At 46.8% G+C, this 144179-nt stretch overlaps 1 protein-coding gene across 1 annotated transcript; it reads right to left on the bottom strand.

Moving 5' to 3' along the window:
- Nucleotides 1-67164: 67164 nt before the first annotated feature.
- FGFR3 (fibroblast growth factor receptor 3) lies at nt 67165-122726 on the bottom strand. Its single transcript, XM_075148547.1, has 18 exons — nt 122428-122726; nt 100309-100572; nt 95852-95905; nt 89657-89826; nt 84804-84927; nt 84187-84377; nt 79118-79262; nt 76230-76417; nt 75169-75317; nt 74956-75077; nt 73766-73876; nt 73395-73585; nt 71876-71998; nt 70193-70263; nt 68625-68762; nt 68165-68270; nt 67883-68078; nt 67165-67300 (listed from the first exon to the last, which is right to left on the bottom strand). Exons 1-17 carry the CDS (start codon nt 122600-122602, stop codon nt 67914-67916), a joined length of 2487 nt encoding a protein of 828 aa, XP_075004648.1. The 5' UTR covers nt 122603-122726; the 3' UTR covers nt 67165-67300; nt 67883-67913.
- Nucleotides 122727-144179: the final 21453 nt, after the last annotated feature.

Genomic DNA, 144179 nt, shown 5'->3' with positions numbered 1-144179 from the left:
TAATCAAATCCTCTCCCATCAAAGCAGCAAAATTCCCCTAGATTTCAGGAGCGGTGGGACAGGCACTCAGCAGATTTTGACGCCGACAAGGGCAGCAGAATCCTGATTGCATCAGCTACAAAACTCCTTTCCCTGGTTGCCGCATGGATTTTCTGCCTATGGATCAAGGGTATTTGGATTTTGGGGCTTGTCTACCAGGCAAAATCATCCAGAATAATCTATTTTGCAAGAGGTGCTCTGGAGCTGCTGCTCATCTGAACCCTATTGAGGGACTGCATTCCAGAGCAATTATTTTGCTCTGGAAGAGAGCATTAATTATTCTACCGTAAAATTACTCTTATTGTGGAAGACAGTGGTCTGAGCAGGGAGCTGCTCCAGAATGATGATTGTGGAATAGCTTATTCTGCAATAGTTATTCTGGTCATGTTCCCTGTGTCGGCAAGCCGTGAATCCCCGCTGCAGCACGGGTGGGAACGCACCCAGCACACGCAGCCTCTGGCTTTGCGGACGGCTGTGTGGCTGCGAACTGACGAATCCAATAACGTTATTATCGTGCTTGCCTCTGAGCAAGAAAGAAAGATCTCTGTTAACACCACCGTGTCCTGGATTTTTCTCCTCTGTTAAACTTTATGCACTCATCTATCCCCACACAGGTAGGCGGGGTTGCTCGCCCCTTCTCCCCCTCCCTTCCCACTGAAAAGCTGACTTGTTCTATCAACGTTTCTTAACCCTCTCAACCTTGTGGGTTTTATCCCTCTGCCCAAATGGATGCAACCCCCTTTTATTTTAACTGCATCTCTGACTTTTTGTCAGTGTTCCTTGGATTCCTTTTTTTTCCCCGGATGGCCGATGAGGTTAAACCGCAGCAGGCAGCTCTCCGGCCCCGCGGTGCCCGCAGCGAGAGCATCGCCGCGTGTCATTACCCCGTGTTTACAGTCTTCTCAGGCAGCTTTCAATCGGCATGACAGTGTTTTCCTGCCCGAGCCAACTTGAATTAATTCGGAGCATAAGATTTCAGGAGACAGTATCAAGTCCTTCAGTGAAATCCAAATAGATTGCAGCTGCTCTGCACTCTATTAACCCCATCATTTTGTAATTCTGTCCAAAAAAACTGGGGGGAAGGGCAAAGAAAGCTGGAGTCTGGCAGGATTTTGATTCCACAAAATCAAATGTGAGTTGGAGGGAGTGTAAGAAATGTTTTCCTGGAGCAGGGTAGCAGGTCGGTGTGGCGGATTTCCTTGTCTATAACATGGAGTTCTTTCTTTACCCCTGCTCCTTTTATCCATTAATGATTGGTGTATTTCCCAAAGGGCAAGTATTTGTGTCCCTCATGGCTAGTATAAAATTTTCTGAAGCACCTCATGATTTTGGCTCTTATGTTCTTAGCTGCTATCAGCTTTCAGGGGAACTTCTGGTCCTCAGGGATGGGTTCTTCAAAGTAGTTAAATGTAAAAACTAATAATAATTAAAAAATCCACACCAGCCCCAAAACAAAAGAGAAATAACAAAACCTAAACCTTTGAGGATCTCAGATGAAGCAATTTGAAGGGGGAAGGGATAAAACCAGGCTTGCTAGAGATAAGCCTGGGGGCAGCACGCCAATGTTTGAGGGACGGTGCACTAGCGAGGTCCTTCGGTCTGCCGTCCCAGTGGAGGTAGGGGGTGGAGATCCATACGGCAGCAAAGACGCAAGGGTTATTGATGTGTTAGAAACCACAGAAGAGCCTGAGAATGGTCATGTAGGAAATTAGGGCTTCTGCCCCCAAAAAGGTGATGGGATCAATAGCCCAACTGAAGTGCATCTACACCAACGCATGCAGATGGGCAACAACAGCAGGAGTTGGAAGCTGTTGTGCAGCTGGAAAACTATGATATAGTTGCAATCACGGAAACATGGTGGGATGACTTACACAATTGGAGTACTGCAGTGGATGGCTATAAACTGTTCAGAAGGGACAGGCAAGGAAGGAGAGGCGGTGGGGTAACCCCGTATGTCAGGTGATGGTGAAAATAGGGTTGAGTGTTTATGGGTAAGGATCAGGGGGAAGGTCAACAAGGCGGATATCATGGTGGGAGGCTGTTACAGACCACCCAACCAGGATGAAGAGGCAGACAAAATATTCTATAAGGAGCTGGGAGAAGCCTCACAATCGCTAGCCCTTGTTCTCGTGGGGGACTTCAACTTACCAAATGTCTGCTGGAAATACAATAGAGCAGAGAGGAAACAGTCTAAGAGGTTCCTGGAGTGTGTGGAAGGTAACTTCCTGACACAGCTGGTGAGGGAGCCGATGAGGGAAGACACCCAGCTGGACCTGTTGTTTGTGAGCTGAGAAGGACTGGTGGGTGATGTGATGGTTGTGGGCCATCTTGGGCACAGCGATCACGAAATGATAGTTTTTGATTCTTGGAGAAGTAAGGAGGAGGGTCAGCAGAACTGCTCCCTTGGACTTCCGGAGGGCAGACTTTGACCTATTTAGGAGCCTGCTTGACAGAGTCCCTGGGGAGGCAGTCCTGAAGGGCAGAGGAGTCCAGGAAGGCTGGACATTCTTCAGGAAGGAAATGTTAATGGCGCAGGAGCAGGCCGTCCCCGTGTGCCAAAAGATGAGCCGGCGGGGAAGAAGACCATCTTGGCTGAACAGAGAGCTTTGGCTGGAACTCAGGGGAAAAAAGAGAGTTTATGACCTTTGGAAGAAGGGGCAGGCAACTGAGGAGGACTACAAGGATGTCGTGAGGTTATGCAGGGAGAAAATTAGAAGGGCCAAAGCCCAACTAGAACTTAATCTGGCTGCTGCCGTAAAAGACAATAAAAATGTTTCTATAAATATGTTAGCAACCAAAGGAGGGCTAAGGAGAATCTCCATCCTTTATTGGATGCGGGGGACAACATAGTGGCAAAGGATGAGGAAAAGGCTGAGGTCCTTAATGCCGTCTTTGCCTCAGTCTTTAAGAGTAAGACCGGTTGTTCTCCGGGTACCCAGCCCCCTGAGCTGGAAGACAGGGATGGGGAGCAGAATGAAGCCCCCAGAATCCAAGGGGAAATGATTAGCGACTTGCTACACACTTAGACACACACAAGTCTATGGGGCCAGATGGGATCCACCCAAGGGTACTGAGGGAGCTGGCAGAAGTGCTCACCAAGCCACTTTCAATGATTTATCAGCAGTCCTGGCTAACCGGGGAGGTCCCGGTTGACTGGAGGTTGGCAAACGTGACGCCCATCTACAAGAAGGGCCGGAAGGAGGATCTGGGGAACTACAGGCCTGTCAGTCTGGCCTTGGTGCTGGGGAATGTTATGGAACAGATCATCTTGAGTGCCATCACGTGGCATGTACAGGCCAAGCAGGTGATCAGGCCCAGTCAGCATGGGTTTACGAAAGGCAGGTCCTGCTTGACTAACGTGATCTCCTTCTGTGACAAGGTGACCTTCTCAGTGGATGAGGGAAAGGCTGTGGATGTTGTCTACCTAGACTTTAGTAAAGTCTTTGACACCATTTCCCACAGCACTCTCCTGGAGAAACTGGCTGCTCATGGCTTGGACGGGTGTACGCTTTGCTGGGTAAAAAACTGGCTGGATGGCTGGGCCCAAGGAGTTGTGGTGAATGGAGTTAAATCCAGTTGATGGCCGGTCACGAGCGGTGTTCCCCAGGGCTCAGTACTGGGGCCGGTCCTGTTCAATATCTTTATCAACGATCTGGACGAGGGGATCGAGTGCTCCCTCAGTAAGTTTGCAGACGACACCAAGTTGGGCGGGAGTGTTGATCTGCTCGAGGGTAGGAAGGCTCTGCAGAGGGACCTGGACAGGCTGGATCGATGGGCCGAGGCCAATTGTATGAGGTTCAACAAGGCCAACTGTATGAGGTTCAACAAGGCCGGCTCCTGCACTTGGGCCACAACAACCCCAGGCAACGCTACAGGCTGGAAAGCTGCCCAGAGGAAAAGGGCCTGGGGGTGTTTGTGGATAGCCAGCTGAACATGAGCCAGCAGTGTGCCCAGGTGGCCAAGAAGGCCAACAGCATCTTGGCCTGTATTAGAAACAGTGTGGCCAGCAGGACTAGAAGTGATTGTCCTCCTGTACTCAGCACTAGTGAGGCCACACCTCGAATCCTGTGTTCAGTTTTGGGCCCCTCACTACAAGAAAGACATTGAGGTGCTGGAGTGCATCCAAAAAGAAGCGATGAAGTTGGTGAAGGGTCTAGAGCACAATCCTTATGAGGAGCGGCTGAGGGAACTGGGATTGTTTAGGCTGGAGAAAAGGAGGCTGAGGGGAGACCTCATCGCTCTCTACAACTACCTGAAAGGAGGTTGTAGCGAGGTGGGGGTTGGTCTCTTCTGCCAAGTAACAAGCAATAGGACAAGGGAAAATGGCCTCAAGTTGCACCAGGGCAGGTTTAGATTGGATATGAGGAAACATTTCTTCACCGAAAGGGTTGTCAAGCATTGGAAGAGGCTGCCCAGGGAAGTGGTTGAGTCACCATCCCTGGAGGTATTTAAAGGACGTGTAGATGTGGCACTTAGGGACATGGTTTAGTGGTGGACTTGGAAGTGTTAGGTTAACGGTTGGACTTGATGATCTTAAAGGTCTTTTCCAACATAAATGATTCTATGATTCTGTGATTCTATGATTCTAATGTGGTTTCACAGATCAAAAGGTGGCTTTAGAGATACACCAACCCTACGCCTTTCAGCACAATCTGACTTTTACTGGTGATCTACCGTCCCTCCAGTGTAGAGGGCAGTCAACTCATTTCTGGTGTTGAGGAATCCCGGAGAAATGCCTGTAGGGGTTGGCTATGGGTGGTGTTGGGGTTCATCAATTTCAGATCAGCTGGAAGTGTTTCCTTACAAACATGTGAGAGAATTTCTCCCCTTCTCTCTCCTCCCATTCCTTGTTAACAAAAACTTCCAGAGACCTAATACTGACAAAAACACTGAGTGCTCTTTAGGACTTTACAAGCCGTTGACCTCAATAGTGCTGTGGGACACAAACCAAAGTGAGAATCTTGCACAAAAAGCTGTATGTTGTTTTTTTTTTTCAGTTTAAATGATTTTGGCTGCCTGTTGGCCTCCTAATGGGTCCTGGTTCTGTTGTCCTCCAGGTGTTTAATGGTCTCTCTTCACTCAGTGGTTGCTGTGTTTCTTCTTTCCCCCCGATTATGTGGCTTCTGTCCTTGTAATGATCTTCAGCGTTTGCTGCTCACCACATGTAAGTGTGTCCTGGTCTCCAAATTCATGATGAGAAACCAAACCAGAAACAAACATCTTGATGCTATAAAGGCTAGCCAGTTAATTCCCTCATTGGGATAAGAGAAGAATTGCTGAGCAAGCTTATTTGTGTATGTTCCCTTTTTCCAGCAAAGAAGAGATTTCCCTTCCCTAACTATGAAGCTGGCTGGCAGTTGCCGTTTCATGCTGAAATATCCCAGTTTTGCACTTGCAGCCTCCCCGCTGGAGGAACCCGCAGCCCAAAGCAGGTATTTCCATGCACAGTGCCTGTGGCTCGGCAGCAGTGAAGACGTAACTAAAGCCAGGAGCCTGCTCAAGCTCCTGTAGGAAATGAGACGTTTGCTATCGCTTCTGCCGAGCGGGGCCAGGCTGTGGTTGCACGCTTCGGCATCAACGCAGGCTGCTTTGCTGATCTCAGCGTTGCCTCAATATAGTCCATGTCCGAGGAAGGAGGGAAAGAGATTAAAGATAAAACCTTGGGGATGATTTCTGGGAAGCTGCTGCATTCGTTTCACTTTCCTCCCAACCACAACATCTCACCAAAATGTCACACAGGAGCATTGAGGCATCTTTGCCACCTCCTGTCATGAGATACCCTCAACAGCCAAATCCCTCTCTGCTGCTCATTCTCTTTTCTTCTAAAAAAAAAAAAAAAAAACCCACCAAAAGAAGCAGATTTTCCCTTCATTTTCCCAGCTCCAATGTACAGTTTTAAGAGGAAAGGCTCCTTATGTCTATTACTTTCCAAGAAAGTAGTTTCTGTTAGGACATTTCTTTATTAATACTGTAATGATTCTTAACACAGGTTTCTTTTTCAAAAAGAAATTGTTCCTGTAGAAGTACTTCTGATACATTTGAATAGAATCATAGAATCATAGAATCATTAAGGTTGGAAAAAACCTCTAAGATTATCGAGTCCAACCATCAACCCAACACACCATGCCCACTACACCATGTCCCTAAGCGCCTCATCTACACGTCTTTTAAATACTTCCAGGGATGGTGACTCAACCACTTCCCTGGGCAGCCTGTTCCAAGGCCTGACCACTCTTTCAGTGAAGAAATTTCTCCTAATGTCCAATCTAAACCTCCCTTGGGGCAACTTGAGGCCATTTCCTCTCGTCCTATCGCTTGTTACTTGGCAGAAGAGACCAACCCCCACCTCGCTACAACCTCCTTTCAGGTAGTTGTAGAGCGCGATGAGGTCTCCCCTCAGCCTCCTCTTCTCCAGACTAAATAACCCCAGTTCCCTCAGCCGCTCCTCATAAGACTTGTGCTCCAGGCCCTTCACCAGCTTCGTTGCCCTTCTCTGGACACGCTCCAGCACCTCCATGTCCTTCTTGTAGTGAGGGGCCCAAAACTGTACTAAACTTAGTAAAGGATGAAATAAATACCCTATGCCAAAGTCAGAAGAGGAGGATCTGGGATGCCTTTATGCTGTCTCTAACTCTGGTACTAACTCTCCATGGGAACCTTGCTTAATGGGACCCTGTAGCAGGAGAGGGTGCCTCGCTCTCCTGAAGCTCTTGGAAAACTCAAGCTTAACGTCTCTGTGTCTCATTTTTCCTGTCTCCAAAGCATAGATCGTACCACAAACCCAGCTCAGCTCCAGATGTTCAACTGATGCCAATCAAAACAGCACCAGCACGGCTGGTGTTGGCCATCTACTCATCTGCTTGCATTGCTTATAACTCTTATCCTTCCCGTCTTCTTTCCCCAATGATTTATTTGTCCCTGCGTGCTGTCACGTCTTGATTTATGCCATTGCTGCTGATGGCAGGGCCTTGCCTGGATGCTCTGCGCCTGGCGCGCTGCGTGCTGCGGCAAAGGTAATTGCCAGTAGCAGAGAGCAAGAGGTTAATTCCAGGCTCCTTTCCTCTGCCTGGACCAAGCATAAATTCTCACTAGAAACAACTGAGCGAGCAGCTGCCACTCAGTACAGAAATTAATAATTCCAGTTTTAAGAAAGCAAAATTTTTGTGCACTGCATAACTGGAGAGGTAGTATTTAAGGCTTTTTTGGTGGTTTTGGAACTAAACCTTCTATGTAGACGTTAAAGTACTGATTATCTCAGTTCATTTTCATTCAAAACCCAGCATGCATGGTCTGAAGGGAGCAAATATTTCTAAAAGGATCTAGAACAATAAGTCTGATTTTCAGACTGATGGAGAAATGTTAAATATGGGTTTTCCTCTTTCCTTACCCTTGCTTTAATTAGAATTATGCTTCTAGTAAGGGGAGTGAATAATATTTCCCTGTTTGGCACTCTATTTCATTAAGCAAACTGCTTGCTGTTAAATCAAACTTAGCTGGCTCCTTCTGTGATTTAAAGATTTTAGCTGTAGCCCATGAAACAGGCTGATGACTGGTACCATCAGAAGGGGGCAAAATTTGTATGATGAAGTGAGGTTTTTCCTTATACCTGCGATAGTTTCAGTCCATCAGCAGGGTGCTGCGCACACAGGCTCAGGTTAGTTTGTACATGGGTATGTGTGGCATAGAGAATCTTGCACAGGGTGTGAGAGCTGCGTTTCTGTCCCACTGGCTCAAAGCCCAGAAGTCAAAAAAGACAGGGGCTAGCACAGACCCTGCAAGGGGAAGATGCAGTACATTCCCAGTATTTTTAGAAGATCTCACTAATGCTGTAGGATCACTGTTTATGGTGCAGCTGAGGTGTCTTTTATTCAGTTACCTCTTGCAATAGCTCATCAATTAGTGAGAATTTTGCATAATTTAGTGCAGCTGGTTATATTTTAGACATCATGAAGGGAAGGAGGACATCGGCTGCATAGTCCATGGCTTACACCTGATGGTCCAAAGCCAAGGTTAGGGTACAAGTGCAACCCCGATGATCTGATTCCTGCTGTGGAGATGGAGGAAAGCCCGGAGCAATAGCCACAGGTCTCAGGCAGTGTTCAACAGGCCTACAGCTCTCAGCAGCAGAGGGGCTGGGGGACTACCCAGCTGAAATGTCTTATTCATCCAGTAATTGCAACTGGGCTCACCTGGAGAAAGCTCTGCTCCAAACCCCAGAGCCCTGAGGGGTGTAGTCAGGACAGTTTGCTTCTGCGGTGCAGCCCTTAATTGGAAAGGCTCTAAAGCAGCTGAAAATGTGGATCAAAAGCATGTGGGAGATTGCACCAGCATCAGGCAGCTGGCCAGACAGCGCGTGGGTTGGCACTACCAGATTCTTGTAAGTACAGGAGTTGTGACACTGATGTGGGAAATTTAAGATGTGAAAGATGGATTTGGGGGCAGACCTGGGGAGCGGATCAGAAGCAGCTGCTGGGGATGCAGCAGCAGCAGGCGATAAGGGAAAGTGTCTGACTGAAGAGGTTTTGCAAAAGGAGCTGCTCAAGGAACGCATCTTTTATAAATTTTTTCCTTAATGACCTTGGCATGAAAAGCTGCAGTTTGCTGGTGGGAATTCCTCCCATGCATTTCCCACTGCTGTGCCTGCTTGTTGCTCGGTCTGTGACTGGCAGTTATTAGTGGGCAGCCTCAGGTGGGGGTTTCATCTGAGCTACAGAGGGAACAGGACATGGCTGAACAAAGCATGGGAGATGTATGCTCTCAGTAGAGGACAAGAAGCTGTTTCTTGAGCCGCAGGAACCACTGTACCAGGCAGGTCATCTTGGAGATAACACGAATATCTCCTCTTCCCAATTTCTGGGTTAATGGGAGGGGGCTCAGGTGAACAAGCATATCATAAACATGAAGTTAATGTTTTGTTAATGCTTATTTGTCCTTTGGCCTGCAAGGAAAAAGCAGTCAGGTGTGTAAGTAAAAATTTTGGCATCTTTGGCTGAAACTTCAGGTTTGGGGCTACTGCAGAGGTGGCAGGAAGGGCTCGGGTCAGGAGGAGCAACAGCGCAGAGTCTGGTAGAGGAAAGTCACTTCTTCAGAAAGGATTCAGGGGTTGAGGAGGGACTAAGTAAAGAATCAACAGGAGGATCCCTAAAAAGTGGTTTTTCTAATCAGCTTTATCCTGTGCATGTCTGCCCAGGCAGCTCACATTGATTTGATGCTGAACAATTTTTCTGATTTTTTTAAAAACTGCAACAAATTGCAAGCAATTGCACATGTGCTTACCTTTAAACACTCATGTAGCTGCATGTCTAATTATAATTATACTCCTGTGAAATTTTTTGGTGGACCCAAGGACTTAATCCCACAAACCTCCCTGATCACATCACTGTATGTGTGAATTTATGCTTGCAGGATTAAACCCTGCCTTCAGCTATGAAGCAATTAATTGTTATAAGCAGAAAATATTCAGGGGTGGGGGAAGAAGGGCCAGGTTAAAACACACTGTAAGTGAAAGAAGATCTTTCTCTACTGGTAGGTATGTATTTCTGTCGCTGAGGCTTATGCTGGGGAAGCCGCTGTCCCAGGCTTCTTGCTTACTAGGCAAATGATGATTTACTCCATTTGACACAGAGAGGGAAATGAAACCTGATTTTAATTCCAGCTGCGTAAGCCTGCATGTGCCAGAAGCGCTTTCCCCAGAGAGTCCCTACAGTTCATCGCTCTGGTTTGCAAATTCCCTGATAGCCACGGAGCAAACTGCTGCCGCAGCCGGGAGGTGACAACCCACCTGAGATTGCCATGGACCAAACCAGCTGGGAACGGGATGTGAACGTGTGAGGAGAAAGCATGGGAAGGGAGGTTTGACTCTGAGTCAAGGACTGAGCAAAAAAAAGGATGGGTTGGCTCAAAGACCCAGCTCTGAGTACTGGAAGAGCGTGGTGGTGTGTGAGTACTTAGGAAAGGGGTTGCACAGCGAAAAAGAAGTTGCCCAGTTACTTCTAATGACCTTCACCAGCTCAGCTGCAGACTTTAACATGTTTCCCACTTGTTTGGGGCTGAGCTCAAAGCCCTGCTCCTGTGGAAAGGATTTTTCTTCATCTAGAAAGGATCTTTGCTCAGTTGTTCTGAAAACCTTTCAGGATGCTTCACCCAATCCCCCAGCACACACAACCATGTAAAGGTGAGGTTTTGCAGAGGAGCATACCTTGTCCTGTTACTCTGGTGTAAAAGTGAGGTTCATAAGTAAAACACACTGAAGTTGCCTGGTTATTGAGGAGAGCTCATCCACACCTTGATGGTTTTCCTGCTGATGGTGAATCTCATCCCTCTCTGGTGTAAATCAGGAAAAACGCTGGTTCACCTGTTGGTGGCATTATCCCCTCTTGTAAATTATCACTATCCTATTGCAATCAACTGAAGATCTAGATTGAACTGTTTATCCCTTTCCCCTTCCTTCCTCAACGATGAGGGGATAAACTGGGATTTCCAAGGGGCAAAAGAAGCGGTTTGGAGCTGGCCCACAGCCCTCTCTGAGCAGAAGGTGATCCTTTTGCCTTCAATACGTTTGGTAGTGAATAGTGAAAGAATAGTGAAGAGGTTTGGTATTGGCATCGCAAATGCTTGGAGCAGCACTAAGCTGCTGCAGCTGTGATGGTCTAAGGGTACATGTAAAGCAAAGCTGGATTTTTCCTCATTCATTACATCTCAACATTTGGGGGTAGGAGGAAACAAGAAACTCTTGGACACCTGGGCTTTTCTTCCCATCTGTATCTGCCTATGTCTTCAGAAATGGTCTGTGAGCCCTTCTAGAGATGGAGGGATGGAGCTGGAGCAACCACAATTCCTGGGACATGAGGATGGGCATCTCTGATAGCTTTTTCAGAGCTAATTGCTACTGAATTTATCTTATCTGTTTTCAGTTTCTCTGCCATTGCTGTCTTAGAGCTGAAGTGGGCAAGCTAACCTGTAAGGGCAGCAGAAGGCAGCTGCTGTCCCGTGGTCTTGTGTGACCGCTGACCTGCATGGGGTGTCTCCGCTAAGAGGTTTGACGCCCGTATTTGAACAAGTAGATCGCAGACGTTCAGGATGTTCTGCCAGAAGCCCCAATGGTTTGGCAGATTTCCTGAAGCTCATGCCCCTTCTTGCTTTCATTGATGTCCGTCTTAATTATTTTATATATACCGTTCCTTGCTGCATGAAAGAGTGTTTCCACAGTTCTGAATGTGTGAGACGGAGGCTTTGTTGTCTGTTATTACTCATGTAATTAGGCAGTACTGGTAACTTTATGTAAAGGAATATGAAAATAATTAGATTGCTTTTGGCCAAGCTCATTGCAAACATCAGAAGCCCCAGAATTCAGATTAATTTCATGTTTTTCTAGGGTTGCTGTAGTCTTTAGATGAGTTTAGCTAGCTAGGTTGATGGCACAGCCAGTCTCTTTAGGGCTTTCTGTCCCTTTGTTGTTATATATCAACCTCTTAAATCATGAACTAAGCCACTACCATTAATAATGGCTGGGAAACATTCTCGGAGTTAAAACTAAGCTAGCCCACATGCTTTAACAATCTGCAGTGAAAATGCTTGTCACCAGCTCTGCTAACAGTGGAGCATGTAAGTCTTAAACAGAAAAGGCTCTATAGGACTAAAGAAACAAATGGAAAGCTTGCTGTTTTATTAGCTCAACAAACTACATTTCACTCCTGTCTCTATTTCCCTTTCTGCCTAGCAATATATGCCCCATTTCCAAAATGCTCATGTAAACAATGGGGAGGAAAGCCTTTTGTGTGGCTTTTGCTAAGATTGCAAGTTGTGTGGGCAACACAACTCAACAAAATTTCAATGAGATTTGCAAGCCTCATTGCAAGCCAGGGAAATATTTCATAATTCATATTCTCTCTTAATTGACTTATTTTTTTGCACACAGTAATTTATATGAAGGCAAAAAGGGAAAGTGCTTTGACAAAACAGTCAAGAATCTCTTTGAAGAACCCAAGGAAATTTTGTCTGGGTAGATTTATTCATTCTGTAATTAAAACACTTTGATGCAAATGCGGCATACTCCAGAATTTGTAAACCGCTGCTCTGCTTAGTGCTCCAAAGGGCTCTTCTCTTTCCATTAGTCAATGTTCTGCTCTGAATTGTACATTGTGTCTTGTTTTGGGGACCAATTTTTTTTTTTTAATTTTGATGTTAAATCTTCACCATTTGCCTCCAGATGTTACTGAAGAAGTTCAAGTTCCTGTTGTCTGTGCTGTATCCTCATTCATTCTTGATGTCTTTACAGCCATCGCTTTATTATGACAGTGAAGGGGGACTTATCAATTTGGACACTGCAAGCAATAGCTGTGCATAATGAGCAATTCAAACCGTTACCTACTTTACATTATGCAAAGAACACACTAGACAAAATGTGTGTATGAAACGCTCTGACAGCTCTGGACAGTAAAGTCTGAACTTAAGCAAAGTAGTGCGGCTACACTAAGTTTATGCTGGGTGCTCCAGCAGACTGTGAATGTGGCTTTCCCCCTCCCTGTTTGCAGACAGCTCTTTGCAGGGCTGAGCACTTGCACATTTTTGTTTTAGTTTTGTTTTTCCCCATCCTCCCCACAAGTGCAGTGTCTGTCTCTTATGAAAAATGCAGATCCTACCGTGGTTGATAAAATCTCACATTGCATAGATGGCAAGGCAAAAAAACCCCAAAACTCACAAAAAAAAAAACCCCAAATAAAATAACTTTGGCCATCTCCTATGAGATGTGACCTTTATGCTTCTATATTGAGAAGTTTCAACACCATATGAGATTGGGATGGAGGCTGGGTAAAATCTGTCCCTCCCAACTTCTTGCATGTCTGGAGTTTTGAAGGAGTCAGTGGACTCCTTCTGTAAGAAAGAGGTAAGGCTGTTGTCTTGCCTCCTCTCTATCTTTACCTACAGAGGCAATGACGTGAAGCTACAGTCTTCATCTTGACTACAAGACCGTGGGAGCAAGGTGTACGGTAGAAGGCAGAGGCCAAGCAGTACTGTGTGGGTCAAAGCTGACACATGAGGGTCAGATAGGCAGACTTGGGAAATGGGAAGTAAAACCATCTCAGCCACAACCTATTGGTAAGGCAAAAGTAAGAGGTGCACGGACCATCTGAAAAAGAAGCTAAGTTGCGTGGATGTGGTTAATGGACTGCTCAAGGGCTAACCGAGGCAGGGTGCCTGCTGCCTGACTTCTTGTAGCGTGGAAGAAGCCTTGTGTAGCAATGATGTGCAGGCCGGGAAACATCCAGATTTGGTATGTGAAGGTCTGTCTTGCACACAAATTTGGATGCGTTCTGTTAAATTTTGGAGCTTTACACTGTTTTAACATGTGGATGCATGGTCTCAGGTTCCTACTGGTAGTAAGTAAAGACCCCATTGAAGTATATAGGATGGAAGAAAGTTAACAGAAGAATGTGGAACAGGTTGTAATACAAACAATCAAACATCTACCAAGGGTAACCACATTCTTTCTGGACTGGCTAGATCCTACTGTGTTGCATTTGCTTATGCATATCAGTTTTGTGCTGCTATGCAATTGTAGCAGCAGAACCTGGCCAGAGAAACATCTCTGGAGGACCCATGTGGTTAGGTGAGACAAACCTGGTCCTTGGGAGTGGTGGATTTACATTTGTTGGAGTAGGTAGTTATGGCAGAGTAAGCAGGTGTATCTCAGAGGGCGGAGAGGGGACTGAGGTCCCCTGAACGGTGATGGTGACTTGTGGAAAATGCAGACCCTTGGGAAGGGCAACCAGACTGTTGCCAGTGAAATGGCTATCCTGGATCTTGAGGGGCTTTGTTCTAACTGCAACTACATCTACTTACCGGAGGTGCTGACGGTGGAGGGGTGGTTTCATGGGACCTGTTCTGGGAGTGAGGGCCGTGTTTATCCTTTGGCATCCCTTTGAAATAGGCAATGAACACCACTAACATTTCTAGTTCACCAGTGAAGAACAGGGCCACAGAGCTTGGATGTGGGACCTTTGGGGAGCTCCTACAGGGGAACCCAGACACCAAGCCTGGTGTGGGGAACTCGCTTTTCTTGGGAAGATACTTAGGAGCCATGGGAAAGGTGGGCCCTGAGGATTTGGACATTGAGATTGCTCTCTTTTCCCTGCCCTGTTGCAGAACAGCTCAAGGTGCTTCATCCTCTCTCTGAAATCTCATGTATGACCTTTCTCAAAGCCCATTAGCCAAAATTTTTGTGGCATGAAGTGTGGAAACCCCCTGCTTTCGTACACAAAAGGAGGACTTGGAGAAGCCCCAGTGGGCAGAAAGGTGACTGCCCCAGGAAACCTCGCCAGCGGTAACGGAGACACCTCTGGTGCTGTTGGCATCAGCAGGGCCTTTTGTTTTGCTCTTGGCAAACGCCAGTGGTGCCGGTCTCCTGGGTGAGAGGGTGCGAAGGGGAGCTGTGCAAAGTGGGATGTGGGGCTGGGGTCTCCACGAGCCCAGAGCGATTCCCACCAGGGAAAGCCTCTGTTCTGAGCCTTGTTCCCATTCTCACTACTGCAGTCGCTGCTCTGGAGCATCAGGCGAAAATACCGCTTTCAATCTTGTAATGTGCTGCCCAAGCAAATGTAAAATATTTAATCTGGCATTGCCAAAGGGGTGCTTTATGACTTATGCCAAATTACATTATATAAACATAATTAAAGAGTTAGCTTTGTTTGAATCTGTCATTTTAAGCAATAAAGATGTCAGATAATTTAGTGTTACATTTTGATACTCACCCTATTAAGCTAATAATTGTTTTTGTGTGTGCATGTATGTATATGCGAGCAGTGTTCATGGAATTAGTTTTTTGTAAAAGTGACCGAGTCTGAAGATGTTGCTGATGCAGTCCAGGAACATTGTCTGCTACAAAACTGGCTTCCAGTGTTTGCTTTTGAGCCTGGATGCCTGTGGTTCCCAAAACTGCCTGGGGAGGCTGAGAGGGGCAGGAAGGGTCTGGGGAGGGGAGCAGGGAGGTGCTGGCACTGCTGCTGGGGCAGAGCTGGGCTTGTGCTGGGAGGAGCTGCATGCATTAAAGGTGGGACATGACTCCTGCAGACCAAAAATTGTCAAGCTGTGATGGGCAAGGATTTAACAACATGAAACATTAAAAATGCTTCTCATGAAAAAAAGGATTTTTAATGAGTCATCTCTTCTGTCCTGTAGACCCTTCATGCCTGATACGTTTCGTTTTGCCTAGTAGCAGATAGCATCCACTTATCCAGTGTGCTTCACCAAAGGTCCACCACTTTAGCGAAGTCTTGCCCTTGTTTTCGAGGCGGGGGAACAGGGGTCTGGTTAACTGGCTAACTGAAGATGGGGGAGGATTTGGCCGGGTACCTGCTGGTGCTGTGGGTACCAGCCCTGAGCAGCCCCGGCACAGTGTGGGATGGAGCAGAGCAGTCACCAGGGCATGTCCGTCCTCAGCTGGCGGGGAGCTGGGGTGGTTTCGGCTGATGATAGGTGCTTCATGCACAGGGGCTGGTGCAGGCTGACATGCCGGGTATACGCTCAGCTTCTGGAGAAAAAAAACACCCTCCCTCCCCCGGGTACTCTATTTCGAGACTGTGTTACAACCACTAAATCAATGGAAAAACAAACCCAAATCCTGTCAAGTACTAGGACAAATATTTTCAAGGTTATTTTAAGGTTTATAAAAAATATTAAACTAGAGAGTAAAATACACTTTACATGATTAAACTGTCTTAATTTTACAGTCACGCACATGGACTCTCTACTGGGATACAGAAAGTAAAGATACCTCTGAGTCCAAAACTTGCATTATCAGTGTCTGAGAGTATTTATGAATTAGTAGGTGCAATTATCCTCTTGAAATCTGTTGTCAAGATAGGCTTTGTTTAAAGTTGGCTTTCCTTTTGGCTGCTGTTGAGTAAATGCACCGAGCTATAACATGCTGTTTGTTCACCTCTCCAGAACAGCGGGCGCACACAGACCTGAGTTTGTCATTCGTTCACCATTCATATAGCATAAAGCCCCCTATTTAATATTGAGAAGTTGCTGTTGGATGCCTGAACAGCCCAGGCATACTAGAAGATTAAAAAAAATATAGTTCAATTAAAGACCAGGGCAAAAATAGATTCATGGGTCTTCTGTTTCAAATTAAACTCTTAAAAGCCTCTTTCCCAAATTTCTTCCATTCGAGCTTTGGATCCAGTCCTAAATGCTGGGTCTGAAACCCCAAATTATACTGCAGTTTGTGCCCACATCAGTGACAGGCTGGATCCAAACAGCAGATATAACCACACCGAAATCCGGGGAAGCTTTGGGTCTCCTGCCCAGGTTCAGCAGAACCCCTGTGCCTTGTGGATCCTCTCTGCCGTGCTGGACCCCCATCTGTCCCCCCCGCCAGCCTGTCCACCCGCCGTCTAACCCACCCAGGGCCAGTCTGGGTAAATATAATCTATTATATAAATATAATAGGATCTGTGTTAGCTGTGAGGACCGGTAGGGGTTAAGTCGTTTATAAGTTCAATTAATAAATTAAACTTGGTGGGAGACCTGCAACGTTTCCCAGTTGTTCTCCAAGTATCACAACAAACCTCCTCGTTTTGGGAATGGTATCTAGGGGGGGTATCTGGCTTTCTAATCTGGGGTTTGGTTTGGGCTCATCTTTACCCAAAATATTATTTTAACCACTCTTTGTATTTCATTTCCATACTTTCCCTTCAGTATGCTTTGAGAAAAGGTTCTGCCAAAGACAGAAATGCTTTGAGCCCTTGAAAGCGTTTTTTGCCATGTATGTGGAAGGCGGTGTTTTGCTTGGCTTAGCTTGTGAAATACATGGCACAACCTGCATGAAATATTTGAGGCTGTGAGGAGACATGAGCAATTCTTGAAGGAAAAAAAAAGAAAGAAAGAAGTTAATTTTCATTCAATGGTCTCATTTGCTTATAGCCACACCCAGACAGGAGGTGCGGGGCAGAGCAAGGAAGAAGAGTTGATTTATGAACTTGTAAAATTGAAGTTGTTATAAAGTTAAAAAGAAACAAAACAACCCCCCCAAAAAGCTCAGACTCATGGCAAGGTTTCTACATATATGAGCAGGAATTAAACCATTAGTGTTTGACAAAAATTCATGAGGTTTTCGAAGCACCAGGGGTTGAGATGAAAGCTCTGCCTCCTGTGCCCAGGTTGTGGGGAAAAGGGCTGCCAAGTGCCCCTGTCCTCACCTGGGTGGGCTTTTCCTGCGGAGGGTCTCAGTATGGGGTGGAAGGGTAACAGGGAGTTAATAGGGTCGTAGGATAATTTAGGCTGGCAGGGACCTCCAGAGGTTTCCAGCCTGACCTCCAGCTCAAAGCAGGGTGAGCAGCAAGTTACTGCCTCCACGGGCTCCTCTTCTGCCCTTGGAGTGGCCAAGTGGCTCCCAATAAAGGTGTGGAGAAGATATGGCAGAAGCAACTGAATCTAGCTCAACCTGCTCTTTAGCACTGAGCCCAAACTAGAGCAGCCCCTGGGTTGCCCCGTTTCAGGCTGGTGCTCCTTGGAGGTCCCAGCATGATGGGAAGCTTGGGGGTAAAGCAGAGTTGTGGCCACTCAGCCTGCAGCCCATGCCCGTTCCTCCACGGCGTGGTGCAAAAGGGCTGTTTGACCTTGCGTCTGAAATGCGCGGCTTCGATCTCCATCCACCGCTTCTGCCTGTGCCGAGATTTCGGCTACAAGAAGAGGCTGTAATAGCGAGCACTATTATCACAGGTGGTGTCACGCTGCCCACCAGCCACATGTTGGGCCAAGGCAAGGGGAATTGGCCATCGTTTTTACCCTAATACTCCCAGGGCCCTGTGATACCACACCAGAGCAAACCAAGATGATAATCCTACTTCTCAGATTTCCAAATCCAAGCCACAGCTCCGTGGAGGGGTAAGATGTGGGCAGAGGAAGGCAGAGCACCGGCGGAGGAAGAGTTGGGATTGCTGCAAGACGCAGCAGCCGTGGGACATTAGCTCGCTCTTCAGCACAGCTCCTGCCTGCAGCTGGTGGGCACTTTGGGCTCTAGCTTGCTTGTAGTTCGTTGCTTAACACCTTGCCTGGCAGTTTTCCTGACATGCCTCCACCTGCAAGCGAACGTCTTCTCCTGCAGCCCCTGGCAGGGCAGACCGTGCCCCAGTCGGGAAAGTTTCTCGGTGAGATGCTGGAGGGCCTGGGAAGGAGAACCAGGGCTTGAAGGGGCCAGCTGGTCCCTGGACCACCCCCCTCGCTCCATCCAGGCACCTTTCCACTTGTCAGGGGAGCTTTTATTTCTCCAGAGCAGATAAAATTTTTAGGATGGCAATAAAATAGTAAGGCTGAGGCTCTGTGGGCACCTCATAGGGTACTGTTTGTTTGCTTCTGAAAAGCACTGATTTTTTTTTTCTTAAATTGCAAAGTGTCTTTTGGAGGCGTCCCGGAGTGCTGCCAAGGGCAGTTTCTTCAGCTCAGGGGAAAGTGTGTGGATCTGGTAGCTGAGGGACAGATGGGATCAGCAGGTTGGGAAGTAGCTGGTTTTGGGAGGTTTGGACAGCCAGTGGTGGCGTGTGCCACCTGTCTCTGGTGGCCTCCATGTCTGCAGCGCAGAGTGGGCTCCACATCAGCAGCTTAGTCATGTCCCATGTCTCTTCAATGCTTCTTCATTTTGCTGGTTGCTTGCAGGGGCCTGGTAGGCAACACTGGTGTTTTGGAAGGGGAAGAGGAGATTTATAGACTTTTGAATGAAAAAAAAAAAAAGTGTTGCAATGAGTCTGACACTGGCCAAAATGCCTTGATGCTACCATTCCTGCCAGTAGCCCATGCTGTGGCTGGAGCTACAGCTTGTCCTTCACAGCATGCTGGTGTGTGGTACTTAGCATGTCCATGTGTTATTTCTGGAGGCTTCCAAGACTTCATTTTCCTCTGCAGGCCTCCACAATGACAGTACAAATCTAGTCAATAAACCAAAAAAGGCTAGAAACTGCACTTCTAGCAGATAGTGTTGGAGACCAGATGATGCCCACAGTTGTTCCTATGGCTTCTCTCCTCAAACCCATCTTTTCCTCCAGCTGGAGAAAATCTTGTCAGAGACACAGATGTTGCAGTGGGAGGAATGAGAGCAAAGCCAGCAAGAAGCCCCCAGAGGACAGCTGGTTCCTGATACAGTCTGTGCTGGATCCTTCCAGGTTCCTTTCAGCAGAGGCAGCTCCTCTAATCTGACTATCAACCCTTGAACCATCCAGCCCAATCTCTGTAGTTCATCTCCAGCTTGAGCTTTTATCATAATTGATGGGGAAAAAAAATTGCCTTTTGAGTGGAAGAGAGGTTCTCTCCGTTAGGCTCCGGAAGCAGAGCACGTGCATGGGGCCCTGGCATTTTTGCTGCAGGAGTCATTAAATCTGTTTAATTTGGCCGTATCGGTGTGCCTGGTGCCTGCTGCATGGCAGGTGAGCAAGCACCAACGCACCTACACTTCTGCACCCCCCTGCAGAAAGACCTGGGCTGCAGGTGGGGGAAGAAGGGAAATGGGAAACAGGAAAACCGCTCTCATGGAGTGATGGTTTGCCATCGCTTGATTAGGATGATTTAAATAACCCATTAGGGAACAGGCAGGAGGAAGAAGCTCTGCCAGTGAGAGCGATTTGTTGCTATTACCTAGCAAGCAGCCACTTTTTTTGGAGCCTTGCACAGAAGCTGCGGGACCCACAGGAGGATGGGCTCGGGGGATCGAAAAGGATGTTTTTGTTTAGGAGAGGGGGAAGCATTGAGCAGCTGAGGCAAGTGCAGCTGATCTCAATCAGCTGAGCCGTGAGGCAAGGGCGAGAAAGCCGACCTGCTCCCCAGGTCGGGGGAAGAAGAACCTTTGAGGAGGCAATAAAACTCTTTGAGACTGGGGAATGGTTGTACAGCGCAACACAGAAACGCTGTGTGTGATGCTCAGCTACCCCCAGGCTTCGGGTGGGATTCGGGAGGAGCCGGGCTGGAAATGGAGCGTCTGGGGATGAGCGATGGAGCTGCGGGGGGCACGTCCTGAAACGCCGACCGCTCAGTCAGAGGGTTGTTTCCATCTTCCTTGTCTTCATTGTGGTGCAACGACCTTGTGATTTCTCTTGGTTTAGTGCATGGCTTAGATGTAATTTGGAAGAATTAAAAATTGGGCAAAAAACCCCATCCAGGCTCTTCAGCGTAGTGAGCATGAGTCCCCAGTGGGAGCTCTTTTTAGCCAGACAGGTTCTGCCATCCACGCTCGGTTTGATCTTCCAAAATAACAGGGTGTGAACTTTGATATTTCCACGTTGTATGGCAAGAAATAACGTGTCTGTAACAGTTTTAATCCTGGGTATTACCTCTTCTCCAAACTTCAGAGATATACTGATATACACACCCTGCCTTCCCGCATGCGGGTGGATAATTAGGAAGGAAAAATCCTGTTGTCTGTGTGTTGGTACATGTCCTTCTAAGCAATTCCATTTTCCATAGGGATCATGTGCAGCTGAAGCGCAGTCGTTATTGGGTATCCTGCATGCTTTGCAGTGCATTGTGCTCATAAACAGAAAGTGAGACAAATTTCAGTACCTGATCATTTTACAGGAGAGAACTAAACGAGAGCTTCAGAGCCCTGTGCCAATACAGGAATGAATAACGTGTCTGACTTTTCTTAGAGGAAATTTCAGGACGATATAAATTGAATACATTGGATTGAATAATCATGTGGATTGTTACCTTTGATTTTTTTTTTTTTTTTTTTTAATATCTCTTCACGATAAAGGTAAAACCAACAAATTAAATCCTCTAGTTTAAATCCTCTTGGCTGGGGATATAAATAGTATGTAAATGTTTCCATTTGCTAGCTACACTTCCAAAATGGGGATACAGAAATGCATAGCCTACACTTCCAAAAGGCAATATTTCTTCCACTATCCTGACATCAGCCTGGTCCAGTTGTCTCCATCTCCCCACATCACGCTGCCATGAGTCATGAAAAAAACCCCTTAAATCTAAGGCAGTTATAGAGAATCTTGTTTCTTGTTCTTTTTTTTTTTTTAAATGAATTCATAAATGCTTCTTTAAAAAAAAAAAAAAAAAAAAAAAAAAAAAAACAAAAACCAAAGAAAAGCCTTGCACCTTCGTCCAGGTGAATACCAACTATTTAATGAGACAAGACAGTGGCAATGTCTCTGTTTCTGCTTTAAATTCTAATATAACTGAGTGTTTCTGACATTAATTGAGTTATTAAGGGTGCTGGACACAGGCTGAAATCTGAGTGCATAACAGGAATCCTTACAGTGGTTAAAGAGATCGGGGGAAAATTATACTTGGAGTTGAAATAATTCCAAAGTATCTTCACTGAAATAAATGGGTTTATTTTGGATTCATTCTCTTATAAGTAGGAGGTTGGCAGCAGCAGGAATAAGAAAGTGGCTTTCTCTGAAATAGGAGAGAGAAGAGAAAGAATACAAGCTAGGAAATGATGCAGAATTGGTTTCTTAAGAAAAATCCTCTCTTTCTATAACTTTTTTGCCTTATGGGACATTCTTGGGGAAAAAACTATTGTAAAAATTAAGTGGAGTGGTAGAGAGGTGTGTACAATGGAGACGGGACTGGGTTGGTTTAAAATTTCGGGTTATTCACAGGATCTTCTCTGATAGCAACAAATAAAAAAAAAAAAGGCAAAAAAAAAAAAAAAGAGGGAGAGGACACCAGCCCTGTCTCCGGCAGTCCTCAGCAAGGCGAGTCTTTCTCAGGGGGTCAGGCAGCCCCTCGGATCCGCTCCTCTTCCCTGCACCACGCGGCGGTGGGTCGTGTACAAATTAGAGACTAACAAGCAGTGCCGTTCCCAGGTGGGGCTCGGGGTCCCTCTTTCGTTAAGAAGTTCAAACCCTGGTGTGCAGCAAATCTTCTGCCGTTATGGGGAATCACTGCAAGTGCAGCCCAATCACTCATGTGAATAAATCGTGACAAATTCCCAGGATCACAGTGATTACGTGTTTTTTCTCCTGTTACACCCTGGCCGCAGGACAGGATGGTCCCCGTGCCCCGCTACACATGGAGCTGTGCCCTGCTGAAGCCCCAAAGGGCTGAGGTTCCCAGGGACCACGATGTCTTCAGGGTGAAGCACCGCTTTTTGTGCCCCTTGACACCAGGAGACATTGGATTAAATGCGGACCACCGTGGCTGGAGATGCCAGCTGCAGGGCTGGGTTTGACCTCTGCTGGGCTCGCAGCTTCCACGGTTCCTATAAAACGCTGTTTGCCAGTCCACAAATACAGCATACAGCCCAATTTAACAGCTCTGGGGATACTGCTCTTCATGTCACTGGTGAAGTATTTGTTGACCCAGCCATTCCTGTAACCAATTTGCAATTTCCACCCATTTCCACCATTGCACAGGAGATTTACAGAAACAACTGAGTCATCGGGTCAATTGAATTATCTCATCGCTGTTTTGAATAACCCCCAGGCAGGCTGGGGTGCCTTATGAGACCATCTGCAACCTGTCCTCTATCTTCAGAGGTTTAAATATAGAAATCCAGTCCTGCAAAGAGACCTCTGTGGGCACAGCACATGCTCCATTATAATGGGAATTGTAATGTTCTCGGGTATGGCTGTGAAGTATTTGCAAGATGATGATATAGTAGATAGCATAGTGCTATAATTTTCGTTCAAGTGCATCCAAATGGCTTTAAAGGAAGAAAACAGCCCCAACAGATATCAGCCCTGAATTGGTCAGGCAGTGGGACTAGATGATTGTTGTAGGTCCCTTCCAACTGAAATAGTCTCTATTCAAAATATCTAGGATTTGATAATTTGTCATTCAATCCCAGCCACACGCAGATATGTTTGTGCTTTTCACACACAGGAGCAGTGTGAAAAAATTTAGGTCCATTTTAAGTCTTCATTCCTTGCTTTCAGGTGTGTACAGTCCCAAACGCTGCCGTTATTGTGGCATTATCACAGGTGACAGTGTCATTTGGTGGTCCTGGGTAGGTCATTGAAATGAGGGTAAATAGAACAACCCAACCCTTCCCCTGGCATCAGACACTGAATACCGAGCGGAGAAAACTTCATTTAAAGGTCTTTGACAGGTATCTGTGTACTCAGGGGGTTTAATTAGGGGGACTGGTGTGCATGAGCAATAGCTGGATGCCATTTTGGCAGCAGGATTATTCAGGGGCAACCGCTAGCAAGAGTAATCAGATGGATGATGAGCCAGTTTGCACCTAGAGCTCACGTGAAGGGAGTAAAAAAGGTTATGCTTCAGCTTAAGGGAGGAGAGGAGCTGCTGGAAGAAATATTCAGCATACAGAGTGCAAGAGGTGTTGACTGGAGCGATGCTGAGTGCATGTGGGCTGGATTTTGTGCAGGTGGGTTTGCAAGCAGATGGGGTCAGGTAACTCACCAGCTGAGCAGCTGTGCATAGGGAATAACTCTCTTGTGTTCAACAGGCAGGAAAAAAAGGGTGGAAAACAAGTTAAATTGCTCACAAAGAATCAACCTGGCAATTATGTAATGGCAAATGGTTATTTTAAAGGCCAGCGAGGGGTGTCCTTAGAGCAGGGAGTGGATTATGAGATAGAGTTAAATCTTGATATGTATGAAGTCCTGGAAAGGAAAGGATAAGCTTTCAAAGCGAGCGTGTACAGCTGCTCGCACTTGTTCACTAACCCTTCCAAAACGTGTCCCGTGGGCATTCCCACACAGCATCAAGCGAATCGCTGATTCAGGAGGAAGCCACGTTGCTGAATGGCAGATGTTCAAGTTACCACTCGCCCTCTGCCCCCTCGGATGGCGAGGCTGCCGGGGCCTTGCTCCAAATCTGCCCTTCCCTCCCTCTCTTCCAGTCCCCTCACCCACCCCGTGCTTAATACAGACACTTTGATTCATTTTCCACAAATACAACCACATATACATTAATGTGCATGGTGAGAAAAGACGGAGCTTAGAAATACCTGGTGGATGCTGCTGGGGTAGAAACACCTTCAAGAAGGTGAACCTGGAGCATTTTTGCCCCCACCGTATACCAGGTGGTGGGCACAGGGCTGAGAGTGGTGCTGGGGGCTGTGCTTCACCGTTACACCCCCCATCTGGAGCAAATTACCTTCAACTTAGAGGCGTAAAGTGCTCCTGCTAGTGCCAGTGAAGGGAGGAACAGAGGGTGGGACAGGAGCCCTCTGGGCACCTGGGAGGCTGGCAAGGGAAGAGGAGCCCGGCAGATGTGCGTAGGAAAAGTCCCTCAGGGAAGGGCAGCATGGATAAGCCTTTGGGATGGCACCAGTAGGGTTGTGATGAACCAGGGTTTGCTTTTCTCCACGAATGTGGCACCTTGGGTGGATTCAACCCGCTCCCTTTCCCCCTTTGCAATTTTTGTCATGAGATTCAGCCATCAAAAGGTTAATACAAAACATATAGTTAGTCTGTAGCGTGCTGTATGCTTCTGACCTGTACAATTCTTCCCCTCTGCGCGCAGACCCCCATACCATGCCCCAGTGTGCCTGCGCATTTATTCAAGGCTCATGAATTCAGGGAAAGACAACTTTTGTGTAACATCAGTCTGATGGCTCTTGCTCTTCTAAAACATGGTACAGAAAGAGGAGTTGAAGACACGGGGTTACAAATTTGAACCAAAATTCACAGTATCTCTTCTGCATAATATTTTAATATAAGAGACCACATGAACCTCTTGTCCTAGGGAAAGATTGATAAGAGACTAGAGTTTGGCATTATACTAGGCCTAAGGGAATAGTAGCTGTAAATTAGCATAACAAAGATAAAGTTGCATAATGGTTTCCATTCTAATTCTTTTTCAGTTAGCAATTTGTTACAATTTTCAGCTTTTGGGCTGAAATTTTCTGGGCTTGTTTTCCACCTGGAAAAAAGCATACATATGTGTATATACTTATTTAAGCCAAATATTACTAAGTCATCTCTGCATCTAGGGAGAGATAGGAAACTTTTCTCCCATTATTATTTCTTATAATTTCTTCAATGAATGCTGATAGAGCAGATGCAGCTGGTTTTACACATTGAAATGTGGTCTGGGAACGGTCCTTGCAAAGCAGTGTCTTTGTTTGTTAGAAGAGTGCCATAAATCTGTTATAACATTGTAAGTTTGCGGCGCAGTAAAGTTACTGTCAGGGAGCTGAGATGCAAATGGCTTCTGGAGCACAGCTCTTTACTTAAAGGTGTCTGCAAAAAGCTCCTGTACAGGGCAAAAGTAATAAATAACTTGGTTGTGTTGAGCCTGTGAAGGCTTCAGCTAAGGAATGCTTGGTATTGATGCCTAACGAAAAGCATAATAATAAATGTCGCTGCTATATATCGCTTAGAGACACCTGAGGTGGAGGGAAGAGGTTCCTGCAAGGAGCTGAAAAGCTGAGCCCTCATCCCTGAGACTTTATATAGGGTAGCTCGGGGCTGTGACAATATCCTTGTGTGAGCCTTTGCATCGGGCACCTTCCACCGTCTGCAAGATAAAGAGGAGCATTACCTCATCTCCCAAAACTGTTCTCGTGGGGGTCATTCTCTGCTGCATGAGGTCACCTGCGTGCGGGGCGGATGTTGCAATAGGGTGGCCAAGCACGTCCTGCGCACGGGGCCTGATTTCATATGAGGTATTGATGTTCTTTTCAGTTTCAGGATTTTTTGAAGGTTTTCTTTTATTATTTTTTTTTCAGATCTGCAAAGCTAGCAAGTTCAATCAGCCAAAAGCCTGGTTTCATAGTTGCATCAATTGCTCAGGAATTTTTTTTTTATTATTATTTGTATTAGAAAGAGTAACCCCAGGAAATTCTGCCCCAAACCCCCTGGGCCTCTGCTCCTTCTCCTTTGGCTGCATCGCAGGCAGGAGCTGGTCTGTGGTGCCCCGGAGAGGGCAGTCAGCTTTGGTCTGGCAGCCCTATGGCACTGGGCTGGTGATGCTCATTTCTCTCGGTGCAACCCAAAATTTTGCTTTATAACTACCAGCAGCATGTCAGCAAGGATGAAGAGACCTAGAACTGAACTTGATCACTGGGGTTGGTGAATTCTAATCACATAGTGCAAGAAGCCATATAATAGACATTTGAACCCCAAAACGTGTCTCTCCAGGTCACAGATCCACTGGCGCACCTCAGGAGAGCTGACTGGAGAGGTGCAGGCTAGGAACATTGACAAAGCCTCCAATTCTCATGTAGTAATTAAAAACCCTTTTGCTGGTAAATTGTTCACCAAAAGCCTTGTACAGTACGTATACAGGCCATGCGCAGAGCATGTCTGATTTGGGAGGTTTTCCTCCAAAGTCTGGAGCTTTCTCGGTGTGCACAGCACAGAACATGTTTCTGTCCAGAAAATGTCAGAAAAAATAAGTTATCCTGGAAGCCGGAGAGGTCATCAGGCAGCCGCTGAATTTTCTTCGGCTGCCTTGCGGTGCTTGCGCAGAGCCGCAGCCTGCATGGAGACACACCGCTGGTGTCTGCTCATGCAAAGAAACATAAAACTGATTTGAATAGCTGCAAACTTCGGTGAGATTTTCAAAGTGGAAGGACACAAGGTGTTGATAACCCTGGGAGGCTTTTGCAGGGATGCTCCTGCTGGCTGGAGCATCCCCTCGGCTGGGCTCTACAGCAGCCCATCGCACACCAGCTCTGCACGATGGAAACCCCCGTGCTGCACCCACAGCCAAGGCTTGCTAATAATGACCTGCTCATTTTGCGTTTTATTTTAAGCACAGAATTTTTATAAAAAGCACTTGTGTGAGTTAATCTCCCATCTGACTATTTGGGGGCTCGGCTCCCCATCCCAACCGAGCAGTTAGACTGCATCTCTGCTTGCCTGTGTCCCTGGCATTAACCGTGACCTCCTGCACTGAGGCTCAGCCAGGCACTGAGGGGGTGTGTGGTGCATTAATATAAAGTTAATGTCATTATGCTGCTATAATAAAACAGATTTATGTCTGCACCACGTGTATTTTCTGGTATATCAAAGCCAGTTAGAATTAATTTCATGGGTTTACTCTACTCTTAGTGCCATAGTTTTAAACCCAAATGAGATGTTCAAATGGCGATGGTAAAAACAGTGAAAGCAGGTTTGAAAATCAGCCCCTTTTTGCTTAAATTGCATTTAAATGCAGATCTTGACATTTGAGCTGGTGGAATTTTCCAGTGATACGTAAAATTAGATCTTTGTATTTGTTTTTATTTGCTATCTGCCATTCATTTTGTTTGCCTTGGTTAAGTTTCCAAATTTCCTTTTATATAATCTCTGCATACTGTTTAAACATACTTGGTGGGAACATTCTTGCTCGGTGCCTGGTTTGTAGGAAGATCCTTTGCTAAACTGAACCTGCACAGATCCCAGGCAAAGAGACTGTAAATAGAGACTTCATTGGAAACTCAGGATATTTTTTCTCCTCTTGAAATCAGGTCCACTAGCAAATATCACAGCCCAACTACCACAGCATGTAGAGCCAGTGTAATATCCCGAGTGCTTTATTTAATAGCTAAAGTAGAAAACGTGGAGCTGGAAACTGTATTCTTGCCTCTGCCAGTGACGATTTGAGGAGTTTCATCACATCACAGATCTCTTCTGCGCCCATTTAGACTAACGGTGATTTGCCTCTGCACGCTGTCACGTACCTCATTTAGCTCAGTCTTGCAAAATTTAAAATTCTCAGACAACTCAAAAAGCTGCTTCAGCACTGATCATGCTCCTAAACTACCGTTTTCATCTTCAGCGCTTTTTTTGCTATTGCTGAAGGTACTTTTTTTCATAAGCAGAAACTTTTTATCAGCTGAAAATTTCTGCTGTTTGCTTGAGAAATGGATTCTTAACCCCCACCGTAATGCATTAGTGAAGCCACTGACACTGCAGCTGCAACCCCGCTCCTGCGCTTAGAAGCTCTGCTGGCAGAAGAAAATGAGCTTTGAGGAATCAAATGTTTGCTTCAGTTGCAATTATCTCGTGTTCAAAGCCCAGAACTATTGCAGGAGTTTGTTTGATTGCTCTTTATAGATCAGATGAAGTTGATCTTGGTTCCAATTCATATCTGTCTACACTGTGGTGACTGGATGTGAGGGCATAGCTTGAATATCAAGGATATCCCCAAGTGCTTGTACGTTCTAGAGACTTTCCATTTAATTTGAGAGTGCTTTTCTGGCTTTTGCTTGCTCAGAAACTTGTCCCCTTCCCACTCTGAAACTTAATATTCATGCAGTTTAAGATTTTATACAGGTTGTGCCATCATTCCTAAAAATAACACGTAAATGTGTTTAATAGAAAGCTAATACATCATTCTGGGATGTTACAACTATCCTAATACTTTAGAGGACGTGAACTATTTTCATGAACAGTTAAAAGCAAACAAGCATTTTCCCCATTAAGGCAGGCAACCCTCTGCTCAAGGCAAACCTGTTTCATGGGGGAAAGAAATTTGTTCCTGAAAACCAATCCTGAATACATCACAGTGAGCTACTATTTCATTCTTAGAGGAGGTCAAATGACCGAGTAAGCCACTTGCCTGCTTTAGCAAGTGTCCAGCGTTAGGGGAACTGGGCTGTAGTGGGCAGCAGGGCAGGAGGGCACTTGCCTGGGTTGGATGTAGCGCCTGCTCCCAGCTGGGAGACCAATGCTTTCCATAGAGCACAGGTTTTAATTAATAAATTGACAGGCTTTGGGCAGGGAGCACGCACCGTCTGCGGAACCTAAAGAGCTCCCAGCTCCCACTGAGCGGAGGCAGCGCTAACACCCCGCACCCAGCACGCAGTGTACAACAGGAGCTTTGCTTTCACAGCTGGCTCGCCTTTCCCCTGCCAGCCATGGAAGTTATTTGGGGTGAATAAATAGCTAGAAGCAAGAATGGAGGGAGGGGATGAGGTCAACTGATGGAGAGGTGCAAGTTTTCATGGTAAAAGACATCAGAAGTAACTTCCTTGCAGGCAGCAGTGCTGAGAAGTGCCTGGCACGAGTATTCCCAAGGGATTTGTGGTTGAGAGTCCCGGTTTCCCAGCCCTGCTTCAACCAGTCACCCCAGCTGGCACCTTGTGACTGCAACCCACTCCACAGCGTGGAGACACGGCAACAAAGCCTAGAATGGGAGCACAAAGCAGATGCTTTTCTACTTTCTTTCTTGCAGTTGTTTGCAGAAGGATGGTGTTATTTACAGGTGTAGTCATCGTTGTGCTAAGGAGGTCATGTCACCATGATGACCAAGGGAGTGACTGTCACATCCATGTGGTAGGACTCTATTCTTGTCTAGAATAAAGCAGATTTTAGTATTTGGTTGATGTTAGGGTATTGCCCTTATAAACCTTAAACGTATCCTGAACTTGCTAAAGGAATGGGGGAGTGATGTTTATATGGTTTCAATCTTTAGAGGCTTTGAATCATGCATTTAGTAGGAGGTGTCCATACAATATAATGAATCTGGGGTCATGAGATTTGTCCAGCACAGGACATTATGTCTGTGGAAGGGAGATACACCTGGGACATCTCTCCACTTGGTGGCCTTTCAGGTCACTGGAATAAAATGCATTGTCCAAAACGCTCCTGGGCAGCTGGAAGTTCCCAGGGGAGCTGAGAGTGAGATGTCAACAGCAGTGAGGCCATGTGGGTCCTTGGCCGTGCCACCCCAGAGGAGCGAAGTGTAGCCCAGGCAGCACTGCAGTGTAAAAAGCCCGTGAGGACGGTTAGGGAACGAATGAACCAGCCAGCCATGTCTCCGTATGTGCAAAGTGGTGAAAATTGAAAAATTGAAAAAGTGACTAAAGCCACAGGAATGAACATGCTCAATATGAAGATATGAGAAGGTCTGGTTAGTACAGGTCGTGAAAAGTGTTTTCAATGAACTGCTTTAACCAGGAAACGGTTGTAGGCGAGGAAAAGCTTTGCTCTGTGCGTTTCATCAGTTGAGAAAACAAATAGAGGTGAGGGAAAGGAATGAGGTGGAGACTAAACAGGGAGAATATTGTATTGCCTGCTACGATGAGTGGCATGGCCTCATATAGCACACAGCCCGAGGTGCTGGCCACCACGCCTGGGAAGGGGGCTGAGATGAGTTACCCCGGTAAGAAGATGAAGGAAAGGGAGCATCACGGTCAAGAGACAGCTTTTGGTTTTCCTTTCAGTGCGGGCAAAGAGAAGTAAGGAAAGACTCAGTAAACTGAAATAGTGAGGAATTCAAAACCAATAGGAAGGTGGATGCTTTCATGCAGCACAAGCCTGGTGGGTCGCAAATACATACCCCTGCCCCTCAGCCTGGCCCAGCGAGCTGGGATAAAGCGAAACAGGAGCTGGACTGAGCGCACTTTGTTTGCTCATATGTTGTATTCATTAATTCACTCATTCATTCATGAGCTGCCTTAAGGTGTTGCTAGAGTTAAATCCTGAAAGGGGTACACAAACAAACCCAGCATGCAAAGCACTTCCTCGAAGGGCTGTGCAGCAAGCAAGCCCCCAGGGAATGCCGAGAGGAATGCAGCAATCAGGGCATAACTCACTCTGTTAGTAACTTTTTTGCCTCTATCTCGTGGAGAGTTTATTTTGGCAACTGTGGAGCGTGAAGAAAAAAATGAATGTTCCAATTGTAAGTATTGCATATCTTTCCTGATCTGGAGAGAGCTGCCTGGATGGGATAGGACAGGGTTGTTTGCTGAGAGCAATGGATGGAGTCCATAGACGGAAGGACAGGACTTTCCTGCTAAAACCAAAGAAAAACTTTCTTGGATGCCCAGTTTAGCTTAACAGCAGACAGAAAATTGCAGACCAGTATTTGTAAGTGGAATTAATCCCAGTGGAAGATTTGGGTAGAGCTTGACAGTGAATGTGGAGCTATATTGAGTTCCAGAAAGGAGGGAGTTGTTTCTACAGTGTAATAACTTACACATGTCAGAAATATCATTGTAAGATCCTTTGGGAGCCAAGGCACAGATGTGGTTTTTTGTGAGGCAGCAAGGTAAGGCAATTGTGGGTTGGGTGATGGTTGACAACAACTATCTACTCACCTACCTGTCAGGTGGGAAAACCTGCAGAACCTGGTACAGTTCCCACCATCCTTAGGTACTCAAAGGGGACAAACATCAAGCTCAAAGAGAAATGGAACATCAAAATAATCCTCCTCTTGCCACTCTCTATTGATGTGCAAAGAAGGACCATCTTATAAAAGCCTTTTGAAGAACTAATTGAAACTAATAGTTACTTACAGCATTTTGTTGCAAAAACTTGTGGGAGCTCTGTATAAGCAGCATTATCTGTTCTTCTGTTTTCGTCTCCCCTTATGTGGCAAAGGAGTTGAGAGGGTGAGTCTGCTTGTATCCCTTGCTTGCGCTACAGTGGCAAAGATGATGTAGCAGGAAGCATCTGACAGCCCTGTAGACATCCTCAGTGCGTTTGTGGCCCTTGAGCAGGCAGGAGAGGCCATAGCATCCTTTGGGGCAGGGACCGAATTATGAGCAAACCCTGGATTGTTTCTTCACCTCCATATGGCAACTACAGGACCTGCATGTCTGCAAATGTGTGTGCTCCTGCTTTACAACAGCAGATTAACTTATATTTTCTAGTCATCTGAGTGGCAGGTACTACTGAGGTCCTTGAGACCAATTAACCTCAACAGAGGAGTAAAAGGTGGTAGATAGTACAGCACACTGTGGCCAGTCTGGCCATGCTGTAAGTGGTTGCATGCTGCAACCTTTGCTCTCCAAAGCTTGCCTTGAACCTGAACGTGAGCTGGAGTCTGTGCGATGAAGACAACTAGTGAGCTTGGGCTTGTGTGGGCTTCAGCCTGTGCTTGATACCCAGCTGAAACATAGAAGTAGGACCTGACTGAAGGTACAGTGAAGCTAATGAAAATATAGACACCACTGATACTAGTGTCCCCAGAAAAGACCCATGGGGTAGGCCCTCAAAGGAGAAGTTGGTTTAAGCAACTGTCTTTTCATTCATCTTGCATCAAACTCCACCATTCTGGGCTTAAGGTCAGAAGTTGAAATTCGTCAAACCTAATAGATATCCCATGGCAGTTAGAGGCATTACTTACCTTAAGCTTTGGTCGGTGTGGAGAGCAGTTCCCATGGTCATCTTGTCAGTTTAACTCTCTCAAGCCCTCTTGCTCACATTGCCCCACAGCCCTTCCAACCCCCAGTCTTGTAAGGCACATCATCTATAAACAAGGAATCAATAATCTCTGCAGGCCAAACCCTTTCAGCCAAACCTGAATAACTGTTTAGTTACAGCCCTCTACTTAACCGGGGTATTTTCTTCTACACATGATCGGAAAATTTGTCCCCTTAGAGGAGATTCTGGCTGAGCTCATGAGTAATTTTAATTCTTATGACTGTAGAATAATCTTTTGTTTTGGCAACTGCAGTGTCCAGCCTTGTTAATTTATTTCTTTGTGAGCTCTGAAGAGCTTGGATTAAGCTCCAAGAAGTGGTGACCATAGCAAATGGTCTTGCTTTTCTCTTCCTCATCTCTCCGAGGCTGGGTGCTGCATCAGGGTTTGATGTTGCAGAAACACCTCCTGCCCCCACACAGTTGCTCAAGCAATAAACCTTTCCTATCTCTCGTCCATGCAGCATCTGAGGATGGATGGAGATCTCCCATAGGATCAAACTTACCTGCATTTTAGTTGTGCAAGCTTCTTGCTGATTTTGGAAGGTCATGGTAGGATGAATAGAACAGGCACACCGCAGAAGAATAGGGTACAAGAGGAATATAAAACACAAGAGTTTTGGTGGGTTTGTTCTGTTTATCTTTCTATGAAACATCTGTTTCTTCTCAACAGTAGTAACAGGTTAGATGTTGCCTTGATCCGTTATTGCAATTCCTATTTGTATTATTATAAGAGCTAACTGTTAGTATCGTCTCTCCTGATCACTGTACAAATTGTTGCTCTCTGGCGCTGACACAAGCAGCAAAACTGTCTTGTTTGACTGGCAGATCTACCCGATCTCCACAGGTCACAAAGCGGCTCTGAATGCTGCTGTCCCCTGGGAATGCCCATGTGCTTGAATTTCTGAGGCTGCCTTGAGTAAAGGCCTAACAACTCTACTGTTGAGAAGAGAGTCTTAGTGCTACTACGTGTGTTTTGTGGTCCTGGGCTTTTTTTTTTAACAGGACAAATTCTGCAAGCCTCTCCATATAGTTTGTTTCCCCAGTGACTATGTTATTTTGGTAGGGACTTTTGTTTTTCCTTTTCTTGGCAACATTATCACGATATCAATGTCATAAGCAAAGACTTTGGTTGAGAGTCATGAGGAGCACTGACATTATTCCAGCATTGGACAGTGAATGGTTAAATATACTTAATTGGCTTGTATGTTTTATATCTGAATAACAGATTAACTGCCAAATAACTAATACTCCATGGACTACTACAATTGCACACAAAAGCTATAAGAATGCCTCTGATAAGCTTTATCTTGGTCAATGTTTATGCAAAGAAAGCCACTTCAAATGAATTATTGCAAGTTTCCTCCTTCCCTGGGTAAATTACTACATTCATTGTAAATTACGTCCCGGTAAATTCTGAATTATTTGTGTTCCTGTGAAAAGGTTTTTCCTCTGTACGCTCTGTGCACTTCCTATTATTCCATATTCAGAGAATTTCTTTCCAGTGACTGGGCTCAGTCCAAACGTATCTGTGGCCTGTGCCGAAAACTAATCATAGTAAATACTCGGATTGTTTCAGCTGTGTCTCTGTGTGTATTTATCCTGAGCTTGGCTGAACAGCAATACAGATGAAATAGGGATGGTTTGTTTTCCCGTGACTGCATCCGTTCCATGGATACTTCCATGTCTCGTAGATTTTACTCCAGTTGAGTATTTTATTGAAGTAAGGACTGATGGATGTGCTTTTTTTTAAAAGAATCTGCCAAAATAATAGATCATTGCACACACCCACATATGAAATAAAATCTGTGTTGTAAATAGCACCTGTGATTGTCAGAAACAAAAACATTTTACAAATGTAATTAATTTGTTGCTATTTAATGTGTCATAATCCTGTATGTTTCTATTCCTGATTTTTTCTGATTATTGTGAACACCACAATATTTTGGCTTTGTACAGTACAACGAAATAGTAAAACAGAAAACTGTACAGTTTCTAAAAGCTGTCATGAAAATACTTCCATTAGTGGGTGGCCAAATAAAAAGATATTTAGTAAACATGAAAAGAGGCATATAAGGGCATGCCTGCATGGATGGATGCAAACAGATGTGAGCTCCTCTCTTGCTCTCCAAGCCAACTGGGCACAAGCCAGCTTCAGAAGCCATGAAGCCATGTTCATGAAGCCAAGTGCTGGGTTTGAATATTATACCCTGTCTGTTAGGAGCGTGTTTTAGTTCCCCTCAAGTAGCCAGGTAGCTCATGTGAGCATGGTGCGATGCTGAAGCCAGCTCGAATCAAGCTGGCTTTGAAGGCAGACAGAAGAGCCCATGTGTGTCTGCGCCCATCTGTGTAGACATGCCCTAAGCCAGGCTGGGTGAAACGTGGAACCTCAATTAAAAACTATGTTAATTAATTCAATAGGCCAAAATTTTGCCTGCTGTTGGCATGAATCTATATTGGACAAGAAGAATGTTTTTCCACTTCCTCAGCAGACAAAATAATAGAGCTTGCATCTTTGAAGTTGGAGATGACAAAATTGACTTAGATTACTTCTGTTTGAAAACACCTTTCTTTGTGTTTTCATCTCAGGCTGGGTGCTCGTCTGGTTCCCATCCCCACAGCGCCTGGACACTCTGTGGTCTTTGATGTACAGCTCTAACAACACCCCTGAGAGAAGGGAACGCTGCTGATTTTCCCATTGGGTAGATGGGGAACAGAGGCCCAGAGACGAAAGGGAGCTTTCCCAAGGCTACGTGCTTCCTCATGCAGTGGCATCCTGAACCAGCTCCTCCAAGGAGTCATTAAGTGTCTCAAGCCTCTTTCAGAATTTCCCTTTGGGTCTTTTTCATACAGAAAATTCGGTGCCTTTGCTTTTCTAAACTCCGTCTGTAACAAGTCATGCACTGAGCTGGCAGCATGAGGTCAGCATGGGCAGGTCCTTCTGCTCCATGGTCACTACTAGACATGCATGGCTGACACGTGGTCTTGTGCCCTGGCCTGTGACCATCCACACAGTTTCAGCGTTAGCAAATGCCTTGTCACAGATTTGGCTTGTGTTAACTCACAGTCTCCAAGCTGGTGTCCTGGCACCATCTGAGGGACCATGTGAGCATGAGGCTGTTCCCAAAACTCATCCTCTTGGGATGGGGAGAACACGCACTCGGCCAGCCTTTCCTGTGTGCCCAGGGCTGGGGAATGGCCCCTTGCCCTGTTTTATTTGGCCTTTTAGGCATCGTATCACTTCATTTGCAAAATGCCCCTGTGAACTTCCCGGGGAAACGGGGATGTTGCTTGGCCTCGCGCTCGGGTGGGACGGGATGGGGGAGTAACCCCGCACTGTGGGAAAACATCTGAATTACGAACCCCTTTGGAGGTGGGTGATTTCATGCTGATGACCTGCAAGCAGCACAGCAGGCTGAATTAGTGCAATGAAGTATTAATTAAGAAGGAGATTGCCATAATTTTACAAAAATATTTCTGTGCTGTTTTTCCACCCTTGCTGTCAGGGAAGCTGAACTATCAAGCCATGCATCCTAGACGGGATTATGCCTTTACTCATTTGATTATGGGTGTTTGACTTGCTAAAGCCTCTGGTCTGGCACAGGTTTTGTAGCAGTACGCAGTGGGAAGAGCTGGGATGTGCTGTGAAATAGCAGGGACTCAGACACTTGAGGACCATGCAGTTGGTAAGTAGGGCACGGGCGTTCATCTCGTCTCAGGCAGCGCGAACGGGTCGCCAGCGCTTTGCAGGTGCAGAGGGGAGGTGTGTTTTTAGGGCGCTTCTTGATTCCCAAAGCAGGCAGATGTGCTTTGAAGCAGCTGAGGTTTCTGAGCTGTTCTCATGGCTCCTCCACTTGCCTAAGGACAGGGAACGGGGCCGGGCTTCAAACGATGAGTTGAATCCTGCCCTCTTTGAAGTCATTGGCAGAAATTCCTGGTACCAGCTAAAAGGTCTGTGTGTCTCAAGGAGCTACAGCAGAGCGAAGCATCTTTTCTTCGGCTGGCCAGTTTAGCTGGAGAGCCTGGGACCACTTGGTCTGGGGGGCTCCTGCAGGGTGCACAAGCTACATTGGTCAGGCTGAGGTGCAGAGGGCTTCACGGACGTGTGTCCAGAGGTCTCATTAAAGCACCCTGTTAGTATTTATTACAACCCATCCCTATTTCCTCCCTCCTTTGAGACCCCATGCTTAACTCAGAGCCCTGAGTCCCGGGGTGTACGGACACAGTTTAATGGGCTCCAGGCAGGGTTTGCAGTGTTGAAAATGAGAAAAATAAAATATTTCATAGAAACAGAGCCAATTGGATTTGGAAGCCGTGGAAGAGAGAAAACATTATCAGCCTCTTGGTATGGAGATGTTTGTGTGTGTGTTTGCTTGGCTGTGCTTCTGATAGATGCCTCAAACTTCTACACACGGTACCTGGCACAGCCGGAGTGGTGAGATGCAACAGTCAGAGGAGCTCATGTGACTGATGGTGGTTGGCCTTGACTTATCATACAGATAACGTGGCCCTGAGTTCTCCACCCACTCCTTTAGGCTTGTCCTGTGCTCCAGTTTGCATGACCTGGCACAAAGCTATAGGTGTTAATACACACTTGGCAGTGGGCTGCAGCCATGCAAGAGACCGGACTGTGGAGCATCACAGCTCTGGATATATTGCACTGGCCCAAACGTATGAAAACAATTGTAAAAATTCACTTTACTGTGTAGGCACTGATGATACCGAGCAAGCACCCCAGATATTGAGCTTGTCCTCTGCTCTCCCGATGCGCTCTAATGTCAACAGCACCAACTGGGTCCAGAAAACCAGAACTGGATGCTGCCCAAGTTTGCCTTCATTTCTCATGGCTGCAGTGGCACAAGCTGCCTTGGGTCACTGCTGCCCAGCATCTGCTCCAACAGCAGCTGTGTGCAGTGCTGCTCCCAAGGAGTGTCTCTGCTTCATCAGCCGGACGGATGGTCCCAGCTGGGTTGAAAGGCAACACCATGGCTCCAGGATGTGTCCACTTTTTTTTAATTTGTTTCCCATTATGCAAAATATCAGGCATGTCTGATGCCATCTTACATTTAGACCAATACAGTAGATGTTTGCAGGACTGCAAAATCTCTGAGGCTGAGCAGCCAGTAACTTATTTGACTGCGTATTTGACTGCTGTTGCTCTCTGTAGTCTATTCCTCCCCCCACCAAGACAGATTTGCTGCTATCAAAGTCCTGATTTCTAATCATCCCTTCATTGCAGTCTATCTTCTGTAAACAATTAGTGAACCCTCTTTGGGATTTGGAGTTATTGTGCTAACTTCCTAATTACTTAGCTTTTTTTGGCTCTTTTATTGCTTGGCAAGGAAGATTTAGTGGCCAGAAGACATTAATATGCTTTCTCTCCAAGTTCCTGGGCTTTGGTTAATCTCTCCAGCTGAAACCTGTTGATATTGGATGATTTCTGGAACTTTATTGTGTGAGTCTTTATAGTACATTTAACAAAGGAGCAATAAATGAGCTAGGTGGCAGGAATATTTCTGTGATGGAAATTGCTTTCCCCTTTGGGACGGGATTCAAAGACCACTGAATTGAGTGAGATTCTTTCCACCAACTCAGTGGGTGTTTGCTCTGGTCGCTGATGGAGGGTATCAAGAGGACTGTCACCCAGTCACTTATGGTTGGGACTCCTTTGCTCTCTTTGCACCCTGAGCTACCCGTGGTTGCATGATGGTCCTGGGCAAGAGTTGTTGGTGAAAAGCCTGAGTTACTGAGCCTAGATCTCCTCTTGGGGGTTTAGAGGTACCTAATCAATGCTGTGCTCAGTAATTTTGCTTAAGAAAGCCTTTTCCCTGAGGAACCTCAGTATTTATGTTATTGTTCTAGACTAACCTGTACAAATCAAAATTATTTTTAATTTATTTTTCCTCCCGATGCAATGGTGATTATGAATTACAACTTACACAAAACCAGAGCACAGCCATTAGCTAGGTTTGCTGCATAAGATTACTCCAGGAATCTCAAAATCATCTTTGGTTGAGCTCGGATACATCCACCATAACAAACTGACTCAGACGAGCCTGTTTTGACTGTGAACGTTCACCCTCTCCTTTTATCTCCTCAGGTTGTGCCATCATTATATCTACATGCTGAATGCTTTCTTTGTTAAACTGGTGAAAACTAGTTACTCATCAGACTTGGAAGGGGTCTGCTGTCCTGTGCTGGCAGGCTGCTGCTCCCAGCTAGTCCAGGGCACCACGTTCTTCTGAACTCTAAGGAAAAGGGATTCCTCCCACCATTTTTCAGGCATTTCAATGTCAGCATTACATAATTCATGTACTGTTCAAGCCACGTTAGCATTGCTCTTTTTCTTGATTACTCCATATTATAGTGCTATGTCAGCATATTAGTTTGTTTTCTTTCCCATTAGCTTCCAAGAGCTTGGCTCAATCCTTTACATATGTTAGTGCTCTCATCTGGCCAAAGTTATGGGTCACTGTGTGAATAATCTTTATGCAAGGGAACTGAGCATCCACGCAGTGCACTGGGCACTGTACAGGATGAGATTAATGAATTTCAGGAGGGGAAGGGCTGAGGAAATACTGAGGTTTGGTGCCCAGATTGCCCACAGCAGCGGGGTTGGAGTTAGATAGTCTTTAAGGTCCCTTCCAACCCAAACCATTCTATGATTCATCCCACCTTGTTTCAGCACCAGAGAAGGCTCCTTGCCTTAGGACTCTGGTGGCCAGAGATCCCTCTTTGTTCATTGGGAAGAGACAGACCTCTCTAGAGGGAAATTTACATCTTCAGTGGTTGTGTTTGCCTTCTGGAGAAGCCCATCTCTGGCCACTGACTACAGGGGAAGCTTAATGGGACCTTTATCACCCTCACCACCTCAGAGAAGTGTCTACCGTTGCCTTTGGATGTTACTTCTGCATGGACTAGAGGTACCTATTATGACTAGAGGCCCAAAGCTTGGACTTGGTCTGGTGCCCAAGAAGGGTTAATCACTTCTGTCAGTTGAAGAACTGGAGAAAGCAGTAGTGCTGTGCTTTCCCCCCCTCCTCCCCATGCCCAGGCCAATAATTAAAGTATTTCTCTGGGATATGGGAGACTCCCATGAGTGATTTTCCTCTGCTTGATGGGACTTGAACTTGCTTTCCCCAAAGAAATGTCCAAACGCAGCTGTCAAAGCCTCTCCCAGGCTCTAAAACTTTTAAAGATGTTCCCATTTGTATAAAATAATTAAATTGCCACTGGAATAGTCCAGGTCTCTCCCCTTCCCAACTGAAAGCCCTAATAACAGGCTGTAATGATTCAGGAAACCCGCCCACACAATTCGTGGCTTCTGTTTGAAGGTCTGAGATTTCAAATCCTACCTCCATCAAGAAACCCTCTCTGGCTGGGTTACCAACACCCACCAGGGTCTTTCCATCAAACAACAGGATGTGTAAAGTGGAGATGGTCCTCTCTTCAAATGCAAGCATCATGGACAGTACATTAGGTCCTACGGAGAAGTACTTTATTCAGGGAAGTCACCTTGCCTGTGGGGACACCAGGCAGCTCTCCACAGTGGATGGCATCCGATTGAGGGGAAAGCTTGAAAAAAAGGGCTGGTGTAGAGGGCAGGCTTTTCCCCAGCTCAGGCTCAGAGAAAACTGCCTGGCTCAGGAGTCTCACGAAGGCAAAAGGACCCCACCAGGAGGGTGAACTTTATGTGCTCCAGTTCAGTTTTGATTTTCAAGCTTGCATTCAGCGAGGCCACAAGTTTTCCAGACCCTCTGTACTATGGGTTTGCTGCTGAGGACAGCTTGGTGGGCCATGAAGACTTAGGCCCCTTCTGTAGCAAGTATAATATTTCACTCCGAATAAGATTTTCCTATTAGCAGCGATATAAATAAACAGTAAAATTTTTTCGTGCAGCCAGTAAGAAGCACTGTATTTCATCGGCATTTGAACAGGGTTTCATTAATGTTCTAGTTTTATTTTAACACGTTTTTCTAAGCATTAAAAAAATCCATTCACTTTGCAGTAAAATATTTTATTTTCTGGTTGGGGGGTTCTATTTTAAACACACACATTGTGTGCGAGTTTATATATTTTTATATACATATGTATATGTATATACATAAAATACGTGTAAGTGTGTGTGTGTATTTTATATAATATAGGCCTGTGTGTGTCTATATTATATTTGGCCTGTATCCACTCTGGCCTGACTGCCCTGAGCTTAGAAACTAAACAGTTGCAGGCTTGGCTGGTGCTGGGACGGGGGACCACCTGGGAACCTGGGTGCTGCGGGGACCGGCCAAGGAGTCGTGGTTAAACACGTGGTGAATTTTAGACCGCAAAAATTGCATGAGTGGAAAGACTTCATTTGGCACCATTGTTGCTGTTGAGCTGATGGATGGGAGTTTTTAAAAAAAAAAAAAAAAAAAAAAAAGTAAGAAAACCATCCCTCCTCCTCACGGCTGGGTGTGGTGCCTTAGATGTCTGAACAGCAGAGCCTCCCTACCCTCCGGAGCTTACACTCCGAGGCCTTGAACCTGAAAAAAACAAAAACAAATATGCTTAATATTATGCATGTGAGAACTTGCGGAACTGTTTGCAGGTCTGGAGCCCGGGGGGGAGCTCTGAGTAGGGAGCCGGAGCAAAGCTCACGCTGGGCATCGGGAGAGGCTTCAGTACGGAGCGGTGTCACCGTGGGCTGTCCCCCCCGCGCTTTGCCTTTCTGGCTCAAGCGTGGTGAGGATGCCACCGGTGCTGGCAGTGGGGAGGAAAGATGTGGCCTTGGAGCTCCTCTTCTTTTAAGGACTGAAGCTGGTTTTACTTTTTTATATTTATGCGCATATAGATGTGTCTAAAGAGCAGCGTGCCCGTTTACTGCCATCCCGTCCCCTCGCAGGCACCAGGAGAAGAGCACGCAGAGAGCATCATCCCAGGAGGTTTGGCAGAGGTTTGAGGGGAGGATTTTACTTTGGTTTACATCACTCCTGGAACCCCTTTTTCTTTGGCCTTCCCTGTGGATAGGAGTGTGTGTGCACTTAAAGAAGCCCGGGGGACCACAGTACATGGCTGTGGGACAGCCTGTGAAGATGCTTGTCCTGACCGGGCTTTGGGATGCTGCTCATCATCCCGTCACCTCTGCGGTCAGTGGGGTGTGTTCTTGGGGATGTTTTGCGGAGCTGGGATGCATCTGCTGTATCTTTGTGAAACCTTTTTCACAACCTGCTGCCAATACTCTGACAAGGATGATTTCATACTATATAACTCACAACTAGTTATTTATAGCTATTTATATAGCAGGGGCTGGCCCTGGTGCTGTGTCTGGCGGGTTTCACCCCCGGTGCATTGCCTACAAAGGCCCCCGGACAAAAGCAGAGATATGAATAAGGGCCAAGGATCATTACCTTGGGCAACAAAAGCCGTCCCGGAGAACAAAAATAGCACAGAAAGAGCCCACAAAAGGCAGAAAATCCTTCCTTCCTGCCAGCTCCTCTCCAGGCCTTGCCTCCGGCGCAGGGGAGTGCAAGGGCAGGCGATACCCTCGGTGAAGGAGCTGCAACAAAGAGCGCATCAGCACGTCCCCGGCCCTGGGCTACCTTTGCAGCCCCGCCGTGCCCTTCCCTGAATGCCGCCCCATTGTGCGGGGACACAATGGCGGAGAACCCCACGGTGACACTGAATGAGTTACAATGCCAACATCTGTGTGACAGTTTCTTTGCCGGGTGATGGAGAAGAGGCAATAAATTCCTGATAGGCTGACTTGGGAGAGCAGTCACCCATGGCAGGGCCGGGGCACGCAGGGATGGAGTCACCTATTTAACGCTGCCGCATGTGTCCCCAACTCCCTGCCCGCGCCTGGAAACGGGGGGTCAAATGCTGCAGCCCCCCTCTGACGAGGCGCTGGCGAAAGTCAACAGAGAATTAGGGACAGGCAGCGGCCACCGAGCCATTTAGCTCATCTTCTTGTTGCCGTCTGCTCTTTGTTCAGCTTAATGTGAACTGACCCGGCGATTGTTGGACTGTCTAATTCTTCAAGCCAGAGCCTAGATGCCTGCTTTTTGGGTTTTTTGTAGTTTTTTTGTGTTTTTATTTTAATGAAATGACTTTTTCCAGCTGCCTCGTCTCCTCTAAAGGGGTGAAGCAGCCTGCAGGGGCGATAGGAAGTAACGACAGTTCGAAGTTTGGGGAATGTGGGTTGAAATAAAATTGAATACAACTTACGTCTGGCCAGTGCAGATATTTGAGCTCCCCTCTGCTTGCTCACTTGGATGTGGAGCAAGAGGGAATGGATATTTTCTGTTTAAAAACCAGCTACTCGTGGCCTTAAAACTGACTGTTTCTCCTCTTAATACAGCTTTGCTCTTTATCTAATGCAGGCTGTGTGGTACCACCGGTGACTCCTGCAGCAGGGCCATCCCACCTGGCTGAGATACAGCAGCTGTTTAATGAGCATGTAAAATGAGAATGTAAAATGTATTTTCTTTTCCTGCCAAGTGTCCATCTATTCATTATCAAAGACGAGTTGCCTACTAAAAATAAGCCCTGGCATTTCCATGTACCAGTTTCCTGAGGATCTCTTAAGAACATAGGAGTGCTGATTAACGATCCTGTCGCTGATTGATTATCAGAGTTTTAAGAGGCCATGTCTATCTGCACGGCAGCATGATTCCATGTATGTTTAAACATTCTTTCGGCTGCGTTATACATCATCCTCTTGGGACTACTCCCCATCTGACTTGGGAAGCGTTACAACTTTCAGCTCTTGTTTTTTGTAAAGACCAACCTCCCTTTTAATGGTTGAACCTGTATAAACTTGCGGGTGAGCTAAAGCAAGTTTCCCTTCCAAATTCAAACCCCAGTATTTAGTGATGTGCAAAATTGTTTTTGGCAAAGTTCCTCTCCAGTCAACATGCTATCTCAAGTTAATTATTATAATTTGATCTAAAACTGTTACATGTTCTGGAAACTCTCTGAGATTGAAGGGAAATCCTTTGAATTCTTAATCCCTTAGTGTGCCATCTAAAACCAACTAAAAGCTGATGCATTGATCTGTCTTTTGATCTTTTCTCTCTGAGACTATAATAAAACTGCTGATCCATGATACCCTCAATTTGTCAGCAAAAACACTGCATATTTATTTATTTGTTGTTATATGGATCTTTAATTCAACTTGCTCTCCCTAAACCTCTTATCTCCTAGTAAAGATGCAAAAAGAATTGCATAGGATCCAAAAATAAAAATCACTTCTAAAAAGTCATTCATTGATGGCATACAGCCAGTAGGACCAGAAGGGCCCATTAGATCATCTAGTCTCATCCCCTATAAAATACAGAGGTCACAGAACGTTACCCATTTACCTTTGTATTAAGCTCAATACTTTGTGTTTCTCTGAATTGTATCTTTCAGAGAAGTATGCAGTCTTGATGTTAACATGTTAAGAGAGAGATAATCCCCCTGGGTAAAAGGCGGAGCATGCACAGAAACTAGACATGAAAAAAAAATAACCCCTCCACTCCCTCCTATTAAGGTAGGATTGTATCTAAAATATATTTTGTCTTCTTTCATCCAGTGTCCATAAAAAATTCTGAAATGTGACTTCTGTAATTTCCTTTGACAAATTACTCCATTATTAAAGGAACTCCAGAAACAGCAGCTGATACTCAACCTAAATGTACTATATTTCATTCAGTTTCCTTAAAACGACCATACCTGTTGTTATTAATCTCATTTTATTCCACAAGTGCTTATGTTTGCCAGTCAGGAATTGTGGTCCTCTATACTGTGCAATGCAAAGGAAAAAGATGATCCTTGCTTTAAACAACTCGTGCTCTATTGTTTTTCTCTTTTAACCCCCCTAAGTTTCCTTTGCCTCGTTGGTGACTAGATCCTCAATATACCTGTTTTGGCTCCATCACATAGAGACTGAAGAGCACCAAACCACACACAGCCCACAGTGTCTGAAGAGCTTTTTCAGTTATACCCTAGGAGGTATAACTTGTTCCGCTATGCCCTACCAGGCTCATCCTGCACCTAGGATAGCTGGGTGTAACAGCAGGGTTTGGCCCTTCCCATGTCCCAGAGTGGTGGAGAAGCTGCTTTGCCTTGACACATAGCCACAGAGATGATACATCGACTTTGTCTTGCCTCCTCCACCTATCTAAATCGGTCCCTAGATGGCTCAGAAGAACTGTTTGCCTCAGGGACGGCCTTTTATCTGCTTCAGTTATTGGACTTCTGGAGGACCAATGTCTGAGCTTGCGTTGCCATGTTATTTCACCTGGGCTCAGGTTGATGGCGTGCTTAGACCCTGCACTATTTCTCCAAAACTGCTGAGAACTTTTCCTATGTGGAGAGAAAGCAAATTTGGTCCAGGGGTAACCATAGGCTTTTTTTCTTCTGCCTCACAGTGTTGGTAATGGCCTGCCCAGAGCTCTCAGGGGATCCCATTGCCAGCCGTGGGTCGTGGGCAGCGAAAAACCAGCGTGCCCAGCCTGCCCTGCTCTGCCAGTCCCCATGGCCAACCTGCCCTGCCTGGGCATCAACATCGCTGGCACCGTGCGGCTGTCGGTCTGAGCCCCGCAGGGCGCCAGGAAGAAGGATTTTCTTTGGAAGTGTTTTCATTTGGCTCTAAAACCTGCTTTTTGCTCCTGAAAGAAGTGGAAATTAGAACTGCTGGAAAGGGTTAAACCCCCAGTACAACCACTGCCTCTTAGAAAACTGCTTCTCCACCCGTCACCTTTACAAAGTATTTCAGGGGATTTTGGTGTCTGAGGCACTTGAAGAGTCTGAGTCATTCCATTAAAATCAATGGAGGTAAAGAATAGAGGCTGCCTTGTATTTCCCAAAGGGCTGATTTTTAAATTATTTTGATCTCCCCTTTCTGGGGAGAGGGCTGAGCGCTGCAGCCAGGAGGCTAAAGGCAGCTCTTCCTTTTCTGCTCTCATTTTTGACTTAGTCACTTAGTGCTTCTTGGCTGCAGAGAGGTCCGACTCCCGTGCTGAAGGTTTCTCTCTTAGGCTTTTCCTCAGGATGGTGGTCAAGGCAGGCTCATGGGAGCAATGTCTTTGAGTCCCCTCACCCTGAGGAAGGAGCTGAATCCAAGTTTGCTGTTTTTTGGCGCCGTGCCGTGGCTGCCATGGTGCTGAGAGCTTCCACCTCCCCCTTGGGATGTGTTTTCGGTAAAGGTGCCAGTGGCTGCTGTGCATCATGCTGGCACACCATGTTCAATTGGCCCTGACATTAATGATGGTGGAAGTCCCTCTTCTGGGGGCTTGTGTATCCGAAGTGGATTTGGGCAGGAAATTTTTTTTTCTTGTTTTACCCAAGGAGGAGGTAGCTCTGGTCATGGACAGTAACAGAACTTTGATCACCCACTTAAATATGATAAAAATGTAGTTGATTTCAGCAACTATTTTTTCATCAAATAGGAAATTAAAAACGTGATGTACCTTCAGAGTCGCCGTGTTGTTAATCCAATGTTGTGGCAACACAACTACAGCTGCCCCAGCACGGGGTCGGCACAGCAGGATCCAGATACCCGTGGCACAGAGCGTGGAGAGGAGGGTTAGGAGACCTGGCAGGGCTGTGCAGCAGGGCAGGGAATGCTGCAACGCTTTCATTTGGGAAACTGTGAGCTAACGTACAGACCTGGAGGAGCAGGCTGGAGTGAAAGCTGCAGTGACGGTAACTAGTACTGATGTTAATAGTCAGAGGACCATCAGGATTAATATTCTCACAGTTCTGTTCGCCCTGTACATGGGTTAAGTATTTCTTCCTGCAAGCTGTGGATTGGAATGTAGCTCTAGAAATCTGTCCTGGATACTGAGGCATTGGCACTGGCCATTTATTACTTATAACTCCGTTCAGACATCATGAATAATAATCCTTTAGACCCATTCAAGAGGATACTCCACTTGATGTGTTGCACTGGATTTGTTGGGATGGGAGGGGAACCACGGTGTGCCTGGGAAAGAGGATAGAAATCCGAGCATCCCAATTCACATTGTCTTTGCTGCTGTTAGAGGTCTCCGTGGCTTGGGTTTATACCCATTTGTTTGTGCCAAAGAGAGATATGGCTCAAAATACAAAATCTGGTTGCAAGCAGTAGGTTGGGAGCTGGATTGAAAATTGGTCATTTGGGCATGTTTGGACAGAGGGAGTGAGGATCCAAGGGATGAGAGCTGTTCTTGTCTTGGAATAGAGCCCTCACAACACTGTCATGAAAATAAATATCTTTGTATTCCTTGGGGATCAGATTAACTGCTCCCTCGTTCCACATTAAATTGAATTTGTACATTCCCCCAGCCTTTTTATTGTGTCTCTTCGGGACTGTATCAACAGCTGCTTGGGTAAATGCCAAGTGAACGGGACTGTGCAGCTACTTTGCATGGAGAAAAACAAGCCAAGTGAAACCTGCGCTTGAAGATCTGCTATGGCTATTGATGGAGGGACATGAAGATGCCTATGCTGGGTTTTACTCTGAGCACGCAGGATCCAAAATGCCAGCTTGGATGCCAAAACAGCTATAGCAGTAGGGGCTAGCACAAGAAGAGCTTGAGCTCTTGGGTGGTGACCCCTTTCCTCTCTGGCTCTATCCACTTGGGTCTGGCTCCTGTAGTGGTCCCACTGCTGCTGAACCCAGTTTAGCTCCCACAATAGCATCAGCCTCGGGAATCCTAGTGCAGAAAAGACTCCATGTGGCCAGAGCTGCCTCAGACATGGTCTTCAGACTTTGCTTGGAGCAGGTGTAAAACGCTGGCAGCTGCAAACTCCTTTCCTAAACCCCTTGGCTTTAAAATGTTCCCATCAGAAGATAGTTGCTTTCTCTCCCCTACCCAAAGTGCTGCAGCACTGGGCTGCCCCCAGCGTGAGTTCCAACTCCCTCTCGTCACTAGTTCAGCCGTTCTTCTCCTCCAAAGCTTGTTCAGACTTGGCCAAAGGTGCTAACACACTTGTACTGACACATTTTCAAATGAAAGATGACATATTTTCAACTGAGCGCTTTATCTTTTCCTGCTAACACCTGCTAAAAAGCAGCTCCTTCTGTCCACACTGGGATTTGAAAACTGGCTTATTCAAATATTTTAGCTGTCATATTTCAGAAATGCTCTTTTCGCCACCGTCAGGATAGGCAGGATGTAGGACACTGTGTTCCCTCCCCACCTGTGAACTTGGGGCTAATGACAAAGCCTGGCCGATCTGAATGGTGCAGGATCAGGTTCAAAATGAGTGAAAAGCCCCGTTTGATTTCATTCAGCATCTGGGTTGGGCTGGGAGAGGAAAGCTTCATGGGCCAGGCTGTTAGCTGCAAACACCGACCTCCTGCAATTTAACACCTTTTTTCAGCTAAGCTTCCAAATGAGAACAATTTGTCCCCACACCTACCGTTCCTCTTCCACTCCTTTCTGATGGTGTCTTCAGCTTTGACTTGTTTCTCCTTGCCCATCTAAGAGTATCTAAACTTAATCAGAAAGATGATTAATTCTTTATTTTCAAAGGAACTGGCATCAGGTACCTTTGGCAAGATGAACCGCCTCCCAAGCCAGTTGGATTGAGCTCCTTCCTCCCCCTTCGTGAGTCAGGTCAGGTCAGGATTACCTGAGGTCTCATCCCGAAAATCCTCCAACCTCATCCACACGTGGAACTGCTTGTGTAAGTCAAGGAAAAGCTGTGGGAGTGATGATTGCAGGGCTGGGCTCACGGGTTTCAGGCCTTTTGGGGAAGAAATCATCATTCACTGTTTTCTTCACTAGTTACGCAGGAGTGAACCAGCAGAAGGGCTCTGCTAAAGAAAGGGGCACGTTAAGGCTCAATAATGATGTCCTATCTGGGCCAAATCCTGCCTGCAGTGAGCTCACTTGCAGCACCTCGATCCTCAGGTGCTCATGTTGAATGTAAGCAGGTCCCCTCTTGGGAATAAGGAACTAACCCCATGTGAAGGAGATTGGCAAAGTCCTGCCATTAGTTAGTGAATGAATAACGAGATACTCCCCGCTCCGCCCGATGCATAAGGAGTGTAAGATATAAAGCTGGGCCCTGGGTCCGAAAATTTAGGCAGGACTACAGCAAGATTTACTTCAGGGCAAAATCTGGTAGAACCTAGTTGAACCACCCTTCGTGTGACAGCGCCTCCTGAGCCTTGTGTAATCTTCCAGATTGAGCAACGCCGCCTCTTGCCTCCTCCCCTCTCACGCCGTGCCCCAACCCATGTCTGCCCAGGTCTTGCTTTGCCAACCTGGAGCTGCGTAGCACCTCGCTTTGGCGGGAGCTCTGCTGAAGATGGTGATCTGTGCTGGGAGGGGATCCTGGCCAACGGGAAATCCATGGGGGTTTTCACAGGTCTCAGGGATGGAAAGATGGTGCGGCCAGGTGGGGTTAGCTGGCATGTTCCTTGTCATTGCAAAAAGACAAGAAACCTGGTGAACATACCTTCCTTAAGGCCACCCCTAGGCTCTTATATTGATGTGTTCAGTCGTGGTAAAAAACCTTCACCGTATATAATTACAAAGAGGACTTTGCTTCCCGGTACATTTCCCTGAAGTTACTAGTGTTCAATAATATTAAAAGGGAAGGGAATGAGGGAAAAACTCTATTTACAACTGCAGTGAGAGCTAACTTGCATTAGCTGGGTTTGTTGGTCTAGGATGGATTTTCTAAGGCCAAACATTGTCCCCTACAGCTACTGATGTAAGCAGATAATTCTGTTTATGACAGCTTTCATAGCTTCAGAACTAGTTTTCATTTTTCATAGAAACAAGACAGATTTTTTTAGAATGGTTTCCTAAAATGGAATTTCTTAACATTACTGATTTTCGGTCAAAAAGCTCATTTAAAAAAAATCCACACCATACCATGCTGCCTCTCTCGGCTAGGGATTCCTCAAGCTTCCAGAAAATCTCCCCCAAATACATTGTCAAACCCAAATGTCTTTGCAGGATGGCTGTGCTTTGACGTGGCGAGACATTTTGACAATATGGAGATTTTCAGGGTGTTTCCCTTGCTACCTTGAAGTCCCTCTGTACACAACATTCGAAATCTCACTTCACAAACCTCTGTTTCTAACAAACTTATCCATAGCTCAGCGCTCCCAGTAAAGACCCTTGGGTACATCTGCTCACTGGTTTCACTAATTTCCTCACTGAGAAACTAAACCTCTTCTCTTAAACATATCTGTAAGGCTGTAAATCCAGTTCAGTCATTAAAAGTGGATTTAGTCGCAGAATATATGCATTTTCCAAGCAGATAAATCTTCGGGGGCTGATTGTGCTCTAGTCAATGGAGCTAAGCCAGTTTGCCCCAGTTGGCCCCTTTTTTTTAATGAAGTGATGAAAATGGGTCACACAAATGGTAATTGCCTGATGATTTTCATTGCCCTGAGCTCAGTGGTTGTTCAGCGTGTTTTATGATCAAAGTGTGGTGTGGATGGGAATGGTCGGCTGTTTCTCAGGTACATTCCTCTTCCAGTTCTTGCATTTGGCTGGTTTGTTACAGACGCATCTTTGACTATTCACATCTCATTTCAGATGCGGACGTAACTAGCAGTTTTTATTCGATGTGAAAAAGAGAAGTAATCACGGCGCTTGGAAGCAAAAGGCACTGTTTGTTTTCCGATGCACACAGGGATTCCTGTTCTGCAGCTATGATGTGCATATTTCATAGTGCTGTAGACAGCTTCTGTCAATTAACATGAATTATGGCTCCAGAAGCATTCGTTTACCATAAACCTGCAGTACATTAACTCCTGAGTTTCAACCCCTGCCAGTGGCAAATTCATTGCAATGCAAATAGAAATCATTTTGAAACTTGTGACTGGAAAGACATTTCTCTTGCGGGACGGCTGTTTCTGATGCTGTGGGGGAGCTGTCTCGGTATAGCTCACGACTCTGTTGGGGACACTTTGCATATCAGATTCAGGCTGCTCCTCCTGGAGCGTGGGGCTTCTTGCCTCCCGTTCTGTCCCCAGCTGCAGAGGGAAAACCCTTGCCCCTGGCATGGGGATAGAGGCACGGGATGGTAAACCTGGCCTGTCCATTTGTATGGAGAACAGCTGAAGGACGAGGAGAGCCCCTCCTAGCACAAACCAGGAGCCACTCCTAGCACAAACCAGGATTTCCCTCCTAGGAGAACCCAAGAGCCCCTCCAAGGACAACCCAAGACCTAGCCTAGGACAACCCCCTCTCCTCTCCTCCCACCTCTGCCCCAGGCTATGTGGTCTCATGGCCCCTCCTGAGCTCTGGGTTTTGCTAGCCCCCTGAGTTGTTCAATCCTAGCCCAGCAGTGAGCTACCCCTTTCTTTAAGAGGTAGATTAGTCTTCTGCTGGTCAAGTGTGTTGAATCAGCTCATGGAAGAGTCTGATAGGGAACAGAGCAAAGGTGTGTGGCCAGGAGATGGGAGATGGGGTGGGGGGTTGATGTGATGCCCCAGGGTTTCAAAGATGATGAGTAGTTAAATTGGCTTCTTTTTCTGGCATCGCAGGTTTCTTGAGAACTCTGTAGGCCTCTTGGTAACGTTTGATACCTGTCATGAGGAAAACAGGGACTTACAGGTGTAAACAAGAGTTAATCTTAGAGAGCAAAGGGAGACGATTGCCTGCAGGGGCTGTATCCATGCAGATAACCAACCAGGTCTTGTCTTTTAATAGCAAGGAATGCAGGCTTTACTTATTTTTATAGGCAGAAAGAGTTCACAAAGTTTTGTAGAGGATTTTCTTTCCTTTTGGGTCTACAGATGGGATGCTGGTCTGTAGCAGCATGTCCTGTGTGCATAAGTATTTAGGCAGTGTGCTCGGACACTCCACTGTGAAGGAAAGATGGATTTCGGGTGGGGGTCCTGAAGTGGTGCTCAGCTAAGCTCCCATCTCCACTCTGCTACAGGCTCTTTTGGAGTCTTTGGTCCTTTATCTAGTCTAGCCTGTGTTTCAATTTGCCATCTTTAAAATGAAGCAAGAGAAAGCACTAACCCAGGCATATCTATGCGGTGTGCAGGTCTTCTGCTGAGGGGATCCATAAAAGCACCTAGGCTTGCAACCAAGGCAAAGGTTGAAATGCTGGTTAGAAATCTCTCCTAACTGCGAGGGAAAGGTAACTTCTGCTGCATGAACTTTTCAGACTGTTGGCCCAGGCTCTTTGCAACACCAGCTCTCTGGCTTTTCTCAAGCCAGGGCAAATCTTTCTGAAACGTTGACTTTCATGTCTGCTCCCGTGGTAGAGTTTTCCTAGGCAGCTGGGTAGGAGTCAGTCAGTCAGAGTAGCCATACCAGCTGCTCTGTTCCACTATGGCAATGCAAAGCAAACCAGAAAAACTGGCTAAGCTGCCAAGGGAAAGAGTTCCCATGGTCTGGGGAATCCTCTGGTGGGGCAGAGTCAGTGCAGGACAATTCCCACTGCCAGCATGTGGACTGGATCACAGCTGGGGAAAGTGCCAGTGGTGCCTGTATCCTGATGTATGGATAAGTGAGCTTATATAGATGTAGTTCAGCTGATAAGAGCAGCCTTCAGAGACCTTTGATGCTGGCCTAAGCATTGGCAGAGTTGGCTTTGCATAGTCTGTAGCTATTGAGTGACGCCCAGATGGTTGTGATGCTCACCGGTTGGGTCTCCAGTGCTGCTCTAATGCTGCTATGTTGACCGACCTATGCTGATCTCTGCCATGGTTGAAGAATAGTTTCTTTGCTGCAGTAAAACACTGTTGTGAGCTTTTAGGTCTCTCTACATCTCCTGAATGGGTTACAGGGGGTGTGTGTGTATTTTTGACCTAACAGACACTTTTCACTTGCCTCTGTGTGTGGGGGGAATAAGGAGCGACTTGAAGAAACATCTTACAGGCAAGCAAAGTTTGTTAGCTCTTTCATAGAATCATAGAACCATTAAGGTTGGAAAAGACCTCTAAGATCATTGAGTCCAACCATCAACTCAACACCACCATGCCCACTAAACCATGTCCCTAAGCGCCTCACCTACACGTCTTTTAAATACTTCCAGGGATGGTGACTCAACCACTTCAGACCAAGAAACATTTCCTGAGTATGTAGGATATTCAGGATACAGCATTTGCACCTCATCTACTATCTGCTTGCACCAATAAAGTGCCTGTAATCACCAGAGAAGGAGCGTTTGTTTTTTAAGTGAATAATATGAGACAGCATTTGCAACTGAAACCTTCACAACATCAGCTTTGAGAAAGCATGACCAGAGTGGAAGAAGCACAATTTGATGGAAACCGGGGTGCAGACAGTGCCCCAGGTCTGGGGAAGCGCACAGAGAAGCGGGGCAGGCCCAGGAGGGTTGTGCTTCTGAGTGTGGCTGGGGCAAGCACACAGACACAGGGTGCTCTCGTGTCCAAGAAGCCTTTTGTAGTGGGTGTGCCTTGCCAGTTAGTTGGAAACCAACTTCCAAGAGCTCCCCAGACAGGTTAGAGCTCCTAGCAATGCTCAATTCTGTATTTCAAGCTTTGCTGGGAGCGTGCAGAGCTCCTGTTGATGCCAGTGGCATGGTGCTCTAGGGCTTGTTCCTGTAAGCTGCCATTGCGTAGGACTGCCCCTGCTATGAGAGGCTGCTACTGGCGTGGGTGTTGAGCCATCCCATATATATAACCTCAGAAAGATTTTCATTTATTCAGTGACCACTGAAACTGGTTCCTCTGCTATGGTTTGTCTGTTGTGGGAGCCTGCCTCATGTTGGAAAAGTATATTATCTGACATGCCTTAACTAGCATCATGTTAAATGCTGCTTTGCCCAGCTGTCCTTGCTGCTGCCAAAGGCAAAGTAATATTGAATATTGTGGTGGTGTTGATCTAATCATGCTAACGAATATATTTTCTAAGATGAACTTTTCCACTGTAGACATAATCTGTAGTTCCAGACAAGTAAAGAGTACATAACTGATTCATCTCTAGTTGGTGTCTGTGCTCATTATGGTTGTAATTACCAGCTGCTTTTACGGAGAATTTTGTTAGAAAGGAGCACATTCACCCATTTATCTCAACAACATTGTTAGTGGGAACAGTGGGGCAACTTAGAGAAAAACTTGTTGCTACCTCAATGTCTCTTCCAGCATTAGGGCAGGTGGGGTGCAGGCATTAAGAAGGTGGTGAAGGCCATTGTGGGCATAAAGCGAGGAGCTGAGATGTGTGTGCTCAGCCTCTCATTCCTTGCGTTTGCTGGCCTACCCTTGTGCAGTGCATACACTTCTAAGGGACTTGGTAAACCTTCTAGCTTGAGTCAGGAAAGTGGGTTTTGAAGATTGTTTCGCCAAACTCTTTCCCTAACTAAGGCCAACATGGGTGCAAGGGCCCCTACATGGATCTGCAGCCTGTACTGGATGGCAGTTATCAGCTAGTCATCCCAGTTCATGGCTGAAATTCCAGCATTACCAGTCTGGTACCAGGGAAGCCAGAGAGAGCCATGCATAACCAGCCATTTAATCTTACAGAGGAATTAAGCAATTTATGGATGTTACTAAACATGGCAGAGATGGAGCTGGAACTGGGTTCAAACAACTCGGTAACATTGTTCAGCCTTAACTTTCTCCTGTAAGCCAAAATCAGCACATCGCTTCCTATGGGAACCACTTCTGACAGTCACGGGCAAAAAGTGTGGCTGATAAGACGCGTGGCTCTGAGGGACATCTAATAGGGCTTCCCTGCGTGCGGAGCTGTTTCAGGGCAGTCCTCGTGATCGCAAAAGGCTTTTCACGAGACGGTCTGGAATTCGAGGGAGAAATGCCCTCGCTCAGCTTCTGGCAGCCACCTGGAGCATTTTAGGAGCTGAAGATGATGAAACAGTGAGTGAGGCAGTCCGGCAAGATCTGAGGTACCGACACCACTTATGCATGGATGTACTAATTGGTAGGAGACTGGAGGCAAATTTAAATAAAAACGCACTGCACAATTATGAGAGATTAAATCAAGTCGGATTAATTGAAACTGCAGGAGCGAAGGGAAGAAGCGCATTGCTGCAGTTTGAACAGGTTTTACAGAAACTTTGTCCACCAAACCTCCCTGACACTGAGCATCCAACCAGAGGCAACTCTTGAGTAACCATCTGGCTTGAAGGTAGCTCCTACAAATGACCCCCCACTCAGACCAGTTGGGTAACTCTGCAGAGGACTAAGTAAGGGGATTGCAGTGATGTAACTAGAGGGGTCTGAAGTTGAGAGCTGGGCTTTTTGGGTGCTGGAGGGCCTATGCTCTTTGCCTGACTTTCTTTGGTGTTGTCTACAGCCTGGTTTTCCACCTCAGCCCCTGTTGGAGCAGCCATTTGGAGGGCAGGGGTCAGGTGCCATGCATTTGTGCACTGCCCAATGCCATGAGATCTCAATCTTGTGATACTTAAATAAAATAGTGAGACTAAAACCAAGAAGCCCAGGAAAGGCTTTCTGCCCGTGTCAGCTCAGACAGAGACTGTTGTTTGCATCCTGATGAGAAACTGCAAACTCACAATGAAGCTCCAAAGAAGAACGCTGGGTCATCTGAGAGAAGAAGTTCTAGCCACAAATCCAGCACAACTAGCCATAAAATATTACAGTATTACTCACTTGCTTTCATATAGCTGAAGATCGAGTGTGAAGCACAGGTGTGACTGAAATACCACCTCTCACAGAGGTTTTAGCAGCCACTCACCACCACACATCTAAAAGGCTGTTCTACTCCAAGCAGCGCCAGCGTCAGAGCAGACGAAGGGTGGGGAAGTGCAGTCAGAACTGAACCATTAGCTAGTTTTGCAAAACTTATAGATATATACATGTCTGAAAATTGTCTTTTTTTTAAAAAAAATTATGCTGTATTAAATGCAAGTGAAAAGCAGAGTTGGTAACTCATCTTTGCTTCCTTTCTGTGAAACCTCAGATACTGGGGTTGTGATATTGAACGAGGTTTAGATTTTATAGTTGCGAAGAAAAGCTGTAAACGGTCCTTGGAAAATACCCTCCAAATTCAACAATGAAAAGCCAAATAAAAAGAGCTCCAACTGGCGACTTAGACTGAAAAGTAATAAGAATTAAAAGTCCTACTTCTTTGGGCTGGAATTATGAATGTGGGTGTCTATTAGTACAGAAACCTGCTATAAACCCCGTACCCTGCATTTGTCCAGCACAGCAGAGAGTCTTCTTCCACGCCTACCAGAGCAGGGCTCTTGGTCTTCCATGCAAATTCAGTCTTTGGTGTCAGGCATGGATCACCACCAGGGAGCTAAGGAAAGAGAGTTGTCCTAGTTGGTCAGAAACCACCCCAAATTCGCAGCCCATTTCCCAGAACCCAAGGTGGAAGCACAGGTAGAAATCTGTTCCCCTGTCTCTCACTGAGCATGGATTCACACGGGGGGAGTGTGGTTCCCAGGGCGCTGTACAGCCACCCGGTCACTTAGTCTGGTAGTGACCTGGGTAAATTACCATAGACATTTTTTGAAGCATATTACGGAGAGGGAATGGCGGGTATTTCACCTTAACTCCTTTTCTTTTGCAAACAGCTTTCCTGAAGTACAGGAGTGTTAGTTTGCTCCTCTTCATCCTGCACTGAGAATAATTTATGAGGAACGCACTTTCCCTTCTCTTAAATACTTTTTCTTAGCATGTCAATGTGTACATTGCTGCTGGCAAAAAGCAACCAGACCTGTAGAAAGAGAAATTTCTGAAGAATGTGTGGGGTGTTTGGGTGGAGCACAAATGAGCAGATGTTCCCACAGAACAACAGGGTTTTATGGTGAATGAGCACAGGTAAAGCCCTGGCTCCAGGGCAGCTGGATGTGTTAGGCGTACTCCAGCGTAAGAGTCACAGATGCAGGAGAATTGCAGGAAAAATAACTGCTGGGATGTGCCCGAACCCTTGAAATGCTGCGTATGGGGGTTTCCCGTTGAGGCAGCTGATTGGGGTGGTTGTACATGGGATTACTGGGATAATCTGTGTCTAGTTTGCAGCCTCCCTCAAATGGCAGTGTTTGGCTTTTTGAAGCAAATGTTGAATAATGTGAGGTTTAATACCAGGCAGGAAAATGCCTGTTAAAAGAAGAGGCGAGAAGTTTCAAACCTGAGCATTTGAAGATAAGCCAGCTAAATCCACATTTAGTTGGCAATAGTAAAATGCCATTTTTTTGGCTTGTAAATCTTATATTTTTTAAGGGAGTGGTCAAAAAATATGAAATACCTCTGCCACTTCACCCAGAAAGGTAGAGGAGCTCAGAAGCTAATCTTCCGCTAATCCTCCAGTGTGGTCCCCATGCCCCGGCTCCTCCGGCTACTGCTGCAATGTGTTATGTGTACGACCAGATAGTTAACAAAGCTATTGCTTTAATTTGCACCATAGTGGGAGCCTGAGCTCTCAGCCCTTCTGAAAACACATGCCTTAGCTTCAGTGTCTGTAAACTGCAGTAATTAGCTGTAGAAACTCAGCTCTCAAGTTTGGCGGTTTTGGCACCATCCTAAAAGATTACGCAGAGATCTGAAAAGCCCCTCTTGTGCTGATCACTGGACCCTGTCTACCTGTGTACCTGGGAGAGGTGCCGCAAACTCACATCGTTCCTTGAGCTTGCATTGCTCTTGCTCTACTAAATTTGCAAAAGTCTTTCTCGCTTCAGCACCTTTAAGACGTGAAAATAGAGAGATTGATGATTAATAATTTATTTCACTGCTCACTGCATGTTAGATGTCCCACCCAAACTCTGCTTCATCAGTGCCTGAACTTCAAGGTTTGTAAGACGAATGGCGTGGGTTACGCTCCTTGAGTGTTACTTGGTGACATCTGATTTCCTCTGTCTTGGTTGTATCTTGCTCATGCGCACATTCTGCACAGAAATCTGACAAATGTATAGCCAGGCTAAATTGAGATGTTTTGCCTCATCTGATATTTAATGAAAACCATTGGCTCCTTTGAGGCTGGAATTAAGTATTAGGTTTCAGTCACTGTAATTAGCGGTTGTTTGAAATGATAGTTAAATCCATTTTCTGAGTCAAACGAATCACTCGGACATTGAGGAAGGAAGAATAAACAAAGGTCAGATCAGCCTTAGATTCGATCATTTGGAATTATATGCAAAATAAGCTGGAAAGTTTGAAGGGATGTGGAAGATCTGTCCCTTTGTAGCCACAGATTCTCATTTCTCAACGAGAGAAAAAAGCTCTCATCATCAGCCATGGGACTGCGCTTGCCTGCTGAATCCTGAGAGATGATGTGGACTTTGTAAGGGGGATCTGCAGCACCATTTTCAGGTGCTCCTGGGCTTGCAGGAAGGGGCAGTTGGCTTGATATGTGTCAGCTATGAGGAGCATCCTAGATCAAGCGCCACAAAACAGCTAATTACTGAGTGAATAATGAAAAACCAGGTACTGCAGCGCAGACACAGCTTCCCTAGGAGATGCTGAATAGGAAAGGCTGGTCCTGCGATGTGCTGTGTGTGGGGCTGCACAGGCAGCGAGGGACACTCAGCTCCCTGGTGCCCATCTGCGGGGCAGGCAGGAGCTAAAATCAGCGGTGACAGTTTTAGACTCTTATTTGGATGCCGGCATCCAGACTGAAACACTTTGCGGTCAGCTAAGTGACAGTCTTATTTTAGGCATAATTCTCTGCTGCTGAGTGTGAAGTGACCCCTGCACCAAGGCACAGCTCACGCAGACCTGGAGATCAAGGACAAAACGTGGGGCCGTAAGGATGGTGAGGTCTCAAATTAAAGTGTTGCGCTTTTTTTTCCCCTTTGCAAGATAATCCCAGGTTGACTTGTCACTGAACAACCCCAACTATGGCGTATTTCACAGATCTTGCCTATTGCATGGAGTCACAGCGATGTGCAAAACCACCTTTGCCGGCACTTAAATACCAGGAGGCAACATTACAGCTGAGCATTCAACCCTAACGCTGCGTTGCTTGGCTGCTTCATTTCTCAACTTTAATGTTGCATAAACAACTGTTTTTCTGCCCTGTTCTACACGTTCACACATGCACGGAGGCCTTACTTCTCCGGTCCCTCCCACACAAGTAAACCTCTCTTGGCTTTGCTGGAGATTTACAACTAAATGATGGCCTTTTACATGGTCATCTTTCTTAAGATTGATTTTCATGATGAGGATGAGTGTCTCCCTTTTGGAGAGCCACCCACTCTCCTTGGGCTCATACTGCTCTTACATTCTTCTCTGCTCATAAAATCTATGTGATACACCGACCTGGGCAAATACGAGTTAGTACCACCAACATGAGGATTGTGGCGCATTCAGAAAAATTAATTAGCTTTTGGTCAGCCAACCAAAATTACTTTGGGTTCTGTAACCTCAGAACCACCCCTTTTGCCAATAATTTCTTGCTCTTTCTCTACCTTGTAAAAATTTCTTAAATTCTGTATTTAAGTACAAGACTGATGGAAAAGTCATGACTATTTCTGTGCCAACATAGCGTTGTAATGTTGTAATGAATACAGCAGTTACCTTTCTGTTTTCTGAATATCCAGTAATAGCCTTGCTTTTGCAAACCTAATTCTTGAAAACGTCATTAAAATCACTCTCAAAGAGTGAAAGCTGGTAGTGGGGCTTTCCGTGAAATGGACTTGGTATCCAAAGGCTCCCACTGGCTCAGGTTTCTTAACTTCTGTTTATTTTTTAAAAAGAGAAAAAAATGTGATCCTCACAAATAAATAAGAATTTGGAATAAAAGTAAAATGTGGTGTGAGTGTGAACGTATCTCCTATGCTCTGAGACCCTTTTGATGAAAAAATCTCATCACGAGCTAATTAGAGGAGGCATAGGTGGAGGTAGAAGAGCTGTATCCAAAATGTTTCAGCCCATCTGAAACTTCCTCCAGTTTAAGGCAGAATTAAGATCTTAGTAGTAAATGTCAATAAAACTGGTAAGCAATATTAAAAACATCCATTTTCCCAGAATATTTACCTAACAGCAGAACTCTTCTTATGCTGAAATTGTAACTAGCAAGCATATAGCTGTAACTATATATTAATAACTATGTATTTGTTAACTAGCAGAAAACAACACTGTTGCAGAGAAAAGGGGAGTGATGCCCACCTGGCACAGCTCCAGGTACACCAGCCTACCCTCTCCACAGACATTGATTTTAGCAGAAACACCAATTTTTGGCTATTATTGGGCCAGAGGAGGTCCAGAGCTTGGTCATCTCCACTCACCCACCATAAACATCTTTGCTCAGCCTCTACAAGGAGAGCTGGAAGCTCCTTTGCCTTCCTCACTTGCAGCCTGGGACCCGCACCCCTGTCTGGATCTTGGTGTTTGTGTAGCAGCAGCCTCACGACGTGTGTTGCATTTATCTGCATTTTTTATCTCGTAGTCACTGTGCTGCTCAGGAGCCAAGTATGATGGTTCCAGACCTCGGTGGTTGCCTTGCCAGCTGAAGGTCCCTGGTCATCAGGGTGTATTGCACAGCCCCTCCTTCTCTCTCCTGGGCTATTTGGAAGGTGATAATACTTGCAAAGGCATTACCTAATTTTCAGGCGTTTCTGTCGTTTCTCCTGTTGGGGTATGAATATTTCCTTGGGTAGTTTGTGAAGGGCTGCTTGGCAAGCTGATTTTTATTAGTTGGGTGTTTATATGCCCCAGGCTGAGGTGATGAGGGTTATTCTGAGTGGAATGGCTTTTTGAAGAGGGAGACTCTGCAGGGTCTCATTAAGATGGTCCAGTTCTGGATTTTCCTTGTGTTCTCCGAGAGTTTGACCATAAATGCCTTTGGGAGGTATTTGCAGAAGTTTTTCATGTGCAAGCCATAAACCTCCAACAGAAGCATTAGGTAGGAATGTATACACTGACGAGGGCGTTTCCACAAACGCATTTTACAATGCCCAGATCAATCGGTCCTAAAATTTACCTCCTCCATCTCTTGTGTAGGTTAGAGTTGGCTACATGATTTCTGTCCAAGGAAGAATAACCACCAGAAATCTGAATTACTTGTATAACGAGAGCTCTGAGACGTTCAGGCTGCCACGACTTCGAAATTCTCACGTGCAGGCTGTAAATGAGTGTCCCTTTCTGACAGCAGCACATTCCCAGCGTGTGAACTCATAAGTACCCAGAAAGGTATTGCATCTTGCTTAGGAAACCATCTGGCAGCTTGGTCCTTTCCCTCCTCTTATGAAGATGACTCAGCTTTCGCCATCCATGTGCCTGTCTCGGCTCTTCTCCTTTGGTTTCCGAACTGCCCTCACCAGCCAAACATCTCAGTGCCTTTCTGGTGACGTGTTCAGCAGTGCCTATTCAGCGGTTTTCTAAGGGCTCAAGGTCCATGGTCACATAGTTAATGTTCTGCTGTAATTCCCTCGGCTGGACCAGGCGGTGTGCAGTGGAGGCCAGACTGCTGTCTGCTAAGGCAAGGCAAACTCCTCACTGACATCAAATGAGAGAAGACCTCCCTAGGAGGCTGTATTAGGCCAAAACTTAAGACTGGCAGAGAACTAGGAGTCCTCTGAAACCACTGGCCAAACTGAATCAATTAGACACATTTAAGAGCTGATCTGTCCAACTGTTCAGCCCTTGTGGTGGTGCACAGTGAAGGTGTGGTGGGCATCATCCATGTATTGTCAGCACTTGAGTGCGTGTTCTTCCCATGTGGAAGATGTGTATGTGTCACTCCAGGACGGGAAGATGATTGTTTTGGGACCCTGTAATGGAGGTGTGCAATGTGCCCCTGTCAGTGCTCATTGAGTTTGTTCCTCTAGAATGGCCTCAGGCACCATCACCTGTGAGTCTGCCATCTTCTGCAGGTCAGAAATGGCTGAGGGAGCTAAACGCTGCAGGGAGGCACAAGAGGATGGAAACAGATCTCTCGCTCCTGCAATAACAAGAGATTACCTGCCAGTACTAGTAAAGCAGGTTTAATTCCAGGGTCTGCTTGAAAACAACTTCTGCAAAATCTAGCTAATTTTTACTTTGGGAGAAAATTGTATTTGTCTGCCTCCTCCATATTACTGGTGTGGAAGTGGAAAAATCGACATTGACTGGCTGGAACTAATAAATGGGTTTTCTGCCTTGCTGAGCGGACTAGGTAAGTGTCTGATGGAAGGTCAGCACAAAGAATCATTTCCTGAACAAGTTATTTGCTATATTGGGAAAAAAGATACCCATGGTGCTACCCAGGAAAGACATGAAATGATTTCTCTTGGATTGGGTTCAAGCTTTTTTGGTAGAGCCAGAGCTATCTCACAGAGCAAACACGCTGGCTCCTGGGAAAGCGGCAAGCTGCTGGCTGGATCCTGGTTGTCCAGGCAGCCGTTTCGGATGTGCATGAGCACGTCAGGAGTGCACGACAGCGCTTCTCCACAGCGCTTCGTGCTATGGCTGCCCAGGCTGTGACCACTTTGCCTTTGCAAAGTTGCTCTCCAAGCTGGGTAGTTCCTTGAGGCAGCTTCAGTGAGGGCTTGTAGGAATTTGTTTGGGTTTTTTGCCCAGTTCTACCGGTCTGGCAGAGTCTTCAGGGGATGTGCTGTGTTTTATATTGCCTTTCTCAGCCTTGATTTTCTGCCACCAATACTTCTGCTTCCTTTCCTATCAAGAGGCCTTGTCAGTATGAGTCAAAAGGTAACAAGTTTCACCACCCCTGCTTGCAGCCTGCTCTTTAATACAGTCTCTAACATCTGGAAGGCTCTGATTACCCTAACATCCACGTTGACTTTGGCTCAGGGTGAACTGAACCCAAATGCAGCGTCTACCTTTGATGTAAGGCAGTGGTACCACCTTCCACCCCTGCCTCAGCCTAGATGCCCCGAGAGCATGCAGAGGGTGGTGAGGCAGCCCCAGAGGCGAGTGTGCGTGGCATTTAGCTAAATGCCAGTAATAACAGCTAGACAGGGTGTGTTATCACCGGAGAGGCCATGTGTTGATTATCGGTGGCGTTATCTTGTTCTGCCCAGCGTCGGTTTTAGTTTGTGCTGCCTGATTTTCTGGCCGAATGCGTAGGGAGTGCACCCCAGTGCCGTGGAGGTGTGGAGGTACCTAACTCTGCTGGTGCCAAACTTCCCCTTGCTTTCACTGCTCGAGTTTGGTGCCCAATGCCTATTTGAGTGTTGCCCTTGGTTGGAAGACGCACCCGACTCTGCCCCTCCTCCCTGTTGTCCCCTCCCAGCTGGGGTCCTTCCTCCTTGATGGCAAAGCCACTGTTGTCTGCACTGGTGAGGAACCTGGAGCAAGCCATGGTTGGTGAGTGATGCATGCAGACTTTGGCCTTTAGCAAAATCATTCTTGGGCCAATCCCACTTGCACATTTGGTAAGATATCTTTCTTCTGCTTGCATATTTTCCCATCCCCTGCTCCTGCATGCTGCCAGAGCCCCCCAAAAGGGCCTGGGACAAGTGCAATGGTTATGGTCTGGTCTTTGGTGGGCACCTGCCAGGAGAGCTGATCACACAGTGGTGCGTGGGGGCACAAACGTCCTCACAGGGCTCAGAGCTGATTGTATCACCGCACACTAGGACATTGATTTCTTTCCTGGTTTTAGATAATTATCTTGTTGGGGCAGGGCACGGTGCTTCTTCTGCTTGACGTGTTGCCTACACCCAAGATGCTGCTTGTGAAAAACAACATGATGCTGATGAAACAGAGAAACTACATCAGCGGCATGAGAAAGTGAAACCGTGCTTAGAGCTAGCATGGCTGAGAAGGTGGAGGAAGAAGGTACAGGCAGGAGTCACAAATCCCTTCCCTGTCTCTTGGGGAGCCCATGGTCCTGGGCCGTGAAGCCCTAGAAAGCACTTCATGTCCTGGCATCTCCTCTGGCCATTCCCTCGTGTCCTCCCTTTGCTAGTAGCTCTGTGGTGTTGAGCAGATCTGTCATTCACCTTTTATATTCCTTTTTCTTGTCAACATAACCCATGTCTCCATATTCCCTTTCTGCAGGTTATGTAGCCTCTGGGAGGGATGAACTGGCTTGGAGGAGTCCACCAGCAGGAGACACCTCCTTCAAGTTTTAAATGGCACCGGCTACCAGGAAACTTTGCTATTTTAGTTCTAGTTGCCATCTCTTACTGACACCTGCAGGGCTTCAGACTTCTCCTCCTTTTGCCAAGTTGTCCCTGTCTCACCATGGAGCCATGACCAATGGGAACACATTAAAAAAAAAAAAAAATCACAATTTTAGTAATTTGTTTGAATGTTGCTATGAAACAGGTCACGGGGACCAATGCAAGGCCCTATTTGTGTAGTCACCCACAGAGGAAAAAAGACATTTGTTCCGCTTTGAAAAATACCTCTTTCATGTGGAAAGGGCATATGGTTTGGGTGGAAGGCTGCGGCCACCGAAGGGGAGGATGAGCTGCGGTGGGACGTTCGCTCAGTGACGCAGCCCAGCTGAGCAGCTTTGCAAATGTTCCTTGAGATTGTTTTGCAGGTTGCTCAACGCACATCACACGCTACAGCCAAATACTCAGCCTCGGCTAAGAACTGCCTGCATTGTAGGGCAATTAAAGTAAAATATTACCCCCTCCTCCCTAACCCACAAGCAAACACTGCTGCGGGTGAAGGTCAGCAGAGGAAGAATGACATCATGAAACCCAAGAGGGAAAGCAAACATCACGCCAGCTCCATGCGTGGGTCAGCCACTGACAGAGACTTGCCTCTTTGAGACTTTGACTTCTGTGCTCTCCGTGTGCTTGGAGGACTTATTTTTTTGGGCAGCTATAAAGCACGGGGTATGCTACACACCGCAGCTAACTGCAGAATGATCCATCCCTCTCCTGCTTTTCAAGTCCTGGCGGCAAATGGTGCACAACATCCTCACCACCCTGCTAAGATGAAGCCATTTGCATGTGAGCCAGCAAAAGGCTCTTTAGCTGTCCTCCAGCTGCAGCCCTGGACGACCAGGGATCATCCCTTGGCCCACGCCAGGGCAGGGCGTGGGGCTGGCCAGCAAAGCGTGTCCTTGAAGCATGGAAACAACCCAGTCCAGGTAGCAAGACTTCTCCTCCCATACCCAGTGCATCTTAGAAGTGCTAAAAGAGTGTTTTTTTTTCTTACAATGGTAAGGAAATGACCTAAAACTCATGTAAATTTATTTTTTTTTTTTAATTCCACTAGGATGTAACTGGCGGTGCCAGTCCCAGTGCCGCAGATGTAACCTGCTCAGATGCATGGGCACTCCCATGCCCAGCTACTTATAACTACAAACGCCTGCTACTGGCGGCAGGCTATAGGTAGGTAAATAAACCTGCATGCAAAAATCGGGGTGCAGGATCACTTGTAGGAATCCATTAATATTACATGGAAGTGCTGGTAGGATTAGCCTCATGTTTCCCAAGCTGAAACATCCCCCCGCATCGTCTGCTACCAGCAACGCAGCATTTACTGAGTTCCCCTGCTCAACCACCCCAAAGCCAAAGCCAAAGCCAAACTTGGGCTCCCCTTGCTCCTTGGGGGCCGGGCAGAATGAGGTCCCTCGTGCCCATCCCACCGGGCACCAGTTGCCCATTCTGGGTGCATCCACCTTCCCCCTTTCCCAGCGGTGGGCTCCTCTTGTGGACCTTGCACATCCACGAGCATCTGCAGGGCTGAACACGATGTCATCAGCACCACCTCGATCACGCTGGGACGCATCCTGGTCTGGGTGAAATCCGTAACAGAGGTTTAAGGAGCGATTTTTGCTCTCGTGCTATTGCTACATGCTTAATCCTCTATGAGAGCAGGGGTTAAATACCTCTATAGCTGCATGCATGCAATGGCTTGTGTGGATGTAAATATACCCATTAACAAAGAAATAATACTGCCCTTGATGCAAAATTGTTATAAATTTATTATGAATATAAAATCTGTGCTGGCCAGGACTCGCAAAGCAGCACTGTAAAAAATAAACCCTCCTGGCACTACAAATCCCAGAACCTAGAAGACTTGGTTTTGCAAAGGACCCTCACAACTGGGGAAAAAACCCAAAATTTAATAACTTGTTTATTTTTTTTTTTGTTTTGTAAAATTAAGTTTGCCATGTTAACAAAAGCAGAATAGTTTTATTTAGTGTTCATCTCACACCTTTGACAGCTGCAGCTGTCAGGCACAGAAATACAGTATTAAAATAAACTGAACAGAGTTGCTCATTGAAAAAATCACGCTATGCAAACCTGTGGATTGTAACATCAACAGTATAAAATGTAACAAAATTGGAATTTTTAATTTTTTTAAGCTTTTAAAGATAATAGTCCAGGCTATAAAACTATATAAGCATTGAATAAGAAATGTTAAAGTCAACAAGTCTACAACAGATACATCTTGTAAAAACTCAATAAATTATATATATATTTATAATATCTAGTAACATTTGAAATCATGCACAGTTTTGTACATTTTCTTTTTTCAGTACAGGAAAACTCAACGCTTCGAGTACTTGGAATGTACACAATTAGCAGACATTTGTAAGAAAATACCAAAAAATTCTTTTTTATTCCAACAAAACAAAACAAAAATCTATAGAAATCTACCTTCTCAAACTTCCATTGAAATAACCTCAAACTATAAATTATTTATTTTAGGATAAGGATTTTGTGGCTCTAAGAAGAAAAAAAATAAATCTTAAAATGAGATGCTGTCATCCTGTTATTCTGAAACATTGATATGTAATATGCACCAGAGAAAAATGGAAAGAAAGAATTCAGGATGCAATTTGCCTTGCCTCTTTGTGGTAGCAGATAAAAGTCTTCTGGACAAAAAAAACCCAAAAACCCACAAAAAACCCCCAGCCCCAAATCTCCCCCCTTGTCAGCTTGATCCAGGCTAAAATTCCCTAGTTCACGCCTGTGCTTTTAAACAGCCATCTGACATCGGGGAACAAAATAGCACAGCATTTTAAACACAGAAAATCAGGCATCGCTGGCATTTTCCAGTGAGTTAGATGCAAAAGACATACGCAGCCCTTGCACCTCTCCTGCGAACAGTGTCACTCTTCTTGCTATTTTGCTCCCATGGCATTTCTGAAACCCAAAATACAACGGTACTGGCAAAGGGGAAAAAAAAATTAGCCCGCATCATCCAAAGTCAACATTTCGCTTTGCTTCATACTTGTTATTACATCGACCACAAAGAATACCTTCATTTGAAAATAGAAAAATAAACACCCACGCCCCCTTAATGCACAGTGGTTAAACTGATGGAAGAATTCTTGGCCCTGTTTTTCTGAAATATGTAAAAATCATCTCTCTGCTGCTATTTGTTTGGTTTTAACCACTGGTGATGTATTGAAAAATAAACTTAATTTTGCTCACTGCAATCCAGGATAAACTAATATTTTTTTAATGAATACATATATATATATATTTATAACATTAAATGTAATTTGTTAAAGGACTGTACACCTATACATTCTTTCAATATTTCCCATAAACACAAAAGAAAAACTTGATTAATATATTTTTTCTCCATTTTTAATAAGTTAAAAAAAACCACCCTTAAACTCGGTGAAATTTAAAGTTTACAGTAACGCTACGCTATTTAAACCGATGAACAGATATGTTAATGTCTATAAATAACTTTACAAATATACATGTTAAGGTACAATTTTTAAAACAAAACTGTGAAGATATAAAACAAACAAACAATCTTTTCTTTCGCCCAGATCAGTATATCCTAGATTGCAATGCTCGTATTTTGAGACTCTCTCTCAGTACTGCTTTATGTTGCATTAGTATTATACATTCTTTTTTTTTTTAATATATTTATTTATATATATACAGGATATATTTATAGATATATACAGATTCTCTGGAATAAACCTTTTTGATATAAGTTAAAGGCTCTTGCCTACAGGTACCCGTAACTTCTTTCTCCGAGTCACTGCACGTAGATGGAGCCAAACCGCTGGCGTCGAGGGCTGGATGAGGAGCTGCTCCCCTCCCACTCGCCCTCGGCGAGCAAAACTATGCAAACCCCCAAAAGTGAGACTTTCTCCCCAAAACGGCTGTTCCCAAAGGTCGGGATGTGGCTTGAGACACCGTGTGGGCACCCAGGAGCCAGGTCCCCCGCCGCTCTCGGATGGGTGATGCTCTCCTCCCCGGGGACCCCCACGGCCGCTGCCGGGTCTCTGCCCGTTCCCGGGGTCCGCTCCCGCCTCGGCATGGCCCCATCGCTCCCAGCCCGGTGCAAGAGCCGGCAGCCGCCGAGCCTGGCCAAAGCGCCGCCATTTCAGGTGACTTGACTGTCTCTTTTTATCATATTTTTTTTTAACTTTCTCCATGATGATTTGCATTTTACTTCTTTTTTTTTTCTTCTTCCAAAAAGGATTCCTTCTATGCAGCTGGGTAATACGACCATGAAGCTATAAAAACGACGACAACAAAAATATAGATATTTTTATAAATATATGAATCCCTGCAGGCAACGTGGCTTTTCAGCTCCACCAAAAAGGTTCATGTACAGATTGCATAAGCAAAGAATTTCTACATTCTTTACACCTTTTTTTTGTTTGTGTTTTTCTTTTAAAAAAAGGAAGATTTTTTTTTCCTCTTCTTCGTATTGCAGGCACAGAACGGCTACTCTGGCACTCGAAACGCAAGCGCGGAGGCTGGGAGGTCAGGGCCCCCCAGGTTCAACATTCTGCTTAGTAAAAAAAAAAAACCAAAAAAATGAAAAATAAACCAAAAAAAAAATCATATATGATAGATCATCTTGGCAATAGATTAGTTCCTTCAGGCCAAACAGTGCTTCTTGACTTTTTATACAGCAAACAGGAAAAAAACACCCAAAAAACAAAAAAAAAAGTTGTTTTTTTTTTTTACCCTGAACAGCTTGACAACACCACAAATCTCCGGGCACCACCACGCAGTTCCACTGGAAGATCCTTCACTATGGTTTCATCCTCGGTGCCCCACCCTCGTGCCTCCGTGGGCACGCTGCCCACCTGTCCATCTGTCCGTCCGCCCGGGGTGTCCTCACGTCCGGATGACGCCGTTGCAGGGGGGGTGCTTGGGCAGGCAGGGCTCGTCGGGCAGCAGGTCATGTGCAAAGACCGAGTCGTCCCCCGAGGAGCAGGTGCTGTGGGTGTCCTGGCCAGCCGGCGAGTACTGCTCGAAGGGCACCGAGAGGTCCAGGTACTCCTGTCAGGGTGACAGACCCATCAACGCTGGGTGGCCCCCGCTGGGGACCGCGCGACCCCTCCCTGCTCCCACCCTACCACACTCACATCGGTTGATGTCACGGTGAGGACCCTGTCCAGGTCTTCCACCAGCTGCTTGAAGGTGGGCCGCTGCGATGGGACGGCGTGCCAGCACTCCCGCATGATCATGTACCTGCATGAGACGGGAGAGGGGACCGTCACCCATGGTAGGGGCTAAGCGGCGCCCATCCACCTGCCCACCACCCCCAAATCGCCTGAGAGAACAGCTATGGCCAAGGCAACTTCAGCCATGGTGGCCTTGGCGCGTGGCCAGCTTGGGGGAGGCGGAAGCGGGTTTTGTGGCTCCACCCGCCAAACAAGTCATGAGCTGAGCTGAAATGTGTTGGGATGGGTAAAACTACCCGCTGCCAGATCCACAATCTCACAGTGGGGATGTCCCACCGGCCTGAGCCATGGCCTGGGGTGGCATTTGGCCGCAGAGGGAAGGGGGAGCGGCAAGGAGGTCACCCCCCCACCACACACTCACAAATCATGGGTGCAGTTTGCAGGTTTGTCCATCCGATGGCCCTCCTTCAAGAGTTTGAAGAGTTCCTCAACAGGAATTCCCGGGTATGGAGACCCTCCCAAAGTGAAGATCTCCCATAGTAGCACTCCAAAAGACCAGCTGGAAACCAAAGAAAGATCTTTAAAATTCAATGAGGTTTTTTTCCAGGGCCCCCCCATATCCCCTCCCCCCGGCTCGGCTTTATTTCTGTGCAGCCATGCATAGCTAACAAAGTCATCAATAGCATGACTAATTGCCTAGGCCATTTTTACTAGTTACTTGGAGATCTCTGCTGATCCAACTCAATAGCAAAGAAATCCCAGGCACCAAGTCTGAAATTGAAATGAGCATTTAATCAGATAGGTGACAGCCCATCTATTACCCCCAGCTCTTTGTTAGGACTTCCACCAGCTCCACTGAATGGAACAAATCAAATTATTCATGCACAGCTTCACTGAATTGCAGGCTTGGAACCACAGGCCACTAATTGTGCAAGCTGATACCAAAACTTGCTTGTTACAACACTCATTTCGCTGGCCAAGCTGGGAGAAAAATACCCCAACAAAAATCAGCGGAGCACTGATGTTACACACTCCACTCCCGCAGCTGTGCTCTGGTTAAAAGTCCTCTTTTTCAAAAATATCTTTTGCTTTCTTCATTTTCTTTTTAAAAACAGGGATTATCTGTCTCTGTTTCGCTTTCACGGACGCTCGCTCTCCCGTTCTCTAGCTTTGATTTATCTGTCATGCCCGCTGCAGCATTACCTAAGCATGGAAACTATGATTTAAGATCAATAAAAGCCAAAGTATGTGAAAAATACAGAAATAGAAAGATTCATTTGTCCAATTGCAAGCAGTGAACCTTGAGCAACAGGCAGGCTGGCTGCTGAATTACTGTAAAAATGCCATTATCGACCAAATATTGAAATAAAAAAGCCAGTGTGCATGCTGAGCTACTTCAGCCCTTGCAAAGTTCAGATGTGATACAGATTTACACGTAAGGTGGGCTCCGCTGGTTGCTTACTGTGCAGAGGCACCAAAACAGACAAGACAGTGTTAAGAAAAATAAAGGCAAATAAATGAAGCGGCAAAATTAATCCGAGAATATATTTGTTGAATATTCTCTGATCAACTCTACTGAATATTTCAAGTTCATCCCATGTACTCAGCCGAAGCGTAACTGTCTGGGGCAAAGCGTGGAGGAAGCTGAGAGTAGTAATTTTTTGGCACGGAAGTTTTTTTGCACAAATTTTTTTGACTGCAGGATGAATTTCCTCATCTATAAACTGGACAAGAAATACCTGCCTGCCTTCCAATAATTTTTCAGCAGCTCACTAGACATCCTCGGATGAAAGCAACTAGATAACGGTAAAATAAAACCACTTGGGCAAAGCTGCAGCTTGGAATCAATTCATTTGCTTTTGCATCCCCCCAGGCACCCCAGCAGTGAACGAGCCCTGCTCGTGCTTAGCAGTACGTTTGTCTTTAAGATACGATAGGTGTTGATTTCCCTGTCATTTTATTCTTTTTGAAAAGTGCGGGTATGCTTACACATCGCTCTGGTGAGTATAGACCCGGTCAAACAAGGCTTCTGGAGCCATCCATTTCACAGGCAGCCGACCCTGTAATTAGGAAGACAATGGGAACATCCCATCAGCATATTCCCCCAGCCACAACGGCACCATCTGAATCTTCTTTTCTAATCCAGTTTGAAACATTTTCATTAACAACCACATCTGCCTTCCCGGTCACTGGGCAAAGCAGTAGTGGCCACATATAAACAGATTAGAGCGTTTGATCCCTGGATCTTCGCTGACAATCTCTGCAGTAAATGCTCTCTATAGAGGACTGTATTTCACTGCCAAGGCAGGTTTAACATATCAGAGCATCTAAATCTTTGCATGGGAACAGCATCCATTGCTCATAAATGCAGCGAGCTCTGCAGCAGAGCATGGGACAACACTTTCCATCTCTTTGGCTGGAAGAAGCAGTTTGACTCCAAGTCCAAACCCTGCTTAGGCTGAACTTGAAGGGAAACTTCCGAGACTGAAGGCAAGGGCTGGATCCTCTAAGAATCAAATCCTGATCCTGCTGGAGGCTAAAGGAGGAGGTCTGATCCCAGGTTTCCAGGGGAACATCCTACCTCAGGGTCATAAATATGGGCTGTCACATATGAGAAATGAAGACTAGATTAATCATAATTCTTTTGGGCTTTGCTTGGCCTCTGGAGGGAGTCCGAAAGGACTGTTTCATGCCTGAGGCATAATGTGGCTATGGGAGGGCTTTGTCCTCTTCTAACCCACTGTCTCATTGTGGGAGACAACTCGAGATGGGACACAGGCAGGATGCACAAATGGGATTATGCTCTCAGCTGTCCAACACAGCTCAAACAGGGAAAATCCATCTGATCTACGATTAAAATTCCCACGAATTTTTATTAATTTATGATTAAGAAATCCCGGCAATTAAGAAAGATTTCTGATACGATATTGGAAAGGCTCAGTATGGGCATGGTGGGCTTCACAGGACTGCCTGGACATTTAGACGCCTCGCAGTCGCAAGGCCCTCAGGTTCTGCAATACCCTCAACCTCTTCCGCTGCCATCTCTGCACTCTGTTGTAGTTGCAGCTTTCGCTCAGAGCTCAACATCTGCTGCAGGGCTCTGAACCAAGACATAGGTCTTCTCTCCAGCCCTTCATTCGTAAATTCATCTCTACAGAAAATATAAACGACGCTGGCACTCAGCCCTTGTCTGGGACCATCTTCTCACCCTTGGCAGTGGAGCCAAGGAGCTCAGTTGTAAAAAGGAGAGAGAAATGCATGAAAGCCAGGTAGCTCCAGGTATACAAAAAGTGACACTCCTCTGTCAAGGGCTCTGGTGGGACAGAAGCTGGCTCCTTGGGACCTTTATGAACAGCAGTGGAGCAGACTGGAAAGGGCTCCATTCCACTTTGGTAAAAATCTTGGTTTCTCTTAGTCTAAAGCCTCCTGGCCAGAGCCATGACCTCTCAACCGGCTGCTAGCACCAGCAGTATCTGTCAGGAAGAAAAGGATGGCGGGTGGACTCCTGGGGCCATCCTACCTACAGCCCCTCACGGGGTGAGGCCACCGGCAGATTTCTTCCTCCTAAGCCTCTCTGGAAAGGCAGATGTGGGACAAGGGCCACTTGCTGCAGGGATGGCCGAATTCCCTGCCAGAAGGAGAACTGCCCGTGCTTGGCAGCTCTGTACTTACATTGGTGGTCTTCTTGTAATAGTCGATGTTGTGAACGTCTCTAGCGAGGCCAAAATCAGCTATTTTCATCACATTGTCTTCAGTGACTAACACGTTCCTGGCTGCCAAGTCGCGATGAATGCACTGTGAAAGGTGAGCAAGTCAATAAATAAGGGCTTGTTAGCTGCCTGCGCCTGGAACCAACAGCACCGTGTGGTTTATAAGCTGCCGTTTCATTGACTCCCAAGCTCATAAAGCTGTGGGCACTGCTTAACTCCTCGCTTTCTGTGTCATTGCCCCATCATGCATGCTCGGTGGGAGCCACCTCTTAGCAACACCTAATCGGCAGCCTCAGCGCTGACAGAGCCACGCGTCTTTTCTCTCCGAAGGGGATGCACAGATGAGAAAGCCAACCCTCCTCTTCTGTAGGCGCCTACTGGGACATGAAGCTGTCTTTCTACCCTGCTTCCTCCAGGAAGAGGAGTGCAGACTGATGTTTGAAAGAAAAAAAATCCTCCAATTAAGATATCCCCAATACATCCACAGTAGATAGATAGAATCATAGAATGGTTTGGGTTGGAAGGGTCCTCTAAAGGTCATCTAGTCCAACCCCCAACACCATAGCTGTTAGCTGAAAGAGAAGCTAAATTAGCCCGCACTGTGCAGAAAGGGAGTTTAAAGCCACCGTGAACCATCCACCCTGAACTGCAGTCACAGGACGAACGCGTCTGACATCTGAGGCTGAACTCGCTCTTGCCGTAGTGCTCCTTGCCCGCAAAAAGAGGTCACGCCGGCTGGTGCCCAGCTTCCTGAACCCAAAGCCCGATTCTCCACTTGCTGATGTCAGGGTAAATCAGGACTAATCCCATGACGTAAGCAAACGCAGCAGCCAGCTCAACGCCAGCAAAGTGCTCCCCAGGGAGCATCCTGGGCACAGCCATGCATCGAGCCAAATCCACCGCCAGCTCCGCTCCTCACTGAGCTGGTGACAGCTGCAAACACGTGAGCTACACCCAGGATCTCAGCTTCCTCGTAGGTGCTCTGCATCTTCAGCGATCTCAGAAGGGAGATGAGGGGGACAGGGGTGCATGCAGCTCCTGACTGTGGTCTAAAGTAACGTCTCCCATGGTGGAAGCTCACAACTTGGTGTGACGCTCACCCTGAGCACTGCTGCCTGAGCCTCAGGATCGCACATCTGAAAACCAGTTACCTTTCCGAGTGGTAGAGGCTGAATTGCTGAGGAATTGCACCAAGGTCTGCGTTGCTTGCGCTTTTGTATGCGTTTTGGGGATGCTAACAGGCCTGCAGGTGACAGCGAGGGCTGTGCAGCTGCGTGGCTCGTGGATGCAGCCAGAATATGGGAAGCTTCTGCTGAAGCCTTCTGCAAAAAACCCAAGATGCTTCATACTGAAAAATTTGGTCTCTAGAGGGAGAAGCCTGCAACGCTTTGCCTGAGTTGTCCTACACACCCACAGAGCACTGCACGCCTTTGAACACGGGTCTGACCGACACTTCCACCAAATGAGGTTTCTCAACTCACTTTCTGAGATGCCAAGTACTCCATGCCACGGGCCACTTGGTAGGCGCAGGAAACCAGGTCTTTAAATGTCAACTGCTCCTCCGGCAGCTTGCAGGTGTCGAAGGAATAGTCCATGCCAGGTGGGCGACGTGCCCTGAGGTATTCCCGCAAGTTCCCCTTCGAGGCGTATTCCACCAACACGTAGAGCGGTCCTGCAAGCAAGAGCACCATCAGCATCCAGCGGAGGAACAGCATGCGCTGCCTGGGGGCTAGGCTGACCACCAAGATCTGATCTGGGACATTTTGGGCAGCCAGTGAGTAATTACACAGAAGGGGCAGTCAAACCTGAGCCTCCCACGGCCCTGCGAGCACCGGGCTGTTTTGCTACATACCGTCCTGCGTGCAGGCACCGAGGAGGTTAATAATGTTTTTGTGCTTCCCAATCATTTTCATCATTTCCATCTCAGAGACCAGGTCGGAAAGGTCCTTGTCTGTGGCATCATCTGGAGAAAACAAGAGAGGAAAGCAAAAAAATGTCAGGAAGAAAATAAGTGTTTTTTGAAGCAGTTAATACAACTGCTGCGTAGCCATGCGGGACTTTGATAGGGAAACAGTACTCAAAATATGGCAGTGTGTGTTTTTATTCTACTTTGGGAAGAATCAAAATAAAAACAAAAAATACTGTCTCAAAAAAAAGAGAATATTTGTTCAAGAAGAAAAAACAAATAGATGGAGAGAAATGTTCATATGGAAATCAATAAAACCTTTCCTCTTCTGCGTAGAAAAACTCCCCATTTTCTACAAAAGTAGAAAAATGGGGGGGAACCTCCCCAAATCAATGCTTTGGTTTGGAAAGATGGAAATGTTCCTGCTTCCAAAAACAACTTCAGAATGGACTGAAGGAAATGTAAATTAAAAGAATTCTTTTCTGGTAAGAAGTATTATTTTTTTAAAGATGTCACCCCGTGTAACCTCAAACCCGCGCTGCTCACTGTTGGAGCATCCGCCCTGCTCGCTCCAGCTGAACCCCTCAGGGTGATTCTGTCCGTGTGTTGTCGGTGGTTAGTGTGTGCGGGGGAAGGATGGGAAACAGAGACTCATTCGAAGGGGCCCAGCGACTCCCCCATTTTTGACCTCCCTTTAAGCTCTCAAGAGTTTGGGATCGAGTTTCTTCAATGAAGAAACTCCTCAAGGAGTTTGTCAACCAAATTTCTGCAAATTCCACCTGAGCTTGTTGCATAAGCTTTTGCTAGAACAGGCAGCGCTGGTTACGGGAGGAGTAAGGAGCGGGCTGATTCACGGAGCTGGCTGGAAGTGAAGGGGGTTCCCCTTCTTCTCAGGGATGCTATTACCCCTTGGCAGAGAAATGGGTTAATTCCCATTCCCTCTTCCGGATGGGATTTGCACTTTTAGGTGCTCTCCAAGGAGACAGCCCTCACCCCCAGGCTATGCGGGTGAAGGGGAAGAAAGGCTGTTCTTGCTTTCTTCTATTGTATCTGTTTGTATAAAAGACTTAAAAGAGAGGGAAGGAGAGGAAATCCCAGCGCAATATGCTGTTCTGCCCTCCGTGGACTCCCCATACCTTTTAACATCTTGACAGCCACCGTGATGGCCTTGTTTGGCTTGTCCTTATCAATCCCAATCGCTTCTGCCATCACCACTTGGCCAAAACACCCCTCGCCGAGTGGCTTCCCCAGGGTCAGGCTGGAGGGAGGAACAAGCAGGCGCGTTAGCGGGTACTGGGGTGGTGACAGTCCTGGGAGGCAAGGGGACCCTGACCCGTGGGTTGACTGACCGAGAGCGTGCCAATTCCCACTTGGGATCAGGAGGCAGTTCCAGCTCAGAGACGTTGGCCAGCATCGGCCCGTCGCTGGAGGAGAGACGCGTGATCCGGACCAGGGGCGTGTTGGAATTCATGGAAGAGTTGGACTCCAACGACACCTGCTTGGGTAGAGCAAATGAAGTGTTATTGCCAACTGTATTCCTAGGGAAGGCAGTGCCTGAGATGGATCACCGAGGGGGTTTGAGCCATCTTTGCCCACTGACACCTTTCTAGTAATTTCTAAATGGGAAATCCCCCCCCACACTCCTCCTCTCCCCCCATCCTTGCAGAAATGCACTGATGTAGGCACCAGTGGTCAGGTTTTTAGCTGGCGGAAAGGAGGGACAGGGCAGCCAGTGCCCTCCAGCAGGCGGGAGGTATAATCCGTTCAGTTGCTCTGTGTGCATCTCCATAGCGCTTACAGGCTATGGAGTGACTTCTGTTCTGGCCCTGTAAGTGCCCACCACGAGCTTGCAGCCAAAGCCGTGCAATCCATATCCTTCACTATGTGGTTTTACACGGTGCCTTTTCCTCCTGCCCCTCTGCAATTACACGTGGCGGAGCACCTCTAACTGCATGGAGAAAGAGGACCCTCTCCCACCTCCATGAGGATTGGTTTAAGTCACCAGTGACCTCTGTGAAAGCAGGACTGAGCACAATTAAACGTGCTCTTGCTCCCCAAATCCCCGCTCCACTGGGGAGCCTGGGCTGAACTGTTCCCCGGTGAGATGTGCTTTCTGGGGCATGCACAGCTGCACCGCCAGCCCCTCTTGGCCAAGGGCGACAGAAACGCGGCTGCTTGGGAGCTGCTCATGAACCAGAGTCAGCTGCCACCAGCTACTGCTCCACTGGAACAGAAACAAATGAATAAAAGGGGTTGAAGTCCTAGACTGCAGCCAACTTATGTCCTTCTTGAGCAATGTTTTTGTGGTAGAGCTTCTCACCTAGAGAGAAAATTTCAAGGAGGGGGAAAAAAAAAAAAAAGAGGGATGACCATAGGGGGGAATAGGAATCTTGTATCTACTTTCTGTTACCTGTCTCTTGAGTGGAAATTTGGAGACTTTCTGTACAGTGGGGGTGTTCATGGCTTTTTTGTTTGGCATTTTCATCCTGCAGATAATCACAATGACCAGCACGAGGATGAAGAGAACAAAGCCAGTGCCGTAACTGAGAATGCCAGCGTACACTGAGCCCGAATCATCCATTTCCATGAGCTCCTCTGCTGTGGGGTGACAAAAGACGGCAGTCAGGACGGGGCGGGCAGCTGCCTGCATGCAACTACACACACGCAGCACAAGGAATCTGGGGAGGACTTGCTCATCTATGCCAATTTTCTGAGTGACTTCAGTGAGGGGACTCTCCTAGGCCAGTGGTTTTCCACCTGCGGCTGTAGCTACATTAGTTCAGTTTGCCTTTTTCGGGGTAATTTTACTGCCCTTTGATGTAACCCTGGGGTTTCTAAGAGCATTCAGCCCACAGGTTGAAAACCACTGCTCTAGGCTGAAGGCATCTTCACGTGTTTGTGCTGTCCCTCTGACCCAGATCTTGCTTTCCCCGCACGCCCACACCACGTCGCTGGATGCCTTGGGTGTGCAAAGGCTGCAGGACTGGGGTTTGCTGCACTTTGCCGATTCGGCTTCTCCAGCAAAGATTTCCACCGGACCAGTGCCTGCCCTGAGGGACCAAGGGGCTCGAAGGGCACCCAGGGGTTAAGGCATCACACAGGGAAAAAGCCTCACAAGAGCAATCTGCATAATTATTTCATGAAAACTTAGTTCTGCTGGGAAGAGGCTGGAAGGTCTGGCCCAGAGAGGCGGCTGAGCCGGGAGGGTGATGGCATGAGCCCACCAGCAGTGGCTACCTGCTAGCAAGACTTTTTTGGGACCAGCAAAGCTCAGTTGTTTTTCTCCCCTTGTTCCTTTCAGGACAGGCACGCAGACCAGAGGAAGGAGCCATGGTGGGACTGGTTTTCTGTCCCCCACGGGCGTGCTGGCGTCAGAGGAACAGCCAGCAGTGGGAAACTTTACAATGAAGTCACGCCGGTGGGGTTAGCTCGCTAACGGCTTGTGTCCATCACTGCTGCCCCAAAGCAGCGTCTTCGGCAAGCAGCGGGAGCTTTGCCCCTGGCAGCAGCAGGCTCCGAATCAGGTCTTTGGTGGCCATGTCCAGTGGGACACGGAGAAAGAGCTGTGGGTGACATTGGGGGCTGCACCAGCCTGTGTGTCAGCTGTGCAGGGCCTGATCCTGCCAAGCGGCCATCTCCTCCTGCGGGGAAGGGTTACCAGATCTCCCGGGATCAGGCACTACGGTCGGTGCCACAGCTCTGCTGCCTTGGCTCACAGCGTCTCGCCCTCTGCCCCACGTCTCTCCTCCCGTAGCGCGGACAGGGGTTTACAAGCAGAGGTTCCCCAGACGGGCCGTATCCTGCACCTCCGCTGCGGGTAGCGCTTCGGGGCCTGCTGCTGCACGGAGGGCTGCCCCTCACTGCGTCTGACTTCAGTATAAAGTTCCACTTCAGGATTTTTGGTGGGTTTTCTCCTGCTTATTCTTTGCTTGAATAAGAGGTGTGAGTTCATACATTGTAAAAACAGCCTAACAGTTGGATGAGACAGTATGAGGAGATTCTCAAAATAACAGAGACATTAGTCTTCTAACCAAAGGAAACGATTTCTCATCCAGCGGATGGCAGAAGCAGAAACAGGATCAGATCAGCTATTTCAGAGCTGGCAAATAAACAGAGAAAAGACCAGCAGATCCCACCGGCAGCAGGGTCGGGCACGGAGGAAACCCTCTTAAGCCCCCGTAAAAGTGATTACATCCAAATCACCCGCACAGATAAAGTCAGGATTAGAAATGCCAAAATTTCCAGTTCCTAAACACATCCCGAGATGGATGTGTTGCAAGATGGACCCAAACGTGGTCTATGACTGGGTGAGTCTAAGTGGGGCATATAGGATTTTGGGTGCCCTTTCAGTAAGGGTCTGCTGAACATACTCCAGGTCTGTTCTTGCACCACCTGCAAGGCACAGCACCTATGAGATTCAATATGAATATTGCTGGTGCTTTCCTGGACCATGCTCATGCCTCCCCCGTAGCCGGAGGCAGATTCTGCAGGTGAAGGGACAGCACAGCCTCATCCCCCTCTTTGGGAGAGCAGACCCCTCTGTTGCATATTCTGCGCTGGCTTTATTGTCAATGAGAGCTTTGCATATGAAAGGACCACAAAATTGAGGTCACTCTGGCCTCGGGTTTCAAGCCCACTGCAGCTTTCATCAATCCCAGCTGGAGCAGGCAGCGCGCAATGCCCCTGGGAGCCAGGACTCCTGGGCTCTCTCTACAGATGACTCTCCTCGACCTTCTGTTTGAGATCGCTATCTTGGCCTGTTCATCCGTGAAGCGGAAATAATGCTACAGGCAGGGAAGGGTGTACTCACACCAACCACTTATGCATCTGATTTTAGGTTAAGAGACGAGGTTAGACAGAAAGGTTCCTTCATAAGATGATCCACGGCCCACGTTCAATTTAGGTGCGCTGGATCATCTGATGGGGAGGCTTCCTTCTCCCACTGGCAGTGTAAGAAGACAAAGCTTCTAATTTTGGCACTTAACAGTCTCCTAACAAAGGGGCTGTGAACACCTCCTTGTAATCTAGATCAAAAAACGATACTGGGCATTTTGTATCATTACTGCAAAAATAATTTAAATCTTGAGACGCAATGCAAAAAGTGTCAGCTGTGAATATGCAACAAAGGTCTTCTGCTGTGCGGATTTACCACCCGCGCAGCAAATCCCGGAGGAGAGCCCTCCCTGGATAACGCGCCCTCTTCCAAGCAAGGGGCGGTCTGCAGGAACTTGGCATTTCTAAAGCAAAACGTCAAGGCACCCTGGAGAGGGAAAGAGAGGCCAGCACAGAAGGAAATACCTGGTAGCACCGTCAGCCAAGCAGAGTGATGTGAGAACCCAATAGAATTCCCTGCGAGACAAGTATATTCCCCAGCATCCTCAAAAGTAACATTTCGCAAGTACAGAATCTCTAGCTCCTTATCCGTTGTGTTAACACCTGCCGTCTACAGGGAAAAAAAACACACACATATAGAAAGAGGGAAAACAGAGAATAAGCCACATTCCCAGCAAGTGTGAGGACACCACAGGCAAATTTCAAAAGCAGATTAAGGTGGGTTGGTTTTTTTTTTTTCCAATGGCCCATCTGCCGCATTTATTTATTCATTCCCCTCTGCAACCTGTAGTCAAAAGCAAAAAAAAAGTTCCCTTCACCAGGTTCTTACTCTGTCCCACTAAAGAAGCATGCAAGCAAAAGCATCCAAATGAAAAATTGCCCCCACAATATGACTGACTTTGGGTTAGTCGGGTGAGTACGGGGGGTGGGAAAGAAAGATGGTAAAAGAGGAGAGGAAAGACAGAAAGAAAGGAGAAAGGAGGGGAGATGTCATGGGGAAAGACTCAAGTGCTGATCAGAGGAACATACAAACATTTTGATTCATTAGGTCATCGAAAAATACAGAATTTTACAATTTTTTACAATTTTTTCAGAATGGGCATCTCAAAGCCATATATTCATTACACGGCCCTCGATGCTGTAATATAGCTCTGGCCGATTACAAGAAGGTACCTGTAAGGAACTTTCCTGCAGTGACACTGAGCAACAGAGCAGCCAAACCCTCCGGGCTGGAGTCAAACCCCAGAGCCCACGAGATTGCTGCTGCTTTCTATTTAACATGTTTGCTTGCATGAGCCAATGTCGGTATTTATTTCTCCATTAACTTCTCCAAGGGACAGAAATCTGTCTACTGATTATATCAGTTTTACGGGTGAAAATCTTAAACAGCTTGGTTTTCCAGAGCTTTGAACGTCACAGGTCATTAACATGCAATTCTGTTATCAGCACTCAATTGTAAGGAAGGGAAAGGAATAAAAGCGTGAAGAGTTGATAGCAAAATTTGACAGTCATTTTATTGTGGGAATTTTTCCATGGCAATTGCTGTATAGGCGTTACATTCTTGTAAAAAATAAAATTAGCAAGAAAATAAGATAAAGCCATTCAGCGTCAGTTGACAGGGTATAATACAAAATGAATAGTAATTTTAATCACTAGCTTCTTAAAAATGTTATAGCTCATTCTTGCAGTTGCCAGGGCCTTGGGACAGAGTCTGTGGTTTACCTGGTTTTGGTTTGCGAATGTGGAGCCAAAATGGTTTTTCGGCTATGCCTACGAAATTGTTGGCTCTACACAGATATTCTCCTTCATCTTGTTCTGTCACATTGAACAGATTTAGGTTAGCATCGGCTTCAGCGTTTTTACTGATCCAAGACTGCAGGAATAGACAGAAACCTGAACTTCAGTAAACCAAACAATACCTCCATCGCACCTACATTAGCTAGGATTGACTGTTCATGGCTATTTTCTTTTCGGCTGTGGCAACATCCCCGGCTCACCCTGCGGTGAGAGACCTAACCCAGGACCAGGGTGAAGAGAGAAGCTGCATTTGGCCCCCAAACCACGTGCAAGTGAACTCCCTTCCCTTCATTAGTGGCACACTCGTGATTTCTTTTTTAAAACAGACCAATTTCCCCCTTCTCCATCTGACAGCAGTCAAAGGCCCTACAGTTTCTTAATAACTCTGCAGACAGGAGCACCAGAGAAAGGGCTTAAGCAGAGATTTGTGTTTGCAACCCGGCTCAGCAAATACTGTTTCAATTATCAGATTCCAAAATAGAATTTGGAAACAAAATATAAGCAGTGGCGGTCTGAAACTCGCTGCTGACTTTGCCTTTCAGAAATTAGCTGTAATTTTTTCCACTGCTTATAGGAGCCTCTTCTTTACTAAATAAAGTGGTGCATATAAATCAAACAAACTTCAGACTCTTAAGCAAGGGTTTTATTCCTCTTCTTCCACGCTGCCACAACAGCACACCAGTTTGTTCTCTAAACAGTTGTTTTTATTTTGGTTGAAAATGCACAACTGTTTTGGGTGGCCTCAGAAGCAGCCTAGGGAAAGTCTAGAAAAAATATCAGCTTCAGTTCTGGAAATGAAAATAAAACAATTGGTCTTCTCATTTTTCGGTCTTACGCTCTCCAGCCCAGTCTCGGTGCCTTCGATTTCAGGGCCTGATCCTGCCAATATGCCTTGCAGCCCATTAAAATCAACAGGACTGCCAGATCTGATACGTTATTAGGAACTGAACCCTAATCAGAGGTGGCATCAGAGAGGAGCCCCAGTGTCCACGTCTGATGACAAACACCACCGGTTTTGACCTGATCTCATCTCTAAGGCTTACATGCTGGCAAGTTTGTCTGTCCTGACTAGTGGGGAAACGTGCCTGCCTGCTGTTACTGCCTTGTTTATAATTAAACCGGGCATGTTTCAATGCAGAACGTACAATTTAGCCTTTGACAAAGCTTGGGCACAGTGTTGCCAGCCCCCCCTCCGAAAGTGGAATGCATTTAGTGCTCTTCTGCAAAGAAAAAGGGGTTTCCTTTGATCACAAATTAGCCCAGGCTTTCAGGAACTGATGCAGGTGATGGCTTGGTTTTGTCAGGCTGTTTAAAAAATGGGTTGAAAGTACGGCATTCAATTTATCCATCTGGACTGGGGTGGGTTTTGAACCCCCCATTTAGATGCAAGGGGAGAATTTCATGTGCTGGACACCTCTCCTTCTCCCCTGCTCCGACGGAGACCGGAATACTCCCCATATACAAACTGCCCCATAGCAGCTCCTACACTCCGCAAAATCTCCTGAAGGCAGGAGGGAAGGGCAGGCTGATAAAAAAGCTTTATCTCCCCGCAGGAGAGGGCCCTTTCTAAAGCAGCTGTGGGCAGGGAGGGCTGTTAGCAGCACCCTGCTCCGGCAGCACCGCCAGGATGCTGGGTCAGAGCGACAGCACTGCACGGCACGAGGGGAACGAGTCCATAAAGCCAACGGACCGGCCCCAAAATGACAGTGAGATCATTTTATCAGATCGTTATTTTTAAAAAACAAGCACACACACATTTAAAAAAAAAAAAAAATCCCTGCAAAGCTGGGCCTGACACAGCTCCACGGAGGCCCAGTACTGGCGCACAAAAGATGCATCCCAAAATGGAAATGCTCCGTGCCCCAGCGCTGATGCCGGCATTAATACAATTCAAAGCATTCCTGATTAACCAGAAGTAGTAAATAGACGTGTGCTGGTCCTATTCAGCAAAAAAATAAAACCAAACAAAACTTGTGCTTTCAAACGCCTGCCTGTGCTCCCCTTCGAGGAATGCGGAGCCTTTGCCGTCCACAGAAGAGAAGGTATTTGGCAATTCTAATTACCTAGCCACCCCGGTGCCGCTCCAACTTAATTTTAAAACACTATTTATACGGACTATTTGTATGTTCTTTGCCACAGCAAAATGGGAGCTTGTGCTTGTGACACAAGGCACTGTTCGCAGCGGCTCTGCGAACTTCCAAAAGGTAGCACTTTATCCCACGGGGACCACACACGGAGCTCGGAGACTATACTAGATGGCATGTGACAGAGCCAGCTATTCAGAGCTTGGTACTGGGCTGCGAAACCAGGGGGAAATTCAAATATGCATAATTCAAACACATTTGGAGAGACGGCGAGAAAATAAAAAGTTTTATCAACTCGCGAGAAGCGCGTGTTGCCAATCCTGAAGAACTGTCTCCAGCCATTTCTTCCAATCTGTTATTTCAATCTGTGTAATTATTTCCAGGGTCTCTGGCTTTTATTATCATGTATCTGGCTGAGTTACAGTTTTGTAGATGCTGTCTGATAATTGGGGTTTTTTAAAAACTTCACACAAAGAGAAGGGTGTGTGCAGCAGGATGTGCACAGGGAATATCCACGCACAGGACAACCTCAGCTTGAAACTGCGGGGACAAAATCTGCTTTCAGCTATAAGCGCAGAGCCAGAAAAACTGCATTTGGGCCGACATGTTTTAATAAATACCAACACAGGATGGCTTTAATTATTAAAAGAAAAAAAAAAAGGGATTTTAAAAGTCCCATGTGCTTTCCACTCTCTATTCTCTTTTTATATTTGCATAGGTGAGGGGAAACCAGACACGCTGGCTTTGTTCTGGCTCTAATCTGGAAGTTCCCTTTCAAGAAAGCATTTTACCAAGCAGAGTCTTACTAAGTGAGTTTTTGCTCGGTAAAAAAAAGGCTTTCCTGAGCATGGATAATAGCAATGCTCACAGATGTTAGTGGCTGGAACAAGACTATCTTGGCTCTCAGGTGCTGGTAGTTCAGCATTATTTAGTATGTGCATGCTGCAGTGTGTTTACTTGCAAAAGGAAAGAATGTGTTTCAGCTAGGAGCCTTTTATTTTCATAAACCCCGAAAATACCTCTATTGAAGCTGTAAAAAAAGGTTATTTTTACAATTTTAGGTCAAATGCAATCTGACAGCTTCTCTTTCACCATGCTGCATTTCTCACAGTTGCCTCAGCTCTTGTAACTACTTTGCTTATCTGTGCCACTACAGTAGTTGTGTTATCTCTGGCAAACAGAAGAGTCTGGAACATCGACTGTAGGACATTTTTGCTGTACCCCCTCCAAAAAGCAGAGTATTCCACTGCACGGGCTTAAAGGAAAGAACAATCCCGACAGCTGTCCTTGGCTTATTCTCATGACTTTTTTCTTATAGACACAAAACAATTACAGAAAATGAGACCTCGAGCTCCCAAAAATCTGATTTAAATAATAGTTACCCTTCTAGGAACTGTGGCATTGAACATATTCTGTGGGGATTTTTTGGTTCACATTGCACTGCTAGTCTAGGGCTTATTTATAAACATGTAAATAAAGTTTATGGCTTCCATTGACGGCGAGCACCTTTACTCAGTGCTGATCTCTCTTGCCATGAGTATGGCAGTGGGTTTCTTTGAGGGGCATCCCCACAATGTAGCTGCCGTCTCTGTAACCGAGACCAAGGCAGAAGAAGGACTGTCCTGAGGGCGAGAAGAAGGAGCGTGTACCAACCTTCAGCACTGTGACATAGGGTGTCCCATCAGGTCCGTATTTGCTGCCGTTGACTTCCACGTGTTTCAGCCACTGGATGTGAGGCTGGGCATCGCTGTAAACCTTGCAGTGAAACTCCACATTGCTCCCTACCACCACAGTCTGGTTGGCAGGGAGCCCCGCTTGCAGGATTGGTCGGTGGGGTGACCTTTCTGAAAAAAAGAAAAGAGAGGGAAATCCTAATTTACCCGTCCTTCCTTCAGCAAGGATTCTCCTTTGAACCCTTCATCTCCTGGCTTTTCAGCAGAAAGGGTGCAGACTGGGATTGTCCCCCCTAGGTGTCCTGGCCACCACTCTACCCAGTGCTTCTCAAGCCAAACAGGGAAGAACCACCTGGGAATGGAGGAGGCATCTCAGCCCTGCCATTCTTTCTGGCCCCTCTATAGACCAGCTAGGTAATTTATTGATCACAGATCTGAAGCGGAATTGTTGGCCAAAAGGAAGCTTGTTGTTGGTTTCAGAAGATGGATGATCCAGCCCTTTGGGAAGGAAACCAAGCTCCTGGTTCCCGTATCACATCATGCACCTGTTCAACATCACCACAGATCAGCTGTTGAGGGAAAACAGGGAAATCTCACCTAATACATCAAGCTGATACGTGTGCCTAATATTGCCGTATTTGTTCTCCACAACACAGGTGTAATTTCCTCGGTCTGACGGCACAACACTCTCCATCACCAAGCTCCACTGCTGGTGTCGCAACTAGAAGAAGAAATCAAACCATCAAGCCTGTGGTCAAGTGCCATCATCACCAGACCATTCAAACCAGTGAACAACCCGTGAACTTCTACACACATGGCCGGCATGAATGGACCCCAGAGTAGGCCTGAAGATCACAAGGACCCATTTCAAGGGTCATTAAAGGCTTAATGTGAAAGGGAATTATGACCAATGCATGAACAGTGCAACACAATGTAATGCACTGAGATTGCAAGGGGGACTTGTAGATGCTTCCACAATAATAACAATAACGAAACCAGCTGACAGCCGAATGTGGCACCTCTCATTAGAAGAACGACTTCAGAAGGCATCAGCTAAGATAAGTCCGATCCGCTGGTCCCCTCTGCCAGACCACTCTGGTCCAGAGACTGTCAGCTCAAAATACGTACTCTTGTCTGCAGACCTTTACCAACTGCTACATACAACCCATGAGATGACTAGAAACAATGAAGATCATACTTCTTCCCTCATCTATAACATATTTTAAAGATGTGTGCTACGGAGGAACAGGGCATGGCATCTATCTGAACAGAAATGGGTGTCTACAACTAAGTTAGCCCCCTAAATTCCCTGTAAAGAATAGGAGAAAACACACTCAAGTCTGGTCCCTAGGATGCTTGGTCACCCCTCCTCTTTTGGCACCAAGTTGTATACTGGTTGGTTTTCTGGATGTGGCTCATGTCCAGAGCTGTTGGTTGTTCAGTAGCAGAAGGGAAAGCACAACCCACGTCTCTACCCTGACCTGCTGCCCTGTGCTCCCAGCTAGAACGTTTGTTTCTAATTGAGTATAAAGGAAATAACGGATACAGAAAGCAAATCTTGAATTAATACAGAAAGCAACCAACACTAACAAAGATGACTTCAGGATGTATAGCATATGAAAGCTCTCCAAATCTCTGGATATTAATTTGATGCCTTCTGCCGCCCAGAGCAGAACATTTAACTTTATTAAACATTTTGAAGGTGACTCCAAGGACACAGAAGCAGGAGATTACAATAACGCTGCACTACAGAATGTCAAGGGCTGATGGAAAAAACAAGGGTGTAACTGCTCCTGGAGGTTTCTTGCTGCAGCAGGTGAACTCAAATATGAAGTCATTTAACCTCTTCTGCTACACATAAATTGCATCCACATGCTTTCCCTGAAAGAGCCAAGTCGCAATTAAAGCCAGAATTTTGCAAAGAGAAAGGTTTGAAGTCATAGGACTAGACAGCTTAGTTGCAAGATAAGCAAGCAAAAGCCATTTTAACAAAGCCCCTTGCGTTGTAGATCTCTGCCTTCCCAGGAACAGCACTGCTGAGCACCCCGCTTTTCAGAGACCCCTGAATATAGCATTTCTTTTCATTTCGGGTTATAGGTAAGAGGAGGCTGGGGATAAACAGTCTGTACAGAAATCTCGGTTGTTGCAGATGTCTGGTCAGGTCTGACTGCACCCTCTGCCCACCCAGGACAGCACAGACGGAGCTCAATGCAGAACCATCATTACACCTTTTGTAAAGCAACAGCCCACTTGGTGCATCTCTGTAACAGCGCGGCAATTACAGGGTAAGAGATGCTCTGAGAACAGAGAGCCTGGACCCTGAGTTCACAGCTGAACATACCAGACTGTCAAGGAAGTTTCGATGCAAATTTGTGGCTGCTCAGTGGCTCATTTCCATACTGGCTTGTCTCATAGTTGTGTCTAAAGACTTCATTTAATCCACTTTTCAGCACTGCAAAGCATTTGCCTCTGGAACGCCTAGGAGCTACTCCAAGGAAATGGGGCTCGAGATACATGGATGACTCCCTAGTCTGACCTGTATTATGAAATCAGGTCCAAATCAGGTGGTTTATTTAGGATGTACTTTCAAAGACACTTTTATGACACTTTCAAAGAACTTCTCTTCGTCAGGTTCGTGATGGGGACTTTGGGCTCTGAACAGAGAGGAGAACCTGGGGGGCACAGACTCCTGGGGCAGAACTTGTTTGGAAACTCTTGTAGAAGCAACAAGATCTTTTTTTTAGGTTGAGACTGGTGTCTAAATTTAAAGGATAATAAAAAGGGACGTTCCCAAGTTAGGACAGTCGCCGTACTCGATAAAACACTAGAAACATGAAGTGACTTAGTGCAGGCATTAATCAAGTGGGTGAGATACTGGAAATCCCTCTGGGTTATTTGGTGTTGTCATTCTTGGCAACTTGTGAAACAAACATTTGCAGACACACTTGGAACCTCAGTCCGTGTTTGCCAGACTGGTATGCAAGTCAGTGCAATGGTCTGGGGAAGGGATAATCCTCTATCTCCCCTCCCCCTCCATCTTCCCTTCTAGGGTCATTTAACACACACAGGCTTACGATATTAGAGATTCCAACAAGGATTTAACCATTAATGCTCTTTGGGAAATTTCATATGATAAGTCATATGAGTTTCTTTTCTTTACCAGTTAAGGATGAACTGTAACAAAACTAGGTTAGCCTGGACTTCACGTTTTCAACACTCGCCCTTCTCTCTTGCAGACTTAACACCGGGCAATCACACGGGATCTAAATGCCATTTGTAAGAGGCAGAAGTGGAAGAGTGGTCAGCTTTCATCTGCTGACCACAGATCTTTCACAATCAATGTTTAAACTCTTCCACACACTGAAAACAAATGAGAACATTCCCAGCTTAAGGATTTCTGGGTTCAGACCAGATCTCAAGATGAAGTAAGCCAACCAAACTCTGCCAGATCTGGATCTTGCCCATTCTTTTCAAGCTGTCTAATCCTGTTATGAAGCTAAGTTGTAACAGGGAATTTAAATCTTAAATACATGAGATACTGAGCAGGTTTTCAATCTCTTTTTCTGGTTCAAATCTCAGCTGATATCTATCAGTATATTTATACTGGATGAGATTTACATTAGACAACTTACATCTAACCGTGGCTAAAGAGCAAAAGCAAGCAAGTAAGGGAAGGAAAATTACAGGGAGAGAAAGATGTCTTTATATCAAGAAAGGGACAAAGAACTACACCTAGACAGATAGAGAGCTTAAACCAATCTTGCTGTAATTGGCCTGACATTGCCTTCAATAGCTCTTTAAGCATCGGCTTGTTGCTGGAAGGTGCCCCTAGAGAAACAAAGCACAGCGATGCCAAAGACTCACTACTGCGTTGCAGAAGATGAAACGTGTCAATTTAAACTCAAGGATAGATTAAAACCACTGGGAAGTGGGTAGGGGAATTGCTTTCAGCTTTAGAATTTATTCTGCAAGCATAATTTAGTGCAGCTGATGTCACATAGTTTTGTAAAAAGCCGCTCGAACGGCGCACGCAAGCCTGAAAACACTTCATGATGATCCTTACAGCCTGCAATTAGTAAAAGATGCTTGTGCTTTGTGAATGTTATCTGCTGAAAGGCTGTTTACCCACAGGAGTTGCTTCCCCACTTCTTTTCCCTCCTTAACTTTTCAGAAGATCCAACCCTGAGCATCCAGGCTGGAGCACGGACAGGGCTGAGGAGGGAGCTTCAAAGGCTTCACTGGAGCAATCACAAAAGGCTCTTTCAGGAATGGGTCTGAGCTAACAGGAAAGAACAGCCCAAAACTGTGGGGAGGGAAAACTATTTTGAATCCTTTTCTGGTTTCTGGAGCCCGGCACGCTTTGCATGCCTAGCCCCCCTTTGAAGATGCTACAGATGTGGTAGGCATCAGCACACAGCTATTCGGAGTACTGATGAAGGTGCCTTCCTAAAAATCACCTTCTCTCCTTAGCAGTAGCCCAGGGATACGGCAGGGCTGGCAGAGTGCAGGCAAAAATTGCTGCTCAGAAGTCGTTTCTGCTACGCTGATTTTGTTATAATCAGCTGCTGCCAGTTTTATTCTCCCCAAATAAAACCAGAAAGGAGTTTGCCTTTGACCTCAAGGGGACAAAGTAATAACAACAACAATAAAATCAGAGAAGAGCTGATTTTCCTGTTAAAATCCTGCCATAATTTGTCATATACAGTTGCCCTGGTTTCGGCTATACCAGCTACTAGGAAGAAAATTAACTCTATCCCAGCCAAAACCAGGACAACAGTAGCACAGAAACTTCTGGCTAATTAAATAATTTGAGTGCAATGGGTTTTTGTGTCCCTTAGCTCTATCTATAAACACAAGCCAGAGCATTTTCCAGAACACCTTATGGTAGAAAGGAAGGAGGGAGAAGCAAGCAGCCAAGGAGCAGATGCTATTACTCTGGCTACAAGGGAATCCAACACTTGACCGATGGTCAGTGATTTATGCCACAAGAATGTTAATGACCACCAGCACGACGGTCCAGCTCTTTGGTGAGGTCCTTCCTACACCTTCAAAGGATGCAGAGTCGGTTTTCCTTGAAAGCTGGGAGTAGCTACGGCTCGGTCTAACACGTCTCAACACACTGGGCAGATCTCAGAAATTAGGACAGAAGTTTCTGTTCCTGCTTTCTCATCACTGTCCACAACGCAACAATAAACCCAGCCTCATTTTTACCTTGCCCCTGAATAGCCACTACAGACAACCTCAGAGGGAATTAGCCCTCAATCCCAAGGGACAGCAGCCCTTTTTAACCCTCTGGTGTCAGCAATTGCTAAGGCTGCCAGAGATACCCCCATTTCCAAACAGTCAGGACCGTGCTCTTACACCTACCAATGTTAATCACTGAGAAATACAATTTTCTACAGTCGGTAGAAAACTCCTGATAAAAACAGAGATCCAAACCAAGGCCTTACCTTGATGCCCCCAATCCTATGCTCTCCCTTGAACTCCTTGCCGTTTTTCAGCCAGTAGATGGAAGGAGTTGGGTTTCCACCCGCCGGACATCGGAAGCGAACGGTGTTGGCAGCGGGAACTGCCAGCAGCTTCTTCTCCATCTTATCTGGCCGGGTCCAGAAGGGGACACCTGAGAAAGGGACGACCAAGTTGAACAGGCCCATTTCTGCCGCGGAGGATATCAGCTGGTGAGCAGATGCATTTGAGGAGGCTTTGGCATGTGCGGAGTGACAGTTAAATTGCTACCTGCTGCAGTTAAGATAAATGACACAGAAATGCTTTCCAGCTAAATGACTCTCATAGACATAGACAGGGTGTTTGCATTTTAGGTTTGTGATGAAAGGTTCATGACCAGGTTCTTGTCTCGATAATGCCAGTATAAATCTAGAGTAGCTGCTTTTAAATCAACAGGGAGAGTTATCCTGGATCAGGATGAGAATCTGGCCTCAGCGTGTAAAAAGATACAGATGTACCTTCGGGACAATAGTAGCCAAGAAGCATGAACAGCAGAAAGATGTTGGAACTGTAAAAAAATGTTGATGGGCCAGCAAGGGAGCAGAGAAAAACTGTTAGCTGAGTGCACTGGAAAATTTTGCTTCTCAGTGAGCACAAATATAGTGTAGCCTCCTTAAGGGAAGGAAAGAAAAAAAAAAAGCCAGTGCCAAACTGGTTTATCGTGTTTAAGTTCTTTAAGTACAAGTGATTTTAGTTTTAAAGATTCATGTTACCTTTGAACAGGGATAGGTTTTAAAACACCAGTGTTAGCATGAGATACTTTTTATAATCTGCCTCAAGTACAGCGATGTTTCTTGGCTCTGTTACAAACATTACATATTAACTCCAAATTAAGGCAGCAGCAGCAGCAAACTCATTATACTGGGAAGAAAGAAAGAGAAAGTTTTTTAAAAAAGCCTCCCAAGCTTTCATTTCTGCTTAAGGAAACACTGCAGGGCTGCACACGGGGTGTTTCCCCTGCCACGCCGGGGGCCACATCCAGCCCCTCAGCTCCGTGCTCCACACCGAGGCCAAAGGGAGATGGGGGCAGACAGCGTTTGGGCTGCAAAATAGCAAAGAGGAGGCCAAGGAGTGTAACTGGCATCTCCTCCAGACGGGAAGGAAGCACCCACAGACCCAAACCCATCGGTCGCAGAGACCTGTGTGCTTCTGGCCAAGACAAACTGAAGGTGCCAGTCCTTCAAGAACTGCCTTGGAGAACATGATGGCCACCAAAGCTGTCGGGAAAGCATTGCTGCTGGCCTCTCCCGCAGCGGTGATGCTCAGAAACACCACTCAGCATCACAGCCCCACCTCACTGCTACTCTGAAGCCTCTGCAATCCCCTTCCCCTTAATGACAAGGGCATGCAAAGTTTTCCCTCTTGTTGCATCCCTCTGAGATGCACCAAAGCTGCTCCCTTTGTACTTAGCCCTGACGTTTTTGGCTCCACAAGACCCATCCTGTGGCAATTCCAGGTAAGTCAATGATGACCCCACCTTGGTCTAAGTCCCCAGTGTCCCCCACGCAGGCTCCGTGCTGCATTTCAGCTCCAAAGATTTTGCAGGCAAGGTCATATAGCTCAGCCAAGGCAATTCATGCACCCGCTGCTGCTAACACTCTCCACATAGTCCCCTCTCCCCATGGCTCCTTGCCAAGCCCACCTGGCCATGAGGAACTGGATGTCAGGAGCTACAGCCAGGAGGCCCTCCATCTGCTGGAGATGGCCCCGCTGGGCGCATCGCTCTCGTCTCATCTGCTTTCATACCTCTGCAGCGGAACGGCTGGACGTAGGTGCCTCAGTAATGTTGTCCCAGGGAGGGAAATCCAGTACTGAGGGCTTGCATCTGCCCCCAGACTGCCTTGCACAACGCACCGCGATGCCTATCAGAGTCAGCTCCACGTATCAGAGGGATCTGGTGCTCACCCATGCCGCGTACGCCTCATTTTTTAAACAACGAAACTGCTTAAGGCCCTTTTCTTGCCGGGATGGCACTGGAGCAGGAGTACGGCTGGCACAAACAAAAGCAGAAGGAGGAATCCCTGCTACTCCCGTGCTCCCGCAAAATCCCAGCTACAAACTTTGCTGTCAATACACGGCACATCCAGGAGAGGCCTCAAATGCTACACGATAACATGGGGCCAAAGCGGGATATCATGTAGCCACCTACCTTCCAACATCTCAGCTTAGAAAAACGGTAGAACTGCACAAAAAGGGGAAATATTCAAAAAAATGCTAGAAGAGCGGGTGCAACCCCTAAAGGAAGAGCAGGTCTTGATGGCAAAGGAAGATGCTGCTGTTGCGTGCGTTGGGCAGGGCAGAAACCAAGCAAAGGCTGGGCAAAAGCCCAGGCAGCAGGGGGGTGAATTTGGCGGAGGATGGTTGGGGTGGTGTTGGGAAGGCTGAAGAGGAGGGAGCTGCATGCTCCCATGTTGGGAGACATCTGGTCCTTGGTTTCCGAAGCAAGGGCTATTTTCTGGCCGAACGCTTCCTTTTGGCAACGCACCCTGATTTCCCGGGGACTTTACAGGAGGTTAACAGAGGTACGGGGGAGAGTTCAAGGAAAGGCCAGGCATCGACGGAAAAGTCCCCCTTCGCCACAGCTAAGAAGGGCAGCCGAATAACCTGCTGTTTGTTGTTTGATTAACGTATCTGCCTACAATAAATCCCATTTTATGGTGTCGGTGACACTCACCCAGGCACGGGGGCGTAACAGCCGCCCCGCCAGGACCCGGCTCCTCCTTGCACTGTGCTTTTGGGGGATCCTCCCCTTTCCACACCGGCTGCGTGTGCTGCGGGGTGACGTTTCACCACGTTTTCTCACTCAAAAGATGAGCTTGAATCTCACAGGAGACCCATCAACCCACTGGCTGCAAATTTTGCCATTGAAGCCAAGGGGGATTTTGCCATCGGACATCAGAGAGGAGCAAGACGGGGCCCAGGAAAGTTTCCAGCTGGGGATATTCTCCATATGGAGCAAAGGCAGGATCTGCTCCTCCCTCCTCCGTTAGACACGGCTTCTTCCCCGAGCGCCTCCCCTCCATTCGGGTGCTCTTCCATGCAATTCAGGACTCGCCGGGGCTGGGCACCCCTGGACTAACGTGCCAAGCTTCAAACCCAGGGCATCGCTCTCCAGTCAAACTGGAACTGGAAGAAAGTGTCTACGCATTGAAAATGGTGCTTTTGTTCTCACTCGCAGGAGCAGCGAACAAAACATCACTGCTTTCGGTTTGCTGTGCCCCCAGAGTCCTTTCATTACCGCTTTTTAAGGGGGTGAAAATGTTGCTAACTCTTCTTTTCAAGCAAAGCTTGCAAAACTCCAGAGAGTTTCAGGAGTGAGGAAGGAGGAAGGATGAAAGACAGGAAAAATTTCTAGAGCCGCTCTCTCTAAATTAATTACGAGGAATGATTTTGCATGCGCAGGTGTGAAAAAAAAAGGGACCCGCAAACATTATCACCAGCCCTTTCCCATCATCAAACACTAAGCCCGATGGTCCGTTTTGTTCGTCAAAGACACTGGCCACCCATCCGACTGGAATGACCAATTAAAAAAAAACGAGAGCGATACTTGGAATAATTAATACAGCCGAGCGCTCATTTAGCAATTAGGAGCTGCCACAAAATTCTGCAGCAGACAGAATCAACCCTAATTGTGTCATTTCCCCAGCTGACGCTTCTGAGTACACAGCCAGATTTAATTGGAGATTATAGGGGCTCTTTGAAGGTGCTGGGGCTACGCAGCGGGGGCTCCAAACAAACAGATACAGAGGGGTAGGGAGCACTGGGGCAGAAGAGCAGTGTGTGAAAAGGGAGTTTTGTTTTTGTTTCAGGGCCAGGAAAAACAGCTGTAGAGAACAGAGGTATTGGAAAGCCTCTTTTTGCAAAGGCAGATCATGGTTTGTGACAAGGCTGCAACAAACGGGCCGATGATTTGAAGCTGCTGAAGTTGCTCTTTCTTCTTTTCTGCTGTCCATCCCTAAGGGATGCCCCGATTCTGTGCTGCCCTTCGGAGAGGATGCTTAAAGGAGGGTGAGCAGAGCAGGGCACTCCACATGGAGGGCCTGTCTCCGTGCTCTCCAAGGGTTTTTGCACCAAATATTTATTTCTTTTAGGACAGATTTGCTCTCATTCTCTTGCTTTGGTATTTCCAGCTCCCGTCAAACCCCCAAAATTAACAAGATTGGCTTCAAACTCATGACGCTGTTAGAATCAGCTCTCCAAGCTCTTCTCTATAAATATGAGGATGAGAAACTCTCTTGAACAACACAAGTAAGCCAGAAACTTAACTTATCATGGCAAGGGGCCACGAGACAAGGTTTTTATTCAGTGATATGCAATATGGCAACATGCAATGAGCCAGTCCTGGACGGATTACCTCCCCCTAAATACGAGTAACTATCGGTTATATTTTTCTTTTGCATGAAAGTGTGTTTAGTGCCTTCACTCCTCTTAACTACTGTCCATGGCTACGGCTTATGGCCAAGCAGGGGCTCATACACCTCATTAGTAGGGTATCTTTTTGCCACAAGAGATGGAGGACGCAGGTGTTTGGGCTGTCCATAGGACATGGCACTGGCTAAACCCGCGTGTCCGCCTGCCTGGGATGGTCCTGCAGCCCCCGTTCCCGGTGGGATGTCCCAGCGGCGGTGGTGCCAGGGTTAACAACACGGCTCCCCAGACTCAAGAGAAGATCTGTGAAAGTTAAGTGGAGGGTCTGACATCAACCAAAGCAACATAAAGCACATCCACGTCACGACACACCATGAGGTTTCACCGTGCTGGCACGTTAAGCTAATCAACAATTCTTAAAGCAGAAGAGAATCCAACTTTTTATAACGAGACCTTTAAGCAAAGCCAGTCGTTACCTTTGGGTCTAAAAAAAGAGACAGCCTTGAAGTCAAGAAGACCCAGAATACAGGCTATAAATACATGTGGCAAAACGTGTGTTTTCCTTTTCAGTGAAGAAAAACGTGCCTTTCTGTGCCATAAACCAGCTCATGTTTTGTGATACCTGTTGCTAAGAGATGGAGTTCACTACAAACCGCACAAAAAAAGGCACAGAACGATTAATTGTGCTCATCAGAAGCTGCTCTGCAGCAGGAACAAATCCTGACCAAACCTGACCCTTCCTACGCCTCTACCAGGCTTCAGCAGGCATCAGGAGCCCTGAGCACCTCTGCAAAGGTGCTCGTCACCTCGCAGGATCTGGCCCTTAATTAGAAGCTATCAGAAAACCACTAACTGCTGCCGATGGGTCACCTGGCACCGTAACTCACCATTACTGTCCACGTACTGCACGACAGAGCGGTATGAATTTCTTACAGTGGGAGACCTGTTTTAAAGAGTCCTGCATGTCCAACGCTATGGGCAGGAGAAATTTTCCAGTCATGTTGAACTTCTGCCAATGTACATAGCTGATTGGGAGTTCCAATGCAAGACATTTATTTATTAAAAACACATACACATAGGCAGCTCACTTTGCAGAAATATAAAAAGCATAATAAAACACAACACTAACGCCTCTGAAGCATGTAATGATCCTGATGAATGCTATTGCACTTAAAGAAACAAGCACTAGGACTGAAAGAGATTCAGAGTAAAAGCACCAAGAGGCTCCGTCCTGGGGCTCCCTTCCCCATGTGAGCGAAAGAAAAAGCCAGTAAAGCCAAAGAGGTTGCTCCCGCTTACGGCATTAGTAAAGTTGGCCCTTGCTGAGTGTAAATTTTATGCTCTGACTCCAGTCAAGATGCTGGTAAAGACCAGAATCAAACCAGCTAAAAACTAAGCAGGCCAAGGTTTGCAGTGATGTAAAACTGGTGTAACGTCAGTGTAGTAAGAAAAAAATACGATAAGTGGGTTTGTCTGGATTTACATGCAAGGAGAATTTGTAACTCTAGCTCCTCAAGACAGATTTGCAGAATCATGTCTCCAAAAAAAAAGTTACGCTACTGCTGCTGTAGGATATTATAGCAGCAATACCACTCTGGCAGCTATTTCTAAGTTTTCAGACGAACGTCATCATGGTACCATCCTAAGGTCACCGATTTCAACACGGAGAAGGAGCTGCTGTCCGACCAGACGAACATCTGGATGAGCTGCTCCGCTTGGGAGCCACATCTCTTTGCAAGAAAAGGCCTCTGTATCCCATAAAAACTAATTACCTGTATCTTCTGACTCATCGTCGTCATCTTCATCATCACCCGATGAAGGGGAATCTAGGAGGAGAAGGAGAAAGAAGTGAAGCAGAAGGAAGATGGCACGCGGGGACACCATGTTGGACGAGGCTGTTGATGCCACAGTGGGCTCCAGCGAGGGAGGACATCCAAGTGGTGGGTCACCCTTCCCTGCAGCTCCACCAGCCCATCCCTCCCACGCTGCTGGGCCAGGGACAACTGGCCAGGAGTTTTCTGAACTGGGAGAGAGGTGTCATGAGTTTGCCAGTCCTCTGCCACCAGAGACCGGTGTCCAATGCCAAATACTTTTCCCTGTGTGAAGTGTTCTTCTCCTCACAAATACAAAAGCAATTCCAAAAGGGGAAGTTTCTTTTTGCAGAACAAGCTCTCCCCCGCTTTTTTTTCCCTCTAGCATTCAGCCTGAAGACTTTTTATTTCACTGAGTCTCAAAATGACAGGTCAGCATTTCTAATTCACTTTCCCTGCATTTTTCTTTTAACTCAATACACCCCTGCCACGTCTCCCCTCGTTAACTCCTTGCTCAACCACTCAGAACAAAGCTTTTAAAACTTCCCCTTGCAATCAAACCTCTCTCTCGATTGACATTTTGATGGCTACTCCGTCAACCAGTTCCCTTCGCTTATATTCCTCCTACAGAGGCACCTCGAGGCTGTAACTGAATACAGGTTAACAGGTGGGAATTTTCCATCTGTATCTCTCCAGAACATCCTGAACTGTTTCTCTTCATGTGGTCTAACATCTCACCTTCTCCAAGCTGTCCACAATGAAGTCTCAGTCCCTCTTCCCGCCACCAAACGACTACTGTAAATGTAAATCCCATTATAAAATAGCAGCTTACTGTTTGATTTAGTTTACACAATTTAGTACAATTCAGTGTCTGGAAGATTTAGCATCATTGACTTCATAGAATCTCCAGGAATTTCTTTTTTAAATAAAGGCAAAATGCTAACAACCCAGCAGCTTTTATGTTCCGAGACAGCGGTAGAAGAACTTGACCTTAAACGCTAGAAAGTAGGAAACTTCATGTGCGTTCAACATGTGGCCAGAAATGTAAAGCACTACTTTAGACCAAGCCAGGCAGAACCTCCTTCATTTCAAGATGCACTCGAGTTTTCTGCCATTCTCTGACCAGCTCAGTGGAGGTAAAAATGGGAAAAAAAAAAAAAGGAAAAAAAAAAAAAGAAAAAAAAAAGGCAGGGGAAAGGTAACAACGAATACTACTTCTCTGCAGAATCTGGAAGGACTTTCCAGACATGTTGACCATCTACAGCAGCAGTAACACAGGAATCATCTCCCTGCTTTAGACTGCAGTGGCGCATCGTGCTTTGCACCTTCTCTTTGGCAAAGTCTCAAGGAAGACTTCAAGCACGTATCTAACTGCAAATCCATAGCTGAGGTCCTGCTGGCAACAGAACTAGGGAAATGCCACGGGGCTTGCTGGAAGTGAAGTGGATGTTTAGGTGTTTTGGCTGAACCAGCAGGTTTACTCAAGTCCCGGCGAAGGCAGAAACCGAGCCAAATCCCCACCAGCATCGACAGAGAAACCAGCACATTCTCAGCCCTGCACTCTCAGATTTGGTTACCCATACATTAACATGTGATTATAGTTTAACTTCTGGTTTCCAATGAATCAATTGTGACCAGAGGAGCGGAATCAATTTTTAAACCAATTCAAAAACATTTCCACCAGATTGAGGGAAGAGTCTTTGACCTTGCTTGTGTTTCAGGTAAGAGATGCAGCTTAGGTTTTAAGACCAAATATCCCATGTTCAGAGTTACTGTCCTATTCAGGTTACTGAATAGGTGATTAAAAATCTGTAAGCTATTTGTTAATCATTTACTAAAATAGTAATCCTTTTCAGAAGTTGATGAGTATGGGCATCAGCAAGGACTGATAGATGCTATTCTCAAAAGGGCTTTAATTATGAATGGAGAGGGTCTTAATTTTTTTAGTCGCCTGTTTTGAAGAGCTTAGTCTTGGGTATTTTGAAAGCTCTTTTGCTGGTACCAGCCTGCAGTCCGTGCTCATCACAGGGGTGCTGCTCGGCCACTAAATCCAAAGGCTGTTCTGTGCGTGAAATAGTTGCGGCAATGGAGCTTCTGCCAACAGGGCTGGAGACCAGTTTGGGCATGCAGCCTCTATTTGTGATCCTCTTTAAGTGCTCAGGTTTTAAGAGGACAGTACGTTTCTTTTTGTAAACTAGCAAAACACTCAAGCCCATGACTGTTAAGGGAGGCATTTTAAAGAGAACAAACCCTGCTAGTAATCAACCCGGTTTTCAACCCTGAAACGCCAGCTCCAGCATCATCTTGCTCTACCTTCAGCATCAAGCATCTCACTGTGCACACTGAGAGTCACTGCAGAAGAGCCAATTTGTTGCAGACTCAAAACTTATGGCCCCACATAGGAAAATCCTGATACGCTGTGAGAATCTGGAAGCGTCCCTCAAAATGGGACTTAGATGTATATCAGCTATTTTCAATATACCTAGCCTAGTTTTGCTCACTTAGAAGTCCAGATCGGAGCAATTCCAGTTTGTTAGTAGAGATTTAAACCAGTTTAACGCAGAGAACAACGCCAGCCCCGCACATTAGATATCCACTTAAACACCCGACCAGATACCCAAGCTAATCGCTGGTGTTACCTTTAAGAAGTGGGAACACACACCACAAATCTCCGATAACAAACTCATCTCCGCAGTGCCACACTGAGCAATCAATACTAATTATGAAGAAATATCTGAGCATACGAGAGGCGCCACTATTGCCACATAAAGCAGGGCTTCAAAGTTTGAAACAAGTGCTGCTGACAGCTAAAACGGAGACTCCCACATTACCAGCACTTTGGTGGTAATGACAGTGGGCTAATAGAATCAAAGACTCATAATGCTGTCAGAAAGCAGGTTCAGGTTACTCGCTTGTTCTTAAACTGTTATTAGCTATTATTAGCGAAGAGGAAAAACACAGGGGCTTAAACTTTTTAAAAGCAGAGGATTATCAGCCCTTCCACTATTAAAAACAATTTCTCACTTTACGAACTTTTGGGGCTGGCAGCTGTTTCACTTGAGCGTGTAACCAGCTGCCCTCTTCTGCCTCCCTGCTGCCCCTTGAACTCAAAAGCATTTTAATGTCACTTAAAAAAAAGGAGAGTAACGTTTCTAACAACCTGCAGTTCCTTGGATAGTTCCAATAATCATACCTAGTTAAAGAAAGCCTTTCAAGGGCCAAATACTTCTTTAACCATTTAATTGATATGACCTTGAAGCATTCACAGCGATCTCCAGTAACATTCAATGAAAAGCAGATGTTGGTGAAGGCTTGCTGAAACGAGCTTTTATTCTCACGATGGTTTGATTCTCTCACTTACACAAAATCCTATTTCTGGCACGAGAAAGCCCTTTATGGAGTGGATATGATTTACAATCACAAACATCTCTGTGTTTGGTTTTCAGACAGAGCCCCTTACTTTTTGAGGGAAGTCAACTTTTGCGGGCAAGGACCTACTGTTCGGGGATGCTTGAAAAAGCTCCCACAGCGCAAGGGCAAAGGAGAGTTTTCAAAACCTGAGATCCACAAGGGGTTAATTCTTCTGAAAATTCAGGCTTTTTATCTGTGTGATCAGGAGGCTTTCTATCTGCTCACAGTGATGAGTATCCATCTACCAATGCGGCAGCCTGAAATCACGGAGATGATCTTAGTGTTAGCGGTTAGCTATCTGGGAACAACAGATTTTTCTGGCACTCTCTGTTTAGTGATCCAGGCTTGGACAGCTTGTAGCTATTCTGTCCTACTGTCCTAATCACGGAAAATACAGCCAAGCAAATGACAGCACGTGCTTTGCTAACGCAGCACTTGTTTGCAATATATGAAACTCAGTAAGTATCTTTGATGAAGCACATATTTGAGATATATACAGTTTACAGATAAGCTACTTCCAAAACAAACTAGTAATTTGTGATAACTGGGATGGAAGGAAGAGATTTATCAGCTACAACAGGGAAAAAACCGTTTTCAGGAACCTCCAGCTTTTACATGCAGTTTTGCCACTGATTTGTCACATAAAGCAGAAAAAGTCACTTAACCTCCCTGAGCCACAGTTCACTCACTCACAAAAGACTTCAAAGGCACATGTAGCATTGCATCTATTTGAGTGTTAAGGTGGATTTGGGGTTTAATCTGACTAGCACTGCTTCTAAGACTCTCTCTGTATTAACATCAAGCTTTAACATTCGGTATGGACACGCAAGCATTCTTCGATTGGTTTGTTTTGTCAGTTTAATCACTGCCAGGAGTTACCAGGGAGGTAGAGACCTACCAAGTACAGACAAACACCGCAAAGCACCAGCTGTGCTTAACACGTGAAGGGGCTAAAATTTAAAAAAAAAAAAAAAAAATCACCAAGACAGCTGTATTTCTGCACGTACCTGTAACTCTGACTGTAAAGTTTCCCAGGACCTCGTTGGAATGCCTTGGCTTGCAACTGTACAGCCCCGAGTCATCATATGACACATTGATTATCTTCAACAGTTTTTGTCCAATATGAGTTCTGTTGGTAGGTGCAATCCCGATACCATCTTTAAACCAGAAAACAGACACAGAAGAGCCTTGGGTGTTACAGGAAAGTTCAATGGTATCTCCACTTCCGAACACCAACTCTTCCAGAAAGGCGGTCTCACTCCTCAAGTATTCTGCAAAGGGAGAAAGAAATGGAAATGAGCCAGTAAGAGAGCAGGTGTCAGAAAATGAAAGAGCATTTAATATCTTATATTTGCCCTACTGATGCTTCCATATGCCCAGAGCTCCTCCTTGCCAGAGGTAAGCCTTGCCTGCCCCGGGCAGGGAGTAATGCAGAAAGACAGCTGTGCACGCTACAGTCAGGTCTCTGGCTGATCTACAAGGATGGCTTCAACCCTGTAGTGACCAAAACACGGCCTGTAGTGACCAAACCACCAGCTGCATCACAACAAACAGCACAGACTTCTATGTAGGGTCACATTGCAACACCCAATGTTGCGTGGGGGGGTGATCTGGCAGAAGTAAGCGTGTGCTGAAAAGTTCACAGTTCAGTCTCTGGATCTCCATTTCTTTATTCCTGTGAGTTTGTCCACAACCCCTGTGAGACCCGGCAAGGAGGGGATACAAGGAGCAGAAATGGGGATAAACCCAATTTCTCAAGTGACTCTGCCTTTGGGCCACCTCTGTGGGCTGAAGGAAACAAGAGGGAAGGCTGGACAGAAGACGCAGACTGGAACAGCTAAAATAAATGAACCCACCAGTAGCTCCCTGCTGGAGTTACTCCCTGTGCAACAAAGTGCAGAACCAAAGACTGAGCATGAAAGCTAAAATCCTTATTTCCTCAGTCTATCTACCAGCTGCAGCAGTTTGTTCCACGAGTGATGACAGTGAACCCTGCCACGGGCTGAGAATTTTGTTTTACCATGGATAATGACACAAGGAAACGTTCAAGCTCAGAAATCTCCCCATGGAGGAATGTGGGGCATGTTGAAAGTGTGGTTCTTGGGTCCGATGGTCCTCAGGCTCATTTTAGTGACATATAAACTCACTTTTGACATTGAATGGTTTATTCATCCTTTACACCAGTTCAATAAAGAAGAATTAGTCCTCTACAGCTGCCCTCAACCCAGCTAGATCAACAGCAAGACTGCCATTCTCCCCACCTTGTCTACGCTAACCAACATGTTCACTTGGCATTGCCCTGTCTCTATCTCCTGGCTTACACCGGCTCTGAGACTGTACGCTCCAACAGGCGTAAGAGTCTTCTTGGTTTTGTACAATATGTATCACGGGGGATCCTATTCCACAACGAAGACTCTTTGGTGCTATGATTACATAATTAGCAAGTAAAAAGTAATTCAAAACAGATCGGTCTGAACCTAATCCTATGATCCAACCCCAGGTGGCCTGAGTTGATCTCTGACAGTAATCAGATCTGGATAGAGATCCTAATTTTGCAGCTCAAGCATATTCATAGATTACAATTTGACTGTGAAACCAATGCAATTACAGCAGCCCTGAATACCTGAGGATGTGGCATCGGCTTCAAGCTGCTCTTTTGCCATTAAGTGAAAGAGTTGGAGCAGGTTATAAGAGAAAAATGTACTGCTTTTCTCTTCTCGTCATGCAAGTTTTTATGCTTGTGGCAATGTAAAAATTAAAAACATGAAAATGTTTCAGTTCAATAGGCTTGTAGGATAGAAATAAAGAATCCTGGGAGCCTGAAAATGTGGTATTTCATGGGAGGTATCATCTCGCAGGAGGCAAAGCCCACACTCACTGGGGGTTACAAAGAACCTTTCCTCTGATACCCTGGCAGCAAATCCAACTGAAGTATTTTAGGTTTGGGCCAGAATTTTGTGGTATTCATACAGTCAAAGGTTTAGGGTGGGTTTTTTTTTCTTTTAATGAAAAGATTTTCCCTGAAAGCATATACTTTTAGTAAATAGAAAGACAGAGCTCCAGCATCTCCTTCCTATCAGACCAGCACCTGTTGCGACATTGAGTGGTCTCTTCCCAACTGGGATATATCCCTGGGGAAAACATGGTTGAGAAATATTCTGGTTTAACTGTTCCTTTCAGGTTTTTTTTTTCCTTCTTCTAGACTATAAAGATTTTTTCAATGGTCCCAACTTTGGCTTCTAATTAAAAAGCCCTGTATACAGCTTTGCACTTGCAGGACTGGGTACTTATCTTTGTTTGTTGACTCTGATGGAAGCTCTTGCTAATTTAATCTACTGGAAAACAAACCCCATGCAGCTGCACAATCCCTCCGTACAAAACACACAGTTTTACCCAAGCTGTTTGCCAAATGATCAAGACTTGTATATTTTGGCTTTTGTATCATAAACCTACCAAACAGGAACAAGCCCAGACTAAGCACAAGCCAAATTGTACTGCTTAGCCATTTAGAAGGAAATCACTCTTTTCTGAAAGCCATAATGAACGTGGGTTAATGACAAAGCGACAAACTATTTTTATAAAACATAATTAGGGAATGCTGAAATTAAGAGGAAATTCACTTTGGACTCAGAGCGGAATGATTGGGGTCTGAAGCTTCTGTGGAAAGAAGCATCATCTCTTGTTTCTGACAACTTTATTTTGGCGTCTCTGCCCTCCATCTCCCCAGCCGGTCTCCAGCAGATATCGTGATGCCTGTTAAATGCAAAGTTCAGTCCTAGTGACTTTATTCCTACGGACTGGGAGTAGTATCTGGAAAGACGGAGTGGTGAATTAAAAGGAGAATGTTACTAATGGTTTTAATCTCACTTCTTTAAACAGTTTTCAAATTTCAGTGTATATGCTTATGGCTTAAAAAATAAACAGGACCCAAATTGGAGACCTCCACAAAGTAATGTGCACTTAAGTGCTTAAGCACTTTGCCCAACTGTGACCCTGAATAACGAAATTTTACTCTTATTATTCCTCATATAGCTTTCAAATATGATGATAAATGCACAAGCGGAGACAGTCTCATTTCCATGCTGAGAACAGCAGGGAACCAGAGCTCACGTCACCCGTTGGGTGCCCAGAGCCCAGCACCTCCTTCCTGCCTTCCAGCTGCAAGTGCCTGGTGTTTCCAACACTCTCTCAACAAGAGACACCAAGACATGAAGCTGGAGACATGAAGTTGCTCCCTCTGAGGCCAAGCATCCAGCCATCAGGCTGACTTGCAGAAGTCTACATCTCCAACCACGTGGTGTGAACAAAGTGGCAGGAGCTGTGTGTGCAGCCTGTGCTTGGGAGGGATTTAACACAGATGGGCTGAGCCCTCCTGGGGACCTGGGTGAGGGTTTGGCTTCTTCATCCTGCATCTCCCATTGCTAAATCATAAGGAAACCAGTACAGGGGAGCAGGCGCCGAGCTCTCCCGACATGGTTGCGTCTTGCATCTGGACATGCACCTTTGCTTGAAGCAGGCAGAAATCTTCCCACTGCAAAGCAGCACTGCGGGGAAGCAGGGTTTGGATTTACCGGAGCTACAAACACACACCTCCTGGATCTCAGTCCTGGGTCTTAAGAAAACCATCCTCGCTGCTGGCAAACAGCTATCCCCACGTGTCCTTTAAAACTTTCCTAAAGCCTTTCTATCGCGAGTCAGGTTGCAAAGGTCCCTCCTAGTTCTCCCAAAGGAAACTCCCATTTGGGATCTAACTGACATTAACAGCAGCTTTTCAAAATCCACAGTAGACATAGGTATAAATTACTGGGGAGTTAACTCGTGTGGGGGTTACGGGAGCCCATTCCACCACTTGCCAGCAGAGCAGGGATTAATGAGTTTGCAGCTTTAATGCGTTCTTAGAGAGGAGGAAGAAATCTAGGTTGTGGGCTCCCAAGATATGACTAAAATTCAACCATTTATTAGTTTAGCCAAAGCAGTAATGAGTTGAGAATCACCAAGAGACGCTTCTGATGGAGATCAGCACTTGCAGCATCATCACTGCTGCTCGTAACAAACATGCTACAGAGAATGAGGCAATTTTTAAGCTGTTCAGAGGAGCAAAAAGGCAGCAACTAGCCGGGAAGCACCTTCCACAACGAGGAGCAGCTGGCCCAGCAAATGCTAAAATGCTTTTGTATGTATTCACTTATAAGGATAAGATACTTCATCTCCATAGCTGCTTGGCTCATCTCAGCAATAATTCACTTTCTGTGTCATTCGCAGCTCCACGTGCTTAAGTGTGTCAGTATTTCCATCAGATGTCTGCTCCTCTTAGACATCAATACTTGTTTCTGGCTGAGCCTGGAAATGTTTTATTTTGGTTTTAACGCAGGCAGCTCTCAGGAACTGCAGGAGGATATGCAGTGATTTATTTTTCAGGCACAAAAGGACGAGGAGGTGGAGGGCGGTGGGGTATTCCTGGGCTGCTTATGGCCCCCCAAAAACTTCAAGTCAACCTAGAGCCTGGCTGGTGCCCTCCCCAGTGTCAGGGACTATTTCCAGGTGCTGTGGCAGAAAGGATGGGGGCTGCTCCTGAGGGGCAAAGGCCCACGGTGCCCGCGGGAGGCTCAGTGGGGTGGGGGAGCCCCGGGGCCCTGCGCCACCCTGCAGGGTGCTGGTCCTGGCTCCAGGACATTCTGTCCGGTTATTTCTCTGCACCTCTGTTTTTCCTCCTGGAATACTTCCCACGATTCTGCTTTTCCAAACATCAAAGTGTTCGGGAGCCTCCCAAGAGACTGCTCAAGTGGGGTGCATGCCTCCCCCATCATCCTCCTCCAGCGAGCATCTCGCAGCTGGGGCACATCCACCACGCAACCAAAACCCCACCAGGACCCCCACCACCGAGGGCTCGAGGCACGCGACCTTCAGTACCACCGGCAAAATATTCCTCACCCCACCTTGAACCCTGACAATCCCAGGGAGGCTTTTTGGGATTGCTTCACAGCCCAGTGGTGGAATGGACTAAGCGGCTCATTTCTAAGTGGATCATATTTTCCCCTTTTCAAGCTGGACAAGCTGTATTTGGCATGTTAACAAGCAGAAAGATAGCAGCACTCCACGCATTTCTCTCTTCAGGCTAATTCGAAAACGTTTCTTGTTCTATGTATTTATTGCACCAAATCCACCGTGACGGGATATATTATAGGATCATGGAGTAATAACCGTGCCAGAGCTTTCTCCTGTTGAGTTTGGTATCCCGTTCCCAGGGGGATGATGGTCACAGCCACCGAGTCGGTGGCTAACTGCTGTAAGGGTATGGCAACCTCCCCTGGCCCCAGCATCGGTGGGATGAAGAAGGCCATGATGGCAAAGAGCACACAGACTATCTCCAGGCTCAGCTCCGTCCTCTAATTAAGCGTCCCACCTGTGTCAACAGGGACCCATTCTGTTATTCACCCCCCACAACAGTGTTTTTCCCAATACTTGTGTTCCTGTTCATGGGACAGGGCCACTTCCCCACCTCACCTTGGGACATCTGCACTGGGAAGAGCAAACCCCCTTGCCCAGAAGGGAAATAAAACACTTCTCTTGCCGAATGCTGTTCAATTGGGACCTGCCTTAACTTAAAAAGCAGCCAGGAGGGGTGACAAGTGGCCCCAGTGCCACCTCCCCGCCAGCACCCTGCCACGTCCCTGTTCCCTCCGTCTCCCCAGAGAGGCAGATGGGCTGCGGGGGAATGTTGAAAACCACCAAACCAGCCTCAGGCCCTGCACCCAGCAGCAGCCCCCGTGAGCGGTGGGCACGATAAGATCGTGGGATCGCCTGTTTACCCAAGTACCTGCCTTCTCAGGGCAGATAAGATCGAGGGAGCGGCCCCCGCAGCAAAGCGAGCTCACCTAAAGTCACCGCATACCCTCACTGCGCTGCGGGGAGCTGACGGGGTATTTTTTTTATACACGTATTTTTGGCAGTGCTTTATGCAAGGCAAAGCTTCCTCTCCTTTCTGCAGCAGCCACAACGGTGCCAGTGGCGGAGCATCCCTGCCTGGCCACGACCCTGCCACCCCAAAGGGCACACCATCAACCTGGCATGGCAAAATATAATATATAAAATATATAAAATATACATTTAACATGTTTTTATACATAATATTAAATATATTTTTATATTTATAGATACCTATACATACATAATATTATGTATAGTATTTATGTATATGATATTATATATAATATTATATATAAAACATAGAAAGTAGTGTATAAAATATATATATCCTGTCTTCTCTCTTCCCCCCCCCCCTTCAAGGTCAAGAGCCCTCTTGGAGCACATTTCCCAGTGTCAAGCTGCAGCCATCCTGGGAAGAAGGGGCTCTGGCGATCACAGCAGCACGGGATGCTTTGCCGAAGCAACATCATTTCCCGAAGTGGTGTTCAGCTGGGTTATCTCCCCCCGCTCAATGGGGCTCACACCTCAGCAAAAATAAAAAAATCTGGTTGCTTCTGTAAAACCCTAAACCATGATCAAGAAATGCGCCTTTAAGAAACCACATCCGAAAAGGGTTTGACTCCACCATTTGAAGGTGCCACTTTATCTTTCAGCTATTGCGCGTGTTTGCTTGGGGGAGGGGGGTAGTTCATCTGGAAAAGCTTAAAATCGCTTTCCTAATAATAATGCAAGGTAAATTGTTGATACTGTATTACCACCGCAGTGGCCTATGCAGTTGTTACCAGATAACGTTTCTTCCAAAGATGTTAACAAGGGTGCTGCACTGTATTACCAGTGGGGTTTTTTTAGATCTGTGTTAAGAGGAAAGAAAACTTTTTTCCTAGAGAATTAGTAGAACGATAACCACGTTTAGTTCTGTCATATGCAGCTTTCTTCATAAACAAGAGATTATGGAAAGAAAAAAAAATCTCTAGTGTTTAGCTTGGCTATCCCCGACAGCGACTTTGGAAGAGGTTCTCGAATGGAAAAGCAGATGTTGCAAATCTGCCTTATCTACGGAGCAACTGTTGACTCTGTTGTGCAAATCCTAATTTACATCTGCATGAAAGGTTTCAGAGATTAAATGGCATTCAAGGAGGAATATTAGCTTTTCTCCCTCCCTCCAGCCCTCCTTTGAATGGATTTACTACTGGCAATTAGCTTTCTGTTCCACCGGCCAAGTAGAAAACAGGATTCATCAGGACTCTACAGTATCCTCCTTTTAATGGACTGTTTTCTCAAACCACCCAATTCAGATGCTGAGAGCTAGAAGAAGAAATAAATCGTCACAAAGCTAAAATAGTTACAAAAACACTTTGGCCAGTAAGATTTCCCTGGAAAGCCTCGAGGAGGAAAAAAAACCAAAACAAACAGAGAACAAATCAAAGGGGTCTCCTGGCTACACCTAACAAAAATGGGAATGCAAAACCCAAGAGACAGAAAGCTTTGGTTGCTGCTGAGAGCCCAGAGCCTGTCCCAAGGACAGCCTTCAGCTGGGGCTTTGCTGGCTTAAAGGAACAGGCAGTGATGGGGTTCTCCTCAAAACATGGCCAGACTGTGCAATCAAACACTCTCCTTGGTTCCCCACTCAAAACACAAAAGAAGGAAGCAATAGATAGAAGGTATCTATCTACCTCACAATTCTGCACTACTTCATTTTTTTTTTAACAGAAATAAAAGAACTGATATGAAATGTCCTCCACTTCTTCATCAATCGTCCCTAGAGACAGGGAGAAGCGGAGTGGAGGCCCAGGAGCGTGGGGATCCTGAGGTGCCCACGCTGTGCTGCTCCATGTGTCCTGCAAGAGCTCCTGGCTTGTGTTGAAGCACCTCAAGGATGCCCATGCAGATGGTTCCCGCTCTCCCAGGGGTGCCGAAGCCTTTGTGCTTTCCTCAAGAGGAGGGCAGCAATAAGCTGTATCAGACCTCAGCAGCCCACGCTCATGGTGGGGATGACACCAGTCCCAGCCTGGCACGTGGGTGAGTGCATCCTTGCAGCTGGTTTGCCCACATGTCACACACCCCACCTCACCCAACCGCGGTGGCCAAATGTGGTCAACCCGGACCGCTCCCTACTCAAGGCAGAGTGACGGGACACCCATTGGACTGATTCTAGGTGGAGCACAAGAGACTGTGCCAATGGGTCATCGTCCTTTTGGTGTATGCCTCTTGTTGCCTCTGAAGAATGGTGGCCAACTTGGCCCCAGCTGTTGCACAGCACAGCAGGGCCATCGGCTTGATCTCAACAGTCAGAGCCCACCACAAAATGGCTGATGTTTCATATTCCTGCTCCTCATGCCTGAGGAAGTCCAAAAAAACCTCATCGTTGCAGCAAGCAAGCAACCGCCACAACCTCTTTCTGAAGCCAGTGGAGGCAGCTATGGAAACTGAGGCATAGAATGAGGCTTCCCACCATTTCAACGGACGGAGCAAATCCCCAGCCTCCATCGGAGCAGGATTGGGTCCTGTGGAAGCAAACTTATGTTCTTCAGCATCAGTGCTCCATGCCACCCCTCCTGCTTCGCTGGATCAGGCTACCTGGTGGGGTTTTGTAGGTGACACACACCAAGAAATTAGCAAAACTGGCAACAAGAACTACAGATTACACAAAGGAGTGCTCCACAAAGCACAAAGAAAGGAGAAACTCAATCTTTGGAATGTTTTTAAACTGTCTTATTAAATCCTTAAAAGAATAAGCATGCATTGCTGAATAATTCTTTTGAGTTATTTTTTCTGGGCTCCTCCTCTACACCCTCATTTCCTTCTAAAATCCTTCAAAAATTCATTACTTTTGGAGTTCACTATCTCCAGGGTGGGTTTTCAGCTATGTAGTGAATTCTATCAAAATGTTCACCACCTGTTAACTGCTCTTGCAGATGAATTTTTTAAACAATACATAAGTTCACCAGGCCCAAAAGTTTAGGTTTACCTCAGAGGAACTCTTTAGGGATGCAAAGACTCATGGTCTCTTTACAAATCCCAGCCAGACCTGGTCCTGGCAGTCACTTGTGATGCTTTTCCGGTACTTCTGATGCTTTTCTAAAGTGGGCTTTGAGATCACATGGCATCAGAAAAAATTTGCCATAAAGCCCCAACCTTTCCCCTTCGGTTCACAGCTATGCAGCTCCCAAATCCCAGCTCCTCTGCATTTCCCTTGCACTTTTAATGTGCGCTCCTCTAATCTTCATTTAATGCAGGCAGCTGGCTGCAAATACCCCGAACAATGACTTTAATCCTAAGTATCCTGAAGCCCCCCCCCTTCCTCCCCACACCAAAACTGAAGAAAAAAAAATAAAAAGAACAGCCTCATGACAGCAAGATGGAGAAATCCAAGCTATCCACTGGGCCAAAGGAACAGAAAGACACAATGAGCTAAATTTTGCCTGGTTTGCTAATTAAAAACGGAAGCTACCCCACTCCGGAGCCAAGGCGGGGAGGTGGGGGGAGTTTTCATGCTATTCAAAAAATCGGCTTCCAACTGGGACCATATTCACTCCACATTAATTGTCATTCCAACTACGAGTGTCCTAGTTTCAAAATGAAAACTACTCTCCAGTGTAGCTAGTGAAAACTAACACCAGTTTCGAGGCATTAAACAAAATTTATTGATCGCATTTTCCCACCCACTAAAACTTTAATAAGCATTAAACCTCAAACTCCTGGCCCTGTTTCCTCCCTCTACCCTCTCTCTCCATAAAAAGGGTCAGGCTCCTCTATATGGAGATTAGGACTTAATGTTTGGTATTTGTTTATGAGCCTATCAATTGCCTCTATTTCGGGGGGGGGGAAGCACATCTGAAAAAAAAAACCCTCTTGTACACGGATTAAGAGAGGGCAAAGGTTTAGGGTAGTTTGGGTGGGTTTTTTTCCAACTGATTGTGGGTTTTAGATATATGACGGATCATGTTCACTTGAGTGAAAATAAGTCAATATTCCCCTTTTTGCAAATTTCCCTTGAGTTACATAAAATGTTATTTTGCAAAGATCCCTATTTCTCCGTAATAAGACGCAGAACCCCAAGTCTTCTCTCTCTTCAGCTGTGTTAAAGGAAAAATAGTAATTTGGGGGCCGCTCTGTCTGCATACTTAGTAAAGAAAACAAAGGCCAAACATTTGAAATGCAAAGGTCGGTGATTAAGCCCAGAAATCCATATCTAGGCATCAAAATGAATAGCCAGATTCTAAGAGTGCTTAAGCGATTTAAATGCAGAGCCTGACCTGGCTCAGCATCTTTCAAAACCAAGCCTGTTATTTCAGTGCCTCAAGCGAGATTTAGGTGCCAGGTACCCAAGTTGGAGAAGTTTAACAGTAATCTCTTTTGGGAAGTCTGATCCACTTTAATCTAAAGTCACGAACGACAAACGAAGATTTGTTATTTAGAAAGCACATCTAACTACAGCTGCAACACTTTGTCCTTGTGCTAAACTCAACTCTTATCCTTCAGCATTATTAGAAAGAGTTGGGAGAGACGGCAAAAGAAAAGTGTATGTCAAAAATTCTTTTATTTCTCCTCTTTAAAGAAGGCTGCTAAAGGGATTAGACAGCTTTGAGTTCACTGCTCTGTTAAATCAACCTTACAATATTTTTTCAGCTTGTTTGACTTGCTGTTTCTGTATACATTTGTGTTTTCACCTTTCTGCATTCAAATCCCACGCTTAGCGTTTGTTCTGCGCTTCTCACAGGAAACTTGGTCAGTTCTTTATTTGTATTAAGTCTGCAGAGTTATAGAAAACAGACTTGGAAAACAATCCCTAAATTAGCAGGACTTACCAGCTTCCATGCATACGCGCGCACACCCAGGGCACTGCATACCATCCGACCCAAACGCGGTTTATCATTTCCAGCAGCAACAGCAGGGCATCAGGTTCACCAGAACGGACCTTTTAATGGTCTCCTGCAACCGTATCTATTACGGCAAGTTTCGGACTGCACGTAATAAATTAAGAGAGAGTTCAAAGAAGTCATGCGTGTCTCAGTTTCCACTCTCTTCAAGCAGTTTTAATGCCCCCAAATAATCATCTTCTACGAACTGTACTACGTTAGGCTCCAGTAATGCCAGAAGCAGGTTAGACACCTCTACACGCAGCTATCTGAATGCTGCCATAAGGAAACGCACTCTCTGCAGAGGGTCGTTTCCAGTGCCCTGCAGCAGGACATGGCTGGTCCTGCCTGCACCAGCCAGGGCACTTTTGGACACCTGCCCCGTCCTCCACACTCTGATTTTCCCAGCTTTTCCCTTCTTCCCCTCCACCAGAAACACTTCTAAAACCTCTTTGTTCCTGCCAACGAGCACCCAAGTGTCCAAGTGAGACAGCAGGGATGGCCCTTGCAACAGGCAAGCCAAGGGAGAAAGAAAATAGCTAGATGATAAAAACTGGGCCCAGCAGCCACCCAAGGGCTGAATTTGCCTGAAAGTCAGGCACCGAAGCTAAGCTTCAGCCACGCTCCTGTGGGTGGGATGGGTGGATGAACCACCACCTCGTAGCACTAGTGAAGACATGAAGTTGGACAACCTCCCCACATATTTGTACCTATTTATCCACGTTGATGCATACACCCACAAGTGGAGCAAGAGCTGCCCACAGCAGTCTGGCCCCTCCACCCCCTTTCCAAGGGCGGGTGGCTAATTCAGGGTCATCTCTTCTTCCTCCCTGCCCTGAGACACCGCATGTTGCTTCTCCAACTGCTCCTTCTCATCCCCAAAACAGCCAGGCTCGAGCACCGGGTGAAGTTATTCCTGCAAAGACTGCACCGCTTGTCCACACCTCATTTGCTATGCAGTGGGAGGAGAGGGGCAGAGGGGGAGAAAACCTCCACTTCAAACATTTACACCTATTTTGAAAGCACCTGAAGAGGTTTCAGGCCCTTTTTGCCAGGACTAACACATTCCACCCACAAGATGACCTTGTTCAGAGCGCACAGATGGCTCCTCGCAGGAAAGATTTACTCTGCGGGGGGTCGCCAGACCCAGCATCAGGCGGGCAGCCCAGTTTCTTGGGCAGCGACCCACCGCCAAAACCGTAGCGGCCGGTACAAACCTGCCCCTTTTTGCCTCTGCACCGAGGGAGACGGGGTAAAGAAGAACCCCTGCTGTCCCCCCCGGCCACCGCTGTGGTTCCCATCCCTCCACGAAGACGTTCCCAATGGAGAAGCCCACTGTCCTCTCAAATCCCAAGATGCCAGCACGCCCACACATAAAAATGAGGCAGAAATCTCACTCCTTCACTAAATAATAGGTTTGGAGTCCCAGTACTACTCAATAGACACTTTCTAGGAGTTATTTTCCTTTTTGTCTGGGCAGATCTCAAAGCATTTCTGCAGCAGAAGGCTTCAGGTTTGGGTTTCCTTTGCCTCCTTGTCCAAATAATGGCAATACTAATTGAACCACTAGCCAAAAGAAAACTAAGTGTGGCCCTTTCGTCCACACTCTGGGGGTTCCCATTTGCTCCTGCAGCCCTCTCTGCCCTGAAACGAGGGCAAGAGAAGGTGCTGCTGCCAAGGTGCCTCCTCCCGAGATACCCAAGGCTGCAAGGAAGGTGGAGTATCTGTAACACAGTATCTATACTGAATTTATTTAAACTCCACAGTATTTACTGTATTTATATTGTATCCCAGCGAGGATGGGAGCTAGGGGTGCAGGAGGGTGGCTTTACCTGGTATTCTTCGAGACTAGTATCAGCACCCCCCAATAGCCACTTATACCCTTGTTCCCAAGCCAGGGAAATCAGGAGCCTGGAAAGCCTGAAACTTGTTTTTACGCTTAATTACAGATTTCAAGTGCCTGACACCAGGCCCTCACTCATTACGCTTCTGACGCTGATGCCTGTGGGCCGAGCTGGAACAAACGCTTTGCGCTCGCTCCTCACTCACTACGTTCACGAGGGTTTAACTCAGAAGAAGGTGGGTGATGGATTTGTAGCAACTTTGGGCAGGGATGCAGAGAGGACACCATCTGCCATTTCTAACTTCTTTTTTTGCCTGCCTTTCTGTAATTAATCAGTTCGCAAATTGGGAGGCAGAGTTTCCTTGCAGTCTCCTCTTCCCATCACCCCTGAAGCAAAGGCTAAGGACACGTCAGGGTGGCTGCAAGGTCCAAGTGCTGCCCGTGGAGCGTGAAGCAGCATTAGGGCCGTCAGTGGGAGTGCTGGGCTCCCAGCCTTGCAGCTCGTCCCACCCAGGGGCCTCCCGGGGCCCAACCCACCGCACGCTGCAAGAAAGAGGCTTTCTGAGTTTTCCCTGGAAAAAAAAAAATAATGCTTTCACAGAAAGCTGCGAAACCATGCGTAACACACTGGCTGTAAAAATGAATGTATTTTTTATTTCTTTCTTCCAACTGCATTCACTCACAGCTCATCTCTTACACAGTAAATACCAGCTAATTTATGCACCTCCATTTACCAGCCCCCCACTTCTGCATGAATTCCCAGCCTATTAACATAACTATTTAAACTGGACATGTTTTCTTAAACATTCTTCTTCTTTCATAAACTGCCAAGTGACAGTTGTTTACCGTCAACAAGCCCGGGTACTCTAAGACAGGGAGAAATATGCCCTTTCAAAAGACAGACAGATCGGCTACCAAAGGAAGATTAAAATCTTTTTCTCTTCTCCCTCCCCAAAAATGCTTTATTCCTACAGATACACGATACAGATCAGGAGTGATGGTACTATGCCTAATTCCAATCATTCTTTTAATTAAAGACAGGCTCATGGAGGATTTATCTTTGGTTGCAGATGCTAGTTGTCAGGGCCCACTCTTAACTCCCTAATCTTCCCATTGCAACTGGTTTTTCCTCTTCACTTTTAGCTCTGATACCCCCATCTCCCAAAGCACATCTTGGGGAATCAGCGTGCTCATCTTGCACAGATCCTGCTACCGGCTAGAAACAAAACGCTTGCCTGGGGGAATCTATATAGAGAAGTTAAAAAATTTTAAACAAAAATCAAATCACCGCTTCGTTCAAGACCTACAGTCTCCAAACAAGCTGCTGAAATATTTTGCTGGGAGGGAATTTCTTGTGCTTGAGTCTTGCACGTGAAAGGGGGGGATATGAAAAAAAAAAACCCCAACCCTCTGAGAAAACTCTTTTTCCCTTGCTCTGCCTGCCCGTGAAGTGCCAGGAAGGCTCCTCCGTCGGCTCCTGTCCCCGCAAGCGGCCCCGGCGGCCCCATCCTGCGGCCCCATCCACGGGCAGGGCCGGCTCGGCCCCGGCTCAGCCCCAGCTCGCCTGCGGACCCCGCGGGGGATTATTAACACTTTCCCCGGCGCATTGTGCAGTTCGCAGATCACGGCGCTGGGGGCTAATGCTGGCCGACACCGATACGATGGCAACGAGGATGGGGCATGAGGAGATGGCAGCCGGCGCTGCGGCTCGGCTCCGCGCGGGACTCGCGCCAGAGTCACGGGGGGCCCAGGCGGTGGCCGTCACCGCCACCTCCGGCGCTCGCGTTTGCGCTGCGACTGCCGCTGGCTTGCATCAAAGCTGGAGTTATAAAAACTGGGATGGGAAGCGAAGGTCCGCGTTACAGCAGGTTGAGAGGAACGGGAGGTCAGGGATCGCCCCCACGAAGCAGTGCTGGGCATCTCCCCACCCCCAAACCGGGGAGCCCTTTTACCCGCCGAGTTTCCTCTGCTTGTTAAAATGTTTGGGTCATTAGAAAACTTTCCAAACAATCCCTGCTTATGCTAAATAGCTGCTCCCACCACGATCTGTGAAGGGCTTCAGCCTGCTCCCTTGGAAATCAATGGGGGCTTTTTTACTTAGGATTCAATAGGCGCAAGATCAGGACCTCATTATTGTTTTTACAGGACTACAAGCAGCAGAGAACGGCAAAACCCCCAAACAAAGCAACAGCCCTCCGAACCGGGAGCCAAACTTGCCCCGAAGGATCTTTCAAGCTCTGCCAAGCATCAAAGTAAAACTAAAAATCCAATTCTTGGGAGCTTTTCAGTTTTTTGACAGGGAAAGCGTAAGGTTGATAAAGGCTGGTCTCACCACCTGAACCCAGGAACATCTCCCGTAGCTCCCTGCCCCCAATAGAAAAGCCCTCCATAGGTGCATGTTTTGCCCTCCCCAGGGGGACTGAATAAGAGGGGATGAGTTGTCAGTTCAAGGTGATGCACGTTACCCTGCGGTACCCTGTGGAGCCCAGAGCAGAAACACCCTCAGGGCTTCCCATGCCCTCCTCTGCCCCATGCCACAACGAAACCCCCCAGTAAGTCCCTCTGCAGATCCACCACCAGCAACACAGGGGACCAGACAGCTTCTGGGACGCGGGTCCTGCTACTGGGACCACATCTGCACCTCATCTCCGCAGAGGCCAAGTGCTGCCTGCGTTTTGTGTGAGGAGCCTCAGAGATGCTCTTGTCCTCAGAGCTCTACAACAGTGAAGTTCTCAACTTCTTGCCTGTTACTTTGCATTGCTCCTCTCTCCTGGCATCAGTCAGAACTCACCTACGCACCACATAACCACCACAGGTTTGGCCCTAAGCAATATCCAGCTATTTTGCTGACTCCCCTACCCCCAACTCGCCCCAGGTCAACTCCAAAGTACTTCAACTCCATCACTTCTGGGTACTAGCCCAATCCTTATAACCTAGCAGCGATCTGGTCTCCAAAGCTTTGCTGATTTAACTACATCAGCTGAAATACTTTAATGAGATTCCTTGTGAATGGCACAAGGTAGTTCGGTGCAATAAAGGCACGACTGTAAAACACTCCACTTTCCAGGGCAAAAGCATTAAATAAGGTAAGCCGACAAATACTTTCATCAGTTATCAAACAGCAGGAGCCGGGAAGTCACCCTCGCGGGTCTCTGGCATGCCATGGTGCACCACGATCGCCTGTTACTTCCTTTCCCTAAAAACCTTAGACCAAGGGATGTAGCGATGGCTTGGCTCCTTGGGTGGAAAGGAAAAGAGGGGAAAAAAAAACCCCAAACCAACATGCTGCCATGTGTCAGCTTGACATTTTCAGGTAGTTCAACAGCTCACAGTACAACCCCTGGGTGCAAACACCGACGCTGGGGTCCTCGTGCTGCGGTGTTCCCGGGGAAGAGCCTCCAGCACACACCGCAGCCTGCGGAGCTTCGCTTGCTCGCAGAGAGCGATCCTAGACTGCGTCCTTTCCTCACCCGAAAACTTGGAACCCTTCTCACTTCTGAGTCATTAATACTTTTAACCCCTCGCAACCTGCAGAAATGGCACAGCCCCAAAATCTCACAGATGCTAAACGTGTAAGCACATGGTAATTGTTTTGCATACAGTTCAGCGTGATAAAGAAATCTCCTCCCAAGTTTTAATATAACCTTTTTATTTAACCAACTCTTTATATTCCCCTGCTTTCTGGATTTGAGAAAGCAAGGCCAGCACACAAGACCTACCTCCCCCTCCACAATAAATACCACACCTTTTTTAGATGAATACATCTGAAACTGAAGCTGTTACTGGAGAAATGTTTTCTTACTTGACTCTGCTGCTATTCTTCGAAAAAAAAAAAAAAAGAAAGCTTTGCTACATTATGTAACCTGAGTGCCACAGCAAAAAAAAAAATTGATTTAACTACCTGGCTAGTCCCTATCCACCTGAACGTGACAACCCCCCAGATAGCCTATCGGAATAATAGGGCAGGTTTACTTCTGATTACCTTTCACATTTTAACTACTAAGTTTACCAAAGGTTTTACTCAGCTCATATCTCACAGTTCTTGTTTGCTTTTGATATTACAGAAACTTCCTGGTCATTCAAGCCAAGGAGCAGATACTTTAGGGGTAAGCACACCAGGAATACCGCATTCACCGCAGGAATAAAAGCCCTTCTTCACACATCCTGGGCTTTAAATCATATCTACGGCACTTGGCAACCTGAGCTGTGAGCATATCGGAAAGGGAGCACCGGGACAGTTAGCTCTACTACAGAGAAAAAGTACTTTTTTTTTTAACAAGATCACCAGATAAACAGCCAAAAGAGGGGCAAACACTAAACTGATAAGCTATGTAGGAGGCCAAGGAAAAAAAGTCAATGTAACAAGGTATTTTAAGGCATCGTACATATCTTCAGACATGGTTTTAGCCCAGTGTTTGCATAGGGGGTGCTATCGGATTTACTCCTCCTAAGAGCCCGGACTGCCCGCTTTCACATACCATGAATAGCTTTGCTGAACCACAGTCCCATTTACTGCAAAAAAAAGGACGTATGGCAAATTTTTACCAAGCCACCATCCTCTCTGGTATCCAGCCTGGTACATGGAGGAGAATAAAGTTTATTAACTAACCAGTATTAAAAGAGATGAAACAGCAAACACTGACGCAGCTCCATCAAACCACGCTACCGAATGGCTTGGAGGGTGCTGAGTTAGCAGGCGATTTCAAGCTGCCTTTTTTTTGTTTTTTTTTTTGAAAGGTCAGAAAAAAGAAGAAACAGGTATGGAGAGCCAAACAAACCCCCACGACATAGGAAAAGTTACAAGCACATAGCACACTAGGAAAAAGAGAAGTCTATTCGAACAGGGAAACAGAATAAAAATAATTTAATTAATCGTCTGTGTATCAGGTCCAGCCTAGCTGGGAAAAAGTCGCCCAACGGGGAGGGAATTTCACCTGTATTTTTAGTAGAAATACCTGAATTTGTAACATTCCTGCTCATTCTACTCCACATATACTAAAAATTGCCAAAAGCTAAGCTATGAGGAGAACACAGCCATTTCTCCACCTATTCTGAAGCCTCAGGGCTCACACCCAGGCTCCTGCACTGGATCCTACACACTTCAATGACCAGCTAGAAAAACCTACCAGCAGGCCATGCCCTAACCTTAGCTGAAATTAAGGTTCAGCTAATGCTTTCAGTCACAGCTCTGTGTGCCAGCTGACAGATCACTGTCAGAAATGTCTTGGTCAAATGCTTTTGTAACCTGGAAATATTATCAACTGCTCAGAAATTGGGGTGATTCCTTATCTTTTCGGGTCTCTAACTGAAATAGCAGATGTATGCAGTAAGTTTTCAGGGAGGACAGCTTTCTAAGCATATAGTTTGATATCAAAGGTCACTTTTATTGATGATACTTTAAGAAGAAAAAATTTTTCTGGCCTTATAGAGGGGAAGAAAGTCCTCCCCTAGCTTCACGTGAAATTTCAGCTTTGTCCAGGCAGCAGATGGGGTCCCACTGGATGGAAACAGTCCAGATGCAGCGGGGATGCAGCAATTAAGACTTCTTTAGAGCTCGCCTAACTTCAAAAACCACACTCAGGCAGGCTTTGGGACAGGTACGCTTTCCCAAACAGTGCTGAAGATTTGTTGGAATGAGTTGTAAAAGTTAACATGCTGGTCAGAGTGTATTACTTTAATTGCATGATTTAATTAGCAGATCAACACTTCGCTACACAATTTTCAGATTTACTTTCATCACGTTCCCTACTCAGTGGTTGTTAATAAAGTCTTAATTAAAAGAAAAAACCCTCAGATTTAATTGGAGTGACCCTTGTCAATACACGTAGAAGACGTGATGTTATACAGCTAGTATCGAGTACATTAATGAGTCCATCTCTGCACTGGAACAGACTTTCTAGTTCACTATTTGCTAGGGAAGAAATAGATTTTTTTAAAAAAAAAGTGCCATATTTCATCATCCTCTTATGTTATTGCTCAGTAAAATATGCTAGTCTCCACATTAAAGACTTAATTAGCTTTTTTAGCTGCTGCTGTTAATGAGAACAAATGGATCAACTTTTAATCTCAAAACTGTACCGCTCATAGCTGCCCACTGAACCTAAAGGGTTTCTGGTCTCAGGCACAAAGTAGGAAGCACCATCGATATATAAGAGACTCTTTTTAGAGAGTTTTAACACATAAATCCCGAGGCCGGCTCCAGGAACGGTCTGTGCCATTTGGCATTCACTTCAATACCCTTATAATTTCAGGGTGAACTTTGAAACGCTTGGATACACACAGCGAAGCGATGCGGATCGCCGTTACCCTACACCTTGGACCCTCCGCTGGGCGCACGCTGGAGGGCTACATGAGCCCCGTTGCCATCAGCTGCATGAAGAAAAACATCTCAACCGGTGCATCACCAGCTCTTTGCAAGCAGAAAAGTCACAGGAATTGGTACGTGCCCCACCATTCAACTCAAACAAAATCCCGAAATGGCACTTCTCTGTTCTTTTGGCTTGAAATCTGCCTATGCAGGAGCTCTGGGTGATAATTAGACTCCAGTGCTGCACAAGGAAACTTCGGTTCTTGCTCCTGACAGGCTGGGAGAGCTCTCCCCTTCCCTGCTCAAATGTTAGCAGCTCTATAAAATTCTTTCAATGCACGCAGACAGCTTTAGCAGCTAACTAGTGCAATACAAATCTTAAGAAGCCCAGAAATTTCCTTTTTCACATATACCATATACAGACAGACACATACAAACCAGCTACAGGAGACAGGCCGGTTATCAGAAGTTTTTAAAAGCAAAACGCTGCCATTTCACTTGGTCTGCTCTCTAAGAAAACAGCCAGCGTCACTTGACATTCACAAATCGTACGAAGTAATATCTTTATCTGAATACTAATGCAAATTGGACGGGCTTTTTTATATTGATGTCTATTCTGTGGCTGCTGAATAGAGTGACCGCATGCTCAAGACTGCAAAGGAGTTCACTGACCTCCCTAATCATCTCTGTCATAGCCCCTGAATGACATACACATTCAATCCTGCCTCGCCTCTCTACTTTCATTCATAAAAAAAAAAAAAAAGAGGGGGGGGAAAAATTTGACATTGTTCTTCCTGCAGCAGCCCCGAGAAAGGGAGAGAAGAGAAACTCAGCCCAGATGAGGCCCCTGGTGTTTTTAGTTTAGCTTCTATTCAGCAACAGCCCCGCCATCTGCCTCCTTCCTGCCAACAGCCGAACACCTCCCTGCGGAGATGTTAAAACCTGCACCCCCTCCACCTCCGCTAATAGCGAGTATTCATATTAGCAAACATACACATACCTCGAGAATGCCTCCCTTCAATGTGTGTTTTATGTAGCTGAGTATAGGCACAAAGCAGTAGCTGTTATAGCCTTCACAGCCCCGTGTGGAGAATTAGATCACTGGGGAAAAATCCTTCCAAGCCCCTTTATGGAAAATAAGGCCTTAGACTGTAAATGCAAAGCCCAGCGAACAACAACCCTCAGTAATGAGCCAATACCCCATGGCCCATTTGACTAGGAGAAAGAATTTGCTTTTTACCATTCAATTCAAAAAGACTGAAAAAGTAAAATGTGTTTTTACTTGGCTCTGAAGGTTTATATTCTTTACAGTTTCTTTTGCACAACCTTTTCCCTCCCAGGTCGGACGGGCAGCGGGTGCCCCCGTGCTCGCAGGGCCGCTGGCTTCGGCGTGGAGCTGGGCAAGCAGCGCTGGCTTCACGCTTCCCCGCGCACGTGGTCGGTGGTGGGAGAGCCACCGGCATCGCAAAGCTCCCCCTGCCCTCGCAGCCCCCCGCCCGCGGGAGCCTCCAGCAGTTCATAGTGATGGGGCAACCCTCAGAGACATCGCTGGGTGTTGGGGTTAACGGGAGCCCTCTGCTCAGGGCCAAATCCTGCTCCCAGGGAGCACAAGGAGGGTTTGACAGCGACACCTCTACTTGGAGAAAGCTGACAGAGCGGTAAGAGAGCCTGACCCGAGGATTTCCACTGGAGCCCCTGGAAATCCCAACCCATCGCTCAGTTTAAAGACATCACCAGAGGGACGTTTCCCTCAGTGCGACCTCCGGGTACGTCACTTGTTACAATGCAAACAGCATCCTAAAGCCTTAACGTGCAAAGGTGTCTTAGAGCACGGGAAGGGTTTAGTACCACTTGAACACATCATCAACCCCAAGCTACGGGCTGAAGATGCAGGTGGAAACCCAGGCGACCGCCAAGGCAGCCACCGAGGTTGGTCCCCACCCCCGTGGGTTCAATTGTGCCCGAAGTGACAGCGCCAATACGTACTTCAGCCTAAAATGGGGAGAACTGGGGACACGTCGTTTCTGCTGCTTCCCACCCCTGTGACCAGCACAGGCTGCTCGCTTCCTCCCGCACACCGACCTCATCTGCTCTGACCAAGTCGCTGAGATGTTGCCCCATAAATCAATTCTTTTGGCTGTGAAAAATGAGCCAAACGAGTTACACTAAGAATCTGGTGTTTTATTAGGACTTTCTTGAAAACAAAACCAACCCCCGGTGTGATTTATAGCTTTAACCAAAAGGGGTATGAAAGTAATGCCCCCACCCCCCAGCCTCCACGAAGCCCATTTATTCCCCTGTCACTTTTTTGGCAAACAGGCTTCAAACCCTTTCCTGAACAATGGAAACTTTCTGCCGGGTACATGCAATCCCGAAGACGGGGGGCTGCGAGGGGGCTCCCTTCCATTAAAGAGCTTTGAAAAATAAACAGGGACTCAGGTAGCAGCTGAGGCGTATCACTGAGACACGACGTTTCAAACCCGCCGTATATATATTTAAAAAAAAAAAACAAACAAAAAACAAACAGCTTTTGTCCGACGTGTTAACTTTTTTTCACTTGCAACTGCAGTGCTGCCACTCGAGGGGAGATCTTTACTGGCTTCCCCGAAATGCTGTTCCCTTCTCAACACAGCCGCAGTTATTAAGCTGCGATCCAGCGTGTGTGCACCCGGAGCTGTCGCAACTCCAGTTTTGCTCCCAAGATGTGGATATACATGACCCTTCCTTACTTTTCCCACCAGAAACACACGCAGCCACAGCATTTCAGATGTGCGCTGAAGATGCGCGCTACACATGCACGAAGGCATCTTTCCTTCCCCAACTGCAGTTATAAACGCAGCCACGGGTCAAACCCGGGGTGTTGCACGTACCGGCACCGCTGGGAGAGAACTCCTGGGAGACAGGGATCGTCTTAAAAGCAGTTTTTCCCTCCCGGGCGCCTCTGCGGCTTGCCCGAGCCGCGGTGAGCGCAGATCACCCCTGCCCGGCTGCCACCTCCCCGGCCCCGCGCGGTGCCGCGTTCGTAACTCCCGCTCCAAAGCCGGCTCCGGCGGTCTCCATCCGCCCCCCCTTCCGCTCTCCTAGAGAGGGGGGCTCCCGGCGCTAAACCCGGCCCCCGCCGCGGCCGACCCTCTTCCCCCCCCGCCCGATCCGCGGCGCGGAACACGTGTGCGCGGCCGCGCAGCCTTACCTGCCGGCTGCCCGCCGCTCCTCTCCGCCGCCGCGCCTCCGCCCCGCCGCGCCGCCGGCATCCCGCCGACGGCCGCCGCCAGGCACAGGCACCAGACGGAGCCCCAGGCCGCCCGCATGCCTCCGGCGCGGCGCCGGGGCAGCGCGGCCGCCGCCGCACCGCCCGCCTCAGACATCCCCTGGCCGCATGCTGCCGCCGCTCACCGCTCCGCTCCGCCGCCGCGCTGCCGGGAGAGGGAGAGAGGCGCTCAGGGGGAGGAGGAGCCCCCCCGCCCCTGGTGCCGACACGGAGGAGAAAAAGGAAAAAAAACAGTAAAAAGGAAAAGTAGTAAAAAGGGAAAAAAAAGTGGTGGGGGAGTAAAAAAGCGCAGGGGGACGCGCGCAGCCCGGGCGCCGAGCGGCGGCGGGGCGCCTACCTGCGCAAGCCCCGCGGCTGGCCGCGCACCGCGCATGGAGGGAGCGAGCGCGCCCGCAGGAGCCGCCGCCGCCGCCGCCCGCCCGCCGCCGCGGCGCTCCTGCGTCTGCTCGGCGCGGCGCGGGCGCGGAGCGGGGCGGCCGCGATGTCCCCGCCCGCCCCGCCGCCCGCCCCGCCGCCCCGCCCCGCCCCGCCGCCGCCGCCGCGGGGGGCCGCGCCCGCCGCCCGCTCCGCTCCGCTCCGCTCCGCGCCCGGCCCCCGGGGCTGCGCGGGGGGGAGGTCTCCGCCGGGAGGGGGAAGGGGGCGGCCGGGTGCCGCTGGGGGCAGGCGGCGGCTCAGCCGCTGCGCTCTCCCGCCAAGTCCCTGGGGTGAGGCAGGCACCCTTTTCCATATACATGCGATTAAAGTCGGCTCAAAACCCCGCGGCTCCAGAGTGGCACCGCGTGCCGCGAAACGCACCCGTGTATTTTCTTCTTTTGGCCCTATAACGGCATTTTCTGAAAAGAGGCGGTGGGAGCGGGCTGAAGGGGGATCCGGGGGTCGGGCGCGGCAAAGAAACTGCACGCAAAGCTTTGGCTCAGCTTTGAGGACCCGCAAATGGGCTACGCACCCACTCCCCTGGCAGGGTTGCCGCGCTGCACTCCGAAGTGAAGCCGCCAGCCTGCTTCAAGCACCCTGACTTCACCCACCAAACACCAGAATCACTGGTTTTTATTGATGGGAGTAATCTCAGCCTCCACAGACTCTGTGTGTTTGCTGCCGCTAACTGGGCTAGCTACTTTAATAAAATCTGATTAAATGTCACTTGTATCTAGTTATGATTATGACGATCTAGTCACTATCACAGTTACGATTTGGGGTATTGTGGTCATCTCAGAGACCCCCAACACGACCAAGTTGCCTAAGTGACATGCATCAGTTACTGCTGACAAGCGATCTGAGCTGCTTCGTACAGAGAAGTCACAGCTCTGCTTTAATCCCCTTTGACGTAGCAGCTCATTCACCGAAAATAGATGCAAATATTATCAGAGCTGAAAATGCTCTGCGTAGGGGGCCCAAAAAAACCAACCTGCGTAACAGTCAAGCCGAGGTTGACTGTCAGAGAAAAAGCCGGGGCAGCGTGGAGGTTTGGCTTTCAGCAAGGGTGTACGGTGGGGATCGCTCGCAGCCGCCGTGGAGGGCTTGGAGTTCGCGCTGTTGTCGCTGCGTCCGGGATCTGTCTTGACACCTTTATCAGGCACAGAGACTCTGACATCTCAATACTGTCGCATTGTGTGGGGAAGCATTGAGACGGGGCTGTGGCGAGGAAATCCTACATGTCAGCAGAGACCCTCGCCAGTGACACCGTCGATTTAGATGAAAACAATAGGGGGAAAAGCAGACATATAAATAAAATGTGGTTATTTCACCGTCACTGAGATGGCTTGGCAGCGTGTCAAACTGCACGATGTTTGCTCTCACAACTGCTGAGCTGGAGGTGCCAGAAAATCGATAAAAATAAAAACAACAGCGGCGTAATTATAACACTGCATGGGAAGTTGTTGCCGTTGTTATTTTGAAGAGGACTTTTTGCAAAAGCAGGGCCAAATTCTGATCTCATGTAAAGTCAGCAGGGTAAGAGCAACACCCGTTATTGTTACTATTATGATCCCCATTTTCCAAGGGGAGAGCAGCAAAGGAGGGTCAGGAGCTTTCCGAAGCCCACAGCTAAAATAGAAACGTAAGTGAGAATTCAGGGCAGTTTCTCACACTGTGGCTGTGTTTCAGAAGCGCCACAGTGGCTGTTCCTCCGTGTCAGGTGAAGGCAAAAGCTTTCGTGATGCTCCTGGAGCGGGGTAATAGGATGGAAACGGCCGACCCGAACTCGGGGAGTTTTAAGGTTGCTGGGAGATGTAAAGGTCTGCGTCTCGGATCAAGTCAGCTCAGTCCCTTAACGGTTTTGAACTGTTTTTCATTTGGAGAAAAACTAAAAGCTTATAACATTTGGAAGCCCTTTACAACAGGAAATCAGAGGGGTATTGAGATAGTCCTGTGTGAAGGACTTCAAGGTTCGCAGTTTTCCCTAGAGTGGGATATTTTTAGGTTTCCCGTTTATTAACCTCTGGTGCAGCACACTCTCGGGGGGCTGGGGAGCACAGGTCCGATTAAGCGCAGATTTTCTGATGCTGCTTCGTCACTGCGGTGGCCGCCGTAACAGAGCCCGGGGTGCAGTGCTCTGCAGCAAAAACTACAGCTCTGGACTGTGTCTCAGCCACTTTCTTACTATAAAAAAAATCCATGTATGTAGACTAGTAAAGCCTGCACAACACAATTGCATTTATTTTAGGACTACTATGCCATAAGCCACACATTAGCCCCAAAGTTTTCCTTTCCCCTCAAGCTAGGAGCGTGCACTCCCCTTCATGCACTCGCTGCCAATGTGTTTGTTCTCCTTTTACCCTTTATAAACATTCCCTTCCCAGAACTTTATATTTATTTATCCCCTTAATATCCCGAGCTGTCAGTGATGAAAATCAACCCCCTTTCAGCAGTTCAGGGATGGTGAGCGGCTGCCCTTTTCCAAGCAAGCGGCTGAAATACAACGTGGTCAGCGGTGCTCTCGGTGTCCAAGCCTGTCACCATCACGCTCCCACGGCACCTCCATCTGTCTGAACCCCACTGGGGGCTCAGCCACCGAGAGCAGCTGTCCTGGGAAGAGATTTGGGGGGCCTTGCAGGCCCTGGGGGCGTTGGCATGGCTAAAACCCCTCTCTCCCTTCTTGCCTCTCCAAAGCCCTGCCAGAGAGGGAGGCTGCTAATCTCTCTGAAAGTGCAACCTGTTGATAGTCTCAAAATAAGTTAAACGCAGGCTGCTGTCAGCAAAATCGGCTCCAGGCGTGAATGCTTTGAGCAGACCCTTCTGCCTCTCTGTCCAGAAGATGGGGACGGGACAGGCTGTGAGTCTGAAGGCCCTTGGGGCCGAGGCTCCCCTTGAGCCACCTTTGGTGACATGGCTGGAGGAGAGCGTGCGATGAGATGGGATGCAGTGGCATGAGCTTCTTCCCTTCCCCCTGCAAACTCTCCCCTGCAGTGTTGCAAGCCACTCACATTTAGCAAAGCAGACAGCAGAGCAGAGAGACCATCCTGAGCTAACGCAGTGCTGGGCTCAATAAGGATCTTGCAAAAACGATACCGGGGACTGGTACCCCCATACATCCCCATCAGTGGATCCTCGCAGAACTTGCTCCCTTAGAGGGCAGAAAGTGATTCCTGAATCAACACTGAGTTGGAGAAAAGCGATGAGGTAGGAGAAACTTCAGTGCAAGTTTTAATACGCTGGGCAACTTTGATCAGAAATGCGGTCACAAGAGGCTCTGAACAGTATTGGGTTAGATACACACAACAAATATCTCCAAATGTTTCTTATCAGAACCGGGGCTTGTTAGCTGATTTGTGAGCCAGACTGAGTGTTACGGCCCCGCAGCGCTGTAACAAGCTGTTCCTTCAGCCCGACGGACCGTTACGAGCTCACATGAGGCTCAACTGAAATATTGGGTCAGAGATCAGTGTCAGCGTGCGTGAGTAGAAGCCCAAGCTGCCCACCCTTTCGCATCCAAGGGTTAAATAGCATCAGTGGATGCAGACGCTGGGGTACATTTTCCAGAGCTCATGTCACTATCCGTTTATATCAATAAGGTGCATTGGAATGGCTAAACCGTTTTTTATTAGCTAGCCAGCCCAAAGGACTGCGATTCCAGGCAGTTTTATTGAATTTCAAGCCGATAGTCGTTGTTGCTAAGATTAAGGACCCTGATTGTCAGGGTAAACACCGCGAGAGGTTAAGCCACCCTGTGAAGGTTCTCTGTGCCTGCACCCTCCGCGAGCTGATTGCAACACAGCCTCGTCCTGTGGGATTTGTTTCCCACCGAACAGCGTGGACAGATGAGGAATAGAGGGCTCTGCAAGGGGCGAGTTGTTTCATTTGAAGTGAAATAAGAAGGAATGAGTGAGCTGGAGAGACACACCGAGTCTCTTCTGCAAGAGCTGCGTATGGGGAGGTGCTGGCAGAGGTAAAATAATTTGGCAGCCTGGAGAGCAAAGCAGACGATTGGAGGAAGCAGAGAGGAAAAAAAAACCTGGAGAGAGCCTGTGGAGGGTGTGAGAAGCAAAGATTTAAAATCAGACCTTGAAATAATGCTGACTCAGCACAGCTGCCGCGTGCGCAGCCGGGGGACTGCGCCGGGGTCACGAGCGGCTCTCGGAGGTGCCACTGACCGCCCGCACAGGCTGGGTGTTTCCCGTCCTTGGAGTAAACCAAGACAATGCTCTGGAACCTGGAGAGGAAAAGACAGCGATCTCTTCAGCCTGCCAGACCTATTCGTGCCGTCACCACGTAGGACATCTCGAGCAAACGGGCTGGAGCATTGCACTGGCGGGGGTAGCAGGATCCCTTACTTTGGGGGCGTTTGAAAAGAAGCCACAACCTGTTTAATCCCCCACCCGCCTGTGCAGACTGATGCCTGTGAGGAGAAACCACGTGCTGCCAAGATGAGTTTCTGGGAGCCCAATGCCCATACTTAAAGTCTTCTCTCCTGGATGCAAGCAGAGAGCACCAAAGGGCACCGGCTGCCTGCCCGTCCACCCCAGCTGCCCACCCGCAGCGGGGGGGCACAGAAACACCCCTCGTCTGCAGCCCTTCAGAGATGTCACATGTCAGGCTCTTCCCCAAGTCCTGGCCCTGCTGTATGGCCTGGTGGCCACATCCCTACCCTCCTTTATCCAGGGGCTTTTCCCCTGCTCTGCCCCACTCCGAGGTAGGGAAAGGGGTGCAAAGTGAGCAGCATGGGAGCTTTCGGAATAAACAGCCACACCCTAAAATTAATACGAGCTGAGGGCTTTCATCTATCAGGGGGCAGAATTTTAGTCAATATTAGGGCATTATTACTACAACTTGTTGATCTTCCACTGATCCAGTTGAATATGTCCCTGCTCACTGCAGGGGGGTTGGACTAGATGACCAACCCAAACTAATCTATGATTCTATGATTCTATGACTTTTAGGCAAGCTCTTTCTTGGCACGTTGTCTTACTTCAGGGGAAGGCTTGAATACGGGGACAAATCAGCCATTCTTAATTCTGCTTTAATACAGGCTGTGTGCTCCCGCAAGACAGTGCTGACACAGTGACTCCAGCCCAGCCACATCTAGAGCCTGATTTGTATGTCTATCTCTTTGCAGTTCCTGTGGTAGTTTTATTTTTCCAAAGAGCACAATGCAAGCTCTGCTCTGGGTATATTCCACTGCAGAGGGTGGATCAGACACCTATCAATGTATTAAATATACAGGACGTGTTACAGAATTGGGTGGCTCTATAGGTTTTACGGGCCCTTGAAATAATAAGCAACATGCACACACATTCCAGATCTGATGTGCACATCCAGCAGCTTTGCAGTGGAAAAGCGATGGAGGGTCTCAGGATACTTTATAAACAGAGAGAACTCTGTAGGGGATAGTTAAGTGTTATTATCCCCATGGTACAATGGGTCACTCCAAAGCCTAGGGAGGTGAACTGCCTTCCCAAATACCAACTCCTGGTCTGCAGCTTGTCTTGTGGGACCACGTCCAGCTCTGTCATAATAAAGTGATAACTACCTCAGGGATCTTGTGCTTTTGCAGAAATGTGATTCCCCTCACGCAGCGTGCTGGATGTCCAGATCAAACATCATGAAGAATGCAACCTGTGGTCAGGGAGGTTTGGCCTCCGTCAGCCCTGAAAGGCCTCTGCGTAGTAATTGTGGCATAAATCATTTCATTCATCATTAAGAGAAAAACATTTGTGGTGTGGAAAGCAGCAGTTACATAAGAAATTGGATAGGAGGCAGGTAGGTATTGACTTTAAGATGCTGCATGGAGCCAATGCCTTTAATCAGCAAGGGAAATGTTTGAATGTTAATAGAACTAACAATGAAACCAGAGTCGTGTTTTGACAAGTATTTCCAAACATTCCAGGAACACTGCGATGCTCTAGCAGCCTCTTTCCTAGGGAGGGAATTGATTGCTCAAGTTATAGTGCAGTTTGCAATGTGCAAACAGCCTTGCCAGCGCCTGCCGAGCTGGGATGCTGCGGTGGGCAGGGGCAGGCGGTGGTCCTGGCGGCACTGGGGGAGATGGGCAAATGAATATTGTGAATAAATGAGAGCGCTTTCTTCCTAAACTGGACAAACATCTTGCAGGCTTGTTAGAAGAGATCTGAACTCAATGCTGGGAGCTCTTCCTGGGACAGAAATTCTCTTCTTTATTATCCTTTTATATGAAGAAATTGCTCACGATGCATTTTTCCAGAACTTGGTGACGTTCCCCCCCCATTGCATTTTGCCCCAGTTTTTTTGCACGTACTTTTAACACAAGTCAGCTCTATCTGCTCTGAAAGAAAACCCCGAGTCTTCTAAAATGTGACCAGAAAAGTGCTGGGGGACAGCTGTATTGTTGAGAGTCAGCCCTGCAAGGCCTGCATGGCTTTGCCATGCTTTTCACAGCTAATTTTGCTTTAGGTCAATAGATCAGATGAATCATTAATAAGCATTTGGAAACACTGGATGCCAGGTACCGCTGATCTTGAGCACCTTGTAAAAGATTCACTGACTGGTCAAAGGTTTTTATTTATGGAGAAGACCCAAGGTTTACCCCCAGGTTTGCCATTAACTGTGTGACTCTGGAAACTCCCCACCCTATTTGAGCATCTCCTGCCTCTGCAACACTTTGTCACCCATGTCTACTTAGGTTGACAAACCCACATAACTTCAAGTTAGCAAAGCACCTGAGTTCGGAACCTGATGGACCTCGGCTGTCCCTATGATCAACGGAGAGAGCTAGATGCCTCCAAAATACGATTTTTTGAACTTAAACTGTTTCTGATGGTGCCTGTCTCTCTACACTGATAATGGAGGGATCCTGGATGCTCCTGGATGATCCTGGATGCCTGCGGTGCTGCTTTCTGTGGGTGGAGGGGGAGCTTCAAGGCTTTGCTGTAAGGGTGTAAAGAGAAACAGCATCCCACTTGGCCCACAGGCACTGGCTGGAAATGCTGGAGGTGGTCCAACGTGGAAGACCCACGATCACTGAAGGCTTCATTTCTCCAAACCACCATCTTGCCTGAGGTCAGGGTCTGCGTCCTCCGTTTCACACATAGCGCTATTTCACCTTTGTGCGTCACCTTTAAATCCAAAAGATCACAATTTCCTTGCAAATCCCACTCAAATATGTCTTCAGTACTAGTGAGAGGTAAATAGATGCTTCTGAAGGCATTTTCTACAGCGTAACTCCAGTCTTCCTTAAAAAAATGCAGCCAGAATAGCCAGTGGTTTTCAGTCAGTGGTTTTCAATCTTTTTCATTTGCAGACATTCACATTTTTTCCAGCAGAACTTCAGCCCCTTGTACAGTTAAATTGAAGCCTACTGACAATAGGCTTATTTTTCTTGTTAAGTTTTGTAGATCATTCAGAAGAAGTCAGCATACCCCGGAGACCCACAGACTACAGTGAAACCGATTGGAAACTACTATATACTTATTCTTTTGTAACCAAATATGATTTTTTTTTTGCCATATATTTATACAGACTGTCTTCTTCGGTCTCTATAGTGTCTGGAATCTGTGGACCTGCTAGTTAGGGGGGACAGAGGTTTGCTCCAAGGTTGAATCTAAATATTATTTAGGTATTTTCTATTATTTAGTGATATCCCTATGTGGAGTGTAACGACGACAGTAACTGGGAACTAACATTAATGGCCAAAATCAAGTTACTCCTCTTAATCATTAGTTTCCAAACTTGATGCAACGAGGGGAGAAAACAGTTTAAATGAATCAGGAAAACAGCAATAATTGCCAAAAAGCTTAATGTAGTTTACCCAGAAATTGCTTCTTAATGGCTTCTTAATTGCTCGTGGTGGGCTCACGGGAGACAGCGTGCAAACAGTGCAGATCTTCGGAATCTCTCTAGCCTAGCACTGGAGAGCAAAGCTCATTTTCTGGGAGGAAAAGTGTACAAAGCTGGGCACTTCAGAAACAGCAGCAAGCAGGCGGCTGCAGTATCCACTCTGGTTCATACAAGTCGCTTGATTGTGACAGCAAATTTGTGTCCTTCTCCAAAATTCAGGCGTAGTATTAATCATACACCATGGTAAGACAAAAGGGTTGCGTATTGCCAGGAATATATTAGCTCCTCTTTCAATTGAGAACACAAGTAGGAACTTGGTTGAAAAGGGCATATTTTCTCTGTGGCTGTTGATGCCTCAAACCATAGAAATATGAAAATATTTGTAAAGGTTGTATCTTACTACACAGTGGGAGGGGGATAATCCACTGTCAGGCTGATTTCTCTGCAGACAGCTGTGCAGCTAGACAACAAGGAATTTCTGTACATGTGAAAAGTATCCCAAAATCAAACGATCTGAACTTCGAAAATATATTCCTTTCTGCAGCTGACAGTGCTAAAGTTAACCTGGGAGCCAGACAGCACTCTGTCTGCAAACCAACAGAAAATTAAAACCACTATTTGCTTCCAGCCAACTGACTGGCTCATAGGGTAATGAGGAAGATAAGGACACTAGAGAAAAGTTATCATTTTTTCTTGAAGGCAGTGTGACAAATTTCCAGTCCCTTCTTTGCCAAAATAGTTTCATAAATACTGGAGACACTTGATTTTATCCACCCTGAATTCATAGAAATGTTGAAGCATGTTCTCACAGGTAGCCACAGTTAATCTGTGTAATCTTGAAATGGCTTCCAGCTTTTAGAAGTTTACATTAAGTAAAGATTATCCAATTATAGTTTTCTTTAAAGATAAGAAAGATAAGGTTGATGGAGAGACATGCTAGATGACTAAAGTATGCTACTTATATTTCATACATTTTTTTCACGGTATGCCGTGAGATGGTTCTAAAATTAAAACACTGATTTTGACTACGCAGAGGTGTATGACATAACACAGTAATTGAGGGATAAACACAACAAATGATGACAACCATTGGTCATAAATATTACTGCTATCTAAAACACGTCGTGGCACTATGGATTTCATCCAGTGTTATACATTAGCTTTCAAAATGCCTCACTTCATATTTTGATTTCAGCCAATAAATTACCTGTGGCCTGACTCAGCTGCTTGAAAATATATGTTGACTTTTGAGGAAATTGTAAGCATTACTGGAAGGTCTGAAGTCTGACAAATGGCTGGTTATGGATCGTTTTGCAGGAGGAATATTGTGTTCAGAGAAATGAGGAGAGCATTTGTGAGTTTGGTGTTAGGAAATGGACTCATGCTAACTTTAAATTCTAGTCCTCTCGGTCTCTTACGATGTGTGAAATACATTATAATTGCTTCTACTTCACTGCAGCTTTGAAAAATATTCCTTTTGTAAACAGGCTTGGACAGATTTAAGAAACCTGGTGAATATTGGTCCTGATAAGGCCAAACATTAAGTTAATGTCCATTTCAATTGTATCAGTAAAGCATTTCATGGAATGATTTGAAAAATAAATATTAGTGTAGTGTGTCAAACTGGTAATAAACACAAGTTAAAATAAGATGTTGTAGCTTATCAAAATGAACCACTCATCCAAAAGCAAAAGAAAAGTCTACCTGAAGGTGAAAACCCAGGATATACCTAAAGGAAATGGTGTTTCACTTGGGGATACTTAAACGCTGGAGCATCATTTCCATCCCTGGGGGGTTGTCCCTGCAGCTGGGTGTACCTGCGTGCGGGAGGAAAGCTGCCTGGATGTTGCCCTGAGCCCACCCTGCTCTGGGAACCTGTACGGGCGACTGCTGTAAAAACATGAATTACACTAAGCGAGCAGCACGGCCGCGTCGCCAATAGCTCACCTCGTTGTAAACGGCAGCTTAGGGCCATGATTTCAGTCCAACATTCGTCTAAAAGGCCAAAATAATAATTTGCCTTCTGGATTCCTTGCTCTTGCCCCTCCTTTTGTTCCAGGTTCGTGGCTTCCCCTTCCGATCAACGTTGAATTGAGGAGGCTGTTTCATTTAGCAATCTCATGCTGGTATCGCTCTGTGTGTTCTGCAGGTGGTTGAAGGGTTTTCGTGTTCTTTGAGAAACAGCTACCTTGTTGTTGGCATCCGGGGAGCCCTGGCGATGGCCGGTGCCCGTTGAGCAGAGCCGGGGCAATCCCATCTCCAGCCAGTCCCTGGCTGCCGGCGGACACCGAAATGCTAACCATATGCTCAGGCCTGAGAGTGAATAAGGAAAATTCCCCAAATCAAACAGTCTCTTGCAGCGCTTTTAACATCGTGAGTGTTTATTTTTTTGCTTGATGATGTTGGAAAACTTTAAAAGATCTGTGAATTTAACTGAATGGGCTCAGTGAAATTTTCAGGGTGAAATTCATTCTGCCAAGAGACTGTGACACTTATTTGGGAAAAAAAGAGAAAGGTTTGGACTTCAACTGTTTCCCTATCAAAGGTACTTGATGGAGGAAGACTGAAAAATGTTATTTTTCCTTTGGTTACTGTGTGCAATAACCACTTGCCCTTGTTCCGGCTCCTTTTATTCTGTTGCACTCAGTCTTTTTCCCAGCCTGTATTTGAAATGCCTCAACCTCACCTGGTGTTTGCAATGACCCACATGAAAGGGAATAAAAAGATAGTGCCATTGTCACTCTTGGAGACTTACTTTTATTTAAATAAAGCCTCTGTAGTCTGGGTGCTGGCTGTGCTCTGCCACCATGGGTCACCACAGGCAAATCCAAGTTAGAAGACATGGTGTTGGGTGGGGAAAGAAAATGCTGGTGGGCGTTCCCTGCCCCGTGGCAATGGGGACACAGGGACATCCTGAGGGCTGTTATGAGAGAGGATCTGAGGTAAGAGGTGTGGGAGATCCATGCTGAGGTCTGCAGAAGAAGCAGGTGGCCTCTAAAAAGGGGAGGTCTTGCCTTGCCAAAATCACCCGGTGTTACTTTTGGGTACTTGCTTTGATACTTGCTGTTTTCTGTGTTTCCCGCTTCGATCTGTATTATAATTTTTACTTCCCGAGCATGCTAAAACCTCAAAGGGAAAGCCTGAGGACGGCAGCTCTGTGAATAAGCAATGAAAGCTGACCCTTCTCGTCCTCAAAGCTGTGTGTATGGCCCTTTCACTTGGGCAGAAAATACAAGAAGCGGGCTCCAGGCAGTTTGGGCCAGAATTGGTGGAAAGTTAGTTTTCACTTCTCACCTCTTCATATTCACAATGAGTTTAGAAATGGCCTGCACCAACTCTATTTTTAATTCCAGATGAAAGACGTTGCAGGCGGAGGAGCTGAGCCGAAGGTGAGTTTCTCAGAAATGAGAGAAGGTGCAAGAAAACAGGGAGAAGCTGAGTGGGCAGATGGAGTGAGGGTCTCTGCTTACATATGCCTTACAGGGGATCATTTCCACCCACCAACGAAACGCTATACCTCGGTGGTGCAACGTGCCGAGGGAGTACCAGAGCTTAGCAGAAAGGCAAGGATTGTGTCCAGAGTCAGTGCAAATGTGAGGAGAAAACAGCGCAGGCATCAAACCGCTACGGTGCAACACCTCCATCCTGGGCTGGAGCCAGCAAGGGTGTTTGATGCTTCGGGGTCTTGCAAAGCAGCCAGCAATCACCGCTGCAGCGTCAGGTGCCCTTTGCCCACAGATCTTCATGAAGCGAAGAGGAGGGTTCAAACACTGTCGTTCTCTGCCTCCCTGCTATGACTTCCTTGGGATGCTGTGAATTTTCTAAGCGAGGAGAGGATTTGGTCTTGTTTGTTTGCAGTTATTTTTCTCTGCAGCCCGTCCTCAGGATTTTGTTAGCATTGCAAATTCCCATTTCACAATCAGCATTCTTCCAGCAAGACGGACAAAGGCATTTGAAACTAGCTGCGTTTATCACTAATGCTCGAGCTGGATGAAAGACAGGGCTGGATCCTCTGCAGGGTGGTTACACCATAACTCCATCGACCTCGGGGGAGCCACGCTGATTTCCCACAGCTGAGGATCTCCCCGGTGAAGTTTAATTCGGCGAGGCTTTGGTGATGCTCTGATCAAAGGCAGCCTCTGCGGAGGCCAATTCAAAAGGCTGAAGGACAGAAACAGCACGCTCTTGGGGCATGCTCTGCTCTTCCTTAGGAGTTGGCTGGAGAGTCCCGGCTCAGCCTGTTGCACAGCAATGCTGTTGCAGATAACAACCATCTGCATACTTGGCAGTCTCTCTCCAGTTGCATGTCCACCCCTGAGGCAATCGCTGTCCCTTGGATGGCCTGTTAGACCAGGTTTAGGCAGTACTGATAAGATTAAAGAGGTGAAAGAAAAGATAGAGCATTTGCCCTTGAAAGCGTGTTTGCTCAAGGGCCATCACGCTGAGCAGTGCTGGGGAAGCCCTTTGCTCCCAGCTGTGGCCGCGTCCACCTCGAGGGGTATGGTGGTGAGCAGGACCATAGGCAGGTTGCTCGAGCAGCTGGGAGCATGGCTGCATCCACGCAGACATGTCCTTGGGGGTCCAGCAGCTTTTAAACTCTCACAGCATAGGCTCGGGTGTCAAACTAGTTGCAAATGAGCAGCTAGTGGTGCTATTTTCAAAAAGCAGGCTGGTTTTTGGTTTGGTTTGTGTTTACCCAGATGAGCTTCAGTCACTTAGATTTGGCTCTGAAGGCACTGAAGGACAGTAGTGGAAACAAGCTGAAAAATGAATTATTTCCTTTTGTCTTCAGTGCTTCTGCTTACCCACTTAGAAGACTTTGAAGAGTCTGAATTTAGATACTTCCCTCACCATCAGGCGCTTAAGGCAACTTCTTGGTCATCCCCTTCTAGCTTGAGCTGCTCTTTGTGTGTCCTCTGAGTTGCTTAAACCCCATAAATGTTCCCTCCCAGCTTTCTTTGATGAGAACACACATCCTCATCTGTGTTTTCTTCCAGTTGTCTGGTGGCAGGATGGCCTCTGCAGATGCTCTCCTTTCATTTTTAGCACATATCAGCTGTGTGCCTCTCCCTTACTGGGTGATGCTGGAGACTCAGATCTGATGAAGTCTCCAAGTCCACTCTGCCATCACTGTTGTGGCTGTAATGCAGAGCAGATTGATCCAAACCATATATCTTTAGCAGCAGGTGCAGGTTCAAAATAGTGGCAAAACCCACCCGAAGAACAGGTGGGTATGTGGGTAGTTACTCCATGGTGCTGCTGGGTTAGACCGCTGTTGATGCAATGTTTAAAGCTGCTTGAAGGTGTGTCTGCAGGTTATCTCCACTATAGAGGAGCCTTTGATCAAGTTCTGCACTTTCTGCAGTAAATTCGTTTAATCGGCTACATCATTCTTCCCAAGGGGTTTGCATCCAAAGTCGTTTGGCTGGCTCTCTGGGCTTTCAGAGAGTTTTTCTGGTTTTCTACCCATTTGTTAACATAGGAATAACATATGAACTGGGGCCTGAGCGATGGAACTTTAAGCGGTAGATTTTTGAGGCTCAAGTCTTGGTTAACACTGCTGTGCTGACTGCGGATGTGATTTCCTTCCAGACATTCCTACTGAGCTGCACATTGCTGCCAAGATATGTAAACTGCCTCACTTAGATTCCTTTGCTTTCTAATATCACATCAAGTTAGGCATTACCTGGCTTCTTGTTAGGTTTGCTTTTTTAATAGCTAATTATTTAACCTCCTTTTTCGCTGATCTGGACAACATTTTGAGCTCTGCTTATGTGTCAGTACATCTTTCATCTAAAAACCTGCACTGCTAGTAAAATCTAAGTGATGTAGGGTACTGCGGCTGAGCCACATAAGGCCTGTGTTGCATCTATGTATGCTTTTTCTCCCGCTGAAGTCCTGGGCAATGCCAAGGAGGAGAGGTGAAGGAAAACATCCGCGTGTGACGTTAGTGCCTGTGTGAAGGCATTTAACTACGCACTCTGTACCTTGATATAAAACATTAACGATGCTCATTCATTTTGCTGGCATAGAGAAACAGGGTGAATCACCACATTGACATTAGCTGAGACAAATAAAGTGTATTTGACAAGGCCTTCAAAGCCAGTGACCTCTGTAGATATGCCACAGTCAGTACTGCTGCTCATATTTTACTAGCATCATTCATAGAGAGAAGCATCTCTCTCCTTAAATAGATCAGCTGACTTTAGGGAAAGAGGCTGGAAGAGTAAAGCCCAGATAACGATTTGAGGGTGAAGTTTTCTCACATGGAAACAACCGAGTCAAGCACCTCAAAACCTCAAATGGGAATCAGTTCAAGCAGTCTAAATCTGACCTTGAGAGATTGTTCTCCAAACCCTGTGTTGCAAACGTGTTAGCTTGTCTTAACAAAAGGAAGGTGGATATTTGATTGCAAAGCTTTTTCTCAGTTGCTTAATTAAGACAATTAATGATTAATTTCATCAGCAGTTTCTATTTTCTGTGTTGGTGGCCTGTGGCTGAAGGACAGCAAAGCTTCTGCTGGTTCAAAGCATCTCAGTGCTGGGGACCACCGTAGTTTATTGTGCATTTAGCTTTTGTCAGCATTTCCAATAATTGGACCAATTTCTGATAGGAATTACTCACCCTCCCTCTTCCCCCAGCAATTGATATTTGCAGCAGCCTATTTCCTTTGGGTACGCTGGTACTTTCCAGTTCATTTGGGTGCCCGTGGACTACATCTGGGCCACCATGGTTTGTTTCTTCAGAAGAAAATAAAAATGCAAGTCCCAGGATGCACAGATCCTTTAAAGGTTTTTGGGACTCTTGAGTCTTCAGAGGCCATGGATCTGCTTGGAAGATTTGTCCATCTGCCATTTGTTCTTGCTTATGGAAGTTGTATGCTTCACTTTGGGCTTCCAGAAAGATACCAGCATAAGAAACGGTGCTGAAATCTCGGTTTTACTTTGAGTTCACTACCATGTCCAGCTTTAAGCACTTTGGAAACTCCTCACCTAATAAAAACTGAAGGTAAAACATTTCTGTAGGAAAAGGTACTCAGGAACACAACATCCATCAGCCCATGGCTCTGTCAACCCCCCTATCGAAGCTCTGTCTATAGCAATGTCTGAAGCTGTACCCCATGAGGGCTGCAGGTTTGTTTTCATCAGGCAGTATGGATGAGTATGCCTCTACATATGTAAACTACAGTCTTGCATCAAAATGCTTTTGAAGGGTGGGATGTATCTCACTCAATTTTGAGTGACTACAAGTTTGTCTTCAAGTAGTCACTTTATAGGGGTAGGCATCCCCTCCAAAGGGAGCAGGACTGGTGTCCCAGACAGGGTGAGCCGCAGAGCTCCTGGGACCTGGTGAAGGGGATTTTCAGACTTCTTGGATACATCCAGGGAATGTCCTTGACTGAAACATTGCTGGCGTTAGGTCAAAAAGTTGATTCAGTAGAAGTCTAAACTTCTGTCCTTGTGGTGTTTAGGAAACATCCTGATTTACTTAATTTAAACAAAGGCAGATATCCGGTTAAAATCCCTGGAGCTGCAGCCAATAAGTGCCTTATTTCAGCACTGTGCTTGCAACGACGGCTACCCACCATAAAAACACGGTTCAGGGGAATAAAAGTACTAAGAAAATAAATGGATGTAATACTTGAATTAGATGCAGATTTGAAATATGTGAGGAAAGATGGAGCAAGTAGAAAGAGCTGACAAAGAATAAATAGACAGAACCTGGTGACAGCATGCTTAAGCCAGGCTGCTGCATAGGGTATGTTTTTATCTTGTATATTTGATTTCTTCCCTCCCACTGAGTACGTGAGAAAGGGACTTGCACTGCCAGCCGCCTCGGAAAGACTCTGTGAAAGGCTGATGCCAGCACGGTGCGGAGAGAGCATGAGGTGCTGCAAAAGGAGCTGCAGGAGAAGACCTTGCTGTTTTCAGTGGATGCACTGATGAAAATTGGATATGGTGTATTTGAGACACATTAATGACTTCTCAGGTTACTCCTGCAAATTTTCCGTACCTGCTGGCCAGCCAGATACTTCAAAGTCTCCAGCACCATTACCTAAGTATCTCACTAACGTGAATGTGTCTGAGTATGCATTATCATGGTTTTGGAAAGGCGAGGAGAGGTTAGATGTCCTGCCTGGGCTCATACAGGAGATCTGGCATAAAACCCCAATCTCCCCAAACCCACGTCTTAATGAAACAGGTATATGAAACTATAAAAAATGTGGGTTGTAAAAGACTTTGAGAAGTCAATGAGTCTTTCCCCCAGCCCCTTCATTGCTTAATGAAAAGTTGATCTTGCCTCTCTCCTTTACATGGCCCTGGTGAGGGAGGCGGTGGGTGTTGATTCCTGCAGCCTTTCTGCATGCCAAGCATGCTCTGAAAGCTGTGGCTGGGCATCCACCTGCCTGTGGACAAGTTCTTTCTCTCCTTTATCTGATTTAAAGCAGAGGGACAAGGAAGATGCAACTTCTGTGGTGGGGCTGGAATTTTGTCACAACCTCACCCAGAGATGCTGGAGCTTCAAAAGGTCTTGTGTCTCTAGGTCTGCTCTTTGAATGAAAACCACTTCAGACCATGCCTTCCTTTAGCCTGGTGTTAACAGAGAGGGGAGCATGCCGTGGGACAAGTCCTTCCTGCTTTCAGAAGTGAAACTGGTTTGGTAGTGGGGTAGGTGGAGGAGGATGGTTTATTTTTCTGTCCCTTTCTAGTGGCTGGGGTTTTCCAAGGCACTTCCCCGGTTAGGAAATCATGTGTGAGCCAAGCAGTCTGACTGCAGCCCAGAATCGCACCCGTTGCTGTTGCTGTTGTTGGGACTGCGGAGATCGTCAGAGAGCCGATGGGTCTGGACGGATGGCAGGATCAGACTCGGTGTCCCCTTCTTGGGCACTTTGTAGCGACTCTAGCACTGCTAGACTTGAGTCATATTCTTTTCTTTGCTTTAGGGTAATGATACTCGCTGGAGTCATCCTGGCTCTGAGGTTAGACTCATCTGGTATAAAAAAAGGCGAGTTCAGAACAGGCCACCCTCAGACTCTAAACAAGAATGCTGTCGCTCGGTTTATGAATTCAAGATGTCAGTTTTTACGTCCCGAGATCTATTTTCTGCTATGGTTTCTATTCAAGAAAGGCTGTGCCTGTGTAATGAGTAGCAGCTGATGAGGTCTTACAGCTCGGCATTACGCAACCGAAATGAATAGCATGTATGCAGGAGCCCCTGGCATGGCACAGCGAGGAGTACAACCTGGGGCCAGTCCCGTTTCTGGGGCCTCCACATCGTCCCTGTGCCTGTCAGACATCTCCCCCATGTCTGGACAGGGACGTTTTTTGCTCCACGTTCTCCCAAAGAGTAGGCAAACCATGAAACCTGGCCCTCCTGATTTTCTTTCCAAAAACCCTAAAATCTATCGGTCAGGATGCTGCGGTGCCCTTCGAGACAGAGCTGTGCTTTAGCAGGGACTGTGCCTCATCCTCCAGGCAAGGTAAGTCTTGTGGGTGCAGATAATATGTTTTATTAGATCTTTTATTTTGGTCTAATAAGAGATCTCACCTCTCCCCACATCTGGTTCATGTCCTGAGGGCGCTGTGGGTACCACAGCACCTAACCACCCTGGCTGGGATCAAAAAGCCCAGACCCCACAGTAACCCTCCTCACAGCCAACTCAGTGTGGTCTCTCTTCACCCCCTTCATCTTCCTAATTCCCCCAAGAAAAGGGTGCCAGGGAGCCAGTGAGTTGATCTAGGTAAATAATGGCATTTCAGGGTCCAAGAATGATAAATAAATGCCTTCAGGTCAAACCAAAACAAATTATTTACATTTTCTTGGCAAACTGGGGGAAAAAAAAAAGGAAAAGATTCCTGTAGTGTCAACCCCGAATAGTTTCTTCAGTCCAAACCCAAAATATTTTATGGTATTTATTAACCTTTTCATTTAACCTTGTTTTCTTTTAATTTATATTCGTTTGTAAAACAAAAAGGCTGTTTTGAGACACGAATGTGAAAATGTTGAAATGAAACATTTTGGTATTTCAGAAAAAACCCAACCCATTTTGTTTAGAAGATGTTGAAACAATGTGTTTCGAAATTTTTTCAGAATTCCCCTCCCACTCTTTTCTCTTTCTTTCATTTTTTTTTTCCCCTCTGGCTGAAACTATTAGCTCAGATCACCCTGAATTTGCAAGGAATTTCATCTTCCAAAATCTTTGATTTCTGGTGTATTCGTGTTAGTAAAAAAAAACCCAAATAAAAACAAACAAAAAATGCCCTGTGCTACCTGTGAGAACCAGTTCTGGATCCTGCTGTGATACGGATGAGGGAGGGAAGAGCACCTGGGTAGCTCTGAGATGGATCTTCTGTCGCCCAGGACATGGGCAGTAGATAGCCCTGCCTTTAAAACCTTTGCTGCAGTGATTATATCGAGATAGTTTTTCCCCGCTCTGGGAGGCGAGTGCCAAATTGATGTTGCCCCCGTGTTCCCCTCTTCAGCAGTCCAATCCTCCAGCAAACCTGGTGGGGAAGGCGACTTGGTCACTAGCTCAAAGCAAGGAGCTCCCAGGGGGTGTAGGAAGGGTGATGCAGTTGGTGAGATTGTTGCTTGGTATCACTGAGAAGTTCTTGAGGAGTAGCAACTCCAGCAGGTTTGTTGGTGCGATGCATTTACACGTTGAGTTTTGTTGGCCGTTTGCAGAAGACGGGGTCATTCCAGCAGAGCCAGCTGCTGCTTGGCAGAAGGTGCCACGTGGTTTGCAACCCGGCACAACATGCGCTTCATCAACACCAGCCATGGCCCCAGACACAGGTGGGAGGTATTTGTGGTTTGATATAAATTGCAAGAAGCATGCTGCTGGTGGCAGATGTAGGATAAGTGAGGTTGCAATAATTATGTTTAACCCATTTCCACAAGCCTTGTGCCCCTCAGACCCTGCGGTGCAATCTGCTTGGAGCTGATCCTGGCCATTTGGCCTCGCTCTGCAGCCAAATGCATCTTTCAGGTAAAAGGCCCTGGGATGTCACCACCTTGGAAAGTGCAGTCCAGGATGCTCATGAGCATCACAGCAAGCTTCACCATGTGTTATGCCCTGAGGGGTGCAACCCTGGGTTATATGTCTCTAAACAGGGCAACCTCTCCTGGCAACACCCAAAATGGAGAGAAAAGAAGAAGGAGGAGGAGAAGGAGAAGGAGAAGGAGCATGACCCTTGGTGAGATCACTGTCTCACAGCATATGGGCTATGAAGACGAAAGCCAGCTTTGAAGATTACTGCTTTCACTCACACCCAGCTGCTGGTCAGACCTTTCTCTCTTCTCTGTGCTGGTATTGCCCCTGCTCTGTTCTTGCCACAAGAAGACTGACATGAAATATGAGAGGGAGAATAATAAAAAAAAAAAAGAAGATTTTTTTCCTTTGAATAAAGCAACAAAATAACCAACAAATTGGTTCTTTGAAACTGATGGGGTGGAAGGAGTCAACTGGAAATAATTTTTGCTATATAGCCTTAAGACCTTTTCCCTGGCAAAGAAGTAATATATTTTCTTTTGCATTTATAAACACCAAGTTGCCTTTTTATTTCAGTAAGTTTGGACAAGTAAGAACAGATTAGTCTGTGGGGCAAAGGGTGGTGGCAGCGGTGGTGGGGTATAAGCATAATTAGGTTTTTTTGACTCTGGTGTGAGAGAGCTCAGTGAACGCAGGGAGGTGTGCGATGGGGAGGGGTGCGGTTGGGTTGTGTGTGATGGTGCTGCGTGCCCTTCACACGTGTGGAAAACCGAGATGTCCGTGGTCCTCGCTGGCATGCAGGGAGACCCCAACCGTCTGCAGCTCCCTTGGGGAAATTTTGAGGCTGCATCCTTGTTGCTGCCAGATTTTTCACTTTTCGTCTCTGTATTCATAGCCAAGAGTATCTTTTGCCACAAAAACAGCAAAGTTCAGCTGCAAACTCTGGTGCACCCCTGTTGTAGGGGTATTTGCCTGCCGTGATGGCTGTAGGCACACAACATGACCTCGAGGACAGGGTATTTCATCCCTGAGAGCAGAGTTACAGCTCCACAGAGGCATTTAAGGGGCAGCAAGTGGGAAGACGCATGGCTCAGCCACGGCACGGGTCTGCCAGCCCCATGCATCCCACCTTCACTGGCAATTTGGACCTCTGGACCTCTGCCAGAGCCCTACCATCCCTCCTTTGGCCAAAATTAAGTGACTCAACCAGGATCATGCAGGAAGTTTGTGGCAAGGGGGTGAGCCCCGAACCCTTCTCCTTCCCTCCCCTCCTTTCCTGACCACAGTACTGGTCCTTTTTCCTTAATCTGCTGATTCTCACGCAGAACAGTGGTGCACACATGCATTCAAGGGGTGTAGAATATGACGATAGGAGGATACAAGGAAGAAATTCCGTTTCAGTAGCATTTTACACCCACTTCGCACCGCTTGGAATAACTGCATGCAGTACAGAGCAGTGGAGAAATAGGCTCCCTTACCATGGGACTATTATATTACATATCCCATAAAACAAGCCCTTCATTTTGCTCATTAAAATCAGGCATGCTTGTTTGTTGGAGTTTGACTGTACAGTATTTCTTCTATTTGTGGATTTAGCTATAAAACCGAAAGAAAAGTTTTCTTATGGTTAATTTTCCTTTTAATTGCTCATAGTGGAGTCCTTCTGACTCCAGACCATTTCTATAATTACTGGACAACATTCTTCCCCCCTGTACCTCTTTTATAGGGTAGGAGTACTATTTGCCTTCCCTGCATCCAGAATCCTCATTGAGATGAAGCTGTAGAAATGTAACCACAAATTAAGGCTGTCAGCTCTCGTACTCGTGTGTTTGTTATTCCTGTTGCCAAGCTGAAAACAGCCTTTTCTTCCTTTTTCTCCAGAAATAAAATAAAATTTTAAAAAATCCAATCAAGCCAACTTTCTTGCAGTCTGGGTCTGCAGTCGGACAAAGACGCTGTGCTGCAGTTGCAGCGAGATGTTGGGGACTCTGAAGTAGCGGGGTGAGAGTCCTGCCTTGGCCACCAAGTTGCTGCGTGGCCTGTGGCTGGTCACAGCAGGCAGGGCTTTTTGGCAGAGCAAAGTGCTCCTCGGCACACCGGCCTTCCCAGGCTCCTCTTCCCAGCAGAGCTTCTTCTCCGTCCTACCATAAACCCTGGCTGCATTGGCAAACCAGCGGTGTTTCACAGTTCTTTGTAGTTCAGTAACACCAAGCTGGTTTTCAGGGTCGGTTGGAGATGTGTCCTCTTCGGGGCAGACGAAGGTCATCATAGGAAGGCAGTATTGGGAGGTTTTTAGTCCGCACCTCCATTGCAAAAGGAAAGCAGCACCTTGGCTCCAACCCCAGTTGGCCGAGCCTCTGTCTCTCATCAGCCTCCTTCCCCCGTTTTGGGCTGTTGGTGCCTCAAGTCATTTTTTCTGTGCCCCATGTGCCAG

This window comes from Calonectris borealis, chromosome 4 (genome assembly GCF_964195595.1).
Source record: "Calonectris borealis chromosome 4, bCalBor7.hap1.2, whole genome shotgun sequence".
Classification (NCBI taxonomy): domain Eukaryota; kingdom Metazoa; phylum Chordata; class Aves; order Procellariiformes; family Procellariidae; genus Calonectris; species Calonectris borealis.
Note: the sequence above shows the minus strand (reverse complement) of the source record. Positions and strands in the feature narration are given on the sequence as shown.

Bases quoted from the DNA above. Each gene is read 5' to 3' on its own strand.
- FGFR3 (XM_075148547.1), bottom strand. From the start codon at position 122,602: ATGTCTGAGGCGGGCGGTGCGGCGGCGGCCGCGCTGCCCCGGCGCCGC. The intron at 100,573-122,427 runs GTAAGGCTGCGC...CTCCCTTTGCAG, and splicing joins GAGCGGCGGGCAGCCGGCAG to AATACTTGAGGAGTGAGACC. The intron at 73,877-74,955 runs GTATGGGGAGTC...TGTTTTCTCCAG, and splicing joins GGCTGTCAAGATGTTAAAAG to ATGATGCCACAGACAAGGAC.